General features: G+C 40.2%; 1 protein-coding gene across 1 annotated transcript; it reads right to left on the bottom strand.

Moving 5' to 3' along the window:
* Positions 1 to 31,202: 31,202 nt before the first annotated feature.
* On the bottom strand, positions 31,203 to 111,410 carry LOC121951191 (vertebrate ancient opsin-like). Its single transcript, XM_042497428.2, has 4 exons — positions 110,373 to 111,410; positions 98,881 to 99,209; positions 54,544 to 54,777; positions 31,203 to 33,541 (listed from the first exon to the last, which is right to left on the bottom strand). Exons 1-4 carry the CDS (start codon positions 110,743 to 110,745, stop codon positions 33,257 to 33,259), a joined length of 1,221 nt encoding a protein of 406 aa, XP_042353362.1. The 5' UTR covers positions 110,746 to 111,410; the 3' UTR covers positions 31,203 to 33,256.
* Between the last annotated feature and the right edge of the window lie 14,450 nt (positions 111,411 to 125,860).

Genomic DNA, 125,860 nt, shown 5'->3' with positions numbered 1-125,860 from the left:
CGGTGCAGAGGGCTGCGTCATTACCTGATTCCACTGCTCCGATACATCGATTAAGCCATTACTCTGATTAGGAGATGAATTAAGCACACTGAAGGTGCTCCTCTCAGCATCCATTTAAATGTCTTCCAGGGCACCGGCTCGTGTTCTCGACTGTCGGCTCAGCACTCTAAACTTGAAAACGGGCTTCATTATGTGTGTGAACCTGACACTCTCATTAAGGGCACTGTGGCAGTTTGTCTTCAAGTTAATTGTTGTAACGATGACTGGTCCATTTGTTCAGGTTGTAGCTTCAAAATGACTGTACGTTCGCAAACTCTGCACAAAACATCCTTTGTTTGGGCTGTAATCACAGAAGTGATCCATGTTTGACATATCTGGAGATGTATCATATGAGTGGAGTTGAGTTGTGGTTAAAGACTTATTTTCGTGCCTGCAGCTGTGGCCTGAAGCGTTGTTTGTCCTGTATAAGCTTCGCCTGTAAACGTTGTGGACGTAGCTACTGTGACGCCACTCATTGATTTGTGTACTCCCGTTTAAAAGCCTTGAGTTTTTTTGAGCTGGGAGTGACCATATTTGGGCAAGTTTAAGCCTCAGTGTCTTCTGGAGCCTCGACTGTTCAGAAAACTTCACGTTGCTTTGATTTTTCAGCCCCGAACATTGCTGCTTGACAAAAACATTTTTGGTAAATGTCTTCAGGGATTTTTCCAGAAATTGGCACAAACGTCCACACAGACTCCAGGATGAACTAAAGAGATTAGATTTCGATGGTCAAAGGTTTCCATGAACACACAAAACACAAAAAATGTGTTTAAATGTTGTGTCAAATGTTTAAAGAGGATAAAACCCATCAAGTTTTGACACTATATGTTCAAAAGGTCAAAGGTCAACTACACTGTGACATTGTATTGTGATCATTATTGTCTTTTTGTCTTTCGTGTCTTTTGATGTGAAGCACTTGGTGCATTTAATTTATTTCTCGTAAATCACGTTAGGCTGCATTTCTTGTATGAAAGGTGCGAAACAAACAAAGTTTATATTATTATATATATTTCTGTTATTATTCAGCGCCATATCTCAGAGAGGGAGACGGTTAGACGTTTGCTCAGATACTGAACCTTGAAACTGAGCTGACTGTGTAGACTCTCGTGTTGAAGATGCCGTGAAGCGGCTTCTTTTAATCAGTGTAATCTGTCGCCTGATGTCAATGATCTTTCATTGTACTTATAGGCAGAGAACGAGGCCTCAAGTACACACCGACCTGCACAACAGATAATACTTCATCAACAGTCTAGTTTCAAAGTAATTGTATGTATTGGGAAGTTTTTCCAGAACTTTCATACAAACAAGAAAACAACAGCCTCACATGAGACGCTGTCCCAGGATAATTAAAAAAAAGCCTGTAAAACTTACAAATTACACGTTGTATCTCGGTTATTTAAAAAAAAAAAACCAAATAGTGAAAACGCATCCTGTTGTTGTTTTATGAAAGGATTGTATTTCTTCAGGTGCAGCAGTTTCTGGAGTGTCTGCTGTTTGCCCTGCAGTCTTCTGCTAACAACAAGACTCCAGGGTTTTACTGTGACTCGGCAAAAAAAAAGAAAATCTGCACATAACCCTTCATAAAACCATGTTTCATTATTTTTCCACACTAATTTTTGTACGTATTAAACAAACCAGATATGACCAAAGTGTGGGCTGGTTGGCTTTAGAGGTGCTGGTTGGTGGATTTAGTTACTTTCAGAGTGAGCCAAATTCCCCTCTGTAGTTAAATAAAAAGCTAATACAGGATTAAAATATTAAAAGAATAAAAACAGATTAAGAGAAATCTGCAGCATTTCTCTTCATGTTTTTGCTTTCACCTTTTATTATGTTTTTAGTCTTGAGGGAACAATGTACAAAAAAAAAAAGAGCAGATTTAAGGACAACTGAGGCGTAGTCGTTCACGTAGGAAAATCTCATTACCTCCTTCCAAATGTTATTTTTTAGTGTCTGAGTGCCGGCACACAGTGAAGTTTGGAAAGAGGAGAAAGTTGAATGTGGGGGCATATAGTCACAGTTCATAATCGACAGGTTCAACCTCAGGTTTATTTGGTACAGGAGCGCAGCTTGTTACATTAACTCTGAGGAAGTCACTGCTTGTTGTAGCAGTCTTTGGTTTGGCACTTCACTTCCCAGAGTTCACTTCTCAATTAAAAAGCGTGGCTACATCCTTTCTTGGATCTCCTGTTGATGGATTCTCTTCAGTGTCCGTTCTGTCTTTGTTCGGCCACGGTGCTCGAAAGTGATCAAGCTACGCTTTAATTCAGGGCGGGATGACATCAGACGTATTCGGCATAAGGCAGTCAGAACCAATTGTGCCAGTCTCCCTGGCTGGGTCACCGTGTCCTCGCTCTGACAGCTCCATATTTCAGCTCCACGGGCATCCGGCCTCCTCTCTGCAGGGTTACAGAACAGAGGTGCAGCATGCACACAGCTTTTATTTACTTCCAATTTCTCAGTCCATTCATAACACCCACAGTGCCAGTCACTCAGCCTCCCGGAGGAGAGCGAGGCAGCACGCCACAGAGCTGGATAGATCGCAGGATAACAGTGAAAAAAATGAACCTGCTTTGTATCCTGCAACTCTGATTAAAAAACTGTAAAATCAAATATCAACGTGCATGACGTAATCATGCTCCTGCACATGCATGTTAATGATTCTCGGGCTGTAAACCTCTGCTCGGTCGGTTGCTCTTTATGATCGCTGGTGTTATTTTAATACGGCTGTGCGCTCACCAAAGCCTTTCTTTTCCCGGCTGATGTTGTTCCGCGCTTGTGTTTGTCCTCTGATAGCTGGTCTTTGTGGTATTTGTCTCGTCCCTTCTCCGCTGTGATTGGACGGTTGGTGACAGTGACAAGTGCAGCGTTTTAGCCCAAAATAAACATTTTGCAACTCTCTTTTTAAATCATAAAATGGATGAATAATCACAAAAGACGTTCAGCGTCAGATTTCATGGACATTTGATATCATCATGGAATTATTTTACTAAATGTCTTCAGTGTTTGATGATAAAGCTTCTGAAAGGGACACAATTATACCAGATCTCTTTCTGCAGCATTAAATAGATATCTAACATCAGTAATGTTATGTTGTATATGGCATTTTTAACCCCAGAGTTTAACTCTCGAGTGTCCAGTGCGTAGACTGCGTAAAGATTGACGATGGTCACATGATTGCAACCTTACAAAACACGAGAATAAAGCACAAATTACTGGTTCATGATCATGTGGGATACGTATGAATTTGGGTACATTACTTTTTGAAGGAAAACGTACGAAGAGTTATTGAGCACAACATGATCAGGTAGAGTGCACTCAGTGCACTGTGGTGATTTAGTCAATCTAGAGATAACGTGCAGGTTTTTCCCCCATCGACCAATCTGTAGGTTCAGGAGCAGGCAGAATTTCAGTTTACCAAAATTTTCTTTGGTTGAATGCAGCCCTACTGTACACACATCCAAAATCGTTTTTATAGGGACTGAATCAAAAAAACTAAGGAAAGGATTCGACTTAAGTTCTGCACGCTTTATTCAAAGCTCCCAGCAATTTTAATCAAGCAACATTTCAATCAATCAAACAGCATTTGAAAATATATAAAACTTATTTCAAACACATATTTACGCTCCAGATTAAGGGAGCAGAGGACTGATTCGCACAGTGATAACAAGATTACACAGCCGGCTGCGGCAGCTGAGTGACGGGCCCTTGTGAGGCCGAAATGATTTACGGCCGCGTGAAGGGATGAAATATGGCCATGTTTATTGCTACACCTTGATCTGTATGTAGATGGATTATTGATTCACGTGCACACACTGTGGCTGTATTTTAGGTGTTTCCTTCAGACCGCTACGTACTTAATTAGCACACTCGCTTTTAATGTCTAATCTGAAAGAGTTAGTGGACAAGGACTTCAATTGCATAATTATGTGAGACACAAGGAGATGTGAAAGTATTGGTCACTTTAATTAATTGGAGGTACTTGTACTTAAATCAGGAGCATAGATCCAGTGAAGACGGGGGATGAGACAGACAGAGACGAGGTTCAAGTGTGTGTTAGATGAATCCTATACGTCCTATTCATGAATGTTTAAGGTGAAAATGGGGAAAAGCAGGAAATACAAAATATGAAAAATAGAATGAACTAAACAAACAAGCTAAATTAACAACAATCATCTGAAATTTGAATGATAAATAAACCAGGATTGACTATTTTAGACTCTACTTGATAGTCAAGCATCAGGGATTACAACATTAACGGGTCACTTCATGAGGGTGGGAATCATTAAAGGTCCCAGGACACAATATTATCACATTTCCTCCCAGTGATGGGAGTTTCAGCATCTGGAAATCGACCCAGTTTACTTTGCCCAAGTCTGTTATGCCAAGTCTCAGCCGAGTCCGGCAATGAGTCGGACGCAGCCCGACTCATGTCTTTCAGCGTGCAGAGTTTGGGCCGATGCTGGGCCATGTGGACCCAAGATGGCCGAGTTTATTTGGCCAGGTTTTGGGGCGTCGTTCATGTCCAGTCTCAGCCGAGTCAGCCGAGTCAGGCAGCCAGATGTGGCCTGACATATTTCTTACAGCGTGCAGAGATTGGGCCGATGCTGGGCCAAGTCATTTTTGATAATGACCCAGTGACGGCAGTGTTGGCGGCTGGAATCCGTCCACTTTACTCGGCTCGATTCTTGGGCGTCCTCCATGCCGAGTTCAGGCCAATTCTGGGTCAGGTCATTTTGGTCACCCGGGTTTAGCCACAACACAATAATCATACGTTTTTTAATGTTTTGCGATATGCTGAGTTTTGCGATAAAATATATTGTGATTTATTAGCTTTTATTAACTGTAAATTTGTCAGCATCTGCTTTATCTAATAAGGTTTTAAAGATAAAGTTGCTCAAGTCAATCATTTTTATTGCAGCAAAACATAACCAGTGGATTAAAAAGGTAATTGGTTTTGTTATTTTAGTATGCTACCAAGTGCTTTCTAATTCATAAAATTTTAAAAAATCAATACTTTATGTCCATGTATCAATACAGTATTGTTATGCAAAATATATCCCATTTTTCCCCCACTGGGCTGTCTGCCCCATGAATGGGACAGTGCATGTGGTTTTTACTGCCCTGCAGAAGTGTGGGACAACTACAGTAGATGTGAATCATTGTACCAACCTCACCGGAGCTTTTGTTCACCTTCCTTCATTCCCTCCGTCACTACTGCCCTTCCTCTAAATCCTGCAGCCTTCAGCCTCGGGGATCCGGGAAATTAATTAAACGTCTAAAAATGACAAGCTCTCTTTCTCCCACGTGTAGCAGCCACAGCCCCCTTTTTTCCTCCGGACTTCAGGGACAGCACATTGATTTCCCCGCTGTCTAATTCTCTCAAGCCGTGTCTTCCTTGGATTTTTTTTTTTTTTTGTGAATGGGGAGGAGAGAGTGGAAAAATGAATGGGATGGAGTGGCACGAGGGGCTGCGGAAATGTCAGCGGCGATGCTGGTGTGTGTGTGTGTGTGTGTGTGTGTGTGTGTGTGTGTGTGTGTGTGTGTGTGTGTGTGTGTGTGCTTGTGTGCATTCACGTGAAGGTTTTGTGGATATGTCCACTGGCACAGTGAGCATCCATTTATTTACAATATGTGCGTGTGTTCGCCTCTGCGAACAGTCCCTGTCAGTTGTGAAGGCTGTTCATTAACTTCCTGCTCCCTCGGCGCGTCCTCGCCTTTTGTGCGTTGTTGTGTTGGATGTGTCCAGTTCAGAGAGGAAGGTCACTGGATGGAGAGAAGCATCCTACAGAGACCTCATTAACATACCATAATGATGTTTTCACTAGTTTTTCTGTCCTTCTCGGATGCTACGGTGGTTTTGGAGAATATGTGATTATGTGAATCGTAAGTCTCGTGAAATGTAACTCTCCTAAAGTAAATTTGAAAGTGTTAAACTAAATAAGATCTATGATACTTAGTAAATAGTAAATGAAACCCTAATTAAAAAAATTAGTTAAGAAATGATTTGAAGGTGAGTGAGTTTGAGGTAAACGGGTGTGGTGTTGTGAGAGGGGAGGCAGCTGGTTTTTGTCGATATTGAGTTTCCATCATTAGGTTTCCTACCGATAACCCAAAGCCATAGCATCATGTGATGAAAAGCCAAAAAAGTGTTTCCAGTTGCATGCAGTGCAGTGCAGAGAAATATGACTTTTTCAAATCGCCTGAAATATCGCTTCATACGGCAGAAAATGGGAGTTTCATTTAGGTCTATTTTAAATTCCCTATTTCAGTTTGCACAGTTTGAGGGTTTATTGAAACCTCCCCAGTGTCCATAGAATCAGGTCCTCTTTGGGGGCGCCGAAAATCCTCTATGCAGAAAAAACCCTGTATAGTAAGTTTAAACAACTGCTGGAGTTGGGTCAGTTTGTCGCTCTGGTCTGTATCGGTGTGTGAGCTTAAACAGGTTTAATTTAGGCAAGAAAAAACCCTGTAAAGTAAGTTTATACAACTGCCTTACTTGGTTAACCCTTTGAAACCTGGATTGACATCAGTTTTCTTCTGCTGCAGTCAGAGGACTCTCACAGGTATTTAAAACTCTGTGTGGGCAAATTGGTCTGATTTCTTTCAGAAACATGAGGAAAAATGCAGCCAGCAATTTGGCAAGAAATGCACCGCAAAACGCAAGAAGTTTGTAAAAGGTGAAAAAAGAGAGAGGCAGAGGGATTCTTAGAAAACTCAGAGATATAGTTGTAATCATTACAGTTATATATTTAAAATTATGTTACAGAAAGATTCTATATTTAATTTTATTATTATAATTTATTATTTTGCACTTTTTTCCAGGTCATTTCCTTTTTATTTGTAACAAGTGATTTCTGTCTAATTTTTGGGTCATTTCGTGTTCAGTTACTTTTTACCTTTCTTCATGTTTTTGAGTGAATTCAAGCTAAATTGCTCAGGTTTCAAAGGGTTAAGGTTAGGGAATAGTCCATCAGCTCCATTATAAATACTTAGTTTTGGTCTGTGATGGTTCCTGAATCTGGGTCTACAACATGAAAGTCACAGGTGCCACCCTCATCATTTTTGCGTTGCTATAGAAAACCTGAAGGAGGGCGCTCGGCGAATATTCTGTGATACAGAAACATCCGTGTGTGTAAATCATAGGTACTCTGGGCTGACAGCAGTTACATTTCACTCAGTGCTCTCACGTAATATTTAAACCTATTACCGCACCCAAGTTATAAAAAGTTGGATCCGTCCTGCTAGAATATGTCAAGAGCAGAAATATATGCGTCCAGAGTGCTTCAGTTTGAGCAGTCATAAAGATCACGAAGAGAAAAGGAAGAATAGGTCAGCCACCGAACAAGCTGTCTGTCTTTTCTGACACAAATCCAACCACTAGCATATAGGTAATTGGTTTTATTCTTTTGGCAGATAGGGCAGAATTACAACTCTACCCTTTCACAGCAGCTGACGACTATATTTTCTCTGTAAATAGCTTTGACTCGAGTGCCTGCAATCATGGCACTGAATACTTACAGATCTGTCTCAATTGAAGAAGATTTCAACCATCTGTCCCCGCAGCGTGTCGTTAAATGGACAGAATTCAGCGCGGAGCTTTAAAGAAATGTTAAAAGCTGAATGAGTTTAGGGGCCATACAGTCATTCGGGAGCAGAAATGATTCAGAAGCACGTCGTCATGCTATTTATCTATTCATTTTTTTACCTCGCAGGTTGACTGCTCCGCTGATGCACTTCCACAGTCAATTCAGAGGGCCAAATTCTGATCTAACTGTCTGACATCTGTTGACGAGCGCCTGACTCGTACACCTGAGGACTAAAGTGAACAGACAGATGAACAGAAACAGCATTACTCCTGCACAAGGCTGGGAACCGAAACCCGGCGCCACAGTGGAGAGAGAGCACGTGCACGTGATGGTGATGCGTGAAAGTCAAACGTGGTGACCAGAGCAGAGACGTTGAATGTAGCCGTTCGGTGTGTGAACAGTTGAGGCAGTTTGTCAAATGCTATAACTCCTTCAGACCCAAGACAGGTTCCTATATCTGGCTTACCACCTGCTGATTAAAGTGAACGGGGTTAGCCCCGAAATTAGGGAGCAGTGATTGGCCTCCGATAGAACCTGACCAGGCGCACTTAAGGTGGACCGGCGATTCTCAATCTCAGTCTCAGCCACTCCTAAAGGACATACGCGTGTAGAGATCCGGCTGGCTGCTGAGTCTCTCCTGATGGGCATATTTAGGATTTTAACAGTACTGCTACACTTCAGGTACAGATCAGGTACTTTAACGGTACTCTCATCTTTTCATTTTGGGGGGTTAAGAGAAAAAAAGGGGGGTAAAATCTTGAGAACAGAATAAACATTGCTTTATTTTTTATGTAGTAATGTGCAAAAGTACTTGGCCAACATAAATTTATTATTATTATTATTATTACCAAACATTTATTTTTTAGTTTCTTTACTAAGAAACAAATAATACAGAGAACATGAACAACGCAATAAAACACCCAAAAAGTCCCAACAGTGATCAGCATCGTCGCAACCGTACATGAAACTTAACACAGATGGAAATTCATATGCGCATGCACACACGCACACACACACGCACACAAACTCTCTCTCTCTCTCTCTCTCACACACACACACACACACACACACGCACACCAACTCTCATACACACACACACACGCACACACACACACAAACTCTCTCTCTCTCTCTCTCTCACACACACACGCACACACACACACACACGCACACAAACTCTCATACACACACACACGCACACACATACACGCACACACAGTGTTTCACTTTAAATCAGCTTAATTTAATTGAAATTAATTTGGCATTTAGTGACATTTTGACCTTTTCACACTGAACTCAAAATGGCACGTCCGTCAAAAACATTTTAAACGACTCGCTGAAGCCCTTCATCAACAAATCCACGTTTCAAGGGTTAACAGAGCAAATAATTAACCATTTGTTTTCTTAATTAACTCACAGTGACCCCGATAATGCCGTGGAATAATGGCACATCACTTGCTTCCGTCATCCGTTGTCAGGATGGAGAGAACATGTCAGTGAGTAATTGATACATTACGGGATCATTACAGAATCAGTGAGTCCGTGTCCTGAGCAGCACGCCTCCCCCTCCTCTGCTGAGTGGCATTCAGAGCTTCAGAGACACGGCTGCATTCATGTACAGTGTTTCATGTAATTTACCACAACATGAAAAATGACAGAAAAAAGACATGAATGTATTCATCACACATCCATCCCAAATCAAAGGAAAAGCATGTATTGAAAGTAGTTCTGGGCAAAATATTGAGGCATATATTTTGTGATACAATGTACACAATATATCGTCTCCGTTTTGGATATTGTAATATTGTCAATGTGTCTTTCCTGATTTAAAAGCTGTAATACGGTGAAGTAATACAAGTGCAGTGCACTGCTGGATGATATTGTGTTACAACTAGATTCAGCTTTTTTGGCTTTTTTTTCCCCACGTTCAGACAAACGAGACGGACAACCTGAAAATATAATGCCACTGCCTATGGATGACGCCTGCACGGAGGCATGATGTTATTGTGTTTTCTGTCTGTCCTATTCTTGCGATTTCTCATTTTTTGATTTGGCACAAACATTTGTTCAGACTCAGGAATAACCCATTAGAGTTTGGTGGTCAAAGGTCAAGGTCACTGTGACTTTTCATGCGTCTCATTCTTATGAACGTGATTCCTCAAGAACGCCTTGAGGGGATTTCTTCAAATTTAGCACAAATGTTCACTTGGACTCAAGAATTATTTGATTAGATTTATATGGTCAAAGGTCAAAGATCAAGGTCATTATGACCTCCTGTCTCATTCTTGTGAATGCAATATGTTAAGAACGTCTTGGGATTTTTTTTTTTTTTTTTTCCAATGTTGGCACAAACGTTTACTTGGACTTGAGGATGAACTGATTAAATTTTGGTAGGTGAAGATCAAAGGTCATGGTCACCTGAACCTTGTCCTTCTCATTCTTGTGAATGTGATTTCTCAAGCAAATCTCAATGGATTGTTTTTCAAATGTGGCATTGATTAGAATTTAATAGTCAAAAGCCAAGGTCACCGTGACCTCACAAAACATGTTTTTGTCCAAAGCTCAAGAATTCATACACTAGTCATAACAAAGTTTCACACAAATGTCTTATGCTTAAGCATACAACCGTGTGGCAATGGTCTCATTCTAGTTTGCTGGATGTCGATTTCAAGTCTTTGGCATTTCTGCACAGCAATCTCTGTCTTTATAATATGCCAATTTTTCTGTGGACATTTCTGTTAAACAGGATCTGTCATACTGATGTATCAGTCTGCGTCTATTTTTTCTATTATTTTCTAAATCTGCATCATCTCAGGGCCACCTCTAACTACACCTGGGTGATGCAGTTTCCTGGGTCTCTTCAGCAGTAATGATCTCTGGATGATGAAGGAGCTCAGGTTCAAGGGTCTCCCAAAAGCCCTGACTTAATCCATCAATTCTCCGGCGCTTGTGTACGCTGGTGATCTGTGCGTCTTTGAAACAGATGAGGGTCAGAAGGGGAGATAAAACCGGGAGGGAATGTTAAAGTTGAATGACAATCAGGAAAAAGCAGAAAATAGCTGATTTCCATATGCAAATTAAAAAAACAGTGACAGGCAAAAGCAGTCACAAATTTTTATTTTTTACTAGAAAAAAAATCAAGCTTATAACTTGTACTTTTCATGTAATACATTTCAGGCACTGAGTGGCTCGTAGATGTACCAGATTGAATACAAAAACTAAAAACTCACTGGAGGGTTTGATGATTTTATCAGCAGTTTAGACAGGCTGAAACGGGGTAACAGGCTTCAACATTTAATTACTCCAATCAAGAAAATCATTTTTCGTTAACATCAACATGAACAATGCTCACTTAGGGCTGGGCATCACTACTCTATACCTTTAAAGTATCTTCAGAAATTACCCAGTATCAAGTAATATGGAAACTTTTTTCAGTTGAATGAAATCGGAATATTTTTTTGTGCCATGTGTCGATTGCATGACTTTTTCAGCTCCTCACTGGATCAGCAAACTTGCTGTTGCTGCCGTCTCCAGAGCCGCTCCGCTCCTGCTGAGTGGCCATTTCAGTGTGGAGCCTGACTTTATGGGATTTTTGAGACTGATATTGATTTTATAGTGGAAAAATTCACACATTACTGAAACGGCGACCAGTATAGTGATTTTTGAGCTGGAATGAAAATAGATCATTTGTATGTGGATTGCGCGCTGGTTTTGCACCAATATGACGATGCAAAATTACTCAGAAGGTTACTTTCCTAAACAATCAACTTATTTAACAGTTTACTTATTTAACATTACACACAAACAAAAATAAAGAATAAATGAACATTTAAGTAAATATCAGTACTGCATGAGTTCAGCATCAGTCTTCGCTGACTGTTCAAATAAAGAATATGAAAATAAAATACACATCAGTACTGTATGGTCTTTGCTGACCATCTAAATAAACAATAAATACAATAAAATAAGTAGCTACATAAACATCCCAACTCTTCAGTATCAGTCAATTGCTGAACATTTCTAAACCACACAAGCATCATTTCTATATGGTCTGTAAAAAGTTTTCTAATTGGTGCATATCGGGATAAAAATGTACTCTGATGCTGATGTGCTCCAACATCTGTGCGAAAGGCTCATTTCTATTTCGGTGTCTGCACGGTTAGCCTGAGTCACTCCTGCAGCAGCAGCTGTATTGATGCTGTTAGCAGTTTAGAAGACGCCACCAAAATGTTTAAAAGTACACACCGTTTCATTCACAGTATGGATATCGCATAAAATAACAAATACTGTGTGTCTATAGTGTTTTATAAACAAAACAAAGGCATAACATCTGGAGCACAGTCATTTACTGTCTCTGTTATTCGGCAGCTGATCTCGTCCTCTGCTCGGAGGTTAAGGAGCTCCTAAATCTTAATGTTGTCTCAGTTTGCAGACATTTACGGCAGTTTTTCCTCTTTTTCTTAGCTGCTATGCCAACAGCTGCTTTTTACACCTGCGGCGATGGGTCGCACACAAAAACACGACGTCAAAATGTCAGACCTGTGCTGCCTATGGTCGCATGTTTTTGTATAAATACTATGCACACTTAATGTAATTCTACACAATTTTCCTTCACTTTTATTGCAATCAGCTGAAACCAAGTAAAAAGTGATCAGTATTCATATTTCGTTCAGATCATTGCTTATTAATTTATGCGCTACATGTTTTGTTTGACGTTATTTATTTTCGGTGTCTCACACCGGCTATGTTGCCATATCATGGCCTGCATGGCTATCGTTTTGCTAGGATTTAGCTGAGTCCAATCAGTGGTGAGCACGGACAAGGTGACTCGTATTGATTTTTCTGCCAAAGACAAATTATGGCAGTATTGGATAGGTTTGATAGGACAGTGACTTAACTGCAAATTCAACCAAGCTCATGACACCGAAGTGTAGTGAAGTGGCTGCATATTAAAGATGTTATATAAACGTTATACCAGTTGCAATTGACCCATTGCCATTGGTGGGAGAAAATGTTCTCTGTGAGATTCAGGATGGGAAAATGTTGTGCTGGAAAGTGGAGAAAAGAAAATCAGTGACATGGTGGGCGTGGGAGGGAGCAAAGAAAATAGAAAGAGGTGGGAATGAGGAGGAGAATGGTACAACTGATGAAGACAGAGGAAGGTGTGTAAAAGAAGAAGAGGAGAGAAAAGAGGAGGGAGGCTGATGGAGACCGAATCAGGGTCCCTGCCTTTCCAATTTAGTCTAGCTGTCATCCCGGCTGGTGATTAATGAAGTATGGAATGCCATCTGTTTTCTCTGGGAATTTCTCCTCTCCAGGCTTCGAGATTGCCCTTCCCGATACTCCCACTGTATCTGTGTTTCTCGCGCTTCACTGTACCTCGCAAGGCAACTACAATAATTTGGGATAGCCCAATTTACCGCTGATACTGAGGTACCATTATGGTGGTGAAGGAGAAATTGCAGTTGGTAGGAATAGCGTGAGTGTTGCGGGACAGGACGGGAGAAGGTGTTCGGGTAAAGGAGGGCGGTTGATGAAGCGTTATCACACGAGCTTGAGGACCACGAGGCACGAGGGAGAAGACGGGAAGATTACAAACATTACTGCCGTCACCATCCAGAGGGATTACTGCAGCTCTGAACTGTGATGAACAATATGGAAACACAGACTTTTTATTATTTTTTTTTTCTCAGCGCGAAGGCCATTTGGGGAATTTATCTTGTGGTTTAGAGAGGAAAATGATTTGATGCGTTTTTTGAAGATTTTTTAAAGGGAATATAAATACAAGACAAACGGTGTTTACTTGAGGGAATAAAGAGTTAGAAAGAAAATCATGATATTAACTTAAGAGACCACATTATCCCCATTTTATACGCTTTGCATTGGACTTCTAAAGAGTCCAGAGTCGATTTTCAGATTTTAATAATAACATAAAAACCAAACAGCGGCTCAGAAGTCATTAAGTTGCCAGTGTCTGCTCTGAGATTCAAATGCCGGGCAAGCTAGATTAGGTACATTACTAATACAAAAGTGAAACACTGTCTAATAAGAGAAACACATCGATGGGGGAACAGATTCAACAAAACACCTACAGAGAAACCTGAACCCACCAGCTCAGAGCAGACATGTTAGTACAGACAGCAGAGTAAACGTAGTTAAAGTTAAAGTTTTTGGCAGCAAACATGTAGGGGTGGGTGATATATTGAATATACTCGATGTATCTCTGCTTGCTCATTGTATGATTATATTATTATATGTTTTGTATCACGATATTTTAGAGACATATCGCCCAGCCCTGCTCTGTAGTATCAAAGCAATTGAGTCAGTGCCGTAAAAGTTGCGATGTTCGGTACCCAGCCTTAGGTGGCGGCCTCACATGTCTGTGCTTCCTCTCAGGCCTTACTATTCTGTAAGTGGCTCCATCAGAGCTCCTGCAGAGCGAACAGTATGTGGGCAGCCATGCAGAGTCAGTGCCACATAAATAATGTGGAATAGTATACTTTGACACTTCTGTTACCTTATGCAGAGCCACCATGTATTGATTTGCACAATGTGTCAGTGGTTTCTGACACAAACAGGTGGGGGAGCATGCATCCCGCCAGCCTTGCTGACTTTTGTGTGAATCATTTTGCACTTACAATCACTGAGTGCAGGTTTCATCCCCGCCATCGGCACACGGATGGCTTCAATGGGGAGGGATTTTTTTTTCTACCAGAAAAGGTTTCGCCTTGTCTGTCTGCTGTAAGTATCTTTCCATCCAAACAAAATACTTGCCATTAACCACCCTCCCTGTGTTTTATTTGTTTCATCAGGTCTCACTATATGATGTTGGAGGAAAGGAAAGGAGAGCTGCTTTCCATGATTTTGATAGCCCCCTGTTTACTGCGGCGATGGCTCTCAGATGTAATCAGACTCCCACAGCCCAGGGACACAGACAAAACCCGTGGACCTGTCTCCCGTAAATGGAACAGGGATTCATGCAGTTGCCATGCAATTTGGACCATGTTTGAGAACGAGAATTGTACAAACTAGTTCAGTTCGTGCCCTTAAGTGAAATGCGTTAGATGCTCGGTATTGAGTGAAAGACCTCATTTCGTTTGAGTGCAGCACACTGCAGATATTCTGACATTCCTTCAGGAATACATGACATGACCAGGGCAAGGCGTATTCAACCTCGAGGTTAAATTTTTCTGCTTTTTCAGTTTAGTACATAGGCTATCACGACATCACAGTTCGGGCTGATAATGTGGCCTACCTCTGCGGAACGATTCCATCAGGCTCAGTCGTGGGACATGTCACTGCTGGAGGCACTGTGTGATGTTAGGATCACTACAGGAGCTACAGATTAAACTGCAGCTCTACTGCTTGCTGTCCGATGGATGAGCGCATGAACTGAACTAAATGCACTTTCTGTTCATCCTACTTCTATGTACTTTGCAAAAGCTGGTACTGTTGTTTTGTTGAACCTGGAGGTTTTCGGGAATGATAGCTGCTTGGCCTTTCATGCTGCTTCCTTTGTTTACACAAAACAGCAATCAAAGTGCATGATGATGTAAGTGCCGACCACCCAGTCCAACCGAAAAGGGGACAGTATTTCAGCCTTTAAATGCTGATCTACTGCTGTGTCTATACAACCACAATTTACAGTCATCAGTCATATATAAAAGCACTTCAAAATTTATAGCAGAGCAAGAAAACAGACGGTCAAAATAAGGCTGCTATTTCATGATCTTCACATGTGGCGTTTGTGTATACTTACATACTCTATAAGTGAAGTTTATAGTATGAAGTTCATCTTGAATTATAAGCCTGCAGTTTGCGTTGTATTTAGTTACTCCAAATATACATTTTGGTAAATAGCCAACGTTAGATGTTACTTACTAGTCGAAAAGAAATGTTGCAAGTTCATCAAACTGGATGTTTTTACTCTCCAAGAGCTGTCTCCAGTGCTGGAAAGCCACACAGATATTTCCTCTAGTTTTGCTTCTTCGTACGTCGCTTCTTTTCTTTGGCGTGGAGCGTTGCTTCTTTCGGGGGCTGCTTGTGACGGGATAATTGTCGTTCTCCTGGAGCTTCTGCCATTGCTGTGTTTCTTACACACCAACTAACTAATTCACTGAGATTGTAACTTCTGCTCTGTATCTACTGACTCCGGCCGGCTCACTTCTTCATCCTCTCCTGCAGCACACTAGAAGCCACAATGACTCACTATCGCCTCCCTGGCTGCCTAGCAGTGATATCTCTGCAATGCAACACATCGGCATCTTGGACGTAATGTCAAAGGTGTTTCTTCTTCACACTCTGTTGATAGGGTTAGTTCATTTTTTGAATGTTTTAAACTAAAATTATGTCCAGATCTTACATAAAGCTCCTTTAAAGTGCCCAGTGAGAACATTGTACATTTATAAGGAGAGAAGAGACAGGAACCCTGCTGTCAAAGTGACCTGCTGTTTGTGCACAAGGACAGGGACCACCATCTGGTGTGCAGGCTCATTCCTCAGGAGGTGTGGCTGCACAACAGGCGAGGCAATTTAAAAAAAAAAAAAAAAGGCAGGGCAACCTTTTATTTGTATAGCACATTACATGCACGAGGGAAAACTCGTTTGATGGCAGTAAACTGGTGCAATCAGCAGATTAGGCTCCAGCATAATGTTTTCAGTGCCAGACTAAATATTCCATTGACAGTGTTCAGCTTTGGCTTGTAGCCTCCACAGGCCTGGTTTTCATAATTAAAATAGTAAATAAAAAGCTGATGTTGTAGTTGCCATCAAATTTTGATTTGGTGACTCCTGTAGTGACACCAAGAGATCATTTCCTGCATTGGAGATGCTTTCTCTTTTTTTCTTTTGATGAACGCCATTGCCAAATGTGGTAGCAAACACATTGTGCTTCCATCGGCTTCTTCATAATAAAAGGCAGAGTTTTTTGCCAGTCGAATGCCTTTAATGTGAAGCGCCATCAGTAGTATGGTTCATTTGCATTTAGAGAACTTAATACACATCTTTCATGGTGTAATGAGAGATAACAGTAAATGACAGATAAAATAGTGCTGATTGCATGCTTTGTTTGAATTCCCTTTGTTTAGGTAGGATATCTGATTTTTTGAAAGATCTTTTCTTGAGAATTTGCAGCTGCAATCGCCTTCACAGACAAAACAGTTGCATTATGGATTGTGTTTTTCATAAATTCCCACAAAGCTGACCAGTGGTGCATGAAAGACAATAGATAGGTTACAGTCTAACCCTGAGCTGTATCACTGTTAAAAAAAGACCGTCAGCAGTGGATATTAAAGCTTCCGAGAAGAAAGCTCCCAAGGTGCTGGCCAATCCTTTCTGCTTAATAGGCGTGAAAAGTTAATTCAAGGCATTTATGTCAGAGAATTAGCTGTGTAATGTGTAGCTTATACTGCACCACTGGGCAGCTACCACGTCCGATCCTGTAACTTATAGCGTGTCAGCTTACGAGATGCTCGACTTTGTTCACCAGGTCCTCGTTAACTTCGGCTCTTTGTGTTGGTCAGGTTGCTATGGAGTTGACTTATTTGAGCTGGTTTGCTTAAATCAGTCGAATGGTGTCGTTTATGAGTGTGGTGAGTTTATGTGATAGAAAAACTGAAATAGTAGGTACTAGTGGACAGCTGTGGAGCTGTGGAGTCGGTGTTGAGTCTCAGTGTGTTCAGCAGTACAAATGGCCCTCTCAGATTACATGGACGCATTTCAGCAAGGGTGAAGAGAGTGCAGTCCATTTTAATGCAAATATTACAATCTGTAACTGACTCTCTCCAACTCATTTAAACTCTCAAGAAATCTCTTACAGCTGACCTGTCTGGTGTACTTGGAGTAATGCGATATGTTGCTTGAATCTGACCTTTTGCTGTTTATATTAAAAAGCTTACTTTGTAAATGACTTTATTGACCTTTACATTTTAGTGCTTGATTTTAAAATTGTTAAATGTGAATCTGCCACCAAAACTTGATACTTTAACAATTACTCAATGATTTCCATGAACGAACTTTAGCATACGATACAGAAAAACTTAAATATCAAGTTGTTTGTGTTTGGCATAATATCAAACCGGTTTGATATTATGCCAAACACTGGCCAAGACCGGTGCTGTACAAGGAATTTTACCTGAATATTGTACTTTACTGTCAGACACTAATGGCTCCATTAGTTTGTTAACAAAAATATAAAATAATGTTGATCATGTTGCCATATTGCTCATTGCTAGTGCAGTAGAAGTTAAATTTAGGCATAGGTTACTTGAGTTTAAGCTCGTAAACTGCATCGGCAAAACTGGAAATTGACCAAACTTTCGCCCTTGTGTGCAATTCATAAGAAATTCAGTAAAATAGTGAGTGTGCATTGACTTTTATCTGAACTTTCATCGTGATAGTTATATGTAGTTATACACCCAACTACACAAACCATTGGTGTGTAGCCAAACATTTGTACATGTACAGTATGTACCAGATATTTAAAAATGTACCTTTCTTATAGTTTCAACACTATGGTAATGTGTGGTTATGTTTATGCACAGAAAACACTTGGTTATGGTATAAGAAATTATGTTTTGGCTTTAGTTACCTGTTCTAGGAGACACAATGGAAATTAAGCCAATGACTTGCTTTCAAAACAACCATTTTTGTTAATTGTCGGTCTTAAACAGCCGTCTGCAGTGTCATGCCTTCCACCATCACCCTCACCTCCCAATAACAACGTCACTATTCTACATGTAATATGAACTACTTCACATTAGAAAGTGTATAGTATTTCTGGAAATAAGAAATGCACAGTATATGGTTTGCAGAAACATGCAATGCCAACATTTTCCTTCAGCGACTTGGCTGCTTATTGAATAATCCATTCAGCAAGAGTTTCTGTGCAACACAAATGGATGTGATACAAAAGTGCCATAAATTTAAATATAAGCAATGAGCATTTATAAACATTAATTCATAAAATGCAGAACTGCTTTAAAATATTGTGATAAAGTATCACTTTCAGCCGGAGTTCATTTAATCTTGAGAGGAGCTGATATGGACCTTTTCTTTATGGGTGTTGATTATCTTTTGTGCTGTTTCATGTTCATTTCATTTCACAATCAGTTTTATTTCTTGAACTCAAACACTTTAATAAAATTGGTAGATGTTTCCTTTATCCAGCTGCTCCTTTGTTTGCCATTTATTGAGCTGTCGTCCATCCGTCCATCTGTCCATCTGTCCACCCACAAGGGAAAGAGCAGTTTTCTGAAGAAATCATATTTCCTCTCAGTTTAATTGGACTTTTATTTCCCTCCTTGATTTTTTATTTTCTTGTGGACTTCTATAATACCAGATGGGACAATTACCAGGGCCAGGCTTAATAACCTTCCATTTTTGTCACTTTTCCTCAGTTAATACCCATCAGCCGTTGTCTGAGTAATTAAATTCTATAACCGAGCTTGGCCCTTGCCTGTGCATGATTACAGAGACAGTGCAAGCTCAACATAAATCACTGTGACACCCACACAAAGGACGCTGACTCACTTCTTTTTCCTTTTACACTCTAAATGGATTTTGTTTCTTACTCTTTCTCCGTCTTAAAATGCCAGACATATTCTTGTGTTAAACAAGTCGACTTTGTTGTTAAAAATAACAATAATGAAGAAGACATAAATTAGAATGTTATTTTAATGTGAATTGTTTATTCTGTCATGCATAACTTAATTTGACCTGATAGAAACTGTCTGTGGCTTTTATTAGTTTTGGTAAAGGGCTTTTTTTTCTCACTATAAATACAATAATTATCATAGAAGATATGAAGGCGGGAGTGATTCAGACAGCTTCCTGTCAGAGCAGAGACCTCAGAGTGGGATCTATTTGCAGATAGTCCTTCTCGACTTCACAGAACGATGACCTGATACTGTCCACATCTTGGCCTCCTTATTGAATCCCACGGCTCCAATTAAAGCCTTATCATTGGGCTTAAGTGTGCCGCAAGCTTGTCAAACTCGCTACAGCACTCGGTGGCACTCTAATGAAGAATAGTTTGTCAAAAGTCAGGTTGTTGGCTAAAAGGTACAAAATGTACTCCTCCAGTAAATGGGTCGATATATCCACTTTGTCAGATCAAAGCAGGTATTGTCGTGGCTGAATGTTTTCCACCAATAATGACAAATGAGGATAAAGCTTTGAAACAAAAGGACACTTTGCCCATTTTCATCCAACTTTGAAATCAAAACAATGTGCATAGTATGTAAGGTTAAGCTGGTGTCAAAATAGTTAAATTGGTTTGATATTAACCCAAACACTCAGATGAACCGATATATACTGAACTTTACCGAGGTTCGGCCCGGCAGCTGTCTCTGAGTGGAACGTAATGGCATTTTGTCCTAAGAGAAAACAATTGTCCAACTACTGCATAACATTAGAGTTTATTAAATATGCTCTTCTATTGAGAAATGTAAACAAACCAAGTAAATAACACCACATACACACAGTTTCATCACTCAAAGCGCACTGCGTACTCTGGGCACAGATGAAGCAGCAGAATGATAGACGCATTGAAAGTAAAACTTGACCAGATCACAGATCAATAATCCACCCCGCGAGTCACAAGCAGCCACAAAAACCTCTGAATTAAGAGAGGAAAACAAAGAAAAATGAAAGTTTGATTTGATTTATTTCAAAAATGTAAAAAATAAAATTAGAGAAATGATTATACAAACAAGCAGAAAGACAAAAAAGTAATATTTACACACAATAAAAAACATAAACTTTCTAGTAAACAAACACATGCTGCTCTTCTCCCCTCACACCTTTACTGAAATGTTATCTCCTTCATGTTGTTTTGCTCAATTTATGGTCACAACATTGGCGTTTCCTACACAAAATAATAAATAAATGTAACGTTCGGTTATGCACTGCACCACACTCTCGGAGCAAAAGCTTGCTGTGGGCACAAATGGAGCAGCAGAACACCAGACACGGTGTTGAAAAGTTTGCATTCACTTGCCTCTGCAGCAGCTGCTCCTCTCATTGATCTGATCTCTTCAGATCAGCTCTGATCAATGAGAAACGAACTGAATCAAACTCCACAAAATGCTGCTGAAGAAAAAAAAGTAACTCATAAGAGTTCTTTCTATGCTTCATTCACAGACCCGAGAAAACCTCTGAAAATACTGTAGATTCAGATTTCCCTCCTCATTTGCCACTGAAATGCATAATCTGGTGGTTTTTCGTCACATTGTGCACTCAGAGCCGAAATGTTAGGCCACTAAGTCAGACTATAAACTTCTCTGTGGTGATTTAACCACGGGTATCTAGGGGATGAGAGGCTTAGTATCTAATGTTAGGAGTTCAGCTTTTTCTTGGTTGAGTGCCCACTTGCTCCTGTTCGGCAGACGGTTTGTATTTCACCTTCAGGTCATCACTTTCTGGGGGCAGAAGAGCACACAAAGTGCACCCAAAACTTGAATTTCATTTGTTCAAATAGTGCACTATGTGTTGTATTTGTAATTTTTGTCTGAAAGAATCGGTGTCTATCTAATAAAAACACAACTTAGTATTTATATGCGGCAAAAGAACAATAAAATAGTTGATATATTTGTGTTGCTCTGACGAGCACAATTCAACAAATGCAAATAAACGTCAGTTCCTCATTGCCTCAAGACAGGTTTCTTCTTGACACACAACGGAGTGGCAGCAAAAAATCCTAAATGTTCTCCGAATAAAGCGTTTGGCAACAAGGGAAAGTTCATGTGACAGTTTGAAAAGGCATCTCTGGAGAGGGAATAAGCCCTTATCAATGGTAGCAGTAACCAAAACTGGCTCAGGTTATGCCCACAAGCTGTGAAAGAAAGAGAGAAATGATCCCTTGAGTGCGTGAGCGATGTGGTGGTGTGTCTTAAAGATAAATGGCAAAGCAACAGACTTTGGCATGAGAGCACTTTAGAAAATAGCGGGGCAGCACAGAGGCCGGCGTGTGTGGTGTGCAGAATAAGGTATTGAATAGCATAAATAGAAGTGGGATGCCCATGCTTTTATATTGTTGATGCCTTAAGAGCTTTACATTTTTTACAGAGGTGTTTTTCAATGCACACTGTAACACGTATGTTTTGTATAGTGATGCCAGATTTCATCAGTCATGGACTTGACTGCAGCTCAAAATCCCACAAACCCGCATGAGCCCACCTGTCAAATCCAGCAGTCCCGCTCCCACCAGCATTTCCTGCAGCAATTCATCCCAAAGTGGGCTGCAGTTGTAGGCCAGCAGAGAAAATGGCAGAGAAATCCCCACTCAGTTAATATTTTATTGGACCAAACTGTCACCTGAGTTTCAAAGTTGGATACAGTAATTAACCATGACAATGCCAGGTCAGAAAGAGTCACCAAGTAGAGCGGAGCGTGCAGGGACCAGCAGAACACGTTTCATCTTCCATCATCTTTTCTGATGGAAAGTAATATCAGTATGTCTAATCACATGAGCAATAATTTTATTTTTTTAATTTGGAAAAAGGACACAAAACCACCCAAAATGTTACGACAGACTCAATTTTTTCTTTGTGCCGTCACTTTGATTATTGTTGTGTCTTTGTATTTCTACATGCTGTCTTTTATAAGCTGCAGTACGTCTGTATATCACTATAACTGATAGAGGGTAGCAGTAAAATAAGTGTAATTGAGAGTAGGTATGTCACAAGAACCAATCCCATTTGGTACCAAGTCCATGCTGGCACTGTATGTACCAGGAATACAATTCATCTGAAGCTGACGGGGATATTTATGCACCTAAAGGGATTCTAGTCTGCCGTTAAATGCCAAACAAAGAATATAATTGCAAATAATAACACGTGGCAGATGGCAACAAGTGCAGCTGCAGTGGCAACGTTGAAAAAAAAGTCCTATAATTAATTCTTTGCATGAACAATGGAGGAGCAATTTGTAAATATATTTTATATATTCATATATGTTTCCTCACCATATACGCCATCATTTGACATTAAATTGGGTATCAGAAATCGTGGAATTTCACTGGTATTGGTTATTAAATTTCTGGCATTGTGACATACCTAATGGAGAGTGAAAAATATATTTTATCATCAAAAAAAATCTAAATTGCTTTAAAATATACTGTGAAAAGACAAGATACTTGATAAAATGCTATATGGCTACACATATAGAATTAGTTGCTAAACAAACAGACTTGAGCGATTAAAGCTGTACGTCTGCAGGGCGAGAAGTTTCCAAAAGGAAGAGATCAGCACAGTGGACTTAAGCTGAACTGGTCCAGAGTTGGTGACAAACATTTGAACCTTTTAGAGAGAACTGGGCAGGTTCAGAGTAGCAATCAGCTGCAGACGAACTTTGGAGCAGGAGCTGTGAGGTGATTATTAATAGAAACTGAGTACAGATTTTTTTTTCTTTGCCACCTTTCAGGCTCTCAGTGGCTCGTTGAGCACTTGGCCCGTCCTGGGTCCAAAAGCAGCTTGGCTTGAACGCATTTATACGGAATATAAAGTTAGTATTTCAAGGACGCATAACCAAGTCAGAGGCAGATATACTGTATATTTTTCTGTTTGTGGAGGGAGAGCTTTGTGCAAACTGATGTTGTATATAATGATGAACGATTCATGAAAAAGAAAAGTTTGAAAAGTGAGGCTTGAGATGTAAAATCTAAGATCTTAAGCGGTATTTTTACTTTGTAGTTCTTAGAAGTTCTGATAAATAAAGGTAGCATGAAGGGAATAACTGAACAGCAGTGCAGAGAAACCAGATATCGTGTGTGGAGGTTGAGCTTGATGCCGCCTGCACAGCACTGACCCAAGCAGCAAGGTCAGAGGCTGAAACAATGCATATGCAAAAAACATGTTTTTGCCCTTTTTTCCACACGTGAACTTCATAAAGTAAGAGTGTGTCGTGAGGATGTACGTGTCTCATGCATACTGACCAGGCATACGCACAGCTTCAGCTGAGAGACATATGATAAAGATTAGATTGGATATAATTTGAGAAATGGGTAATAGAGCCCAACCGATGTGGGATTTGTGAGACCGATACTGATGTTTATAGTGGAAAAATGAACCACGTACCGATATGGCCACCGAAATAGATTTTTGAGCTGGAATGAAAATAGCTCACTTCTATGTGGATTTTGCGCTGATTTTGCACCAATATGACTATGCAAAAGTACTCAGAGGGCTGCTTTCTTAAACAAACAACTTTATTTAGATATCGGGATTATTTAGATAGATAGATAGATAGATAGATAGATAGATAGATAGATAGATAGATAGATAGATAGATAGATAGATAGATAGATAGATATACTTTATTGATCTCAAAACTGAGAAATTGGGGTGTAGCAGCGCCATGCAGTAAGAGAATAAAGAGCACACATTATTAATAGAATATAAAGGAATACGCTCAAAAAAACTAAAAAACTAAGAGACTGTACATATCTACATATATACATGTGTAAAGTGCGGAACAGTATCTGAATAAATAAAAATAAAGTCAGCAGTGTAGAGTGACATGGAGGTAAGACCGGAGTTTAAAGAGCAGACAGAGGTGAGTTATTGTACAGGTGGATGGCTCGTGGCAGGAAAGATTTCCTGTATCTGTCCTTTCGACAGCGAAGCTTTCAGTTTACCCTTCCGAACATCACACACAAACAAAAATAAAGAATAAATAAAAATAAAATAAACATCAGCACTGTATGGTCTTTGCTGATCATTTGAATAAAGAATAAATACAATAAAATAAATAGCTAAATAAACATCTGCACTGTTCAATATCAGTCAATGGCTGATCATTTCTAAACCACCCAAGCATTGTTTCATTGAAACTCCTTCTGATGTTTCATAATCATAATGATTGAGATTTCACTGCGTTGATAGAAACATGAAGAGTTAGTGTTACGGAGGCTGCAGATATCTTTCGCCGTATGTAGTGACAGCTGCACGGTCACCGCTGGATTCACCGATGAAGCATGACTCATCTGTGCGGATGAGCAGATGTTGATCTCCATGTTGAGTGAGAGATGTGAAGATGATAAAACTTTGATGGCAGATGATCGTGATCCCGAGAGGTGTCGCTGTGATCTTACAGGTCAGGGTATTTTGACATCAACCCCTGTGGGGCGCTCACCCGTCCGATTCTGCAGCCTCCAGCTACTGTACGTAACACACTGACTATACATGAGTGTCTCATACAGCAGCTGTCCCTTTAAGGTTTGGGACGCCTCTCACGCAGAGAGCTGTGCGGTATGAATTAGAGAGGCTGTGAGAAAATTCATGGTGGGCAGTTTCAGGTGGCAGTGGACTTTATTAATCAATTAACCGTGGAATCCCCTGAGCTGTCGGCACTCATTTACGATGTGTTTCATCATCGGAGCGCTGGCTGGCCACCGGGCAGCCGGCCAGATATTACAATCGCTTTAGTCTGGCTTGTTTGGCAGGAGTCAAAGACAAACACGTTACCACCTGTTCAGCAGGAACCACGGCCTTTAATATCAGAGAAACACATTTGTTAAGTGCTTCAATCTTTACAGATCACGCTGTAGGAAAGTGCTGATAAGTGTTTGATGCGTTTGTGGATATAACCGAAACCGTATCGTTGTCGTGGTTAGAGAAAGAGTTGGACCGTAGGTGTGTAGTTGGAAGTAGCTCATCACTATAAAGTCAGATTGTAGTCCTAATTTAAAGACAGTATGATAACAGATTTCTAAATTAATGGAGTATTTGCTGGTTAAATAAAAGAAAAGAACGAGAGAGCTGGTGCACATTATGTTGTAGTGTGAAGGATATGGCTGTAATACACATATTAAGGAGGTAATTTTAAAAAATTGCAATATCATGATAATTATACCCATTAGGTTGTCATGTGATGTGTGCTTTATTTAAAGTTTGATATTTTCCATCTCTCGCCCTATTTTCCCACATTTTTGTGACTAAGTGAATAAGGAGGAAAGCAGTTTTAAAACTGGCCCAGTATTTAGAATAAAAAATAAAAAAGTCACATCTCAGCACCCCCCCTCCTCTGATAAATAAAGTACAGTCCCACAGCACCCGCACAGAAGCACAGCAGTGTACTTCTGTGGAAAGAGCTGCAGCAAAACATATGTTAGCCACCTGAAAAACATCAGAGTCATATTAAGTGCAGAATTTGTATGATGCCAACTGGATGACATTTTTTAATAGAACTCATCCTCCAACTCCAAAGATGTAGCAGGATCAAGGACAAATTTTAATTTCATTTTTTAAACTTTTTTTAAAAAATGACAAATAAATACATAAATACATTCTACCTTGTACCTTAAGTGTACACTATATTTGAATATTTGCTCCTCCTGACCTTCCACAACAGCTGATGGAGGCAGCGGCAGATCAGCAGCTCGGCTGTTCTGTGAAGTAAAACGACGGTTTCTCCTCAACGGAGTCTGGTGTTTTTGACAAATCCCTGTTGATAAGGACTATTTTACAGCATGGTAAAGTGTTGAAAATATTCTAAATATGGCGCATACTTAAACCGATATTGATATTTTTTGGGGTGGCCCTTTTTTACGGTGACATCATAGCCAAATCAATGAAGGCAGAGTTTGCTCATCATGATTTGAGGTTTCAGACCCTGCAGTTATTGTGAATAAACAGCTGTGATTATGATTCGGACAGTAGCATAAACTGTATAAATAAAACAGGTCTATAGCAGCTAGCTGAAAGGAGGCATATCACCACCATCCGTTTTGGAGTCTGACAAACTCCTGTCAATAAACCAATTCTTCCCCAATTGTTGTATACTGGGACAAGGCCAGTAGTCCCATTAAATGCCCTAATCGAGCTACAGCTATAGCTCAGCTTATCTGTGCATGTAAATGTGCTGAATGCTGACAAACTGTGGCCGCTTGTTCTTCTCCTGCATAAATCGATTGATACCGCTGCCTCTCAGCTGCTAAATGTCTTCTCTGGACTTTCTCAGCAGCAGACTTCTCGTCTGATAAAAGATTCATGTTAAAGTTGTAACCTGTTTGCAGGCAGTGCGATTATAGGTATGTAAAACACTTAAGTACGCAGCTAACAGCATTGTGTCATATTGAACTTGATCATTACATTACATTACATTACATTACATTAAGTTGCAGCTGTGGTTGCGTGGCTGAGTTAGTGTTCCTCATGCAGCAACATGAACTCCTCGTAAACCTGCAGAATCATAACAAGCTCTGTGAATTGACATCTTCACCTTTTGGGCTGTGGATGTCAGCCGCAAAACAATGGCTTTTTGGATGCACCGATCTTCCCTGAGCAGCTGATATTACTTACATTTTAGTCTCTCAGTGGAAGTGCAGTCTGTAGCTGAAACTAATTAATTATCATTCTCATTCTAACAGACATTAACTGATACCAGTTTCTATAAACTGACAGACGCAACAGGTGATTTGAGGACATCATGTCCATCTTTCAGAAATGAGCTTGTAAGAGACTGGTGTTTTTAATTTTATCTGACTTTATAGAGCAAACAATTAAATGTCAAGCAGTCATTTATTTATAGAAAAACATTAGGCTTCTGCACAACAAGTGAATGTCCCCATAAATGATGAGGACAAGAGCTAACAACAACATGATCCGTCCGACCCTAATCAGGCAGTTTAGTGCTGTTAGTAATGCAATCACAGGCTCCACTTTAAGTGAGAGAGGTAACGCCGGGTGACAAACACAGAAAACAAGGAGTTAGTGTGTTTGTTGTTGTAACGTGTTGAAGAAAATGAAATTTTAAAGGGTGACTTTGGTGTTTTTCAGCCTGGACTCTGTTTTCCCATGATTTTGTGTCTAAATGTCTAATGTGTGGCCCAGTGTTGAGTGAGAGCCCTGCAGCCAGCAAACAGGCTGCAGTCTGGAACAATGAGCTCAGTCATTTTGGTCCACTAAAAGTGCTTATTTTGCCAATAAAAGACTAAATTCTTTTTTGTTTAAGCAGAAACCGCCCAGATGTTGCTATAGTCACATCAACCAGACTTCATTTAAATAAACAGTGATTTTATCGTTGGTTCGTCTCTCCACTTTTTCAACAATTCCTGTCTTGGGTTTGGTTGAAATGAACCCTTATTTTGCCTCATTAGATGTGAAAATATGCTGTCTCTATACATGCTTTAATGACTGTTGAACGGAGGTTGGTGGATTTGGCGATGAAGATTTGGGGCTTGTTTTTTGTTTAAAAAAAAAAGAAGGAATTCACTCTTGTAGGGATCCTTTCCATAATGTTGCCAGACACTAAGAGTAACGATCTGAACCTGTCAGTGGCAAAAATAAGCACTTTCAGGGGACTTAAACTGAGCAGATATGTTTCCACTTGTTTGCGTCTGCTGGGGGAATCTCCTGAGGTCAAATATTATCACGAAACTAAGGTCATTGTACAATTTTATTAGGATTTTAAATGTTTTGCAATATGCTGAGTATAGCAGTAATATATATTGCAATATATTGTTCATGTGTTCAACTGCAAATTAAGGGAAACATTTGTCATGATGTGTGTTAATCCTACAAGATAAAGTTTTCAGTCTGTTCATCTCACATTCATCATTTTTATTGCAGCAAAATATAGAAATTTGTAATGCTAACAATTTATACATTTTAAAAACCTATACTTGGTATCCTTGTATCGATAAAATATTGCCATGTAAAATATTGCAATACTATGCTGTATTTAACTTTTTCCCCCACACAACAAATATCTGCAGCAGTCTCATAAGATTTTAAAGTTTTAAAGAAATGTTGTTCCCATTAGTCACGTAGACACAAAAACATGGGAGAATAGAGTCAGGGTTGAAAAGTATCAACGTTACCCTTTAACGTTTTAAATCTTCTGATAATTGAATGTTGGGAGGTCTAACATGTTTCTGAAATGTCTGTTAGATGAGAACATGGAAACAAAACTGTGTCCCTCTTATCGCTCATGGTTACATCATTTTATGCACAAAAAGACAAATTTCTATGAAAATGAATCCGTGTAGTTTCCACAACATTCAGATTGGGTAAATCTTTTGTTTGGCTGCAGCTCAACTTTTTCATCCTGTTCCATCTGTTTTCATTCGGCTCAATGAATAAAGGAGCTCTCGACATTATCTGCAGCTAAAACTCAGAGAGGGGGTGTTGGAGGTGGGAGAGAGGGAAATCAATTTCGACGGAGGCCCTTAGTGAGCAACTGTTTATCAAGACAACTGATTTATTTTTGACAAAAGCTGAAAGGGTTTAGCAACAAAAGGTCATTTGGATTCAACTCATCCCAGCTTCAGTCAAAGTCTTCGGGCTATTCAACTGGTTAATCAGACATTACGCCCGCAGCCTCCGCTTAATGGAGACCATCGCCACTATGCCGCCTCGCTGCCATGTTGATTATCAGGGCGTCTCTTATCTGCGCTCACCAGGGGCTTTATAGTAAACAACCAAAATCAAGGGCCAAACATTACACAAAAACAATTAGCCAAACTTCCCTAAAGGCACCCTGAAGCCTGAAAGAGATTTAAACTCAGTGCTGTTCAAACTGAAGTCCCTCCACCAATTTAAGTTGAGTCTCCGGTGGCCGGACTTATAGGTTAGTTCGTGCAGTTCTTGTAAATCTTTTTGGTTGTTATCGACCGATAACACAAAGGTTACAGGAAGACAGCTCCTCTCATAATGTATCATCCACCGCTCATAATATAACAGTAATATAATATAGTCATTAGGTTGCAGATGTGATGAGTGAATCCACTAATACATGATGTAATTGGGTCAGTCATTGATTTGAAATGTCCACAAGTGGCTGCCAAAACTTCTGTACTCTTATCACCTTAATGTCAATTGTTATAGCAATAACTGCACTGTGGCAGTTATATAATAAAATATTTAAACAATTCACAATTTCCAGTCACGGTGACATACACGGTGATTCATTTCAAGATGTCCATTATACATGATTCAATACTTGTTGCCCTGTTGGCTCTAAATCTCCAGCCGTCCAGGAGGGATTACTCCGCAGTTAAAACACCAAACTGTATTTGTGCTCTCATCTCTGTGTTGCCCTTCTTTCACCCCGGCCGTATCCAGATGAAGAATTTATTTTTATAACAAGATTTAAAAGATTTGAGACGAGAGATTGAAGATAAAAAAACAGATATTCCTGACTTTGGAAAGTTGGCACAGTTTTATTGGAGAGTTTGGGTGATAAGATAGTCATAGGACTCCTCCTTTGATTCTGTGTGAGAATTTAAATGGCTTAGTGGTACATCTAATTTGACAGAGGATCTCCAGTGAGCAATCTTGTGACCAGGTTGTACGCAGCCTGAAATGTAATATTCTGCTTAGGAAATCAATGTTTATTACATTATAGACAGTAATTTAACTAGCCGCTCATAAGGTTCACCTCAGGTTACCTTTTTGATTAAGCTTGCTGCATGGCAGTTTGTGTATGATTTGTTCATTATTTGTTTGCTTTTTGCATTTTGCGTGAACAAACCATTTGTTGAGCCCCATCCCCCCCTAAAGGGACAGTTCTTCCCCAAATCAAAATTCCTATTTTTCCCCTCAGCTGCGTTGCTATTTGTTTTAGTCAGGAACATTTTGGTTTGAGGGCTAGCCACACGTTTCAGCTCAAGTTGGGTCAAACACACACACAACCTAAACAATGTTTCCTTGGTTTTAGAAAGGTTACATATAAATAAATCACCCCCAAACTCTAAATATATATAAAACATCTGTTATTCTGCAGGCCAGTGCACCCAACCTGACAATATAGTCACGTGTTAAAGACCCACAAATCATTTAAGGCCTTGCTGACGTTTTTTTGAAACGAAATACGACACAGCTTGAGGTATTATTTCCCTCTGCCATTCATCCTCTGTATTGTGCATATCACACTTAGAGCCTCAGTAATACGGAGCGTCCGTGGATCCTTAAAAAGGCTTAAAAGGCACTGAACTCATCAATCAAAAAATTAAGAACTTAATTGGTATTAAATAGGCTTCTATTTATTTTTCAGAGGTCTTAAAAATGCTCAGTCATGGGAAATAAGATTTAATGAAACTTTTTTTTTTTCAGATGTTGCTTTGTAAAATTCTCAAAATGATCAGCAGCATTGATTTTTGAATGAATAATTTAATAAATTCCTTTTCTTAACCTCGTCATGGTGGGATTTCAAATAATAGAATATCACATGCAGATTGAGAAACACACAGTCGACCAGAAACATGGCCAGAAATGCCAGATATTTCCCACTGATAAACTAAATAGATACTTTTATGATAATATAATATGTTCATTGTCCTCCATGTGTTCCACTCTAAAAAGGATTCTTGTTTTTTTCCCCAAGATTTCACACAAGTCAACCAACGTTTTCTTTCCAGAAGTTATGTTTACGCTTCAATAAATAATTTGGCAAAATAACATTGTCCTTTTAACATTTTGGTTATTAGAAAATTGGTCTTAAACACAATTCCAAGTGGCATAAAATAGTCTTAAAAAGTCCTAGAGCTACTCGGCCGTAAGCTGCAGGAAACCCTGGTAACAGTGACCATTACAAGAAATCTCTGCACATTTAGATGAAAAACCTTTATTGAACAGCTCCCCTCAAAAAATATTTCTGTAGCTTTGGTATCAACTTCTACATTAATGTATACAAGATCTTGACGGCACATAGAAAACAGTTTGTGTGTTAAAAGTGAAATACAAAAACATGGCACACGCTGCAATCCTCTGCAGCTGCGAGAAGTACCACACCACCTATAGCTGAGACAATCACTGACAACACAGCATCGATGCACTGACAAACTCCAGGTTCCCATCGGTTATCAAAAAATTTAACAAGATGCAGACAAGCACATGGCAAACGATAAATACAAAACAACTTATTCCATCTAAAAAATAGTTGCAATAATTGTTGCCTCGAGTGAAATCATTTTGTTTTGCTCTGTGAAATACCTGAAAGAAATTTGTGTTTCTGGTTAAACTGATACACAAAGACTGTTGGCTGAATTTTGTGGGAGCAAATAGTTTGAAAAGCGTGAGAAATCAGAGTGCCCGTCCACATGCAGCGCTGCCTATGAGCAAGGCACTGAACTGCTAATCGTTTTTCATGTTTGAAGATCGCTTATAAAGTGAGCTTTTTAACTCTTTAAAATCTGAGCAATTTAGCTTGATTTCATCCAAAAGCACGGAAAGAAGGCAACGTGCAACTAGAAATGACCCCCAGTTAGTGAGAAAATAATAGAGAAGTTATAAGAAAATTACACTTCCGGTAGCGCACTAGAGGCTACCGGTTTAGCTCTTTGCTAACTTGAATCTGGATGTAATCTTTTTATTGTGTAGCTCTTCTGGACTTTTGAAATGTTATTGGACCAAATAGATTTAAAAGCTGAAATGAATCATAAGAGGTTCAAAAATACCAAAAAATTTATTTGCTGATTCACAGTTGTCTCTTTCACATTTTAAGTTCATAGAAAAAAGTCATTTTGGGCCCCATGGCATCAAAAAACGGACCCCAAAGTTGTAATTCCACTATGTGAAGTTGGCTTAAGTGCTGCTTCTGTGGGCTCGGCTTAAGTATCTGTATCACCGCAAGTAACAGACCATTAACAGACACTAGGCGGGTTTCCATTAACCCTCGAATCATGCAAATTGAAACTGCACATATAAAATACACCTCATAGATTTAAAAAAACTCCCATTTATCGCAAAAAATTGTAATTTCCCCATGATGTGGTCAGGCCAAATTTCGCAAAACTGCAATGTTTTTTTTGGCTTTTAAAGGTCACATGATGCTATGGCTATGTGCTTGCTTAAAAAATATAGCTTAAGTTTTGTGCAAATCTGTAATGGAAACCCGCCTACTGTATTTCTCCAACCTCATTTGGTTGCAGCAACAGTGCACGATAACGTTGCTATTGAAGAAACTGTACAGTAACTCTTCAACATGCACCTATTTTGCTACTCTTAAGTCACTAATCCTGAAGGAACTTTAATGCCGCTGGCATGCTAGCAGTGCTACTTGTCCAACAAACTGTATATTTAACCACTCAATTAACAAAGTACTTACACATTTCAAAGTGATTAGTGAAACTAAACTTACTGTCAGGGAATAAAAGCTAGAAGACTGATGCTTTTAAATCATTACAAGTACATTCTCATCCCTCTTCCTTATCGCTTTTGTCTTTTTAATCTCGTCTGCTCTTGAAAAGACTTCAAAATGCTCGCGGAAATAAACAAATTGTGCTCACATATCTCACTTTGTAACCACAGTCAGTAACCAATCAATACAAAACACATCCTATCCCTCCTCCTGCACTCTGAGCACATTTCTGATGGTTGATGTAATCTGACCGTGTTTTCTCCCAAAATAGAGATAAGAACATCATTTAAATGCTCGTTCCTCGCAACACTGATTTTTCTCCGCAGAGAAACAGACGCCCCGCTGCTGCAGGTTCATGTTGTCAAGAGGCAGTCCAAGATTCGCCGTTGGTAGCGGTCTATCATGTCCATTAGTCGGGGTGAAGCTGATGCAGCAGCCGTATTAAATCCACCTGGACTGGCAGGCTGCTGCGCTGCAGCGTCAGAAACACAGACTCTCTCATTATTATTGACCTCCTGGCTGGATGCTTCGGGATTTGGTCGTTATAACCAATCATCAGTCATCAAAGTGGGCCACCAGTGACACCACGACGGGTTTATTGATGTCCGAAGAGGGGCCTTTGGTGACATCAATGGTGGGTTCCACTGAGGGGTCTAGTTGGGGTATCATGGCTACCGGTTGACCCAGGGAGGCTACCATAAATAGGAAGTCGTTGGTGCGGCGGGGACCGGTCACTGCTACACCGCGTACGGCCTTGGTGGCGACCTTAGAGGAGCTCTTCAAGCTGGAGCCTCGTCGGGGGGTCTCACACCGCAGCATGGCTTGGAAACATCTATAAAACTGACAACAAAGACATGTGATCAGAAATATATAAGAGATGGCAAAGGATGAAACTGTAGCCAGGAAGAGTATTTCTAATAAATCATACAAGTGTTACATGAAAACAGATTTCGCCCCCAAAATGATAGTGATTCAAGCTGCTTTTCTACCAATGGGAAGTTAATTCACTTCATAATTTCACTCCCTCTCTCTTGTAAACCTTTAGGCAAAATTTCAGATAATTAGACCTCTCTTCTCTCCGTGCCCTCCTCTGTGCTCCTGCTTCCCACAGTACCACTCTGTCAGTGAGCTTTTTGTGCCGCCTGCATTTTCATGTGGAACAATACGCCATGGGACGCAAATAATTCCTAAAGTTTCTAATGTAAGTTAAATATTAAACTAATGTTCTCAATAAGGAGTGCGAGCCTTCATTGCATCTTAAACTGGATAAGTGCATTTTTTTAATGTGGGCTTTTAAAAAGTAGTTAGGGTGAGAAAAAAGAGTCTCATCCCATTTTTCCACCCAATCTGGTATTTTGTCTTTGATAGAAAAACCTAAAAATGTCTGTTATGTGGTTGATAACTCTGATAGGACGGTTTTAGGTGTCAAATGGTTCTTTTATAAATCAAGAACTTAAAGTTACACTTTGACACTTTTCAACATGGACCATATTTTCCCGTGTTTTTGGGTCTAAATGGGAAGTTTTGAAAAGGGTCCAGTGTTGAACACAGCTGGCAGCGGTCAGGCTGCAATGTAACCACTCTGGGCATGTTCACACTGTCAGTTTACGACCACATAAAGTGTTTTTGTTTTTGCCATTGACTCAGATTGTTAGGGGAGTCTGGGGTTCCTTTTTTCTCTTTTTTATAGTGATCTTGCAATCACATAATTTTGTTGAGTCCATCTGAACTCAAATGTTTTTCTAGGTCCCTGAATGCAGCGCAGCAGGCGTGACTTTCTCTCCTCGTCTGCAGCACTTGTCATTCGTGGGGGACCGTGGTCAATTAATCCGTCGATCCGTTCCAACCTGACCAGATAACATCAATGCAGATCTTTGTAAGTTTTTAACCCAGCAGAATGAACGGTTAAGTTTCATTTTTAGCGCGCCTGATGTTCTGCTGCGATGTCTCTGCCTCAATATAAATATACAGTTATAAATAACCAAACAGGTTATTACAGTTACGCTTCTAAATAACAGTCCAGGTCAACAATGTTGTGGCAGCGGATGATTTAGGGCTGCCACAAAAAAATGAATGTTATTGGTGTTATTAGCTCAGTGGTAATTGCATTGTCAGACCTCTTTTTTTTTTTTTAGTTATTTTTGTGCAAATAGTTGATTTAAAAATTTTTTACAAAAATTTAAACAACTTTTTTGTCCTGTTCTGCTGTCCACACAGATAAGCCTCAGTGCAGCCTTACAGTCACAGGCTGCACATTGAGAGTTCGGCACCTCGACCAGTGAAAAAAGATCTTTCAGGCTCTCTCTCTATAATAACTTCCCACTGTTTTTTTCGGGAAGTCTCAGCGGCGGGAGCTATCAGTGTGTCCGTGGTTCTTCATGCTGCTGCCAGGCAGCTGTGGTTAGATATAACAACCCTTTGGAGCTGAGACAGTGATGAACTCTTTGGTGCCCTCCTCTGTGTCTGTTTCAGCAAAGAGAGAAAGAGAGAGAAAGCAGGTGCACTCTGCCACTCTGAATTTGCATTTTATCAGCCTAATGAAAAGAAAACAAATACAGGGGTCCTGCTGCACTTCATCAGCTAAAGTGGCTCACTTGTTGGCGACTGCACTTTAGTTTGTGCTGGAGGGGCGTAGAACTGCAGTGTGGACGAACAAGAAAAGGTTATCCCCGCTGTCTGAAACAGCAGAAAATACAGGGATTTTAGGAGAAGCCAAATGGTCTCTGTAACCAGGTCCTGCTGGTACCAGGAGTGCAAAACACTGGCTGACCACCAGACAAGTCGTGACTCCTTGAAGGTTATAAAGGACTGGACCTTCACGTCACATCCCAACCCTTCGACTGATTTTTTAAAAAGAAAATGGCGTCCTGTCTTATCCTGTTCTAGTAAGAAAATAGCATTTATTGAACTGCATAAGCACTTCCATCAACTGAAATATCTCCTAACATTACAGCTTCATTGTACTTATATTATATAAGAATTTTTTAGCCTATTATCTTTTTACATATCTCCTCGCCCTTTTATCCAGTGAGCCATGATACATTTGCGCAACCATCATGTGTTGAATTTTGCACCTTGCACATAGATTAGGCACTTTGCACCATGCACTTTATGTCATACACTTTGCATCTCTCTACTGCTGCTGCACATTTGTCCTCTGTGTGAATTGTTGTATTTAAAAAAAAAAAAAAAATTCCCACGTTTTTCTTTCTTGATATTTCTGTTGTTTGTTACCTGTAAAGGGACTGCAGGTATAATTTAGCAGTCCTGCTAACTCTGGCATATTTAAATTTGTAATTTATACATATTAATTTTCATTAATATGCTGTGTTCTTATTAAATAAGGATTAAGTAAATAAATAGGCCTTTTTGTATTTTAAATCAATAGTCATGTTCTTGGCTGTTGCAGTACATTGCCTTCAGTGTCATTCCCTCTAAATATATTTATTTGATCTTTATTGTATGCAAACACCAAGGAAAACTCCTTTTACATGAAAACCTTTTTGATTTTAACGACTATATTCTTGTGACAAATAACAGCTGCTTGGTCTGTTAGCTTGATGCTAACACATAGTGCAAATTACCAAATACACGCTAATGGAAATTAGCATCGCAATCGTGAAGATTTTCGTGCCATGCTTAGAATAAAACAACATGTTTTCATATTCACAGGCATATTTCAGATGTTTTGTGGTAACAGACTCATAGCTGCTGACTTTACATTGCTATCTCCAGTCTTTTTTCCTGTCCCAGCCCAATCACGTGATCAATGATGAAACTGACTCAGAATCAGGATTGCTCTCTAGTCTAACTTGACATGCTGGCCCATGAAAAATGGCCAAAAAACCCTGATGTCTGCTAGCTTTTGGTAGCTCTTTGATCCAGCTGCGGATGAGACTGCCCCGACTGACCTCCTGATTTTGGGCAACGCTGTCACAGAATAATGATCAATGTGGACGCTTCGCTTTAGTCGGCCTCTGATGGGACCTGGATGTCTGTCTGCCTAAACATCGCTGTGATCCATAAACCTTTCAGAGCGTGTATGCTCAGTTCACTTTGCAAAATACTTTGGCTTCCAGCTTCCTTTAGCTTTAAATTCATTGATTTGCTCATTAGAGTCACTGCTCTCTTCTCCTGTTTCGTCCTGTCACATTTCTGTAACTTGTATGTGTCAGCAGTTTCTTTCTCTCATGTGAGCTTCTGTGAGAAATGTGGTCAGCCACAACCATCCCTTGATAAAATGTTGTTTTTCTTTAAAGGTGGTCAGCACTTTGACCGTAAATATTCCTGTTATTCTCATCGCCCTCCTATAAAGTCATCCAGTTCTCCTGACTGGATTACTGGCAAGCTGTTGTCTGTCGATACGGACCTGGTGCCTCCTCTGACTGCAGCTGGAAACGGACTCACGCAGAGTCGCAGAGTGAAGCTCATCGTGCCTGTTACTGCAGCCAGAGATGCACCAGTTGCAATTTTCTTGGCTGATTCTAATTTCAAATGTTTAAGACGTCTAACCTTCAGATTCTGACTTTGGCTCATTCAGATTTTCTTTCTTTCTGAGATCTATAATTTACACACATTTCAGCTCATTTCCTGTTCATGATAAAATATCGACTTTTTAAAATTACTTTTTTTTCCCCCCAAAAATTGCACCAGATTGCAAAAACCTATCTCACTCTCACTCAAATAAATCTTGAAATAAAAAGTGCCCCCACGTTACTGGAGAGAGATTTTTTTCCTTCATTTTTTACTTAGATGGAACTGCATTTTAACCCACTTCATCGACATTTTTTACCGTCCCAAAAGAGAATAGGCGCAACTGTAGTCACAACGTGTGCTATCGTGAATCGTACACGCATGTACATTTTATGGTCATATGACTGCCAACATCTGAGGCTGAACGATAAAGGTGAAAATGGTCAGATTTGGTCACTGGTTGATCTATCGGTGCAGCATTAATATTCGTGTAATAATGTGCATACTGGACCATTCAGCACCTCAATATTTATAGCCAATGCCGACCTTCAGGGCCGCTGTAGCAGGTAGTTCTTATGTAGCGAGGTGGAAAGTAAGGGAGAGAGCTGCTAACTTTTTTACCATCTTACCCTACCCAAGTCCTAACTTTAACCATAACATAGTTTTCATATATTGCAGAGAGTGAGAATATCTCGAACATTTTCCATTTTCTTACGTTGTTCTTCTTTTTGTTTACACTGTTCACAAAAGAGTAAATAGAAAATGGGGTCCAATTCGCTCTTACACCTCACTTCACTACCTCTGATAAAGACTATGGGTGGTGATTTTCTGTGTTCTCTGTAGTGTCGAGAAATCCTATCAAAAGACCAGATCAGCAACAATGAGGCTCTTTGGCACAAAGGAATAAGATGTATCAGGCTTTGGAGGCACAGACAGTGCTTTCAATTCACTCTTGCTTTTGCCCTTTTCATGGGAACAAGAAAAATTTAGAAGATCCCCGGCCTTACCTTTCAGCTCCATGACAACCATCAGCTTTTTAAACTTTTTTCTTTTGTTGATAATTTTGGGCCATTTTTAAAAGTTGCTTATTGCCTTCCACCTATGTTTTTTTTTTTTTTTTAAAGAAGTCAAACCTATTTGCTCAGGTTTTAAAGGGTCGAAGTACAACGAGAATCACTCTGACAGAGTTCAACTTTTGAAGAGCTCCTCTAACTGCAACGGTGAACTGGGTGTTATTTTTTTTGTTTTTTTTTTTAATAATCAAATAACATTTATTTTTTGTGTGAAAATCAGCTGAGCTCTTAGTTTAGTCTGAACTTGTTGTCAATAAAACACGCCCCACCTGTTTGATCAGGCTGTAAACACACTTGGCATCAGCATGTTTCTCCAAAGCGACCGCTGAACTCCGAAATCAAGAACGTGACAAAAGATCAGTGTCACCGAAGCAGTAAATTGAATGTCAATTCTTGGATTTTAAGTCGCAATTCTAATGCACAAGATTTAATTTGTAGTGATTTGCAGCAGATAATTAGATATTATTTTAAACTCATCTCCTCAAAGTGATTTCACATTCACCTTCACACATACTGTCCTCCACCCAGCGCCAAAAATCAGAGCACAAGAACATATTTTGTGGAAAGAAAGGAAAGACTGTCTCCAAGGCGCAGAGGAAAAGGTATTGAAATGTATACACCGACCGACAGGGGCTGATAAATAGTGAATGGGCCCAGGATACTTTTTCTCCATCCAAGGAAGATCTGGAAGTCTCAGGATTGTGATTTCATGCAGATCTTCCTGTTTTACACCAACCTCTGCACATCACAGAGCCGCTGTGTTACCCAGCTCAAAGTGCGCGTACCTGCTGATGGACAGGTAGGAAGGCCCTGAATAATTGAGGACCCCAGCAGCGGGTTGAAAGCATAACAATGCATTCAGGGTGTTTGGCTGTACTTTAAATTCCAGGCATTAACGACCACATCCAGGATGCACTGACATCACAGGCGGGCAGCGGACCGCAGTTTAGACCGCAGTTTTCAAGTCCTCTTCCTCAGCCGCTGTTATCGTGACGACGCCACTCTTGAGTAAACGTAGTATACTTAGTATACTTAGAGTTTCAGGTATACTTATAGTCTACTACATTTTCTCATGAGCGCAAAACATGACGAAACTCTTTCACAGTATCTGGGTAGAGTGGAGGAACCAGTACACATTAAAACCATTTCAGCTGTGAACAACGTTAGTGAGAAAAAGACAAAATGAAGAGTTCATAGAAACAAAGATTGATCAAAACACAATAATAAAATACACATACTAAAACAGAGATTTAGTTTTTTGTTAAATCTGCAGCGCCTCGGGACGAAAGCAAGAACGAAAAAGAGGAAAAGGCTTTAAAAATAAGTGTATGTGTGTAGGCATGAACAGAAAAAATAACGCCAAAGCAAACCCATCCCACTCATACGTTAAATGTAACTAAACCCAAACAATCAATGCTGAATTTTTTAATCTTTATCTTTATATTTGTTATTGTTGTTGCTTTCTTTCCTCTATCCGACATCACATCATAACTTTCTTGATTTTGTATTTGGTTTTATGTATGCACTATATGGTGAACAAAGGGTTAAAAAAACCCAAACATCCCAGCCTAATTAAAATGTGGCTTTGGGGGAACACAGTCAATAAAACTGCAATAGATAAAATAAAATAAAAAAATAGAATAAAAGATCAAATATATATATATATATATATATATATATATATATATATATATATATATATATATATGTGTGTTTCTAAAATTCACTGTTTATAAAATTTTTGTTGACAAAATGAGTCATTTTGAAAATAATGGGCGATTGATAGATAATGAAATAATTGTTAGTTGCAGCTTTAGTACTGATAGACAGACTAAGGCGTTGTTGGTGTCAGTCTTTGGTTAACAACAAAAATATAAACTATCACCAGCCTCATCCTTTAAATGACAAGCTCTTTTCAGTGAAGACATCTCAAACTCGATTTTTTTTTTTTTTTTACTGCACCACACACTCATCTCGTGAGATTCTCGCAGTCATTTGACTCGACAATGAACTTCGCTTCGCTGTCTGTCAAACGCTTGCTGGGTATGAGGAGGTGCGGAGAAGAGGAGACAGACAGAGAAATGCCTCAGGACATAGCCAAAAAAATTCTCCTCACGATGTGTCTCTGAGCAACACATCCGTTCCCTTTTGCCGGTCTATCCATAACCTATAGGTCATGGCAGAGCGACGGCTAGTGTGGAGATGTGACGAAACGAGACGATCAACACCACTCTGCAAAGACTCCCGCTCCCCTTGGCTCGCCAAACGCCACAGCGAGGAGTGTTAGACAGATGGGGGAGAGGAGGGTGGAGACAACAGACAAATGGTTATAGGATGAAGTTAGTTAAGACACGGGGGGCTTCAAGGCTACGGTCAAGAGGAAGGTGAAGGCAATGACAGATAAATAGATAGAGCATGACAGGGAGATGGAGAGAGCGAGACGCACTGACAGTGTTTTAAAGAGAGAGGGTAGGAGGTGACTCAGGAGGGGTCGTCTCACACTGGTCACGTCAGGTTTGGCTGATGCTTTCTGTGATCTGGGCTGATGCTTTCGTGCTTGGAGATGACAACAAGAGGGTCAAATGTCAGGCCTCCTCTCAGGCCATAAGGTGCTCATATATTTTTTATATGGGATGAAATGTTGGGATGTTGGCTCTGATTTTTCTGTTTGTTATGTGATTGTAGAAAAACATGCCACTGTTAGCAGTTCACACACGTCGGCTCTGCGTGACGAGACATTTTACCAAAACTGTGCATGCAGTAGGCAGTGTTTCCATAATCAATCAGTAGTTATTGCTATGCAAAAACATAGAAGAACCAGAGGATTTAGTGGCATCTGGTGGTGAGGACTGCAGATTACAACAGCTGAAACTTCTTCTGGTTAAAATTCCTTCAGTTTTCATTGTTTAAAAGGTTTTTTTTTTTACCAGGAGACGAATAGAGTACTGCAGTAATGAGTCCTAAAACCAGCAAGTCAGTTGCAGTTCAGCACCGTTGGTTCCCTTGTCAATGTTTTTTTTTTTTTTTTATAGGTTTTTGGTTAGAAGCCTGACATAACGTTGAGGTAAAGAGACGTTCATGTTTTGTTCTATGACATAAAATATGGTTGCTAATATGTGGCTTAATGACTATATAATGTTATTAGACCTGATCACACTGAACTTAAATGTTAAAGCGTCGTAGAGGGGACGATATGATCGTAGTGCGGTGTGTTTACAGCCCATCGTTCGCTTTCTAGTTTGCGTTTAAGCTTGAAAAATCCTGAAGGTGTTGTTCATTTTTGAAGAAAATGTGTAAGTGTCATGAACACTTGTTTGCCACAGAGCTTATTTTCTGCAATGATCCAAAATCCAATGCACAAAACCCACAGGCTTTTTGACGAGGGAACTAGGACGATAGCAGCCTGCAGAAAAATGTCTTCTGAAGGGCACTCTGTAATCCGCAGAGGTCTCTTCCTCTCCAAAACTAATGGACTTGTAGATTTAAACACTGAATAAAGCAGTTTCATGTTACGAATCAGTGTTTCTCCAGTCCTGTTTGGCACGTCAGAGACTGCCTCTTACTCTTACCTGCTAATGTGTGTTTACCTTTTTCTCTAATAAATTAAAATCCAGATGTCGATGAAGTTTTTATCTGGAGCAGATTTATTGTTTTTAAAATCTGTCGATTTTTTTTCTCCAATGTTCTCATCCCAGAAAGACTCCAAACTATGGTGGCTGATGCAAAAACCCGAATGTCCCTATCTAGAGCAAGTTTTTGGTTTGTCTGTTCTAATGTAGAGGTGAAGCAGCGCGACACTGGGATCTATGTGGACGAGCTCCTGCTGCCGATGCAGATAGAAATGGCCCAAACAGTTAATATACATGTTATATTATATTCGGTTTCACCCAGTATATCCTTTTAAATCCTAAACACCGATCCTTTAAAAGAATGATTAATGACACTAATATCCAAAACTTGTTGTGTTCTCGCGAAACTCAGAGTTCAACTGCAGACAATCATCCAGTAGATTACACTTAATGCAGTCAATGGCAGGAAGCATTAAGCCTCTTTTATGGGCATCAGCACATAACCCACTACCTCATTTGGTGGTGCATGACTTAATTTAATCCAATAAACTCCCCAGTGTTGTGAAGTATCCCGCAGACCAAAAAATGTAATATACAAAGGAGCAGATCTGAGAGCCCCAGTTAAAAAAAGTAATGAGCGTCACATAGGAACATGTGAACAGAATGACAATCATCTCATTTCCTCTCTGGATTTCATGCCACATTCTCAATTCGGCAGCGGGCTGCGGTGTGTTTGTATTGTGTGTATCAATCATTTTCACGCTGCAATCAGTGGCTGCAACTTTGAAGTATCAAAGTTAAGATTTCTGGCAACATCTCATTTCTGTGATGAGGGAGAACCATTGACTTAACACTTCCTAACAGATCAGTTCCCTGTTTCAAACATTATTTTTTCTGCAAACAAATCTATCCAAGTTCCTGTTTGAAGTGGCTCGAGGAGGGAGATGATTGTGACATGATTAAATCTGCAGACCCTCAGATGCTAAACACGAACCACAACTTCAGTTCTGCCTAATGGTAATGAGTAGTTTCCATCACAGCTTTTTCAAAGTCACCCTGCTTACTAGGAAGATACCGCAAAATCTGGTTTTGGTCCAATACCAAGTAATACAGGGCAAGAATCACCGATACCAATACCGATATTGATACTTTTTCAGTATTATTTATGTACTTTCATATAGGGATGAGCAGTGGGTCATGATTAATCAGTCTGCTTAAGTGATGTCCAATTGGAGTTTGCAAAATGTACCATTAACTAATGCTGAAGATTCAGTTGGATTGCGTACGCGTGACCATATGTTGTTACAGTGCACCCAGCGGTGGAGAAGTAGTACATGCTCTAAAATTTGGTCAGGACAATTGAACATTGTTTGCACAGATAATAGGCTTGGGCGATGTCATGGTATTATGGTATACCAGGGTATTTAGAAATCCTGAGGGTATGTTTTGCTCCATTACCAAGAGAAAGTTGAATTCAAAGGTGTACAGTTGTATTTCTCTGTTTAAAAAGGAAAATTTGTAGGAGAATATTGCATTTTTTGACATTGTGGGTTTATATTGTGTATTTATTCATCTAAAAGGCTGAAAGTATATAGTGAAATCATATACATTCACCTCTGAAGGTACAGAGGTGTGAAATGTTACATACTGCCCAAGCCTAACCGACAGTTTTTCTCATGAAATACAAATGGGTACAACATGGAAGAGAGACTCGGATTTCTTATTTGGTATCGATCCTATTGACGCTAGAATCCATCTTCAACATAGGACCTGTAGTATTGATATTTTGGTATCGATCTGCCCACCACGACTGCTTAGTGCTACAATAGTTACATAAGGCGGACCACACACAAGACGTCTTTGAGGATACTTTAAAAGGACTTCCAGTCTTCACACTCCCTCCCTTCTTATGACAATGTTAGTTTTCAGTGACACACTATACGTTTTTACAAAGACTGGGGATCTTGCAGGGTCACTATTTGCAAGACTATAACTAGATTACTTTTGAGATTATTTCCATCCTGCTCCTGGAGGAAAATATTTTACAAAAGTCTCTTTAAGAAATATGAGATTTTGACAATTCCCTATGTGTATGCAAAAGCACACGACTCTATAAACACAAGATAAAAGGCTTCGTGTGCACAGTATCCTCGTCAATTTCTACATAATCCATAAAGAGAAATTGTATTTGCTTACAAACTTTCTATTTTGCATTTTGTTGCCTCTGTTTGCCTCCAGCCTCTGTTGGTTAGCTGTTCAATTTTTGGTCAAGGAGACCGTGGGGACGGTTTCAGAAGTTCAAATTTCACACTAAAGTAAGACGTCATATTTAATACTGAATCTTGTTCATTCCACAATTCCAGTTTATCCTCCCTTTTTCACAAGAGCACTTCTGTACAAGAGAGCTGGGTCTTGTTTCTGTTGTGCATTTTTCCAGAGGCCCCTCCATGTTTACTGTCCGCTGGTTTGCTGCTTCCTGTTTGTGCCGGAGAGAGCAGCTGTTCTTAACCATGTTTATGTCACTGAACTTCAGTATCTGCATGAACTAAGACTAAAAACTGAGATCATATTAAATCTTATTAAATATCAGACAGAGTTTTATGACTTCCTTACACCAAACGAACGGGATCATGGGAACGCACACCGACCGAGGTAAAAGTCATAATTTTATATCGATATGGAAATTTGTCTGCCTCAGTGAAAGAGCTTAAAAAAGTAATTTGGTGGAAGGCCGGCATAAGTGAGCTTTCATTGTCCAGGTGCTGAGTCCAATAAAACTGTAACGGTGATTTCTGTCTGCCAAGGACTCGCAGCACTGCTGCGCACTGAAGTTTCTTTTTAACGACATGATATAAATTACAAAAATCTCAGTCCACAGTGGCACTTCATCCCGCTTTAATCCTGCGTTCCTGACGAAGAGTCAAGTTTGGGCCTGAAACATTGTTCTAGTTCTCATGTCATAACAGAGATATTTCATGAGGAGTGTTAAACAGTGCTGCGAGCTGGGAGGCAGAAATTCGTCAATAAGGCGATTACATTTTTCATGTTATTGCTGCTTTGCCTTGTTAACACAGCCAATCGTGTAATTTCCACCTGCAGTGACAAAACTTTATGATGAGTTAGTATTTGTTTAATCTTTGCACAGAAGGCTCCTGGACGTGACTGGCTTAAACACTGAGGGAGAAAAGTTGTGCTCCTACAGTCGCAAACTTATAGTCCATACAACGCAGCTACAAATCCACCACATTTAACTATTTCCCCTCCTGTCACTCTATGAAACGCAGAGAAGCACGCACACATAGAGCTTTCCAGCTCTGTGCGTCTCTTAACGGCTTGTTCAACTCCAAGATGTTTAATTATTCAGTTAACTCTAAACAGCAAACTAAGTACAAGTTAATGCCCAGTTGTCGATCCTCCTCATATTGGCAAACTGCTAATGACTCTGAAAATATCACAGTAAACATACAACAAGCTTCTTTGCCTTGATGCATCTGCGACCCTTTTTTTCTGTAGACTAACACATTCAAACCAATTATCCCTGAAGAAAAAAAAACCCTGCTGGCACTAATTAAAAACAGGACACGGATCCATGTCAAATGTGTTTTACTTTTTTCAATATAACTGACTCATTTGTCAAACTGAATTAATTAAACAATCTCTCCTTTGCATATAAAAAATAAAAAATCCGTGTTCAGATGCTAAACATCGTGAAAATGATCTTCGTGTACACGGATCTGCAAAATTAACCAGAATTTCTGTAGTATGGACACCAGGCAAGTAGTTGGCGTTGTAACGTAATGAAAAACCATAGAAGAACGCCGCGCTCCTGCACATACAGGCGTTCTTCCACAGAGCGGGGAGTAGAAATATAGTGCGACGATAGTGAACGCACGCAGTAGTGGTGCAGCAAATCCACACTTTTCTAGAGGAGCGTTAATAACCTCAGTAGAGTCAGCAGCACAAATGTAACTTGGTAGTCCGCCATTGTTATTGTTGTTGTCCTCACGCATAACCGTTGCGGTTCATACGTGATGTGCAGCTGTGACGTCACCGCTCTCACAGGATCTGCACATTGACAGTTTATATGGTAACAAGAGGGGCATTTTAAAACAATTAGACTCTGGAACCCGGTTTCAAAAGTTTGCTTTTTCCAGGCTGCCAAACGCTGTTCTCGTGTGAACGAAAGGCCAAACCGCAACAAAAGTGTAACATGCCCGTAACTCAGAGAGGCGAAACGAATGTCAGAGGGCACTTAAAGGGTTACAACACTACAGGAACACCACAGTTAGAAGAGAGGGTTGCAGGAAAACTGCAGAGCATTCAGCATTAAATCATTTCTAATTAAAACAAAACAAAACAAAAATGCAGAGCTGTAGATTCCACCTGACTTGCTGAAATTTCTGTTTTAATTATCCCGGTTTGGTAGGAGTCACCGGCTGGGAAGTAAATTAAAATCCAGAAACAAAACTAAACTGGCTCTCACATAACAGCAAACAAATGACCCACTGAGAGAAATCTCACGACTGTGAAGAGCAAAACATAGCAAACTTTGACTGTGACGGTTCAACACACAGAATCCTGCTGCAGTGAGCCGCTGCAAAGGCTGACCAGCTGCTGCGGTGTGTGTAATAATCAATCAGCACATGCACATTAGTGTGTGGCAGTCTGTTGTTTCCTGCTAATGAAATATTTAAAATGTCAAAGTGATGAAGAATCTGATATTTGTCTTTATCGTCCTGACGAGCGGAGCAGAAAGACGTCAATGAGCAGGGGTCAATAGCTGGACAGTTGGCTCCTGTGGGAGGTGAATGAATGGTGCAAATTGAGGAATGAACCCGAATATGCCGGATATGAATATGAATGCACATGAAGTCGACTTCAACTGACCCAAATATTTAACCATTGACAGAGTGGATCACAGAGCCCGCCAAACTGTCAGTAGTGATGAAGTATTCACAGCAAAACGATGTTGAATTCATACCACCTGTCACTTTGTTTGACGGATCATTCGTGAGACTGATCCTCTCGACAATGAGTAATTATACTCTGAAGTGATGCATAAATTGCAGGTGCGTCAAGAGATTATTTTGGAGCTTGTGGCCTCATGCTGTGTTGAAAAGTCCCATCGCTAAAATCGACTACTCACTGGTACTTGACCTAATTCGAGGCACTTTTGCGACAGTGTGAGTAATTATGATTGCGTTGTGATAAAGGACTAGTTTGACATTTTGGAAAATCTGCTTGATTGCTTGAGACTGAAACCACTCTTGTGTCTTGTCTGCTAAATATGAAGCTACAGCCGGTTAGCTTGGCGCTTGGCAGAAAAGACTGGAAACGTGACATTTTAGTAAGATGCTGCGTCTGGCCAAGAAATAGTCTGGCACATACCCCTCTGCAAAACCTCAAATCAGTTTTACACTTAAAATGAGCTCGAACATGTGAATCATGAGCCTTTGAGGTGCCATTGGGCTGATTGTGTTACCTTTTTGGAAAAAGCCAATTCATTAAGTGTAAGATTCGTCCAAAATGTGAGTTTCAGAAGGACTCACAGACACACACAACAACGTTTTCTGTTTCCTGTGCGCTCATTAAGTTTCCACTTTTGCAACACTTTTGGCTGCAAAGCTTCCGTCTCCTTTCAGCAAACATACAGTCCAAACCACCGAATATTCACACGAGACAGAAATATTATTGAGTACAAACTTACCCATAATTCCTAGGTTTTTCTGCGCAGGTACTTGACATCCAACTCCGGCCTCTTGGCTGCGAGCGGCGTTCGTCGTTGATGGGACAAACACACACCAGCTGCTACTTGAATCTGTACAGCATTTTTAGTCTTCAACTCGCCTCAACTCACAGTTTCCATAGTAACGGGCTGGGAGGAATTGAAGACTGAAAATGACATACAGGACATTCGGTGTCCCTCTCTCCCACTTTTGCGCTCTCACACTGTCATGAGGTCAACGATGTGTGGGCTAAAAGCTCCTCGCGCGGTCAGTTAGCAGCGGCGGGAGCTTAATAAGGAAGAGAGTGTGAGATGCAGCAGCGGAGGCTCTCACTCCTCCGCACGGCGGAGCAACATCTGGACCAGAGCGTAGTTTTGTGTTGACTTCCAACTTCATGATGAAACAACTTTAGTAACTTTCTGAGGAAAGTTAAAACTTCAAAGCAGAGTAAAAGACTTGAATGGCTTCAAAGCTGCGATAAGATTCACTCTCCAGTGTGCTCTCCTGTATAATATTCTCCATATAGAACCCAAAATGAGTCTGAAGAGAATATATTTTAAAACCTTACGCAGCATCTTGTGCTCGACTTAAAAGAATGAGATGATAAAGATTACATTGAGGAGAAAAGTTTTATCAGTGCGAGCAGTGGAGGACAATCCTCCGGTTATCTACTATTATTTCTTCTCACCGTGATGAACTGTGTTTCACAAAGTAACAGAACATCTTAAATCTGAACCGTAAATGTTTGGTTCTGCACAGAGTTTTACTTTAAAGAGGAACTTAGTAAGTTTATAGTTTGCGGAGTTAAGTTCCAGACCATGCAACACCCAAAATATGAAACTTAAATCAAAGTAATGGCCGTTAAATGTCTTCAACGCAGAGGCATTCAGTCTGTGAAAGTAATATTATCATCTGTCAGCCAAGGACAAAAGTGACCTGCGGTTACCTTTCTGTGGATTTGTGTTATTAATGGTTTTATAATCGGTCTAAAGTTCTTCAAATCTCATTTAGGATGCTCATATATTTCATCTAACGACTTTGCTCTCCTTTACCGAGGACTTACACTTAGAAGTCGTATGCCTGCAGAAAAACTTAACCCTAAAAATTACCATTTGGATATCAGTCACCCCGTGTTACATCGAATTTTCGAACGTTGTTTTTCTCACAAGCCTCCAGAATGAAAGAAGTTTCTTTATAAACTGAAAAAAACTATATGAAAACATGAGTTTACAAAATCTCACACATCTCCTGCAGTATAAACCAAATCTGAAAGCTAACTCTTCACTCTTCAGAGCCAAATTTTACCTCACTGAAAACAGGAGCTGCTGACGTACACTGCAGCCCGATCACCAGGAGAGAATGTTCATACCTTGTTTATGCAAACCACAAATATGTTAAATTTTCACTTTTCATATGCATTATATCATCATGTCATAATTTGTGAGCTGGCTTTGTGGGTTGAAGGGGAATTGTGGATGCTGTGATGCCTGCTAAGCTGCAGATCAATATTTGAGACCCTGGTTGTTTCTTCACAGACACATCATGGCGTTTCTCAGCGGCGATGGTTTCTTTTAACCCAAACATTATCTTTTTTGATAATATATGAGTGTTGTATGTGCCTAAAAATAGCCACGCTTTAACCACTATGTCACTGAAAAACTTAAAATTCAATGTTTCAGCTATAAGATAATGTAGAAATGCAATGCATCTGTGGTTTCCAAAAACGTACAGTGCAAACTGATATTGGATGATTTTAGCATTTTAAATGGTGTGTTTGTTGTAGTTTTTGTTAGTAGAGTTTGGCTATAAAGACAGCATTAATAAGTTTCACTTGTAAGTTTCAGTTTTCTGCTGTTAAGGGCTGCGTGTTTTTGAAGTACTGAGTATACGACCGGATAATGAGGCTCGGATCAGACTGATCAGACTAATATAATTTCGCCGCTGTTATTGCCTTTTAATTCAATTAAATTCAGTTTTATTAATAAAGTCTGTTATCATGACATCTGACAGACGTCACTCTGTCCCTGCAGACCCCCCACCCCCAATGACAAAATGATACCTAAGAGAGGGAGAGAGAGAACAAGACTCTTTGTTCACTGGAGGCATGCAAGAAAAACGGAGAAAGTTTTCTACTAGAATTTATTGTAAGGCAAGATTAGTTATTGATATAAAAGTAAAAAGTGCCGGTTGAGGATCTTTAATGCACCAGGTGGAAACACAAAAAATGTTAATGTTTGAGTGAATGCAGTCACAAGCTCCTATAAGTTAGATGTTAGAAATCCTGCAGCAAAAATGATCAAAGGGACTCAAAAGTTTACGTGGCTGTTTTAGAACCGGGCCTTTGTGTTCCTGTTTTTCATGGATTCTGTTCAAATTTCAGTTTTTCACTGAGCTCAGTGCTGCTCTCCAAACAAACACACCCAGAGCGCCAGAACAATCTCCAGCCGTCAAACTCCTAAATCCAGTTTCTGATTAGCTGTTGCCTAAAATGTTGCAGCATAAGGTGTCTGACAGGCACTGTCGTCTGCTCCGGTATGCTGATGCTGCATTCACGTCACATGTTCGGTAAATGCAATCTGTCGACAGGGAAATATGTTGGTGTCGACCTCCCTTTGGGAATGACGGGAGGATGTGTGGAGAGTCTGCAGCTGCAGTTATCACACACCTGTGAAGTGGCTGTTCGAACGCAGGCAGAGGACAGCAGCTCCGTACTCACTGAGGCTGAAGAGTCATTATGGAAATAATTGCTGTGGTGAATTTGTTTTAATATTCATAAATGATTGTGGATATTGCTGTTGCGCTGATTAATGCATGCTTTACCACTAAAGCAAAGCAAACCTGCATACATCACAGAGGCAGCGCGGAGAGCTAATGAGGAAGTTTGTAAACAAGAGGCTCGATTAACCAACAAAGAAAGCTGTGGCGTGGAGAAGAGCTTTGGCCTTCTTTATTGTTTAATTCTGTGCATAATGTATGCGTTAGTAAATAGTTAATGATTAGTTTGTGGTAATGAGGCAATTTGCTTTATCTTTTTTTTTAAGCACCCTGCAAGCACATTTAAAACTCGGGATGCATGATAATATCTTAATCTTAAATTTCCCTCAGGATCAATAAAGTACCTATCTATCTATCTATCTATCTATCTATCCATCTATCTATCTATCTATCTATCTATCTATCTATCTATCTATCTATCTATCTATCTATCTATCTATCTATCTATCTATCTATCTATCTATCTATCTATCTATCTATCTATCTATCTATCTCTAATATCTGCACGTCGGTATCGGCAGATATTGGCTTTAAAATGAAATATCAGGATGCTGATTTCTGCTAATATCCACAAACTGATTTTTTTTTTTTAATTCATGAAGTGAACATGCACAAAACGTTGAAGTATTTTTCTTTTTTCGCACAATGAATGAATATGACATACACAGAAAAGGAGTGTATTTTAAAAGCATTGTTTAGTATTGTCAAAAACACTGATTTATTGATAATTATCAACTCTGAATTGGAAACTTTTTTTCTTACTCTTGTCAATTAAGTTAGTAGATAGTTTTTTAGACATTCCTGTCAAAACATAGGAAGAAGGCAATGAGCAAGGAAAGAAGAAATGATCCAAAAATTACCTGAAAATTATGTAAAAACAAAACAAGAAAAGAAAAAAACAAGGAAATGACCTTGAAATGTGCTTAAAAATGAAATACTTTTGTAACATAATTTGAAATATGTAAATATCAAAATTATAAATATAAAAATAGATAAAATATAAAAGTTGAAAAATGTAAAATATAAAAAAAGTTTTCCACTTTTTTTGTCTTTTTTCTCCTAGTTATTGAAAAACAACTTTCTAAATCTACATTTCTCTGTGATTTGTGGGGCATTTCTCACACATTTGCTCTTTGCCTTTTTCCCCACGTTTTTGAAAGAAACTGCACCAACTTTGATCAGCGTTCACAGGTTTAAATACTTTTCAAACGTATCTGTTAACTGCACGAGAAGTGTTTTGGCGCTGCAGGTTTCTCAGGGTTAAGTTTGAACACAAAGGCCTTTGTTATGTTACGGCATTCTTATATTTATCTTTTAATACACAGTTAAAATTGTATGCCCTTAATGTCAAATTTTCCCCATGGTATCAAAAATGCTATCAAATATCAGTATTGCTTTAGAAACATAATTAACTATAGAAATTCCAGCATCGTGACGACACTAACATTAAAGACTTCAGAGGTCGTCACGCCAGTGAATGATGAAAACTCGTCTACATATTTGTCCGCCTTTACAGCCTTTTTGTGTTTAAATCATCATGATAGAAAACAGCAGGAAATTAAGGCCGAGTTAAAATTATCTGGAATTATCCATGAAACTATACCTGTCATCTAAGCGTGTCCTTGTGGGGCGAAACTGCATCTGCGCTCCTCGTGGTTAGACAATGTGTCTCATTAAATCTGATTTGAATTCACCGAAGACTTTTCCTTGAAATAACCTAATCTAATTTTCAGGTTAATGAATCTTGGATACATTTTCAACCACAGTTCTGGACTCTGAGCTCCGTCTTGGCTTGAAATAAAAAAGGCTTCAAGCGAAGAAAAAACAGCATGTTTTTGTTGATTCATTCAGTCAGCGGATTAAATTGAATAACACAAACAAGCTGGAGTCGCACAATAAATGTGACACTGCTTTAAAGGCCTGCTGTGATTAATTATTTGCATACAAAGACTTTGCGTCCCCCATACCATAATCAATAATTCAGTGTGTGGGTTCATGTAGTTTTGAATCAGATGTGGTTCTGAGCCGAGGACTGCCTGATGAGACGTGTCTGATGCTGGAGTTCACTTCCCGACCCCTGACTGCCTTTTGGCTTTCATCCTGTTTCCTGTCTCTCTGGCCCTCCAGCCAAAAAAGCACGAGCAGGGCAGGCGCTGTCAGGTCTGGAAGTTGACAACCCAAAAAGTTTGTCTTTTCACTGCGGCTTGTCACAGATGTACAGTCTTCCACAGTTTCAGTGAGCTTTCAGGTGTGTGTGAGGGCCGATTTAAGGCCCTGAAAATGTTTTTTCTTAATACTCCTCTTAATGTAAGTTACGTGATTCTGCAAAAGTTCTTGGACGTTATTTCACTCAGCATTAGAGATTTATTATTCTCTCTTTTTGCACAAAAATCGTTGTGAAGTGGGCGGGACTCAGTGAGAATTGTGCATTTCTGTGCACCAGTTGGGAATTTTGGCAACATTTGAATCAAAATCATTTGACAGTTGTTGTGTTGTGCGGTCATGACAGTCAGATCTGACGTTTTTGGATGTTAATGAGTAATTATTTATTCTGGAATATTTTAAGGAATATTTGGACATTTTGGGGAACACGCTTGTCACTTTTTATTGTGCATCATGATGAGTCGGATATCTGTTAAGGACATGGCACGGTCAGTAGCATCTTGGTTTAGCAGAAGGGGAAATGGCTAACTTCTGTTCAAACACCGAAAAAAATCTGCCCACAGGCATCACTAGAGCTCAGACGCTGGCCATGGGCTTTAAAATATGAAGCTTTTTTAAACAAAATTTGAACCACTGAAAAATATTTTTTTGAAGAACAGAACAAATGTTCTTAAAACATTTTCTGAACATTAAAGCACCGAAACAACTTTTTGAAACATTTATACAGTGTTAAAAAAGCATTTTCATAGACATACTGGTTGTGGAGTTTAGTTTTTTGAGGTAGTAATACACATCTGTAAAATAGCACATGCGTGATCTTGTTTTTTCAGCTCTAGCAGCGTGCAGGAAAACTTTGAGCCAATAAGCATTAAATCTATATGTTTCCCTTCACTGACTCCGGTGACAGCAGGGAAGACCAGCTTTGCTTGTGTTGTTTTCAGCATTCCTGTCATTGTGGACGGCCACACTAAAGTTAAAGTTAGCCTCTTCAGCTAATGCAAAGTGCAAAGCCTCGTTAGTTGAACCTTAATTAATGGACTTCATTTTTAGCGATGTGCGCATGTATAAAGTTAACTTATAGCCTAATGTACCGATACTTTCTTTTCAGTTTTCTTTACCTTTCTCTCACCTGTTAACAGCTGTGTCATCATGTAAAACTCTACTGTGATTGGTGCTTTGCAGCATGTGGAATTGTGGGACTTGTAGTTTTATGGGTTGTAAATCTTTACTTGCAGCTGTGCTTGGAAATGGTATTCCTGATTTGCACATATCTGTTTTTAGAGGCAAATGTGACTGAAATACTTGCACTGTAGAGCCCTGGGCCATATGTGAACTAAGAGATTCATGTGACATGCGCCCATGGTGTCAGTTTTTATTTACCTCCAGGCAGGCAAAATTAAATATAGCAAATTAGTAGAGCGAGTAAACACAGTAATATTCCCAGGTCGCCTTTAACAACAAGCTCAATATAGGAGCTTCCAATTAAAGATAATAACTCTCTGAGTGATTCATCATACCGTCTAAAGTGGGCACAGGCCAAGGTTAATTGAGTCGTACTGTGAGACTAATTATTAACACTTCAGATGATGGGTGCTTTCATGACATTGCAGATCCCCCCTGTGGTTTGATAAAGAGTTAGTGTGTACCAGGAACTGGTTAGAATCACATGATTGGGTTAGGTGATTACAGGATATATTAGATTTGTCCACACAAACAGGAGGACCCAGACTCCTCTCTTCTTCTCATTGAATTGTTTATGTAATTAGACAGCTAAATATCAGACCCTGTGATGCTGCTTGATACACACATCTGTGGCAAACAGCTCGATTTAAAAAGTGGGAAAACACCTTCTTATTCATCATGCATACACAGGTACATCATAGAGATTATTCAGTGTCAAGAAGGCGCTGGAATAACAGCTGACAGGAATATAAAACAATGACTCATTTTCATTATATCAAGTAAAAACAATCCAGATGACTGTCCTCAGGAGCCGCCACGGCCTCCGCCTGCTGCTCAGGGACAGAGAAAAGCACCGACCCCAGCTCCCCCTCTGCTCTCACCTGTTTATTCATGAAGACGTAGATGACTGGGTTGATGACCGTGCTCGTCTTGGCCAGTATTGATGGTATGATGCTCGCCACAGGCGTGACCAGGCCCGGCGGCCCGAAGGTGGCGAGCAGGGCCATGATTCCGTACGGCAGCCAGCACAACAGGTAGCAGATCACCATGATCACCACCATGAATAAGACGCGCTGCTCACGTTTCCTGCTCATCGAGGTGTTGATGCCGCTCACCTGCAGACAGAAGAGAAGAGGAGGATGAGAAACAAGACTTCAATGATGTGGAGATGACACACCGTGCTCAGACATGGAGGTTTTTGACTTCTGCTGCCACGAGGCGTCTGAATTTCCCCGCTATAGGAGAGAGGAGTGAGAGGAAGAGGAGGAGGGGAGTCAAGGAAATGAAATGTAGGAGTGACAGAACGGAGAGCAGGTCAGACAGGGTGAAGTGAGGGATTGAGAGGTGAGCAGAGAGGCAAAGAGAGAGCAGGACACAGAAGAGGAGGAAGTCGGGTAATTCATCTCTGCATCTACAGAGAGACTCTAATCAGTGAGGAGACGGAGGGAGAGAGGAAGAGAAAAACAGAGCACTTGGAGATTTCAAGGAAATCCGATGAGCAGGGATAACAAATTTAAACATTAAGTGGTCCAATATATTATACGAACCTATAGTTTTCTGATAAAAACACATGGACACACACACACACACACACACACACAAACACACACACACTGTTGTTCTCAGATATTTTAGGATAATTCCACATTATTACAATTTTATTTTTATTTTTAAAAAAAACCCAAAACACTCATTTGCGTCCTAAGAAAGTTAGATGAGAGGATTTGTACCATAAGTATTAAAGAAGTATTTCATCATTGCTCAAAAGGAAGAAAACCTACAACTACCAGAATGCACTGCACAGCATCAGACCAAAAAACACTCCCACTGGTGGCTAAACTATGGCGGCCGGCCGGATCTAGTATTACAGTTAAACTGGGAGCTTAAACATTGTTTGTGGGACTCATCCACCTCCACACCCTCCCGCCTTATTTTACATTCTCACTGGCAGCGCTATTACTGGACGCCGTTCTTTTGCATTTCGTCCGCACGCAACCGGTTCTGTACAGCTGCGCTCTGAAGTGACGCCGTGTGCATCACATGTGGACGGCCCAGTGACGTTCAGCCATCTGCTGGTGTATAATGACAACTCCACAGGGAGGCAGAAGGTGGCTTTTGGCGTCACGCTTGTATGCTGAAAGCTCTGACACGGCGGCGCTATTTGGCGAGTTTGGAGTGAGAACGGGCTGTTGTGTCTGTGATGGTGGTGTCTGACAGCGGGCAATACAATAATGCAGAAGTACAGCCTGTGATTTAAGCAACAGCCCAAAGAGCCAGTGAAACTATTTTACATCGTGCAGCGGAGTTTTGCTGTGAGCAGAGGTGGGATATCTAGGCACTGGATTAGATTTAGGAAAGTTTACCACCGTTTCGCCGAACCTGTGGGACTGTGGGAGGAAGCCAGGGAACCTGGAGGAGAGCATGTTTGGACAAACTCGAAAACTGCCAAAAAGCTGAGCTCTCCAGAGGGAGAACATGCAGAGTCCACACAGAAGAGCTCTGCACCACCACGCTGCCCTTCACACTAAAATCTCCTTTCAATCTAAGTAGAGTCAGTCACCTTCACGTGGACGAGCTTGCAAACTGACAAGCAACTTGACTCTCCTCAAACTCGAGCTGTCTCCGTGTGCATCTCCGACATGTCGGCGGCTGTCACTCAACTCCATCGCCATGGAGACACATCGACAGGGAGCCGCTTCCAAAAAAAGGCTCCCGCTGTGGCAGGTTTTCTTTGTCTTTTCCATTTTTTATATAGGCGGTGAAGTGAAGCGATGGTATTCTAAGAAAGACATACAGTGTACGCTGTTGCACACATACAAGTGGATTACTCAAGCAGAAAAGCAACATGACTTACAGCGAACAAAAAAAGCCTCCTGCCGGTCCAGTGATCAGTCATCATCACTCCCCTGACAGCTAATCATGAAGAGAAAATCTGTTGCTCTCTCTCTGTTGACCCCTTTATGACACCTCACGGTGTATGCATGTTTATCCGCGCTTTAAGGTTCTGTACAATATGGCATGGTGTTTCTGGCGCTCTCCTCCTTCTTTTTTCCAGGTCACATTATACTGACCATGATGGAAACTCACGCATTCCTATAGACTCCTCCGCTGTCACTCACACCGAGACGTCTGCATGAATATACACATTAATACAGCGCTCAGCTTTCTCCAGACAGCCCGAGTGTTTGCATTACTGCCACAGTATGACACCGGGCAAATAAATGCTTTTTCATTGAGGCTGATCAAGCTGTGCCAGTGACTGACAGACTCTTTACATTTAGCTGATTCATCCCCGGGAGGCTAACACACATCTGAGAATACAAACCATTCAATTCAAACTTTGAAGTGTTTACTCTCTCAGTTTAGTTTCCGTCAGGCTAACTGTCGTGGTTTTTTAGGAGCCATCAGCTAAATGGGTCCTTCATTTCAGACAGTTTGGTAGACAAAAGCAGTCTTCTCATTTCTATCTAAAAATTCAGTTTTGAAGGCTGAAATGAGTCATCTTTATAAGGAAAAATGTAAAATCAGACTGTTATTTTGTGAGAGTTTGGCTACTTAGCTTTCATGGACAATATGGTATTTAAGAGATTTATGCTTTATTATTTGCATTTTGAAAGGCAGAGATGGTGAGTTACTTGCTTTTAACGACAGAAGATGCAATATGACCATAAAGAGTGGGGGCAGTGCAACATACATACTTTATTCAGCCATTATCACTGAGGTGGTTTCCTTCTTTATGTCAAGAGACATAAGGTGAGCTGGTGACACAATAACTTAAGACTGATATGAATGACAGGAGATGTAATCCAGTTTAAAACCTTAACTGAGAAAAGTTTAAATTACACTCAGAAACTGTGCTCCCGTGCAGCTCCCTGCTCAACTACACTGCACATAACGTCAAGATTAAAGGGAGCGTCATATTAAAATTCAACATGCATGCATTTTCATCTTTTTACACTTTAACTATGTTCTGTACAATGTCTAAAAATGATTTTTTAAGATTTATAAATTAACTTGTATTCATACAATATTGTGGTTCTTTCATTGCATTGAAAAAAAATTGCAATTTCATTGCAAAAATATATAATTTATTTTCACAATTATTCACAAATTGAGCACATATATGATGTGAATTGCTGCACAAATTTGTAGCAATATCTTATTATCTTATTCTGCCGGTGTTTGCACTGGTGCAAAATGCAGCTGACTGGCTGGAAAGCAGCATCAGACGGACTGACTTCCAGTCTTGACAACACATCTGGTGCTTGCTCTGCAAGGTTAAGAGCCCCTCTACTGTCGGAGCTTCTCTTACTAGCACACAGAACCAGAGATATCAGTGTTAACATCCATCCTCATCGTGTTCAAACACATAATGGCAACAGTCAAAAGACACGTTTGAGCAAACTTGCTCAAAACACGTGTGCTTCAGTCTTGCCTTTTACTGGCTGATTTTGCAAAACCTTTACTTAAAGTCGCCCACTCAGATAGCGTTTCTCATGCAGCAGGTGCAGAATAGAGGCTGAAGCAGACCTCTCAGTTGTGCTGTGAACGAAACCGTGTGTGCGCTGCTTGACTGCAGCTGTTAGTGGACATTCAGTGTGTAAAGTCTGTCTGATCCTTCAAGCTGTGGTTCAGAGCATGACGCCTGCCACAGTGTTGGGCTGTTGTGGCAGTGATGCACATGTGCTTTAACTACTGTTTGTAAAACAGTGTCAAATTTTATTCTGATTGTTTTTTATAACATTATCATCATTAATTATTACATTATTTAATATTTAAATTCAGTGAATTCTGTGTGTGATTTTGTCTAAGAAAAGTTTCCGTTTTACTTCCCGTTTCGCTCTGTTCTCTCCCCGCGGAGTTTCTCACTTTGTCAGCTCTGGAGAATAGGTGGCTAATAGCTTCAATCTTGGCTTTGATTAAATAAATGAAGTGGCAGAGATCACAGGCAAATTGAGGAAATGGAGAGTAAGTGCTGAATGATTGCAATCAAAGGCTGGGCGGCTGGTGAAAGGAGTTAGTTTACTAATTGACTGCCCTAACAGTGAAAGTGTTTCATATGCTAAACAGCAATCCCCAAAGCTCTGTGATTAATATTTATGTGCCGTGTCCGTGTGACGGCGCAAATCTGTCGCAGCCTTTTGTCAAAACGACGGGACTACAAGCTCGGTAATGAGCATCAAAATAACAGGAGGTTTTAGATGATGGACAACATGATGTTGCACTAAGCAGGCAGCGAATTGAGAACGGCAGCCGCTTTCTCTTCAGCTCTGCGTCATGACGGTCTGAAACAGAGCTGTAGATTGTGGGCAGAAGTCTTACTGCAGCTCTGACGCTCACACAGCGCGGATGAGTGGGAAAGAATTTGTCAAGAACTGTTTAACGGGAAATGTTTGTCATGAGAGAATATCATCGCAACACTTCACTGACTTAATTATATATCCGATGGCTGATTATCGTCAGCGACAGCAGAAGGAGCATTGTCTGCTCCTGAGTCTCTGGCGGGCTGTCAGTTTTTCAGACAGATCATCTGGCCAGTGTGATGCAATGTTAAAATTAGTTTTGAACCAATTTAAAAGAAACGGCCTGGAAGTAGCAAAAAGTTTAGGTTGCTTGAAAGCAAAATAGCTTTGCACTTTCATTGTGTGTGTGAGTGTGTGTGTGTGTGTGTGTGTGTGTTTGCACGCGCTTCTACTCTGTTTGTCTACATTTGCAGTTTGCTTGTGTTGTTTCTGTCATACTGTACGTTTTCAGATTGCAAGGGCTCAAAATACAATGTGCTCGAGCTCTACATGTTATTCATAGCTCCACATGCACCGGTGCACATTGCTTTGTACACAAATATTCTGTCACATGGCTGCCAACTTTCATGCATTGACTGTGACTCACGCAATTAACACTTTTCACACATTCGCAGCAAGTCAATTTTGTCTCATGATGAAAAACAAATTTATAACGTATCAGGTTGTGGCATGAAAGGAGGACACTGACAGTGCATGGACACACAAGACTGAGTAGCACAGGCAGCTGTTTTATAGCTGTATTTTTGTTTTTAAAATTCTGAAAAAATGACATTAAATTAGGAAAAACAAAAAAGAACAAGAAGTAAAAAAACAAAAACAAACAAGAAAATGTCAAAAAAAAAAGCGCCGAAAAGGAACATTACCATACATTTAGTTTTCTGGGCATTGTTCCTTTTTTTTGGAATATTTATCTAATAATCCTCCTGTCTTTTTTAAAACTTATTTTTTAGTCATTTCCTGGTCACATTTTTATGAATTCCTTGCAATTTGTGGGAAGTTTCTTTCAAAGTTAGTAATTGCCCTTTTCCTCCATGTTTTAGAAAGAAATCAAACTAATTTGCTCGGGTTCAAAAAGGGTCAAAAAGCCTGTAAAAAGCGTCTGAACGCTTTAAAAGAAAACTTATGTCAACCCAAGTTTTGAAGGGTTAATAACATTAACAGTGGTAATGGAAGTGTCCCTGCAGTTTCAGGGAACAATCACGGACAACACCAGGACTCTGAAACCAAAGCTGCTAAATGGAACTCAACCATCAATTATTATATTAATCAAACCGATGCTTCCCTACTGTGACGTGTCAAAATGTCCTCGATGTGAGCCAGAGTCATAGGCGCCACATATTAGATACATTTCCAAACATAAAGGCGATTTCTCTCTTATGAAAGCTGCTCATTCAGCGTGTAAAGTTTCCATCAGCTGCTCTTTGTGTTTCCTGTTGGCCGGCGTGATTGACGTGATAATAGCACCTTCTGTTGGACCTAATGGATCAAGTTTTTATGGCTTAATGGCTGGTGATTAAGGGGCTTTTGTGCCTTGCAGCACTTTTAAAGCTCTTTCTCTAAAACTGATGCCCAGTGTGTTTTGTGATCAGCAATTTAAATCTTGGCCACTACACTGAAATCAATTTTATTGTCATGCAGAAGGTGTTTTTGACCAGCCGCGATACATTGAGTATATTCGATTTATTGCTCACCTCTAACTCAGTGCCTTCTGTACTTATTTTCTACCTTTTGAGGAAAAACAAATAACCACATTTCTTTTTCCTCTGTTTTCTCTCATCATATAGCACCATTTTTAAAACTATTTTTTTAAAGGCCATTTTTCCAGCATTGAAATATTCCTTTAAACATCAGATCAGGGGGAAAAAAAACAATATCACCTGCTAGCCCCTGCTATTTGGGTTGTATTGTTGAAGAAAAGAGGTAAAAATACATTTCAACCACCTATTCACGGTCCCGTCTTCTTTTGGTAGTTTACAAGGGTAATTTGTGGTCGCAGTGAAAAAAGCTACATCTCTTCGACATAGCGACTAAAGCTCAAACTCTCTGTAACCTCCAGAATCCACTCGTTGCTCTATCTCGGCATGTTTGGGATCATGCATAAGCAAACGTTAGTCGGTGGCAGACAGGCACTTAGTGCATGATTCATTTGTTACATTGTGATGTCACCAAGTTACAGAAGTAAACATTGAAACTCAAACGGGCTGTTTGAGGCAGTGTAGGAGCAGTGTCTTCTGAGGGACAGAGAGCTTCTTGTGGCTTTGACTTTGGGCTTTATTACTTTTGAGACTTTTTACAAAAATGCAACAAAAAAACTAATAAAGGGAAAAAAACAAAAAGCATAATAGGTCCCATTTAAGCGTACACTGCTGCATTTATTCGGCTGTGTGACTGTCTGCCTGGATACAAAAGATGCTGACGACAGTGACTTTGTGTTTTGCTTCTTTGTGCATGCCTACATGTCTGAACGCTTGCCTGTGTGTGCATTTTCTGCCACACAGACTTTCCGCTCTTCCAGATGACACTGACACTGACATTAAGGACCTGCTTTCAATATGTGTCTGTCATGTTGTCTCTGTGGGAGAAGACAGTCAGTCTGTAGTCTTGTGCTGTCACGCTGACACGTAGCGCAGAAATTTCCTGTCTGTGGGCAAAGCCATCTATTCTAATCGCAGCGTGTCACATGTAAGAGGATGAATAATGGTGTGTGACGCGTCGGAGACGGGTAAACTGCGCTGTGTCACTTGAGACATTTGACACTTTACTGTAGGCATTTAGCTGTTCTTGTCAGCTTGAGAGGAGGATTTTACAATGAATATTTAATAATTTCTCAGCGACTGCCACCACGAGGATGTTATTTTATGTTTTTATTTGGATGTGAATGTCATCAGCTCTACAGTTGTTTTTGGTCATTAAATGTTGACCCGATGATGGCACTAGAGCAGGATGTCCAAAGTTTTTACAGTTCATCTTAACGGGAGCAAACCATTTCAATGCAACCCATCCAAAAATTAATGAGATATTTCCCTAAAGTCCGTAAAGCTGGGCATACAATATATGATTTTACAAATGTTGTTGTTAATTGCAACTCATACAGTAATATTAAATCGTCTGCGATGTAAAGCCAAAGTTTAAGATTAATGTGCTCACGCGGTACAGTCCGATCATCAGCCAGGACCTGAGAGCTCACACTGAACATCTGAAAACGACCCATCGGCCCCTGCAGACCATCCTGGCTATTGACAATTGTCAATAAAGATTAGTTTTAAGGCCCCAAGGCAGGTATTAGCAACAGTGCTAACAAGGCAGAAGTGTGCTGCGTTGATAATCTGTGAAATCCTCTGCCTGGTAGAAATAATACCAGGCAGGTGAAGAACAGCGGCTGTTTCCTGCCAGCGTTTCTCTTGTTTAAAAAGGTCGTGAAAGGAGGAGGATGCACGCTGCTCCCACGGCTCGACCAACGTGGCCTCCATATTTTCCATCCAGCGTCCCACACAGACTGGTACTTTGTTTGCCACTTCGCGCAGATGCAGTGAGGAAAAAAGGCACAGACGCTGGGGAACGACTCGTGGCTCTGCTTCAATTCTGTGAGAGCTCAGGTCGGCTAAACAAATTTATTGACATGTCAGAAAATCACCCGACCATCCGACGGCTGTTTGGGAGCGTAAGATTGGCCCTTGCTCCCTCAGGTGCAATGCACGGTGAACGATGCCAGATGAAGGTGAAATCCGGTCCGACTCTAAAATCAGGTCAAAAAGGTCTAATACCAAATAGTGTATGCTTGGATGAGGATGCATCCTCCAGGGAACATGAACATCAGTACAAGATTTCATGGCAATCCAATTTGCATGAGACATTTTAGTCTGACCGCCCAATATTATAATGATGTTTGAAAGGCAAAATTGCAATCAGTTATTTTATTGAAAAATAAATCCATCGATACAGTGGAGTATTTGCTAGTCGTGTAACAGATGTATCGACCTGAACGCCCATTTTATGTCTTTCTGTTAACGGAACATATTTTCTGATGTTTAATTTTTCAGCTTCGGGATTACATCAAGGAGCTGAGAAGCGCTTCAGCAGCCTGAGGGTTAAATATCTGCAGAGAAACGACAGGATGAGAAACATGAAGCCGTCAGGAAGCAGCTGCAGCAGGTGGAGCTGTACAGAGAGAAGCTGCAGGTGAGTCCAGCTCCTGATCTGAGACGAGGTTTTATGTTCAGCACCTACAGGATGGTCTAAATGTCCTCAGTTTGGTAAAGTTCTGGTTAAAGTGCCACATGTCAGCATTTTAGTATTTTAGATGATACCCCTCTCTCTCTATGTCTCCTGTGTAACAGGCTGCTATTATCCATCTTGTTAAGGCAAAAATGACAAAATGTTGAAGTTAAACACCCGATAACACAGATATGAAGTTAGACATGTGCTGTAAAGGAGAATTTGAAAAGAAGTTATTTTCTTTGCCGAATAGAGACAGAAGGTTGTCCCACCCTGGAGAGGCCGACAGAAGCCAAAAGAAGTGATGGCCAGGTCGTCTCACAGAGGAGAACGCAGCCTTTGGTGGCATAATTGAAAGCAGTTGATGGGCTGCGTGGTTAAGGCCGCAGCTCCATTATTACTCGCCTCGTTCAAGGAGGGAATAGACAAAGGACATGCAAGCATCGCAGGAATGATTGATGAGTTTCAGTTTTGAAAGAATATCTCAGCAGCCTGACTGCAGTTGGTGTTGCAGTGGTCAAAGCAGGGAATGATTAAAGTTTGAGCAGAGTCCTGGGTGAGGAAAGATCAGATTTTATGGATTTTTTGGGGGAGAGCGAGCCCCCATACTTGGGTTGTGGCTGCTTTGTGGTCTTTGTATGACAGTTCTTGTCTAAAAATCAAGCCGGTGCTCCTGCAGGCTTCAGGCAGGAGTCGTTTCAGTCTTGTCAGTGGTGATGGAAAGGTAGAGCAGGGTGGAAAAAGTGCCGGAGAGTCCTAACATCCATCCTATCAAATTTTTAGTGTTGTAAGTTTTCAAGGAGAATAGTTCAAAACCCATAATTGGTGCATTTCATAGCCTATATACATTAACCTTTTGAAATCTGGAATGACATCAGTTTTCTTATGCTGCATTCAGTCACCTTTCACAAAAACTTCAACCTTTGAACCCTTGAAAGCAAATTGGTTTGATTTCTTTCAAAAAATGTGAAAAAAGGCAATAAGCAACTTAATTGAAAAATCATGTAAATCGCAAGAAATTAGTAAATTTCGATTTTTTTTAAAGCTCAGGAAAAAATTCCTGAGAACTATGTTTCTAGTGATCATGATTATTGATTTAAAGCTATGTTACAGAACAACTATAATTTATAATAATACATTGCAAATAATTTCAGTTTTTTCTCCCAAATTCCCCTTTTTCATTAAAAAAACATTCCTGTTTGTTCGTTTTTTGCTTATTGTAGGTCATTTTCTTGTACTTTTTAAAATGTATTTATTATTTTGTATTACAAAAAGTTCTTGCTCATTTCTGTCATTTTATCTTAAGTTGGTCATCACCTCCTTCCCATGTTTTTGAAAGAAATCCTGCTAATTTGTCAAGTGAATATTTATATCAGTTCTAATTTGCAAGACGTGAAATCAGTAACAAAAAAATAGTCAGAGGTAACATGTTGATTGCTCATCTGCTGCTGCCCTTTGATATCGGCCGTAAAACTTTGGTTTATGAGGACTTGACATGAGGACAGGCCAGGTCACAAGGAAAATGTTTTTATTGGAAAAAATAGCCTCCAAAGCCGGCTATTATTGTCCTCTCTAGATATAATCTAGTGAAGACAATATGTAATCTAATAAGAAGTCTGCACAGCTTACTCTCATACACCAGTGACCCTGGAAGGGTTTGCTCTTCAGCCCTTTTAAACTCATTTATACTTTCACCTAAGAACGTCATTCAAGGGCAGTCCCTTTTCACACAGTGTCCCCGGGGTTAACCGAAGCCCGCGGCTGCACCATTCACACTGCGCTCCTGCTAGCCTCGGGCTAAATGTCCACTGGGCCATGCATTGTTTACATTCGAGAGCAGGGGTTTTCAAACTTAATATTCAAAGGTCCAAATCTGATTTTTATTCAAGGCCAAAAGGTCCGAAAGGATTGTTGATAAGGTGATAAGTTTTTGCCCATGGCACCCAGAGAGGCTTCAGTCTCACAAACAACTTGTGTGTTGATTCATTAAAAAACATCCGTGCAGATCAATCACATGGGCGTCGTGCTGGATCGGGGCAAAATTAACACATTTCTCTGTCAACTCGTCTTTGAAAAATCAGTTTTCTTGGTCAACTTCTCTTATATTTGCACTTTTGGATATCGACATCCTCACCGCATTGGCGGCGTGATGTACGCTGAAAGAAGAGGCAGAAGTCTTGCTTTCTTGTGTCCACAGGACAGAACGTAAACACCCATTAGCTGTTAACTCACTAACTTTTAGCTGACCCTTGAAATGTGACACGTGATGACTGAGACGTTATAAGCTCGCCGCCTGTCGATGTTGCCAACAGGGAATCGACTGAGTTTGAAGTTTAATCTCTGGGAAAACAGAGCTTCAGACTTTAACCTAGTCTCCACCAGTGTACATTTCATTTAACCACAAAAGTTTTACAGCTTTCATTTCTTATTTTTTAACGCGTTTGTCTGCTTTTAATGCTTATCCTTCAACTGACACTCAACTGACAAACTGCTTCGAGTCTCTGATTATCACCTTCCAGCAAAAACTTCTGCTCTTTTGAGTCACACCGCATTCACAACTGTTTCCAGCACTCACACTGTTAACATCTTTATTTAAGTTCAAACACTGGAACTGGCATTAATTATTCTCAGGACTTCCACTAACACTTCCAGCTAAATTTATCACCTGGGCTGATGTTTTAACCCTTTCAGTGCCTCCACTTCAGCTCACACTTTCAGTTTATACACTTGGAACTAGCATAAGTTTTTTTTTCATGAATTTCACCTTAACTGACTCTTTCCAGCTCAATTTAAAATTTACACCTCAGCTGGCACAAGAAAGGGACAGTTCACCCCATATTGACCATAAAATGTTATGCCTTCTCTCAAATTTAATGGAACTAGATGGCACTCAGCTTGTGGTGCCAAAATTTTGAAAAAGTCAGCGGCAATGTCCCTTTCAAGAAATCGTGACCCAGTTACTCAAGATGATCTGAAGATTTAGTCATGAGGAAAAAGACCTTTGCTTGCCATTATATGAAAACCATACAACACAATTACAAACTGTCTGTGGTGCACAATAAATAAATAAAATAATAAATGTAATAATAATAATTCAGTTGTCACCAAGACAAAAAAAATCACTATGTAAAAAAGTAGACAATAATAGAGAAAAATCACTAACCCAAAAAAATGGTCATTTAGTCAGAAAATAGTCATGTACTAAAATAAGCTTCAAGTAGGAACAATTTTCTTTCTGCTGAAATACACCAGCGAACTGTATCACTGTGCAGAAGGACGCATGCAAATACCCGGCACCACTGAGCCACGTCACAGCTCAGCCGAGGAGGACGCCATAATGTTTACATTTCTCACTGTCACGAGCATGAGCCTCTCACGCATGAGTAGACGCACTCTTCCTTCTGTGTGGTGATACGCTTTTAACACAGCAAAATGAGAAGAAAATAAAAAAATCCCGGCGAGTTTTCAGATAGATACACTGCCATAGTCTTCCAGTACACCATGATTGATGATTGAGCAGGATTACTTTTGTATGAGTTTTTACATTGTTACTTTCTTTTGGAAGATCCTGTGTAGTATACGTTTAACTCTGAAATACAACACGTCCTCTTTAAACGCCATTTCAGTGTCAAAATACTGTTGGATGCAAAAGTTTTGGAACAAAGTCCAGTGCTACACCAAATTTACTCCCAGGTGTGTTTTTCTGTCACAAAACCATGTCCTGGTTAAAGAATAACATTTTCAGGTTTGAGCAATAGATAATCCTTATTTGGAGGCAGGCGGCGAATGGGAAAACAACAGCGTTTTATTTCAAAGCATGCATGAACAACTCAAATGATGGGCTTGGATGTGAAGAGCAGTGTGGCCCTTCAGCCTCTGTGTGCAGTTGTGTTCGTGCGATGGTCCTCTCTGAAGCTGGATGAGACAGTGGAGGGATCAGCTGCTTTTTATATTAGTGTAATCAAACAGCCTCATCAGCTTAATATTGGTGAGCTGCTTGCAGCTAAATCGACTCTGAACCAGCATTGTTTTCTTCCAGTCGAAAAGATGGATGGCTATTCAGACTGCAGTTGTGTTTTACTGTGCTATTATAATTACCTCATAATAAACTGATGACCTTATCTGATAACCTTGCTTGAGAGGGCATCTTTTCATTTTTCTTAGCTCAAAGCGTTGAGATGGTTTTTGGAGGAGGATCAGGGCAAAGCGTAAATCGTTATTTGATACCTGGCCAGCAGGCATGTGTGAGGTCCCCTGTGTGGAGGATAAGTCACCTCCAGCATGTTCCAAACACATAAAATTGGTCTGCAGGTGGACGGAGCAGACAGACTGACAGCAGAGCTCAGGCAGGGCAGAAATAAATCAACACACAACTCTGACCGGGTTCCCTTTTTAGAAACTGCTCTGACAGGAACTTAAGAGTCACCAAACTTTGTGTTCACACACCCTGCAGTTCTCCGTGTTAGGGATGGGCGACATATACTTGTTATAGGAGGCTTTTTCCACGTGGAGTGTATTAAATGACTACATGGCAAACATTGAGTAAAATTTGCCATTTTTGTAGGCCAGCGGCATGCACACCCATATAAAGAGACACAAAGAGAGACTCACAAACATGATAAGCCATACACACTCCACCGCCCATCCAGACCACGTTCTCCTGAGCAATAATGTGTGAGCAGGCAGGCTGATCTCTTAAACCGCTCGTATGTTTTCCTCAAAAGTAATGCACCCATATTCAAGAAATAGCCGGCAATTCATGCCTAACTCATGCATTATCAAAGGCTGTGACCACAGGATCAGTGTGCTGGTGGCAGTAAACGAGTAAGCGGTCCTTAGTCTCTGTAAGGACGCAGGTTTGGGTGGTGTAGATTAAGATGTAGATTTCTTTACCGCTTACAGTAAATAAATCTCTTTATTAGCCATCTCGCCCAGCAGTACTTGCTTTTCATTTCTGCTTTGTTATCAGCTTTAAACTCTAAGTTTTATTTATCCATGTCCAGATGTTCCTGTAAAAATAGAAACTCTTTTCTGTCTCTTATCAAAAACTTTCTGTCTATTCCCACCTGTTTTTCTTCCTGGTCATTCAGTGAAATGTGTAATTGCTTCATAAAAAAGCAGACTGAAGCAAAAACACTGATAACATTCAACACAAAAGTGCTTCTTAGTCAGTGAGTTACACAGAGAAAAAAGCAAACCTGTTAACAGTGACTGCCAGTGACCCAAAATTACATCACAATCACATCAGACGCCCCAAACTCCTCCGCCCCACTCACACGCGCAACCATATTAGCACACTCTAAGTGTTTTTAATTAATCCACATAATCGGTTAATTCAGAGTCCGCGGGCCGGTTAACTGGATTACACGGATGTAGCGGGGGCGGCTGCCAGACCGGCTGCTGAAGATCACCTCAGCCCTCCGAGGCTGCAGGCAGTCGGTACCTCCTGCGCCTTCCCCAGCTGCCGCCTGCCCTCCTCTCCGCCCGCAGCAGCACCAGACTCCAGCTATTATACTGTGAGATTGGTGGCGGGGATGCAATGTGGCAGTCGGCAGGAGCCAGACATGGGGGTGAGAACAGACAGAGGAGGAGTGGAGAGAGTCAGATATAGCAGAGGGGAGGTTGTTTGAGAGGTAAAAACGTACAGGAGGAAGGTGTGGGATCGTGCAGCAGAGAGAGGAGAGGTGGGAGATTGAAAATACCAAAAGGGGAGAAGTGGAGGCGTATAGGGAAGAGCTGCAAGCAGGTAGTTTTATAACTGATTTCAGTCTTTTTTCTTTCTGCAAAGAGACCAAAGTTCCCCCTCTGCTGCGTTTGTGTTTCATCCTGCTTTTGGCTGGTTGTTGGAGTTTGCTCCACGCTGCAATGAGCAGATGAGGCTTCCAGCTTGGCCACCCTTCACACGGCTGGAGAGAAACATGCGGTGGCTGCAGCCATGTTTGCCTCGCCAGTTTGACAAACATGCACGCACGACCTTAGAAAAGGCTGTCATGTAAGTGCGCTCAGCTAAACAAGACCAAACACATTACGTTTCTGACTGTCTTCTTCTTCTTTAAGAGCACCTACCCTCAGAGATGCTTCAGAAAAACGGAAACCCAAGCCAAATCATTTGAAGCAATTAGTATCTACCGCGCCAGGAGAATTTTTTTGCGAGAATGCACCGTCAACACTCGTGAAACTCCTGGGAGAGTTGAGGCGGAACGGCTTTGCAACATTACACCACCTCAACCAGAGAGGAAAGATTAGAAGCAATTTTCAGAGTGCATTTACTGTAAATTCTGACTCCGCACCCCCTCATATTTTTTACAGAAACATTTTCCCATTTTAAAGTCTGTTAGTCAGCTCAACTGTACCTAACTTTGAAAAAATGAGAGCTATCATATGTTGTGACAGTTGATTATGACCAAAGATGTGCGATTAGAAGACTAGTTCATTAAATGTTGCTACCCTCGCCAGTGAGCACCAGAAATACTCCTCAGTTAGACTTATTATAAAGATAATCTTCTGTCTCTTTTACACACACACACACACACACGCGCGCACAAACACACACATGCACTCTCAGACGCGTGTGCACGTCCACTTGACCCGTACAAGTCTGCCGCTGTCTGTGAGAGAGAATAATGCGTCTGAGTCTTCACACTCTCACGTTGGCTGGTTGTCTTCTTCTAGGCTGAAAAAGAGAGGTGCTTAAACTTTTCATTATTTCTCTGCAGATCCTAAGAAGCCTGAACAAATGCATGCATTTCAGATTTGTTTTCTCACTTTTTCTTCTTACTAGTTGACTAGTTTAAATTTAAACTTCTGTTTAAAAGTTTGGGAAATTAGTCGCTCAGAACATCCCAATTGTGACTCAGTTGTGTGAAGAGGAGCGAAATGGGAGTTATATGATCTGTTGGGGGGGAACTCTTTCATATGGTTCTTTTAATGAAGAGGAAACTTGTCAATTTCTAATGCCACATCTCTTGATTCTGGCAACTCGCCCTCATAAAAACTGTGATTCCTCATAACAGAGTTCCTTTATCTGATCATTTATTAAACATGAGCATGTGTCGCTTTCAAAACACCACCAACTTCTGGCTTCTGACTGAGAGCTGCAGCTTTACAAGACCTACAGTGCAGGGATTGTAAATGTAATAAAAGTGGCTCATTTTGTTTCAGGCGTTGCCTTAATTGCAGAATATTCACAAGTTTAAAAAGTAAAACCTCGTTGGCGTTTCCTTGGAAGATTCCTCTGTAAGATTCCTCTGCCGTTGGCGGGGCTGTGACAGCTGAAACTGCGCCACGATATCAAAGCTAAGTCGAATCCTGGCACCAGAACATGAACGCCTCAGAAAGCTACATCCTCACCAATCTGATCGCACTTTTCACCCTTCCATCATCTTCCCCCCACCGCTCTGCCAGAGGGGGGAAAGTGCAGTCACCGAGACGAGATGTTCAGCTAATGCCGAGAGTCACATTAAAACATGTCAGCGGTTGTACGAGTGACATCTCTCCTCTGAAATTACTTACTTGAAGTGGTGGGGGGTCGGGGGTAGTTTTTGATGCCAATCAGCTGCACACAGTTCCAGTCTTTTGGGGTTTTCACACAGATACACATAATGTACAGAAAAATACTCATATATATATATATATATATATATATATATATATATATATATACATATACATATATATACACACACACACACATATATATATATATATATATATATATATATATATATATACACACACACACACACATATATATATATATATATATATATATATATATATAAAAAAAACACCAATGGCGGGAAACATTCAGTCATTGGGTTGTCTGTCCGTACGCACGTGTGTCTGTTCCATTCGTGTGAACTGGATATCTTAAGAACACCTTAAGAGCATTTCTTTTCAAATTTGGCAAAAACATCCACTTTGACTTAATGATGAACTGATTTAAATTTAGTCGTCAAACTTCACTGTGACCTTACATCTGTCTCAATTTTGTCAACACAATATCTAAAGCATGCTAAGAAATTTCTTCAAATATGGCACAAAGTTTTACTTGGACTAAATGACGAAGTCATAAGGATTTGGTGGTCAAAGGTCAAGGTTATTGTGATTTGTCTGTCTCATTCTTGGTGATCTGATATCTGAAGATCATCTTGAGGGAATTTCTTCAGATTTAGCACAAACGTTCACTTGGACTCAACAATAAAGTGATTAGAATTTGGTGGTCAAAGGTCACTGTGACCATGCATCCTTTCCATTTTTGAGGACACCATATCTGAAGAAGGCCTTGAGGGAGTTTTCTCTTTCTTTTAGTGGTCACAGGTCAGAGTCTTTGTCACCCTGCATCTGTCTCATTCTCGTAAACGGAAGATTTTTAGTGGCCGCAGGTCAAGGTAACCGTGATCTTGTCTGTCTGAGTCTTGTTAATGCAATATCTTAAGAACACCTTGAGGGAATTTCTTAGCATTTGGCACAAACATTGACTTGGACTCGATGTACTGTTTTTGGTGGCCAAAGGTCACGGTGAACTTGTATCCGTCTCATTCTTGTGAACGCCTATTCTCAAAATCACATTGAGGGAATTTTCTTCAAATTTCGCACAAACGCCCAGCTGAATTGGAGAAGGAAGTGATTAGAAATATATGGTCACAGGTCAAGGTCACTGTGACCTCACACAACATGTTTTTTGGCCATAATTCAAAAATGTGTATGCTAATTATGACAAAGTTCCCCACAAATGTCTAAGTGATGATATTATACATCCAAAAAGTGAAAGGTCACCTTCACTATGGTCGTGAACATTTTTCTGACCAGTATTTAACGTCATATCTCAGCAACAGGAGGGGAGATATTTGGTCCACCACTGAATTGGTGACAGTAATCTTGAAACTGTGCTGACTGTACAGATCATCTGTGCTGCAGGAGGGGAAGATGTGCGTGAAGCATCCATGTTTCCACAGACATGGATGAAAACCTTAAGAGAAATTAGACTGGATCACTGAGGCATTCAACTGTGGTGCAGTGAATGTAGTTTATATTAAAATAGACACCTACACACACACATTACAGCAGTCAACTCAAACACATGAGTTTACATTTAGACACACCTAGGCACTTAGATGGTGCACACACACATGCATACGCACACACACACACATATCACCCAGAAGGGAAAAGACACAGGCGCAGCACTTTCGACTGGCTTGTTTTGCCTCAGCATTCCAGCTCATGAGTCGGCCCTCAGGTTCTGCCAGCGCAGTTGTTGGCCGCTAAACATGATTGATCACAGGATTTCTGTCTGCCGCATTAGTCCTGTACAGCACCAGCCTCCTGTGGCCTGCCAAACACTACGCCTGCCTGTCGCCCATCAAAGGGCCTCTCTCAGCAAGAATCCTCAACGCTCCGCTGAGTCGCTTTACAAACACTCACCGTCCCCCTCCTCCTCCTCTTCCCAACCTTTCCATATCCCTGTGCTCCTTCCCTCCACCTGCCCCCCCGCCAACCGCCACATTGAGGTGTCTACAAGGTCGCGCAGAAAAGGAGCACGATTGTAACTTTTATTGAATGTGTGAGAGTCAAGTAAATCTGTGGAGCGCTCGGGGAATAAGCATCACCAGCTGCTTTCTACAGACAAACAACTTGTAAGGGAGGGAATCAGGAATCAAATTGAGGGTGAGGCTCTGCCGGGCTGCCGGGGGAATTCAGGAGCGGATGTAGTGAATGCGAGGTTGGTGTGTTTAGGTACAACAAGATGGAGTGCTGGGACATTCATTTTCATTTGGAATAACAACACTCGGAGGACCTCAGGGAGAGGGGAGCGCCGGAGATGCAACGTGGAATTGACTTGTTGAACTGTAGACCTAAAGAGTTTTTTTTCTCCGTTAGATTGCCTTCGGTAACGTCTGAAGATCCTGCCTCTTGTCCTGCCTCCTGGTGCTCTTAAGGGACTCGAGACAGGGGGAGGGAGGGGGGATCAAGAGACCAATGTTCTCATCCAACGTCAGAAGTCTTTATAGAGTTCATCAGATACAGATACCGGCTGTGAGCAAGGTGTCCAAAGAGGAGTTTATTGCAGCCCTTACACATGCGCGCTCTCGGCAAACACAAGTGACATATTTGACGTCAAGAATGTCACATCCCAATTCTGAAATACTCGGCGTGAATCTCTAAATCGAAGAGAATAACCTCGCTAAAATGTAAATTTTCCCTGCAGATGAAAATCTGCAGGGAAAATTGCACAAATCGCAATGTCACTTCAGTGAACTAAATTGAGTCCTCAAAAAGGCTTTTATTTGTACGACAGGCTTTGTTGAAAAAGTGAGTGTTTTATTTCCAATTTCATTCCTCATTTAATGGGTTTGAGTTTAATTTGATAGCTGGCTGGCTCAGTCAAACTCTCCAACAAAAGCAGACTGACACACATATATGAACTTGCACAAAAGATTTAAAGATATGCAATGAACACTCAGTCACTGAGAACTCCACCTGTTCATCAAATACAATGGAGAAATTGTTCAACAACCAGTGCCTTAAAGAATGTTTTTCTATGCAGCAGAAAGACACAGATACTTTTTAAATCGGTTCTACATGACAAGAGAAAATAAAGAAAAAGGGCTGTGGCATTCACTTTGACTCAAGAGGTAGAAAACCTACAACTACCACAATGCACTGTGTTGCACCAGACCAATAAAAACTCCCGCTGCTGGGTGATGTAATGTGAGTTCATCCTTTTTACACAGATAACAATATGGTATCCAGGTGGTTTTAAATTATTTTGTATTATTGTATAAAAAGAGACCTCCTGCAGATGGCTGCAGGAGGTTGTTGTTTGCAGGGTAAGGGTCAGGGTTAGTGTTAATGTCATTACGGTACCTCACCTTACGTGTGGAGCAGCAAAAGTATGCACAGTGATACCAGTATATCCTTAGAATGACAGCAGCAGATTTTTGTTTGCATAATCCCGTATATAGTAGCTAGAAAATCCATTTTTTTTCCAGCAGACAGCGAGGCCTCTGTCCTCCGTCTCATCAAGTTGTGCACTTGTGATGATGTCATTATTTTAAGTGTGGGGCAAAACTATGAAATAATGCAACGTGGTGCCAGAGAAATATTTGCACTCTGCTCATAAAAATGAGCATAACTCATAATCTAAATATGTACTTGATTAAGATAACTTATGGAGTCTTTGTAAATATATTATTTATGTTTCTACATTTAGAAATCTGTTGGATCGATATGTTTTGTGTGGATATTTTGTAAAATTTGATAATTTTGTTGTTTTTTGTTGACATATTTTAATGTATGTAATGTATTTACAGTTTTCAGCCTCCGTTTTTACAAAACAGCAGTTTGGGGCTCACTTTACAAACTAGCCTATTACATCCAAACAGTGCAGTAAAATGCAGAAGAAATGCAGAAGTACAATCTGTAGTTCAAGCAACAGCCCCAGAGCCAATGAAAATCCCAGATCAAATCCCTCGCATGACCGGAGACAAGCAGGGATGTTTAACACAGCTCATTTACTCATGCTACCAACACAATTATGATACAAAGCTGGTTAAAAATCGGCAAAGTATTCCTTCAAATATCACTGAGCCTCTATTTATGCAACTTGAATGTTGGCATCTGCGATACAACAGCGGTGTGAAATGTGTAAATGAGAAAACTGGCATCCGGGAGGAATAAATGAGGTAGGCTGTCTGTAAAGTTCAAGCTTTTTCTGACACTGCAGAGGCGTCCCTTGATAATTTGTTCCATCTATATTATTCACACACAAACTGCCAAAGACTCACAATACAGAGAAGTTTGGTAGCACCTTGCAAACGGAGGAGGCTTAATGACCTCAGTGAGTGTCAGTGAGCTTTCATGGAGTCCAGTTCAATGGTCCCGCCCTTCAGCACCCAATTAACACAGTGTTTCCAGTGTAATGACAGCAAGCCCACCATAGCAGAAGGGCACTCAGACGATCAGGATATTACTAGAATATGAAAAACATAATCTTTAAGTGTGCTTTTAAAACACAGCAGCATATTAAAGTAGGGCTGAGCGATGTGGAAAAAGCCGGACATGTCCGCGCTGAAGCTGTCGGACATGTTGGACAGCAGGCTGTCAGATATGTCCACGCTGGAGCGAGCTGTTGGACGGTGGACGCGCTGGAGTGGGTTGTTCTAAACAAATTGTTCTAAACAAATTGTAAAACTAAGTAGTGTTGATGAAAAATAAATTAAGATTCTGTTACTTTATTGCCTTTTTCACAAAAAATGTCTTCAGAAACATATTTTACTGCACTGTTTAGATGTAATGGGAGAGTTTGGACTGCGCGCTGGAGCGGGTTGTTGGACTGTCGGGGTCAAAGGGTTGAAGACAGTAAGTTGGCTTTTTTAACTTTTGCAAAACAGTTTGCCTTGGAATGTTTTTTGGGTTTTGACTGTAGCCTCTCCTCATTTTTGTCATTTTTGTCCTTGAATCCAAAGAACACCTGTTTTTGAAAGCTACATGTGAAGCAGCACTACTCAGCCAAACTTTTTTTACCAACACGCATTCTGTTTCTAATGTTTGAGCCCGACCCGAGCCCACCGCAGGCGATGTAACGTTACTGAAGCACTGAGTTTGTCCCCGTCACACGATTGTTGTAACTGTGGCTACAGCTCATCGAGATACTGTGGTTACACATGTGCGATCGTGTAAATGATCATTGAAAATCACACGTTATGCTCACACACATTACGCAGTGTCATTAGGAGTTACAAATAAGGAAATCTGTGTATTTTCAGATTAGTTTTCATCTTTTTGAGCTCTTCTTAAACAGTAACTGCTGTTAGGTGAATATTACGACCATCTTGGTTTATCTGAGTTATGGTGGCGTTAGAGGAGAGCTTCCACAGTGGATGGCTTCAGATCTGTCCTCCTGTGTTTCATGGTTTTTTAGTGACGTTAAAGTTATTTTCACTGCTGCTGCTAGCTGTAAAGGCCAGAAGGCCAACAGTAAGTACATCGAGATTCGGACAACCTTTGGTGATGACTATGGGATGGGTATCGTTGATCTTACTGATATTGGTACCGTTATCGAGACTCCCTAACGATCTGAGTCTTTAGAGCTCGTGACAGGATGTTAAGCTGGTTGTAATTTCATCTCTTCTCCCATTTTATATTGCTTGGAAAACAAATTATCACCCAAACAACTGTATTATTCAAATTTCTCACCAAAACCTAAATTTTCTATTTCTTGATGTTACAGTAGAACACATCATGATGATGTTTGTTTACCTTTGTCTTATAGTCATTTTACTGAGCCGGCCTTGAACACTTCACAATGAAACCTTATGCAGCCTCGTGTATTTAGCTACCGAGCTCTCATCCTGCCGATTTCAACTTTGGATTACTATTTTCAGCTGACGAGACTTGCTCCAAAGTTTGGGTGTGCTTACCACTGCCAGCTGTAACAGTCAAACTTTAATGAGTGGTGGTGCTGGTAGTGTGAGTAGGTGAGGTGTGTGTTTGTATCTGCAGACCTCTGATGGAAACTATTTAGTCACATTTTGCAACCAAAGAGCACCAGTACGACTTGCGAATATTGGCAGTGTATGAACTGGAGAGCTGTTTGTTTGAGCCTGCTCACAGAGAATGAATCCTCGCAGTTAAAGGTGCCACCGTGTCTGTTTAACTGTCTGCTAACGCTAACATACAACTGTTGCCCGGACGCTTCAAGCCTACAACAAAAGCATCAACACTTCCAGCCTGAGACGAGCCAGGTCCTTCAGAATAAGAGCATCATGGGTTCCGCTTTGATTTATTTAGTTATAACAATACTTTTTTTAAAAAATTCACTATAAGGTACTTAAGTTAACTTCCCTTTAACTGTATTTTATTAAATGTTCTAACAGTTGTGAATTCAACTTTATTATATAACAGTAGCTACATAGTATAACTTCACTGTAACCTCAGTTCATTCAATAATTTTGTTATTTAGTTGTTAACGTTAGTTTAGAGGACATTTAAAAATATCAATATTGTGTATTGCAAAATAGCCTTAAAATATTGCAGTATTATTTTAAAGCCATATCTCTCAGCCCTAGACTAAAGGCCGTGAGCAAGGCGAGTATCAGCCAGCATAATCAGGTGATGAATTGGTTCATCCCAACAGTGACACTCTTACAGACTTCCATCTATTATATGCTGTAAAATGATACTCCCTCAGCCATGCGTCTTCAAGCACTAACACACATCGATGCAGAGTTGGACTGTTTGTTATGTGTTTGTGTTTCATCAGTTAGCAGCAGGGGGCAAAATGCTCATCACTCAGTGTGTCCTGGAACTGCCTAAAACACCAGAACGCACACACACATACACACACACACACACACACACACACACCTTACCATGAGGATTCCCCTCCATGTGGTTTTAAACACATTCAGTAGGAATATTATTGATTGTCCCAGTATGGCTCCAGTTTAATGCATTAGGGGGACATTAAATTCCAGCAGCAAATTCATTATCCACATGAATATTTAATCTGATATAGTGAGAGAAGAAGCAATTAGCCAAGGTGCATTCCTATGGATGTGACGATATACATTTCCTCCAGCGTCAAGGATACAAAACACTTTGAATGTTAGTTTCCAGTGGTGTTTTTTAATTTGATGCCCTCTTTAATGCAAACACGACCCTGTGTGTGCAATTATTGTATTATGTCAACAACTCCTGCTCCTGTACCACTACGATTATTTAAAGTTGAATCGTTTATTTCTGTGCTGTTCAGTGAACGCTCACATCAAAATAAAGTAACTTATCTTGCACGAGGAGTCCTCGGTGGTGCTAAAAGACATATTGATTAAACTCAAGTGCAATTTTCACTACTTGAACTAAAATCCAAAGCTAAGAGACGGGGCCGGGTATACTGTGCTGATATGGATGACTACGTTTTTTGAATAAATAAAGTCAAAGTAATTGGTGGAAAGGTGACCTGTATGTGTCTTTGAATGTGAAATTATATTTTCACACTGGAGAACTTTATCTTTGCATTTTTCCAAAATGCTGATCCAAAGCATGTGCTATGCACCAACATCTTCGAGTCCTCCAAACACCCTTTAACCCTTTGAAACCTGGATCAACTTTACTTTTCTGTTGCTGCGTCAGAGACCTTTCATAAGTTTCTAACTCTTTGAAACCTGATTTTTTTTTCCAAAAACATGGGGAAAAGGCATTGAGCAGTTTGGCAAGAAATTATCAGATTTTGAGAATTACATTTGAAAAGCTGTGAAAAAATGTCAGCAAGAAATCACTGCTTTTAAGCAGTGATTGTGCCACAAAAGCCAGTTTTGTCAGTGAGAAATCACTGCTTTTCCATCAGTGATTGTGCCGAAAAGGCAATGTTTTTCAGACATCACTGCTTCTCACGTGGTGATTTTGCCTGTGAAACCCAGTTATGTCAGCGAGACATCACTGCTTTTCTGTTGACAACTGTGTCACAAAAGGTAGTGCTTTTTAGCAAGAAATCATTGTTTTTCCAGCAGGGATTGTGCTACCAAAAGCAAGTGGTTTTTTTGTTGCAAGAAATCAGTGCTTTTGCAGTGCTGATTGTGCCACCAAAAGCCAATTTTGTCAGCAGTGATTGTGCCATGAAAGGTGGTGTTTTTCAGCGACACACCACTGCATTTTCAGGAAACATCATTGCGTTTCCAGCAGTGATTATGGCAGCAAAAGCAGGTTTTGTCAAGCAAGACATTGCTGCATTTCCAGCAGTGATTGTGCCACATTGTGCCAAAAGCTGTATTTTAGAAATTCATTTCCTCAGTGTAATCAAATGGTTTTTGTGCCTAAACCTAACTGCACATTTACCACAGCATTCAACATATTTGCTACATAATAACGCACAAATGTTACATATCCATGGCTGGTGGAGGCGTATAGTGCCAACATTTATTCTGGTGATTGGGTTGATTAGGGAGGGCTGGGGAACAAGTGAACACATAAAAATAGGTCAGGAGGAACCCACTCAAAGTGATAATATATCTGTGGCTGCTGCCCCATTTCCAATACAGAATCCTCAAGAGGTGTGTTAGATTTATATCCTGAGGAGAAACACAGACGGGGCAGAGCCGGGGCGAGCACACACTGGCATAAGCAGCCATCCACAATAAACCTTTGTCCCGTAATATATGACAAGGAATGAATGCTATAATTTCAAGGAACGCATCGCTGTTCATCACTGCTTTGCTGGATGAATCAGTGTGACTGTATGTGTCTCGGCCAACACTGAAATGCTGCTACATCCTACAGACAGATGGCTGCAGAGGCTAGCAGTGCCAGATGAGAGGCTGTCTCACATTCAAATACCCCAATTAGGCCACTGCTTACTGGGTCAGGACAGGCGGAGCGCCCAGGATGTGAGCAAAGACAGAAACAATGGCGACCATACATACAGAGCAGTTCACAAACACATTCTTCACATTTTCAGCCAGCTATTGGCAGCTATTAGTTTTGTCAGATGATAACCATCGGCTGAGGGTTTTATCATCTATTTTGAATTAATTTTTGAGTGGGCCAAATTAAATTTTTGGTAGTTGTCCGTAAACATGCTCTGCATGTTAGATGCTTTCTTAAGAAGAGTTGACTGTGTGTTTTTAGAAAGACTAACAGCGTGGTGCGCCCTTTGCCTGGCTCAGAAACTGCACAGAAAAATGAGAAATCATATTTTCATCTAATTAGATCACAGCACTTCATTTTATTATCATAGCTTTAACCCTTTGAAACCTTAGCAAGGTGGCTTGATTTCTTTCAAAAATGGGAAGAAGGCTATGAGCAACCAAAGAAATTACCCCCAAATTAGCAAGAAATAAGTCAAAAGTAAGAGAATTACCTAAAAATTAGCAAAATAAAGGAAAGTAAACAAAGAAATAAGAAAATTACCTGAAATAATAACAATAATTCTATAATGTCATTTTCACTGTATAATTATGATTAATATAAATATAGTTTTCTTAACATTTCATTAAAAAAAAAAAAATTAAATTAACTAATGTCTTGGAATTTGTTTGGCGATTCTTGCCAAATTTGTCATTGCTTTTTTACCTCTTTTTTCTTATTTTTTTTAAAATCACATGAATTGACTAAGCACTCAAAATACTAAAACGTCTTCATGCAGCACAAGAAAATTAATGCAGATCCAGGGACTCAACATGCTGATACACAGGCGAAGACATCAGCGCTAAGCTGAGGCAAACAGTCTGTTCCTTTGCAAATCTTTTTGTCTGAATTTGGCTTAAAATCTCTCCGAGCGCTATCTAGACGTATGATCCATCCGTCCACACTTCGCATTGATTCTGTGACAGCCAGCCATGTTGCCAGTATCTTTATCCTGCAGTTTACAGTTTGTCAGTAACTTTGATGCCTGCACTTTGATTTCCTCTTGGATGCGGACATGAAAGCTCATAAGTGAAAAACTGGGGTTGATATTTTCAGATCTTTCTGTCCCAGTTTGCTCTGGAAAGTATGCAGTGGGATTTGGGAGATGCACATTTACTGTACAGTATTTGACATTTTGATGACAGCCATCAAAACTCCTAACAGAGGGCCATGGCTCAAACATCAATAATTAACAGGGTGATAATGAATAATTTAATAATTTTTGCCCATGTGGTAGAAGTGGTTTGAGCTTCTAGGTCAACAATACACACAGGGAAGCCTTTGTTTCGGTTAGAGCAATATGGATATTTGAAATGAGTGTTAATTAATTAATTAAGTTACTCTTTTTCTCTCTGTCAACTTTCACCATGTGGACAAGTTATAAATCGAGCTTCTGTGAGTAAACGTTAACAAAACTAAAACTATGCCTTATGCTTGTCTTGTACAGTCCTTATTAAACACAACTAAAAACCCTGTTGAATTACACATAAAATAATAATAATACTCTGCAATAACATTTCTATTGCAAGATCTAGAGAGGTGCAGAAATGAGTCCTAAAACTCGGAAATTAGATCGCTTTTTAACACTAGCTGAGTTTTTGGTTACAAAATAATATAATATAGGCATACATGAAGGAGGGGACTGAGGCTGAAATACAGAAACCTTGAAATAATTGTTCTCAGTAACCGAGAAGTTTTGAATGAATTTTAGATTTTGCTGGTTATGTAATTTGTTTTTAACTCAAGTGTTGTACTATGTGTGGCAGATGTTTTGTTTTTGTTTGTCTGTAATTCCAAATAAAAGTGGAAAATAGTTAAATTAGATTAAGTATTGTTATTTTAAACTAGGGCTGGGTGATATGATTTTAAAAAATAATTGCGATATTTGAAGGCTATGTCGTGATACATGATATATATCTTGATATTTTTAAATGTCATTTGAATTAATGTTAACTTCTAAAATTAAAAATCACTGAATGAACTGCAGTTACATAAAGTTAGCTACTGTCAAATAATAAAGTTGAATACACTACTGTATTTAAACAGGGTTTAAAAGAAGTTAAAATACTTTTAGAATAAAATTTTATATTATTTTTTCAATCAACTCACCCTTCAACTCCAAAGATGTACAAATGTATGATCAAGGACAAAATGTAATTTGATATTTCTATTATTCTTCTATTCTTTCTATTCTTCTTCTTCTACCTTCTTTAAAATTTTGCTCTTATTTTGAAGAACCTGGCTTGTCTCAGGCCAGAAGTGTCGATGTTTTTGCTGCTGTGGTTGTTAGCATTAGCAGACAGTTAAACAGATACCACGGCAGCTTTAACTGTGAGGATTCATTCACTGTGAGCTCTGCAAATACGAACACATGCCTCCCTGCTCACACCATCACAACTACCACTTATTAAGTTATCTGTAGGCTGGAAACAAACTAACGGCCCTCCAGTTCATTTATTAATAATATTTTAAATTGCTGTAGTGCTCCATGGTTGCAAAATGTGACTAAATAGTCACGATCTAGAGCTCTGCAAAAACCCTGCTTTCTGTTTGTGTTTGTGGGAGGCAGAGAGCCACAGAGAGCGAGGGAACCAAAATGCCTGTGGCTTATAAAAACAACTATGTTCGCAACATACTCATTTAATATATCTCACTTGGAACAAGCCGTGATACCTCAAGTATATAAGTATCCCTCTCCCCTATGTTAAATCATGTCTTCTTAATTGAATTTACAGATCAACCTGATATATTTTGTAGCCATAATATAGTATATCATTATTGTGATAAATTGTTATGAAATATATATTGTGATATAAAATGTTAAAAAATGAAATATACTTTGATTGAAGGCTTTGGTCATATAACTCACCCCTGTTGGAGACAGTTTCATAATGCAGTATTCTCAAATATTACCACTTAATCATCCTTCTGCTGTTTCAGTAGAAGGTCAATGAGAGACATTCACGTGCTGGAGATAAAGAAGGCTCATGGTATATTACCTGTACGCTTTAATACCACCTATCTCAGATAACCCACTATTTCACTATTGAGCTCTGCTAATATATATAATTACTCTGGCAGCCATGAGAAACATTAGCTCTTTCAGATCTATTCTGATCACTTTGAATATGGAGTGAAATAAATGGCTCCAAAGCAGACGTCAAATGAGCACATCTCGATTATGAATTAAACTAATGATATGTCCTTTTGGTGGTTTTTAAAAAAATAGTCTTGCAGCTCTGTTTCATTGTGTACCCGTGCTTTGAAGAGGCTGTCTCGCAGAAGGCAGCACATGCTTTCAGTGCAAATGACATCAAATTTTGCACATTTTGTTGTTTGTGGTTTGTCTGCGTGAATACAGGACAAACTTGGCGTGTTGGTTTCACACAAACACACCATTGTTGAATGGAATTTGGTCAAACATGCAGAGGGATAAAAATCCTTTCTATATTTACTCTTAATTATTAATGTTGCTGAGAAAACAAACGTAACATAGCTGATGACAGAAAACAAACTAATGAGATCTTTTCTGAGCTCAGTTCTCAGCTGGCTCTGATTAGTGGTTAAAATTTTTTGGGTGCTTGTTAGCACTTTTTGAGGCTTCCTAAACTAAATATGGTCACACACTCTGCTGGCTTTGCTCAGAGTGGCCTGAACTCAGCGACCTCTGTGTAAGAGCTACAGTAACTGTGTGACTGTGGCAGTTATTGTCTCCGAGGACACTCTAACTGCTCCCTGCGAGGGCTACTGTGACACTGAACGTCAATAAACATCTGCTGATGCACACAGGCTCCTTGTGGTTTTACTGCCACATAAACGACCACCACACTGGACCGCTTTAAACATATAAAGCCGGGCCGCAGCTACTGATGAGCACATTATCAATTTTACAGCACCATCCCACCAGATTAAAATCTTGCGCTCAGCTTTCCTTAATGGTTTTTGGAGGTTGGCTGCACTTTTGACCATAACTTGGAGGAAGTGCCCCTCAGTGAGGCTATCAATTAAAGTCTCAGCAGGGTCTGGTTGATGGCGTTTCACAGCTTGGATGTAAATGCAGGCTGCGTGCGCTCTCAATATGTCTGCAGATTGGTAGAGAGGCGTTGGCAGATGTCAAGGATCCCAAAGGTGAAGTGCTTGAAAGGTGCTGCTCTGTAACTGCAGCAACTGGCAGTCGCAGCATCTGATTTACCTGAACCTTTCATCAGGGCTGAATAGTGGCACTGAAGAATAATAATGTGTATTATCTTGTATGTTCTGCTTGCCTCAAGACTGCACACAGCGAGCTGCAGACTCAAGTGAGCTCTCAAAGCAAATCATTTTTTAAATCATTATTTTTTTAAATGTAACCTTTATTTAACAGATTAAAAACCCTTTTTTCAAAGTGTCCTGACAGACAGCAACAAAAGTTACAGACAGCTAGCAGGGAACGTTCCCACAACGTTGGATAAAGTTCAAGAATGTTTTAAAGAAATAATTTTAATTGAACGTTTCAAGAAAGTTGTAGGGATGTTTAACATTCAAATAATGTGACTAAGACGTAACTTTTTGAGGATGTTTTGGCGATGTTGAGAGGCGACAGATCATAGAATGTTCTTTTATAAAATGTTCCCACAATGTTACGTGAGAACAAAGAAAGCATTTTCAAAGAACATTCAGAACATGTTATTGAGGCCTGAGATTACAGATTTTTTAAAAGAAAAAATGAAAATGTAATGTGATATGTTAAAACAAAAATACATTTTTTGATGATTACAGAGAATGTTACCCTAACTTTAAGAATATTCTGAGAACTAGAAAACAATATGACTAAAACATTGCATTGGTTGTGTTGTACCATCTCAAAAATTTTTTTAAAGCCAATTATTGCTGCTAAATGTATTTTGTATATTTAATATGTATGTAGATCTTTAAGTCACCTAACAGAGAGATGGACTGTATATAAAGAAAGCAGATGTAACAAAAAGCAAAATAACAGAAAACTTTTGATAGTACAGGGTGGTGTTAGGGCTGCTTGATTATGACAAAAATCATAATCAGGAGTATTTTTGGTCATTATTGAGATCATAATTAATTATTAACTCACTGACTTTAGAAGCATTCTAAATGTATTAAACCTTCAAAGATGTTTTTAGCATTGTTTTTTGGTAATAATTTATTTCAACTGTTGTTGGCTCATAGGCCATTGTTCTTATTATTGTAACATTTAAGTTAAGTTAGCTCAAATATTGTCAATTAGGAAAAATAAACAAACAAAAAAAAGTTATGTAACTTAATTATCATTAAACAACAACAACAACATGGTGGCCTAATACTTCTGCACAATACTACACATAGAAGATAAAGCGATGTTTTATTTTTTTTCTCTCTTAAAACCCTCCAAAAGTAATCGATAAGAGTACCCTTAAAGTACTGAATTCATAAGCAGTATTGGTAAGAGTACCATCTAAATCTTAACGATACCCAAAACTAACCCACCTCATTTTCGTTTTGCTTGTTTTGTATGCGCAGGAAACTACTTGCCATCACATGTCAACATCCTTCTCATTGTTATACAAAAAACTGCACATTTTGGGCTGCGTTCTGGAGAGGTGATGAGGGGTGGCGATGGGATAGAAAGCGATAATGGCAACCGAGACAACCAAGGTGAAAAAGATGGATGATGATGGCACAATGAAAGGGGAGAGAATATGCGAAGAGGGCACTCAGAGAGCTGGGAGATGGAGGAAGAGAATGAGAGAAAGAGAGCTTAGAAAAGGCGAATGAGAGAGCCGGGATCGAAGCAGTCAGTGCAGACAATGAAATGAGCCATTGTGCTGTGTGTGTATGTGTGTGTGTGTGCATGTGTGTGCACAGACTCAGAATAGCAAGCCACTGATATGGACAATCAGAGTGTGAATGCGTGTATGAGGTGAGTGAGAATGAAGAACAGGCACAAGCAAGATAAGTATAATAGTCCAAAGACTTGTCAGAAAAGGGAAACGGAGCTGGAGATGGATGCTCAGAGGGCAGCGGGAGCGCAGAGAAGACCAAAAACCGAGCGAAAAAATCAGAGCCCCAGCAAGACAATGAGCAAAGACAAGGCGCTTATAATACAAAGAGAACAAGAGCTTCATCCTGGAGCCAATCTGATGGAGAACTAATTTGTGTTTTGAGCGTGCAGCCTCCTCGGCGGCGCAGCAGCCGTGCCCTCCAGCAGCTCGCCACTCCCCCACCGAGCTCCCATCAAGCACAAGTGCCGGCAATTATCATTCTGAGGGATGCTAAGAAGAGTTTTCACAGCTGTGTCTTCTTCTCTCTACCTCTCTGTTCCTGTCATGTTTATGCGTGTGTGTGTGTGTGTGTGTGTGTGTGTGTGTGTGTGTGTGTGTGTGTGTGTGTGTGTGGTAAGTTTAAGTCTCTGCAGTTTTTGTGCTGAGGAACATCAGGAGCCTTAATGTGAACACTTAAACACAGACTCAGAGTTTTAGCAGCAGCAAACTTAGACATGAGCAGCAGATTTTTCTAATACGTTACCAAAGACACGGAGCTGGTTTCATACTGGACTTATGATACTGGTCTTGGAGTTCTGACCTGCTTCTAGGACTGTGCTCAACTCAAAATAATGTCAGTGAAATTGGATTTGACTGTTTGATACAAATATTTGACTCTTTGGTCTTTTTTGTCTGTAGAGTTTGAAAGAGGTCTGGCAGGATGTTCAGGGGTCAAATAGTAAACGTGTGCTAGTACGTGCTAACTGCGCTAATGATGAGCAAAACTAAATGTCAAACAAAAGCCGGAGACTGTATCATATTAAGTTGCTGTGAGCTGTAATTTTACCACTTTTAAGCAGAAAGCAGAAAATAACGTTATCTTGGAGCCTGACCAGGTAAAAACTCTCTCTCTTCTGGTCAGCTGAGTCCATCTCATTAAGAGGCCGTTAACGCGGCAACGGTTCTTTAATGAAACGTTGAACTTTTGTTGCGGTTTGGCTTTATATTCACACGACGATGTTTTGGGGCCTGAAAATGCAAACTTTTGAAACCGGGTTCAGGAGTGTCATTTTTTTGAAAACACCCCTTCTGTCGCCGTGTAAAAAGGACCAGGAGGTTCTACGAAGAACCCATTTAAATTCCAAGGGGTTTTTATCTGGAGCCCAACCAGGAGATAGTATTAAGAACCTTTTTATATTCAGAGGGTTTCATCGAGAACCCACCCATGGGGGCTCTACATATAGTTACCCATAGATCTCTCTGGCACTAACCATGGCTTTAGTTCTTAATAGATCTCTTAGTCTTATAAAGAACCTTTCTTTTTATTTTATTTTGCCTTATTTTGTCATTATTTGACAGGAGTGAAAGGGGAGAGGGAGGGGACGACATGAAGCAAAGGGCAATGAGCTGGAAGCGAACCCACGGCCGCTGTGGCAAAGACATTGCCTTTTATACCTGGAGCACCCACACTGCGCACTAACCTACCTGGCGCCATTAAATAACGTTGTTTTTTTTGAGAGTGTGGGGGAAAAAAGGGGAAACTTTTTTTTTTTAGTACTTTAGTGGATGCCAGCGAAGTAGGCAGAGGCACATGTGTAATTTCTTAATCCAACCTTCATCACCTAATTTGCATTGAACTCCCCCTCTAGTGCTCTCTCTGCCTATTTTAGCAAAATACGATAGCAGGTCACAAAGTTACCAAATGGGCAAAAGTGGAAAGAAATCTGCCTGTGGCCAATGAAATTACCTCATGACCAGCGCAAGGTCGATGCATCTGATGTGGGCCAGCTCAAAATGAGGACCCCAGCAGTCACAGTCTGTCACTCTGCCCCCTCCTCCCCTCCGCTCCTTCCTTTCATCTCTCTGCCTCCTTCACTTCCTCTTGATATCTCCATCTCCCTCTCTCCCGCTCTGCCTCTGTGCCACATAGCCTACAGCATGTCGGAGAAATAGTGTGGCACTTGAGAGTATCGCAGGATATCCACAGGGACGTGTGAGTCACATAATGAATTCAGACCAAGGGTAAAGATGTTGAGACAAGAGAGGGAGCCGCTGGTTATCTAACCAAACACTCCCTCAAGTGTGTTTGTTGGTGTGCATATTCCTCTTATTTAATCATGCAAATAATTTTGAGTGTCATGGATATAGTTTCTCCATGTCACTTTGTTGAAGCAGTAATTTACTGGATGCCACTCTCTACTTTTTATTTTATGACCTCTTTGTTGCCAAAGCTAATTGAAGGGAAGATAGTGGACAGAGGCTCTTTGGGTCAGAAAATCGAAAAGCTCTGATGATTCATGATTCAAGCCAACCCAGTTTATCAAAGCCGCAGCTTTGTCCGCTGGCAACAAAGCAATGAATTAGGAGTTAACCAAATCCAGATAATGTAATTTGATCATTATTATCCTGATCTGATCAGAAAAATGAGTGAGACACCAAATTATATGAAAGTGCAAGGTCAAAAGTAATTTCTCTTCAAACCAAGATATTTGTATGATGAGCCTTTTTTGTTAAAAACAACAACAACAACAAAAAACTGCCATTTTCCCAATGTCCCACGATCTTTTTGGACATTTTTCAGGGTTCCAAAGGTCATGAAATTGCTTGATAAATTATGAAATTTGCAGAACTTTTTTCCCAGGCCTGGAAATGGTTTGGAATCAACAGAGTGTTTCAAAAAAGTTTTGTAAAGACACTGTTTTATTTGTTCACACTGGATGGAGGCTCTGTGCAAGAAACATTTTTAAGTTTGGGGTAAATGAAGAGATGTCAAAGCATGCTATTTTACTCTACTTAAACAAAGCCATGGAAATTGGCTAAACCATTATTGGAAACTTTTGAAAATTCATTGTTTAAAGTGTGGTAACCCTGATTTTTGGTGTAATAATAACATTGTTAATTATAACTGTTCAGCGACCCTTGGTGTGAGTTTCACCCATTTTTTGTGTAATTCACGTAACGTAAAATAGTGATGCTGAATTTGAGTAGGCTTCTCTAAAACCACTAAACCCTCTTACACAGTGTGTTGTGCTTACCTCTCAGGGACGGTCACTTAATATGGAGAGATGTGCTCGCACAGCGATCATTAAGCCTCTGGGGAATGAGTGATAGTACAGTATGTGGAGATGTCTCTTTACACTTAATTATGCAGAACAGCAGCTTTGGTGAAGGCATTTATAATCACTGTTAAATGCATAAAACATCCGCATTTACAAATTTATATTCCAGCATTATATCACAGTGAAACAAGCAAGCATAATGCATTCAACTGATTGTAATGTTTATGGTGTTCAATTGGGCTTGCTGCCAGCAACTGAAGTCTCGAAACTTGCACCGAACAAAACGGTACATTCTGCTGTGACCCCGGTGAACCAGCTGTGACCTCACCCCGGTGCTCAGCGCTCTCTTTTTAAAGAGAAGGAAACAGAGGAGGTGTAATTTATTCCTCCTAATCCCAGCCCAGGCCATCACCACCTACACCACAACGCGCTCTCCCTTATAGCAAAATACCAACACTCACCACGCCCGGCAGTGTGGAACTGCTTTTTTGTAAATAGCTGAGCAGAGTGCTGGATGCACAGTATTTTATGTTTAGCCAGTTTTACATATCCTGAACTGGCAGCCAGAGATAACACAGCTGTTGTTTAATTAATGCATTGTTAATTAAGCAGATAGCATGTAGCAAATTTTGATTGTGTTTGTGGCTGTTGGGGATGAAAATGCCATCTCAACAGTCACTGTCAGTAAGTCCAGTTTAGTGCATGTTGCTGTTTAGTGCAGAAGAAAAGAATATTTATCTATGAATGAAATCGAAGCTGAGCCTTACATGTTTAAATACCCGCATGTTCTTCTTATATTAAACCAAAAATGGGATTACACACCTTCAGTTAGCAGTTTTGGTACTAAATGAAATGTTGGTTTAACCCTTTGAAACCTAGCGGGACATCATTTTTTTTTTAAAGATGCCTTTCACAAGTATTTAAACCTTTGAACGCTATAAGCAAACTGGTGCGATGTTTTTCACAAAATGCAAGAAATTAGTTGATTAAAAAAAATATTTTTAAAAGAAGCTACAGAAAAATGTATAAGAAAAAAGGAAAAAACAGAGGAAAAAACATATTTTGTTATTTTGTCACAGAATAACGACATTTTTAATGACATGTCGGGTTTGCTTTGTATGTTTTTTTCATTTTTCATTTCATTGCTCATTGGCATCTTGAAAGAAATCGAGCCAACTTGCCATGGTTTCAAAGGGTTAATCCTGTTACTCAATCTGTGCAGGACTTCAGTTCTTCAGTAAATAAGTTTCTGTTTCAGGAGAGTTTCTGAGGTCAGGAGAGTAACACATTATGCTGAAGGGTCAGGGTGCCCTTGGGTGCCTGCAAGAGCAAAAGACAGTACACAGTAATGTATTATGTGATGGTGCTGTAAGTGAATCATACTGAAAGGGTTGTGAGAGTGCTTAAACTAATGTTTTGAAAAAGTTTTTCTGTTACTGGGTTTTTTTGTATTCTTTGTTCAAACGTTTTCTTCATGAGTTCAACACTGGATCAGTAAATGATCATTTTGCAGTAGAAGTATTCCTTTTAAGATGTATTCAGCTTTAATATTTTCATTGTGTTTAGAATGAGCTGCATGAAGCTTTAGATATGGTAAAACTGATGCTTTTAATTATTATATTTTACTAAACTCATCAGCAGATTTTATTGCAGTGAAAACTCAAATTGTTTTAATAGTTACAGTCTTATTATGGCATTTTGTATATCAGCACAGACTGTTTTTGTTTGGCAATTTTATGTGCATGCGAGGCAAATAGCATTATATAATCTTGCATGTAGATGAATTTGTGTCACAGAGTCCATACTTCTGTGATCATTTAATATCACAGTAAACTATCACGGCTGCTGAGCATCTGACTGGTAAAATGGCGCAGAGTTCATTTGTTTCTATACACAAGGCCAAAGGCGAAAGCAATAATCCACAGAAGAGCTCTGAAGCGTGCATCTGCTCTCAGATGTTCCCTGACTGAAGTGCCTGTGAAAGGATAAACTCCCCTCTTTCACAGCTCCTGTCTTCTGCACTGATAAAGACCTCAGTTTCAATCACAGAGAAAGAAAAAGACATGACAACACTGACAGACACTTACAAGCATGCGCAAGCAAGCAGAGATGTACTCTGTCTGCCTGTCTTCTCTTTTCTTTCCTATCTGTCCATTCTTTCACTGAAAACACACCAATAAGCTTTTGATGGATGCATAGTCAAAGTGAGCAGGGAGCACAGTTTTATATAATTGCGAGGTAAAGCACTGAAATAAACAGATGAGAGGAATAATTTCCATCCATTCCAAACTAAATATCCCACAAGGGTGGATGATACATGAATTGTAGTTTAGGTAGTGTGGATTTTTCCTTGTGGGATGTATAAAATAATAATAATAACTTAGATTTATATAGCGCCTTTCAAGAAACCCATGGACGCTCAACACAAATGAATAAAAATGCAACACAAATATGCAAACAAACAAAGTAAAACAGGTACAAAGATGAGGCAGGGAGGCAGAGTTGAGTGAGGTTATAGGCTGATGTGAACAGATGGTGTTTGAGGAGTTGTTTGAACATGTCCAGAGATGAGGTGTGTCAGATATCCAGAGGGAGCGTGCTCCAGAGGGTGGGGGCTGTGACATTGAAGGGTCTGTCTGGGGTGGGGAATGGAGAGCAGGTCTGTGTCTGAGGACCACGGCTTCTGGGATGGGGTGTATGGGAGGAGTCAAGTCAATTTATTTATAAAGCCCATTATCACAAAACACGGTTTGCCTCAGAGGGCTTTACAGCATAAGACATCCGTCTGCCCTTAGACCCTCACATCACCTAAGCAAAAACTCCTGAAAAGGAAGCCCTGTAACAGGAGAGAAAAAAGGAAGAAACCTCAGGAAGAGCGGCAGAGGATGATGGGATCCCTCTTCCAGGACGGACAGACATGCAATAGATGTTGTAAATGACAATCGAATATCAATTATGACAAAAAGGAAAGAGAAAGAGAGAGGGGAAGAGAGGGGGAGAGATGCACAGCAATAATGGAAGCAGACGCATGTCATATTACTAAATGCACTCTATGAAAAGTTTGTGGGTGCTGATAAGAGTGTGTATATTGATAGTGGAGCCGTAATAGTCATAATAATGGCAGTAGAGGGTTGCATCAAGGACGATCACGGAATCGGTGCAACAAAGACCCACAACACAGGTGAAGCTTCAGACGGGACCACAGCAATGGCAAAACCAAAACCACGATCAGGGCGAGCCAGGGGTACAGTATCAGTGCAGCTACAGCACGAGCACAACCAAAGGCAGGGTCACAGCACCAGCACAGCTATCACCACAATCAGGCGCAGCCAAGATTGCAGCCAGGATCTGGGAAAACTACGAAACAAGGGAGCAGGAATGCTCCTTAGAGGCAACGGGGGTTGAGGTCTGAGAGGTACTGAGGCCGTGGAGGGATTTATAGGTGAGGAGGAGTATTTTGTGATGAATGTAGAACTTGAACAGAAGCCAGTGAAGGTGGATGAGGATTGAGTTGATGTGCTGCCAGGGCTGAGTACTGGATGTACTGGAGCCTGTCCAGGGCTTTATTGGGTACCTCAGACAGGACTCCAATACAATAGTCAAAACAGGAGGTTATATACAGGGGACTCTTATCAGCACCTACAATATTTGCATGTAACATCAAACGCTCTTTATCTTTCCTTTATGTCATTACTGTAATTTAATTGTTATTTACATCTGTTGCACGTCTCTCCGTCCTGAAGGAGGGATCCTGATGTCGATGTGAGGGTCTTAGGGCAGGAGGGTGTTGTCTGCTGTAAACTCTCCACTCTGCTGGGTCACAGTGTGTGAGCAGGCGAGCCGTGTTTAGAGTGACTTTTTGTATCTGCAGGGCTCCAGTCTGCAATCATTTAGTCACATTTTGCAACCATGGAGAATCGGAGTAACTTGCAAATATTACTAATGTATGAACTGGAGAGCCGTGTTTTTTGCTTTCTGTTCACAATGAATAAATTCTCACATTTAATGGTGCCGCTGTAACTGTTTAACTTAAAGTCTAACTGTTGACCAGAAGTGTCAAATTAACAGCAAAAACATCAACACTTCAGGCCCAAAATGAGCACTGTGCTTAGAAAAAAGCTCCAGTGTTTCTGCTTTGATTTTTTTCGTTATAATAATACTTTTAACTTATTACAACAGTACTTTATTTAGCTTTATTATAACAGTGCTTTGAATAACTTCATTGTAACAGTACATTACTTTATTGTAACAGTGCTTTATTTAGCTTTATTGTAACAGTACTGCATTTAACTTTAATATAATAGTTTGTTATTTAGCATTATTATTACAGTAAGCCTTTATTATTTAAATTTGTTAAGACTGTCCTTTACTTAACTTCATTATAACAGTACTTTAATTAACTCTATTGTAACTACTTTATTTAACTTTATTGTAATGGTACCTTATTTTACTTTATTATAAATGTACTCTACTCTGCTATCTACTCTATCGAACTTTATTATAACTGCAATGTATTTAGCTTTATTACAACAGTACTTAATGTACCTTTATAAAAAAACAGCACTTTGTAGAACTTTATTATAAGAGTATCTTATTGAACTTTATTATTACAGTACTTTATTTGACTGTATTATAACAGTACTTTATTTAACTTTATACAATAGTTCTTTTAGTAAAGTATCTTAGTTGTCCGCGGTAGTTTAGAGGAGATTTTAAAATTGAGATATTTATATTGTATCGTGCTATAGCCTAAACATACAGCAGTACTATTTATAGGACATGTCTCTATGTCCTATGCGTTCTTTTTGTCGTCCCTCACTTCTGATGATTGGTTGTTTAGTGAATTCACAGCAATTTGGATCAAAATCAAACCTGATTCAGTCCTCTCTGTGTGGACGGCTCCACTGAGCAGCACGTTGTTTAAGAGGAGAGTTCAACTCTGTCAGCTTTAAGCAGATGAGTTCCCTCCTATTTTTACATGTCCAAATCAATGTGACAGGAGAACTACAGCATTTACTTCACAAAGCATTGTCAGAGGGAGAACAACAGAGATAAAGAATTCACATGTAATCTGGCACAAAGAGCGGATAAAGAATTAGAGAAGGCGACGATGAAGCTGAAGCAGCCGTATAGTAGATTTAGAAGAGAAAAAGTTTGGGGGGAAGAGAAAGAGAGGTCGGTAAAGGCTGACAAAGAAGAGAACTAACCGCATTGTCCCTCGCCTCCCTCGTAATCTATTCAAAGAACAGCGTGTGTTTGGTGATGAGGAAAGACGGCAGACAAATGAAGTGTACGAGCGGACAAAGGAAGAACGAAGTAAAAGACTGACGCAAAATTATAAACAAAGGTAGAAAAGACTTCAAGGACCCGAGGATCACAAAATTGTTCTTAGATTGATTGCTATTTTTATTTGCTCACAGCTGTGTGACAGAGGAGACTGAGTACACACACACACACACACACACACACACACACACACACACACACACAAACAAGCGTAAGTCAATGTTCACCTGAGATGACATGAAGCTCGCAGAGCCAGAGTGAGTTGTAATGCTGAAAAAATTGTTCTGGGACCTCTTCTTGCAAACTCTGTGTGTGTGTGTGTGTGTGTGCGTGTGTATGTGTGTGTGTGTGTGCGTGCGTGTGTGTGTGTGTGTGTTTGGCTTCCCTGGAGAGAGACAGTGCACTGCCTTCCACACTGTCTCCCCTCATATTCCTCCACTCAGTAAGTGTGGGACAGTGTGTGAAAAAGCAAACATCGGTTACCTCGTGCAACAGTTCACAGCTACAAAAAAATGCTGTGTATGATCTGTTGTGCTCCTCACCCCACAGCAGACATCTACTGCTGAATATTTAATGAATCTGGGCCTGTATTTATTATGCCTGTCAGAGTCGGAGGAATCACGGTGAAAGTGATCCGTACTTTATGAGGCTTGCTACTCTTAATTACAGCAAAGACAAGAAGAGTGTGACATCATTACGGTGATGTTTTGTAAATTTCAGACAGTTGCAGTTTGATGTATTAACCTGCTGAAACCTGGAACCATTTTTATTGTCTTGTGCTGCAGTACGTTGGTATGATTTCTATCAAAAACATAGGAAAAAAGCAATGAGCAACTTGGTAGGAAATGTTCTAGAAATTGCAAGAAATTAGTAGATTTGGGATTTAAAAAAAAAAAAAAAAAGCTAGGAGAAAATGTCTAGGGGGAAGAAGAAAACAGCTGGGAAAAAAATCATAATTATGTATTTAAATTATTTTACAGAATTATTATACATTTTGAAGCACTTTTTCCAGGTTATTTTTTTTTTTTTTTTTTTTTTTTTTACAAGGTTTCAGCTAATTTTCTTGTACTTTCTTACTTAGTTCTGTGCTCTTTCACTTTTCCTTCTTCCCGTGTTTTTGACAGAAATCCAGGTGATTTGCTTGGGTCTCAAATAGTTAAAGATTGGGAAAATCATTAATGCAGAAAATACAGCACTTTTTATGTGTGTCCTTTAAATTAAACTATGCAGGATTTTCCTAGAAAGAAAAACTTTTTCAATCCACATATAACAACTTTTTTCAAAAATATGTAATCACACACAATTGTTCTAAAGCAGCAGCCCATAGATGTAGAATAATATTAACACTGGATCCCAACACGGCACCTTTTTATTCCAGTGGAGTTGCTTGCCTGGCACCAAATAACTTTCTAGTTTAGCGGTTTATTTTCGTAATATGGGGCCCACTGAATATACACAGTAGTGTTTCCAGGTGTAAATGTGATAAGATCAAATCTAGATACAATCTGGATTCAAGATATGTTATAATGCCAGTTGTAAAGGGGGTCAGTGAACGTCTTTCCTCGTGTATGAGCGTGTCTCTGCCTGAATGTCCAGGTGACAGTTTCGGGCACCTCTGGAGCTTTTGTAAATATTAATCAGTTAGAAGTGAGTTATAGAATTGATACAGCTTTGAGCCTAAAAACAGAGCCAAGAATGTTTTATTCTGACAACTTTTAACCAGTTTAGACTGATGTCCTACTTTGAGAAGCTTGATACACACTCCGGCTCAACCCAGTATTTAACACATCAATCCAGTCATGTAGATAAACGTGTGAACCAAATGGTGTGTATGGTGTGACCCATCAAATGTCGCTCCGCTGACAAAGACCCAGAGAACGACTTTATGGACTTACAGTGACAGCACCGATGGTAATTTCAGTGCAATAAAACCACAGTTTATGATTCATAACCGTAATTAGCTTTGCAGTAAAACAGCCATTTGAATGCAGCTGCAGGTTTTGGTTCACTGGCTCGCGGCTTTGGGAGAAAAGTAGTTTGAACTAAAAAATGTTTCACTGCTAGAATTCAGCTGAATAACAGTGTGAGCAAAACAGGGTATGTGTTTTTAGATTTCGTGACTAAACAACAAAAGAAAGTGTCGTCTGCTAAATGAAATTGTAGAATTGTAGAATGTGCAACTATATTGAATCTGTGAGCTGTAATTCACTGACTATGGCAGATCTCTATGAAAAAATATAGTACATGAGACTTGAGTTAGAATCTAATCATAATACATACTTGCACATAACTGTGATTGCTGGTTGTTGTAAAATGTTTTATGACTAAGAAAGCATATCCTTCACTGTACAAACACTGAAACACCTGTCTTCATAAAAACAATACCGTCTATTGTGATGTTCACATCACAGGAATCAATATTGGTTAATTTTGGTTTGTTGAATTTGGAGCTGTATCTAGTGTCTAGAAGCTTTAATAGAATTTCGTTTTATTTCCACTCTTGCTGTCTGTGTTCTTAAGTTGAGATGCATTGAGCTGGCACAGTCAAATACTCAGCATCTGCTGCAACAGCTGGCATGAAAGTAATGGTGCCATCCCATCAGCTTTATTTATTTTAGCATTATTGTTGTGTTGTGTTTGAAAATGTGACCAGTTACAACATTTTATATGTCATGTTTATATTTATGTGGTGAAGCTGTTCGCAAACAGTTACACAGTTTACACATTTAGCAGACAGAACAACTTTAGTATTCATTTTGGCCACCTGATCAGTGTTGGCCCAAATTTCACTCTCTTTAGGCTCTGTTTTGTTCTCTTCCATCCACTGAGGAAAATGTATGCCTCTTTAGCTGCTAAATGTTCCACCTTGTTCACCGTTTAACGGCCTACTTTTTCTTTCTATATCTCGGTGCTGGATGGGTAATAAACAGGTTGTTTAGTTTATTTGTGCACTTCAGCTGGTAATGAGGTTCATGAGCAGTAAGAGTGAATGAAAAACGAGCTGAAGAGGATTAAATGTTTCAGAGCAGAGTAATGAATCTCTTTGAGTAAAAGTGTACTAGTTTGTAAATTAAAGGTGCAGTGTTTCACATTTTAACCTCAATAAGTCACTGATAATGAAACATTTAAAGCTGGGGTAGACCATAATATACCATAATGAACTTTCAGTGTACTTTTATTCAAGTGGACTTTCACAACTCCTCATGGCTCAGTTTTTTGGCCTTAGGAGACTTTGGCCAATCATAGGTCACGTCAGAGAGAGGACGCTCCTATTGGCTGTTCTACAAATATATGCTCAAAACAAGTACCTTTGATAAAAGCCTGATTCAAAGGGAATCTGGTAGTGAAAGTTGCTGTTCGAGCATTGGCAACACCTGGCTACACTGCAAAGCAATCCAAAAAAAAGGAAGACAAAGTTATCAAAAAGAGTCCGCCAATAAACCAAATAAGTCAATATCTGCTAAATTTTGACATTTTTGCTGGTCCATGACCACAGCACCAGTGGAACTCTTCATGAGCACTTTTTTTCCTCAGCAGCAGTTTGTGGAGTTTGAGTTATGGGGTGAATGATTGAGCCATCAATGTGGTCAGAGCTGATCAGATTAGATTGATGGATAAGAGGAGCAGCTGCTACAGAGGTGGTGAATGCAAATTTTTATTGTGCAATTAACAATTACGTTTCACTTTGAATGCACTTCACTGTGCCCAGATTACTCACTGTGTTCCGACAGTGTCGTGCAGTACATAACATTGTAGTATATGTATTCCAACAGCACTTCTGATAAATAGTCAAGCTCTACAAATAGAAAATCTATTTGTGGTAGCAGATGTTTTGATGGTGGTGGCCTGGCAAAAATAAAAGAATTTGTGGGAAACCCTGTGACATTAGCTAGTGCTTCGAATCACAGTGTGTCCTCAGCCACACTCCCTGTTACTACAGACCACCTCATCAGGAGGAGAGCAGGCAGTAGCTCTGCCAGCAACCTGACTCCAGCTCAAACCTCATCTCGAGGGAACCAGACAGCCCTTGTGAGCCTTGAGAGTTCAGAAAACTTTCTGTTGCTGCCATTACACAAGTTAGACCCAGTGCTGGCAAAGGCTACCAGTTTGCTGTGACACACTGGGCGGAGAGGTTTGTGTTTGATGAATTCAAGACTCCACAGATGCGGACCAAAGATCTGTCTTATAAGCCGCTGTCCACTTTTTTCTCAGCAAAGCAGTCCGCAGTGGTGGGAGGGAGGCAGTGGTACCTCAGGTGCACTAGCTAAGTAATATTTGTCTCATTTGTAGTCTGATACAGAGAGCAAGGCAAGGAAGGCCCACACAAACATGCTGTGTACAACTCTTCAGTAAAATAAGATTAAATAAATCAGTGTATGGAAAACACTTTAGTTACTGTGTGAACTGTGTGCATATTTCTGTGGTCATGTGGTGGGAGTGGCTTAGGGCAGAGAGGATAGAGAGGGTGTCTTAAAATTGTTTTGTTTTTCATGTTTTTGTCGCCTTTCTAAATTTCTACAAACCAAAGCTTTATATGCAGTCATTACTATAAACAATTACACCGTTTTTACTGCTTTATGTTGCACTGAGTCACCCCGGGTGGATGTGCATATGTGAATGAGAAGCAAATTGTAATGTGCTTTGGATGCAGCTATTATTTACCATTAACCTCTGATGTGACGTGCTGAGTTTCTGGCAACAAAGGGAAATTATGGGTAAAAGAGGCTGTAAATGAAAAAAGGGAATGTGTTTGAATTTTAAATGCTCTGGATTCAGCTGCTTGTCTTGTCAGAGTGCATGTGAGCTGTTATCAGTCTTTCTCCTTAAGTATCCTGGTTTATGGGATGTGAAAGATGTAGTTTTAGTGTTGTAAATCCCGCCTCGGCTGACCTTTAGCACAGCAGTCAATGTTGCAGAAACACCCAACCCTCATTTGTGCAGGTTTAGTGGAAGCCTCCCCCGTCCCCTTATTGCCTCACCTGTCTGATGGCGCACAGCAGCTTCCCATAGCAGAACACGATCACCAGGAAGGGCACCATGAGGCAGAAGACAAACAGGCAGATGATGTAAGAAACGCTATTCGCCGTCTTGGCCGTCCAGTTGACAGAGCAGGTGGTCCCGGGACCCTCGGGGCCGTACTGGCTCCAGCCAAAGAGTGGCGGCACGGTCCAGATGAGCGAGTAGACCCAGGACACGATGATGCCCAGGGAGATCTTCCGGTAGTTGGAGGAGTCGGCCTCAGTGGGAGCCACCATGGTGCTGTAGCGCTCATAGGAGAGGACAGCCAGGGAGATCAGAGAGACGATGCCTGCAGGGTGGACACACAAAAACATGCTGGATAGGTTCAGTCTTAGAGCATCCAGAAACCTTTTTTAAGAGTTAAAGGAACAGTTCACCCCCAAATTAAGAACTCCTACTTTCCCTCTTGCCTGTAGTGCTGTTAACCAGTCTAGACTGATTTGTGTGCCTGTGGTAATTGTGTCTCTTTTATGCAATTTTGTAGGTAATTTTGAGTCTTTGACATAATTTTGTGTCTGTAGTAATTTTCTGACTCTTTGAGGTAATATTGAGTTACTTTGAGGTAATTTTGTGTCTCTTTGTGGTAATTGTGTGTCTCTTTGTCAAAATTGTGTGTCTCTTTGTTGTAATTTTGTGCCTTTCTTAAGTAATAGTGTTTCTTTTGTGGTAATATTGTGTCTTGTTGAGGTACTCATCTATCTCTTTGTGGTATTTTTGTGTGTCTTTGTGATGATTTTGTTTCTTCTTAACAAACTATCCCTGTCGACAGTATTACCACGCAGAAAGAAACATACATATATAATATATATCTAGCTCACCCACTAATGTAGCTTTTGTTACAGCTCAGCTGAGGCGGATGCCATTAATCTTTACATCTCACATTGTCTGGAGCATGAGCCTCTTGTCCATGAGTAGATGCACACTTCCCTCTGCAGGGTAATATGATAGACGGGTGAAAGTAAATAGTTCCTATATGAAACTGCTAACAACAAGGTCCGTGGATTATCTTGACTAACGAAGTCATGATTTCTGGAAAAAGATATTGTCTGTAAATTTTTCAGATGTTTTTTTTTTTTTTTTGTGCTTTGAGCACCACGAGCCGAGTGCCATCAAGTTGTATTGTATTGGAGTGAAAGCAGACATCTCTATGGACAATATCTCAAACACTCAGCAGTATACACCAGAACAGTTTAGACTAATAAATAGCACCTCAAGTAAGAGTGAAAATATGTATTTTTGAATTTGGGTTGAGCTGTCCCTTTAACAGATGGAGTTTAAAACAATACACAAGCTAACTGTTTGCAGGTGTGCTCTTTCTCTCTTTACCCAGACTACTGTACTTCACATTTAATGCGGCCATCAAATAGGAACAAAATGCATTTCCTGTCCCAGTGTTTATCTCCTCGAGTGAGGAAAACATGCACGGTCACTGTGATCTGAAACTTCACAGCTCTTTACGAAGTCAGGAGTGCAGCTTAAGGAGCTTTATGGTTTGCAGCTTCAAAGAGAGGATGGGTTATGATGTTAAAAAATAATTGCCTGAGTGAAACACGCAGTGTTATAAAACTACAGCAAATGTAGTTTTAGAATCATCAAACATTTGGGTTCACACGGCAGGACGTGCAGCAGATGCAGCTGCTGTAAATCAGAAACTGCAGTACTACCTGTAGTGTCCCTGCTCGACAGAAGCAATGCGGTAGAAAAACAAAACAGAAGATTTGGAGAAGCTTTCGTATCAAAAGCTCTCTGCCTTTCTTTCTCAGTATTTTGGCATCACAGCAGCGCCGGAGCTCAGTGTTAAAAGCTGACCTCTCAGCCTCTTTTATCCAGTTTGCTGTTTGTTTTGAAGCCTTTGTGAATCCGCGAGGCCGTCCTTCATGCCTATTGATTTTCAGTGGCAATGAAGCGAACTGGACGCTGCTGTACGAAGGCGGGCCAGGCCTTTCACTGAGGTGCCAACACCACTGCTCCTCAGCACGATGAATGAGTGAAGGGAAAAAGCAATGAGGGCGAAAAGAGCTATAGCTGGTAAAACAAGACAGAAACAAATTTAGCTCTGTGATTGAGGATGATGGTTCTGCAGAACGTATTTTTTGTGTCTGTATGCAAATCCACTGACCGCTCTGCATATACCCCTGACTGCAGAGGCACAGCGTGTCGTGTTTGTCTGTTGCCCCCAGATATTGCGCTCGTGTTGCTTTCCCTGCACAGACTGCTCAGCTCTACGCTTTTATTAGCTCTGCAATATTGCAAAGTCAACACAGTTTTACAACAACCCACTTGTGTTTCTGTTTGATCTCGACTGACTGACTCATAGCAACCAATCTCAAAACACATTACCCAGATATTTTGACAAAAGATGCTTTCAGCCTCGCTCATGCTGCCCCATCTCATCCGGCCTGTCATTTTCCCTGTTATTCTCCGTCTGCACTCTGTTCACTTTCAAATGAAACAGGAGGAGAACTGTCTCCTTACAACAGGTGAGCTGGCTGATATCAAGCTAAAATGTTTCTGATAGTGTTTATAGACACGTAATCACTGGTGCAATAGCAACACTTGTTCCCTTAGACCACAGCCTGACAGAGGCGGCCTCTCAGCATGTTTTACAGGAGGAAATAAAGACGGATGGAAGTTATTTTGATTACCAGATTAGTTATGAATTTCTATAGTTTATACAATGGCCACAGAAAACACTCTGATTTGCTGGGAATGTATCCTTTAAAATCATATAACCGGACACTAAAGGCACGTTTTCACAACATGGTACTGGCTCTACTCTACTCTACTCTACTCTACTCACCTTTTTTGGTTTTCCATCAGGAAAAAGTACCTGGTACCACCTTTTTTGGTACCTGCTCGCCTGGGGTTCGAAAAAAGCCGACCGGGTACTGTGAGCTACTTAAAGGTGACGTGGAAACACTGCAGACCACTTTGGTCCGAGAGAGTCGTCACTGCGTCATTGTGTCATCACTGCACGGCACGCACGGAATACCGTGAACAGCACAAACCCATGCCCGCCATTTCTAAACAGCCAAGCTATTGTAGCGGCCGCAGTTTTGTATCTTTTTCTTTTTCTTTCCCAAAATAACAACCAGAAAGATCACGCCTCGGTTGCTCGAGAAGGTTCAAACATTACTCACCTCGCTGGCTGACGAGTGTATCCAGCGAGTGCGAGTCTGTGCGTATGTATGTGTCGCGTTGAAGATGACATTACGGCAGTTTCGTGCGGCGTTGCTATGACTACCAGCTACATCAAGGCGGTACTATCTTTTAATGGAAAACGACCTCCAGAAAAGTACCTGATACCAAAGGCGAGTAGAGCAGAGTAGAGCAGAGTAGAGCAGAGCAGAGCAGAGCAGAGCAGAGCAGAGCAGAGCCTGTGCCACGAAGTGGAAACGCGCCTTTAGCATCGGTCAATACTTCAGACGATGTTCCAGGGTTTCCCACAGATTCATATATTTGTGGCGGGCTGCCACAATAAAAATTTTCAATGCTGCAACACTTTCTATCTCTATTTAATTTTCTTATATGATTTATTTATGTATGTATTTATGTATATTTATCAATATATATTTCTGTATATTGTTAGGTTTTAAATTTTAGCACTCTCACATGTGAAGCATTCTGAGCTGCATTTTACGTATAAAAGGTGCTATACAAATGAATTATTATATCTGATATAGAAAATAACTGACAGAAAAAACAAAAGTGCCACAACAGTAATACCTTGATTTCTGAGTAAATTCTCCATCCCAAAACCCAGGTTGGGGATTTGCGTGTAGCACATCGTTGAAATGACAGACTGATTACATCTTGTGTAAATGAAGTGAAATCAGATCACACTTTCTCAAAACTGCAAAAGCTAATTAGCAGCTCTCCTTCGTGACACACATGCAGAATCATCAAAATTTAAAACTGGCAATCATCATGTTGCTGCACCAATTGACAGCAACCTTCTACCCCACAAAAGACTTTTCGCTGATTATGATGTTTGATACGAAAACTTGATTATGTCAGCTGATCCCATCACATGTCGTCCGTCTTGATGAGAAAAGCCCTGTTTCTGGTTACACGGTGTACGACAAGGAAGTCTTTATTATTATTTATTTAGTCATTGTGACAGACACCAGCTCAACTTTGGAGGCAACGTCAAATGTCTTCTGGCAGGATCAAACGCAACAGCTGAATCTAATATTCCAAAATGAAACATCTTATGACCTGATAATATCTGGGGGGGAAAGAGGAACTTCCTTGTTTTGCTGCCTCTGTGGTGTTGCCTCACTGTTTCTGTCTTCTCTGTTAGAAAGCATCTGCTTTCACTTGTCTGATACAGTAGATCCACCAAAAGACAGTTTGAATGAAAAACACAGGATCAAATAAAGCTGTGTTTTCTCCATAAATCCCACAGTCTTTTCCCTCAGTCATCACAGGTGTGCAGGGAAAGCACCGGCGAGCTAAAATGAGAGATCGGATTGCAAACGTCTGGCCGACATTAAAGAGATAGTTTGGATTTTTTGATGTGGGGTTGTATGGGCTACCTATACATAGTCAGTACTGTGTTACCTACAGAAGACGTCACATGGTAATTTTGTGTCTCTTTATGTTAAATTTGTTTCTCTTTGAGGTAATTTTATCTCTGTATGGCAATAATGTGACTCTTTGGGGTGATTGTGTGTCTATTTGTGGTAATGGTGTATCTGTTTATGGCAATTTCATTTCCCTTTTAGATTATTTTGTGCCTATTTATGGTAATTGTGTTTCTCTTTGAGGTAATTTTGAGTCTATTTGTGGTAATTTTGTGTCTCTTAAAGGTAATTATCTGTCTCTGTGGTAATTATATATCTGTATGTGGTATTTTCGTGCTTCCTAAAGGTAAATTTGTGTCTTTGTGGTAATGGTGTGTCTGTTTATGGCAATTTTATTTCCCTTTTTGATTATTTTGATTTGACATTTTATATTTTTAAAATGTGTTTTAGCCACGTAAAAAAATCCCACCTTCTAATCACTTTAATATCAGTTTAAGTGTACGTTACATAAAGAGATTTTTCACCACTTTACCTCTCCCTCCGACAGCCCATTTTAACAGGAAAGCTGTTAGTGGCTTCCCCATCTATGCTCACGTCAAAACCACCACATTTCACTGACTAAAACTGTACTTTTAGTTTGTGCCTTTTATTGTGTGACTTTGGTGAATCTGAGCTAACCCTTAGATGCCAAATTTACACAATAACGCAGGCAAAACAACTGTTCGAGGTAGTGGTAGACCAGCAGTTTGTATGTTCAGCAATGTTAGGTGGCTAAAATATGTTTGTTGCTGACAGTGCATTGTTTAGGATTCATGTCGGTATTCCAGTTTGTTTCTCCAAACAGACTCAGCACCTTGAAATGATGATAGATGAAATTTAATTATTATTTTTTTAGTCCAACTTAAACTGGACCTTTTCCCTGTCATGGAAATACTGTATATTGTGTTTGCCAATATTTAGTAATGTGGTTAATTTCGTCCACCATATAGTGTGCTATAAAATATCCACAATGCACAACAAATGTAAGTCTATGAATGCGGTTGTGTATTTCTGGAGGAGGAAAATTCCAAAGTAGTGTCTGAAATCTCGTTAGGTTATTCCCTATATAGTTCACTATTTAATACACACTACAGAGAGAATAGTCAGTAAGTGAATGAGTGAAAGGTTTTGAACACAGCTCGGGATAATGCACATGGTGGTTTATTAATTCTTTAATGTATACGCCTTAACAGAACTTGATCTGGCCTAGGCCTACTGATTATTCTCCATAGTGTCTGCGTCGGGCTTTGACCCAAAAGTAAAAAAAAATCTGTATTTGTAGATGAAAGCTTGGTAAAACAAAAGAAGAAGAAGTGGGGAAGAAAACAAAACAAGACGAAGTAGAGTATGTATGTACGGTGCCAAAAACGTATCCATGTTTTCACCATTCGACATGCAACCTGTTTCAGATCGGATCGGAAATGCTTCCATCGATAAATGGATTCTCCCCCGGTGCTCCTGTACTGCGGCAAGGACAGTAGTCCAATTAAATTGCCTAATCGAGCTTTAACCACAGCTCCACTTAAGTGTGCATGTCAAACTTCTGAGTGACTCTGGATAAGTAGTCCATACAACCCCACTTTAAAATCAAGTGAACTATCCCTTTAAGAATATTACTTTGGCAACTCTTTTCCTGCTTACAAAGATGATTTTTCACACGACTCAACCAGACATCATCACCCACAATACATGTTTTTGCCTCCGCTTTCGTACACTATTTATTACGCGAGCTCATTAGCTGACTCGCTCACTCTGACCTTTATAGCCAACGCTATTGTTCTGCTTTCTTTCTCCCCGTTGAGACCTCTCCTTACTGTCACTACAAATTAACATCACTCAGGCCAGGTGTTGCCTGAGCCTGCGTGACGCACATGCTTATGCATTTCCTCTCCTCTGTACGTCCATGTCTGTGCCCCAATTTGCATATGTGAGTGTGTGCATGCAGGGAGGGGGGCAATCTAACTTCAGTATGCAGCCAGTGAGCCCAGCAGTGCAAGGTTAATCCACTGACAGTGTGCAGAGTCCACTTGAGGCAAGAGGAGGCAGCCAACAGTATGCAAGAACACGCAGACCGGGTGTCGAATAAAGTCGGAGTTAAGACCCTCTCCTGTTCATCCGGAGTATAATGGAAGACAAAAGTTCAGTGAGATAGAGAGGGAAATGCAAAGAGGCGGGTAGACGAGGTGAAGCGGCTAAATGGATGCCAGCAGGCTGATGGCAAAGGAAAAAGTACAGGAGTGTAGAGTTGTATTTGTACACACACACACACACACACACACACACACACACACACACGTGTGTCTCCACAGATTGTCTTCAGTTTGTGCTCTTGGCATAAAGTCAAAGCAGTGGATCTTCAGTTGTTCACTCATTCAAAAATCTCAGACGTTAAAAGCAGGAGAGCACAAAGTAGAAATCAATGTCAAAAGGGAGCAGAAATACAATGTCCCAACGCCAACCTAACAAAGTCTTTTGTCATTGACAGTGATGCCCTCTAATTTGAAGCAACATCGATCATTCGGGAAAGCTTTATAGAGATTTGGTGAAGACAGACACAGTCACTCTGTCATAGCTGCACCCAGCGTTATTCATCTAAACAATCAATTTCACTTTTCCTTTCTCTGACCCTCCCTCACTTTTTCTTTCGCTCTGTTTTTATGAGGCCATTGAGGAATTACTCATCCATAACAAATGGAGGTTCTAATGATGTCTTCGAGCCATCGCTCTCTTTCACACACTCTCCGTCTCTCCTCCTTCTCTGTTTTAGCCTGTAGAATCCAAAGTCCTGTCAGACAGATTTTAATAAATTGGGTCCTTGTGGATGTCAGTGTTACACATCCTCACATGATGCTCTCGATGTAACGTAAGGGTTAGCGAGGCAGCGGATACAATCAGAGCACATCCAGATACTGGGGAACGTCGGAGACTTGCTTTATTCTCTGCAATATGAATAAAATGAAGTAATCTTGTTTTTGGAAATTGCCAGCTTATCCCAGAGGAAGTGGAAGTTGTGCTTGTGAGTCTGTTTTCAATTTAAAAGTTTGACAGATTCAAGAGGCTCTTAAGCAAAGGAAAATTCAATTTAGTTAAGTTGAACATACTGTGTGAAAATTGTAGCAGTAGATCAAGGAGAGCAACAGGGCCGCCTGGAGAGAAACACCAGGGAGCGACTTGTACGCTGCATAAATCTGACTCACTGAGTGTAATATCTGAGTCTTTACTTTTTGTCTCCGCTGCACGGCTTTCTTAACTGGACTAACAAGCACAAGCACAAGCACAGCGGCCCAAGGGCTCAGGAGGTCCCCCGGACTTCACCTGCAAAATATCGTCGAAAGACGCACAAAACAATTACAGAGTTCAAAAGTGACCAAAACCAAGAGATGCAATGGAAAAATTACACAAAACTTCCACAAACAGACAAAAAACTACCACCAACAAACACAAAACTACCACAAAGAGATGCAAAGAAATGTCAAACTACTACAAAGGGAAACAAAGAGATGCTAAACTACCAACAGAAAAAACTACACTAAGACATGAAAAGATGCCATCCAGGTAACAGAAAAGAATTCTCAAGAAAAAGAGTTGCAAAAATAACACAAAGAGATGCCAAAATCTACCACAAAGAGAATAACACAAAGAGACGCAAACCATCAGAGTTACATAACTGCCATAAAGATGTAAAACCACAACCAACAAATGCACAACTACAACATACTGTACATGCAAGTGGCAAAACTACCACCAACAGACACAAAACTACCACAAAGAGATACAAAAGGAGACTAACACAAAGAAATGCAAAACCACCGCGAAGAGTTGCAAAACTACCACAGACATGCAAGAATTAAAAACTACCATTGAGAAATGCGAAACTGTGATGCAAACAATTAGAAGCAAAACTTCCAATGACATGGCAAGTGCAATGAGAAGACAATTGCACAGCAGTGCAAATAATGAGACACAAAACTTCTACAAAGGACAGAAAACTACCATAAAGAGATGCAAAACGACCTCAAAGAAATGCAAAACTAACACAAAGAGATACAATTTGGCACAAAGAGTGTGTCTTTTTCAGACTGGGTGTGTTGCCCCTTTATTGGAGGATGAGGACAGGTCACATGTCTTTGCACAGGGGCCCATTGTCTCGCAATCCATTCATGCTTTGCTGTCAATGCACAAATGCTCAGTCCACCTGGTCAGAGTCACAGGGGTGCGGGCAAGCAACAAATACAAACTTGGCTTCTATCTTTTGTCTCAGATGCTTGTTTTTTATGTCATATTTTTCCCAGTTTGTAAAGTTTAAGGTGACTCAGCAGTTGATGGATGGATGTTTGAAACCTTTATAGGTATGACTTTTGACTTGCTTGTTGGTTAGATTGTGGGTACGTGGCTACCAATAGATGCCCCGCTTTAAGCTTTAAACATAAGACGATTAGATGCACTGAAGTGAGTGAGAGGGGACCTTTTGTGTAAGATTTATAAGCCTTTTACAGAAATGCCATCAGGCTAAAGCTACGGCTGCTGACTGCTGACGTCCGGCGTGCCTTGTGCAGGCAGTGTGCCACTGAAAAGGGTGGTGGAGGTCTCTGTTTCTGAAAAGTTCTAAATATTTCATCAAATGGTATTTTATTTAATCCAGTTAAAAGCACTCACAAATTTGGCATGTTTTATTCCATTGATCAATGAACTGTAGGAATTCATTTTTAAAAGACGGTGACCATGAATACCAGCAGCTACATTCATTTATGTGAGCTGTATTTCTTAAACAAAGTGGGATGATGGATTATAAAAACATGCCAGTTATAATTTGATAATTTCTAGAAATTATGCCACTTCTGATGCACGGATGTTGATAGATACGAGATGATACAGGTAGGAGTTTTTGACATCTAATCAGTTTAGTATGCTTTTCAGTAAGAGCAAGGAAAACTCTGAGGGCTCATTAATCTAACTGAAACCAAAAATAATGACAGTAGTAAGTTTCAGCTCTGCCAGATATTGTTTTAAAAATTCACTTTGATTGGATCTCGTATAAAATCCGACATTGCAAATGTTAAAACACTGTGTTAATGTCAAAGAACTGAGAAATTAGTGTTTTCAGAACCCAAATTCTCAGGCTGCCTGGCCTTCAAAGGTTGTTAGGATGCCTTGGGAAGCTTTTAAAGCAATTAGTGGAACCTATAGCAAGAAAGCCTGTTCATTAAAGAACTTTAAATCAGGCACCAGACCAACAACTCCTGATGATAGAGGAACATTTTTTGTTGTTTAAGCAGGGACACTCAAGTGTCTTTGCATGGGGGCCACTTTAGCAAGATGCCAAAAGTCCAGGGGACAGAAACATATGTTATGTTTCTGGGATTTTAGGATATTTTTTTTAGAATTGTAGGACATTTCCAGTTTTTTTTAGGACATTTCTTGGATTTTAGGACATTTCTATGACATACGACGTTTGTCAGACTTTAGGTCATTTCTGAAATTTTAGGACATTTCAGGGATTTTAGGATATTTCATTAACATAGGACATTTGTAGGATTTCTGGGGGGGGGGGGTTGAGTAGGCTATCTCTGGTTTAAAGATTTCGTATCAGTTTTATCCCAGTTACATAAATGTTAAACATCAATAGATACGGAGGTGACTACTGTCTTAAAGAAAAACGTCTTATTTGCAACTTTTTTTTTTTTGTCTCAGGGTCCCAGCCACGCTCTGCTCCAGCTGAGTGAGTGAGTGTCTCATTTCTCAGTTGCATCATTGTGCCCCATTTGCATCGATATCAGCACTCCTGAGCAAAGGTAGACTTTCCTCATTACACATTTCCCCCGGGTGATTTTATTCAGCTACAAATGCTGCTGATGCATCTGCCAGAGCCTGCTCATGCACTGTCCCTACACACCCACCACACTCAGACCTGCACGGGCAGCTTAATGAACAGTGATGAGGCCCCCTTTGCCTCAGGCACAGCCACTCAACTACACGGTAACAAGCATTTAGCGGCCATTTAATAGCAGGCTGCACATTCATGTACAACAGCCACATCCGCCGCCGACAGTCCTGTGTGGCAGGTTTTCAGAGTTCCTAATGACATTTGAACAAATGACTAAGCGTCTGTAAGGGAGCACTAAACATATGCTTTCATAAATACCCCCAGCGATCATATGCCATGAAAATGCGTGCACGTGCAGCTTGTGGAAGTGGCTGGAAGTGATTCAACAGTCTGTCATGCAGCACCAGCCGGAGATAATGACCGGTGCCGGCGCTGTGAAGGGCCACGCAAGAATGAATTTTACAAGTCATTACTTGCACATCTGCATTTTTTTTTGGGGGGGGGGTTGATCTGCAACTTCACTGAAGGTGCACGTGCATATATTTTTTTGTGTGCAAATATTCGATAATAAGGTGATCCACACCTTTACAGAGAGCTTAACGATCTCTGTTAGGTCAGAATGCAGGATGATCACACCCAAATTTAAGAAAGATGAGATAAAGAATAGAATGATAAAGCATAAAACACCTGATCTATTTACCGAATAATACATGCGATATTTTCATACTTGGTGCATAATCGATGATCATTTGTTTCATTGTTAAATTCATATGAGCGACGCCGATTTTCATGCATTTCTCTAAAAGTTTGATATGACCACAAATACGCACCGTGCACATCGTAGCGTGTATGATAAAGTACATCTTTTTAAAATCCGAAATTTCGTCCCCAGAAATGAAGCTTTACATCATGTACTCCAACAAGCGCAGTGCTGAGTATCCATACATACAGCGTAACATCGCTCACAACCGCATCTGAATAAAATAATACGGCCATCTAACAAAAACACTCAAACAAAACGTCCATCTTTCTCTCAGATCTCAGATTCCGCATTTCTACTCACCAAAGAGCGAGTTGGCGAAGCCGTACCAAACGCATCCGCCTTCTCCTATGAGCCACCTTCCCTGCGTGCTGGCGGCGAAGCTGAACGGAGTCCCCAGTACGCACACCAGCAGGTCGCTGATAGAAATGTTAATCAGAAGCAGGTTGATGGGCGACCGCAGCATCTTGTAGCGGCAGAAGAGCACGAGCACCATCAGGTTGTTCATAAGTCCGAAAGTGCCGATGAAGCCCAGGCACACGGCAACGATGAGGTTCCCTGTCGGCGTGAGGGTGGTCCGGTATGAGCCTCCCCCCAGCTGCCCTTCCCCGGCTGCGGCACACAGAGCGCTGTTGACCCCTGCGCAGCCGCTCAGGCTCACGTTGGACACGATCATTGCAGTCCGATGTCACGGCGGTGGCACACTGGGTGGCCGCGGCGCACTGCGCGGCAGCTAATATGTCGTTGGCATTTTTTTTTTTGTTCCCGTGTGTGTGAGTGTGTGTAAAAAAAAATAATGTAAAGACAAGCTGCTGATATCCAGCGACACTTGTTGCTGTAAGAAATGTCAAGTGGAAAAAGTAGAAATGTGGGACAGAAAAAAGTTTGTTTGTTGGTATCAAAACTTTGTGCAGTTCAGGGGGAGGGGTGTGTGCGAAATTTAAGAAAAAACAAAAACTTTTGGTTAGTCTTTGCTCCACCGTGTGGCACACTCTCACTCTTTCCAGAGACGCTCCTGTCTCTCACACAGACACCTTCCCTCTCTGTCCGTATTTAAATCAGTGTAGCCCGCTCTCCACAGCAGCTGACGTCTGGGCTGAGAGGGGAGGCGGGGGCGGAGCACGCTGCTGGATCAGTGGGGAAAAAGAGAGCAGTCTGGAAATGTAGCGGCAGACCAATCAGACGATGATCATGTGGCTCAAAGACAGTGCTGCGCTCGAGTCAACCCGCTGAGCTCGGAGATAGATTCAAAACAGAAAAGTCCACCTTAAAGTTTGAGGAGCTGTCCTCTTTATTCTGGTGCTGATTTGACGGGGGCTGCTGTATTGATGCGCGGCGCTGTCCGTGGTGCTGAAAGCGGTCTCTGGGGAGCAGCGGCAGCTCCACTGATCAACTGCTTATTCTAAAGTGCAAAACAAAGTACAAACAAAGTGTCAGCATGGGAGGAACTTTTACTTTGTAAAACCGCAGGGAGCTGGTTTTATTTATTGATTTTTTATTTTAATTTTCACTTGACTTTATAAAAAAAGTTGCTGGGAACTGTATAACATGTTGAAAGTTTCAGTTTTGATTAAACATTTGCTAAAGGCATTTGAACAAAGTTTTGTGATGGAATTTGTTGTATTACAAATTTTAATTTTTGACAGAAAGATTTTCTTTTTTTTATTGTTAATGCATATTGGCTCCAAATATCAGTTATCAGTCTCATTAACTACTAATAATCAGTATAGTGATCGGCATTGAAAAACCAATATAGGACAACACCTACAGCCAATGCCTGCAATACACTAGAGGACCTTTAGAAGAGTTTGAAAAAACCTTCAAAAGACTAAAGTCTGTCACCCAATCACATCTAAAGACAATATTTCATTTTGTCTGTATAGTTTATTCGATAGGGACAATGCAAATAAACATCATGCAACTTTAGCCTGTTACAAACAAGCTGATATTTTACATATAGAGATTATTGGATCAGATTGGAAATGTTAGTGTCTTTGATGTGGACTTGAAGCTTCTGGTCAACAGTTGGATGTTAGCGTTAGCAGAAAGTTTAAGAGATACTGCAATGGCTTTAACTGTGAGGATTCGTTCACTGTGAGCGGGTAACAAATAAATAGCCCTGCAGTTCATATATTACTAATATTTGCACGTCGGGCTGGTGCTCCGTGGTCACAAAATGTGTTAATAGTCACAGTCTGGAGCTCTGCAAAATCCCTGCTTTGTGTGTGTGTCTGTGGAAGGCAGAAATAGAAGAGAATTGAAATGCTGGTGGCTTTTAAAAAAAAATGTAAGAATTTAAACTCAATGTCTGCAAAAGTTATTTTATATATCTCACGTAGAACAAGTAGTTATACATCAGTATTTTCGTTATAAATCACCCACCCATAGTACCAACTGAAGTAAAACTCATGATTTTATTTTAAACAAAAAATTAATGATGCTCACATGTCAAATTAAAAATGAAGGGTTTGCCTCCACAGTTAAGTTTTTTTTAAATGAACATTATTCATTATTCAACACAGGAGGAAGTCTAAGAAATTTGCCGCTGTACTTCTTACTTAGGCACAAGGTAATGAGACCCTGCTGACTCATTGTCTAACTTTGGCCCAACACAAAAGGTTGAATCACTCTCGTGTCCAAAATGAGATTTCCAGGTGACTCAGCTTGGCATTGTTTCAGACCATAGGATGGAGATGAGGTCACTTTGGAGTACAGAGTAACACTTGGAGAAGCAGAAGTAAAGTCAGCGAGACTCTGAGCTGTCACAGATATCCAGAGGTTTAGATATTTGGCATGTAAGCTGCTTTTTTCCCCCACAGAAGAAATCAATTTAAGTAGATTTTCTGCTGTCCGGCTACTTTTTTCTTTTCTGTTTTGGCTGATTTTATCTGTGAAATTGAATCATCTTCTTTTTTTTTTCCCCTCCATCTGCCAGCACTGGAAACACACACTCCAGGTATGGCAGTTTCAGACTAGAATAATGAGGAGCAGAGAAATGCTAACACATGATGAGTGTCAGGCATCTACCCTCATGGAGTCCATATATTCCAGTGCAGGCTGAAGGAAGCAGCAAGCCTTGTTTTGCAGATAGTACAAACTGTGCTGCTGAACCTTTGCTCCTTTCTGAGTCAAACAAGCATGATCTGGACCAACTACCTGTGCCGCTGCAAACAAAACTCTCATCTGCTGCCTGCTTTACATGGGTGACAGATAAAGTGTGACCAGACGTAGACAGAAAGAACAGCTTGTCCTAATTCTAATTAGGCAGTCTCAAATTAAGAATATTAAGTTTCTAAAGTAAGCAGATGCAAAGATGCTCTAATGACTTGCAAGAACATTTTGCATCTGGCAGCAGGTAGCACAGAAGTTTGTTTTTGATGCTCTCTGTGTCTGGTGATGCCATACTTGAACAATAAAACACAGATGCCCACAATATGAACCACCGAAAAAGTCTAGTTCAAAATGTCAGCAATTAGGTGGTAATTAAATGCAGTTCTGCGTGGTCAAACCTTGGCATTTTGGTGTTAAAGCAGTTTTCTTAATTACGCGTGACTGGGTAAAAAATGTGCCCTCTGGAAAGTTCCACAATCAGATGGAAAACTTATTCTCCCCCTTCTGCGTCTGTTCTAATCCCTTCCCACCAAATAGCCCCCTTGTCACAGTGAAGCAAGGTAATTACCCGTGAAAACTGTACAGTGACATTTACTCTGACATCTTCCCCATATACAATCCTACCTGTAATTGGGCTGAATTAAGACACTTGGGTTGTAACGTGAATACCAACCCCATCTCATCATCTCAGCGGGACCGAGTGGTTGGTATTTAGTTGGATTTCTAGGTCAACTCGGAGGGTGCTCTCCGGGGAAATGTTCAAGAAAATAAGGTACAAATGGGGTTAGAAGGGCAGCGCGGAGGATCTGTGTTGCGTGTAAATCAGAGACAAGGTGCGACCAGAAAGCTGTTTTATGGTTATTATCTCATGTATTGGATTTTTTATGAGCTGTTATTATCATACTATGTTGTTAAAGGGATACTTCGCTTATTGTCAACCAGCTTTGTATTAACAATGTGGATAATATATGTAAATTAACTTCCCTCAATTTAACCAGTGCCTAGATCTCCCTCCCCAGTCAAATGTGACTATAACTATTTCTCATTCACAATAAAAATAAAGTGATTAATACAGGGAATTGTTTTTGTACTTTTGATATACATAAGGTGTCAAAGTCCATTAAAGACCATCAAAATAAAGCTTGTTTATCAAAAATAGTGCCAGTGGATGATCCTTGCTAAGCCCCTGATGTCCTAAAATCCTAGAAATATCCTAAAACCCTAGAAACATCATGGAATCCTAGAAATATCTTCCAATTCGACAAACACCCTAAAATCCGAGAAATGTCCTACAATCTTAGAAATGCCCTAAATTCCTATAAATATGCTAAAATGTTAGGAATGTCCCTAATATCCTAGCAATGTCCTAAAATCCTTAAACATTTTAAAATCTAAGAAACTTTCTTAATTCCTAGGAATGTCCTAAAATCCTAGAAATATCCTAAAATGTTAGAAATTTCCCCTAATCATAGAAATGTCCAAAAATCATTAAATGTCCTAAAATCCTAGAAATTTCCTAAATCCCTAGAAATGTCCGGTGTATGTACATGTAGGGGGCTGCTGTGATCGACCCCTGGCCTCCTGTCATTTTGCAAAAGTGGCCCCTGAGCAAAGCAAGTTGAGTATCCCTGTGGTAGAGGGATGATGACGTTATTCCATCTGAGGTGTAACAGGTGGTGTGCTTCACGTTGTATTTCTCAATCGCTCTTATGAAAGAGGATTAGTGTATCACTATCTATTGGAAAACAGCAATTCTGGTTCTGCGCTGGAGGTTGCACCCATAATTCATGCAGGGTATCAAGGGGACTAGCAAAAAAGTGGGTGAAACTCTTGAGTTCTTGGATAATACCATCGACAGAGCTCTGTTAAATCATCTTTGTCTTTGCTGACGAGTTGGTAGGAAATGTTATATAATCATTTTAACGAAATGTTGTTGGGGTTCTCGGCATCTTTTTGCCCTTCACTTTTTCTCCTGTTTTGCGGCCATTCAGGGAGCTTAGTTATGTCTTTTTGTTTGGTTCTGTAGATTATGTTTGTTATTATAGTTGTTATTTTGTAGTTAGCGTGGAGTTTTTGTTGGAGTTTGTTTGGATCTATTTCTGTTTTAAATTGGTTTATTTCTGTTTTGCATTTTTCTGTAAATAAATGACATTTATTGTTAAGCTTAATAGTGTTTCAGTAGGCTTTACTTTGTTTTTTGACATTTTAGTACCACTTTTGCTAACATTTGGATAAACCATGTGCTTCCCACCAATTTCAAAAGTGTTGCCATCTCTTGCATTGACATCTTATTTCAATGTGAGGACCCTGTTGATACTGGTGAATTACTTCTTTAATTCTGTCACATCTCTCTGCCAGAGTCTGAAATTAATAAAATTTTAACTTTTGTTAATAAAAGTGCCACATGTTCTGTCTCCATGTGCACAGAGCGAGTGGTCCCAGCTGGACCAACATTTGTTAGAGTTAACATTTAAACAATAATGACACAATTGACGGACCAGCAGTCAGTGTGCTAATTTATTTCATTAAAGTGCATTACGTTTCTGCATCTCTTACCCTGTTTATTGTGATTATGTAGCCTCCCGTTCTTTTCCCGCAGCCTAATCTGCAATTACAGATCAAGACTTGGACCTAAAATTAAGTTAGAGGACAGCCACAGATTCAGCCTCTAATTAAATTTCATTAAGCCTCCTAAAAGACCAAAGAGCAGTGCAACTCATCGTTTCTCTGTAGGGGATATCGTCAGGTATCCTGTTACCCCAAACTTTGCATTGTCTCTCAGATTAGTTGTGTCTGGACAGAAGAGACAGTTTCATCCTTTCTGTGTCTCTTATCAGACTTAGTGTTTACAAAAAGTTGTAACCCAGCACTGACTCTGTCATGTAAAGGAGGTAGCAACTGTGATGCCACCCACTCCTATGCTGAGGCCTTGAGTTCAGTATTTTGGCTGTTGCCATCTTATATTTTAAGCCTTAAGTGACCATATTTGGGCTTAAGAATTGAGCTAAACAAAATGAACTGCAGTTCTGCTTTGGCGCATTTTTGGTGCTTTGGGTTGCAGCCTTCCCAACACAAAGTATTTACTGTCAGTAGCTGCACATGTGCAAGCGGTTGTACACCGTACATCTTCCTACAGATCTATCTTACAGATTTATCTTAATTTATAGTTGTTGGGATACTGGGGGCATCCAAAGCAAAAAAAAAAAAAAAAAAATCATTGTACTGTATTGTCTCTCAAACTCGACTGCAGACTATTTGGATCAATGTTTTAGTGCTGCTTAGGAGGAGATGGAAAGTAATTAGTGACAGCGCATCATTGCATGTTGCCAATTTAGGAGCTGAAATTACCATGTTTACCCAGGTGTTGTATTACCAGAGACCAGGTGTGAATGTCGATCATACGCTGTTTTGTTTTCATAGCCAGTCTTCTTTCAGATGAGTAGGAAGAAAACATCCAAAATACACATTTTAATGTGTATTTAACTTCACATTTCTGCATATTTGATTAGAAAATGCCTCATTTGCATATTTCAAAATAAAATTTCTGAAAACGTAACACAAAAAGTAATTGTCTTAAAGTAAGTAATCAGTGGGGGAAGTTTTGTGGTGATATCTCTTTAAATATTTACCCTATTCACCTGTAGTGTCACTGGTAGTTTCAAAAGACTTGAACGTCACTTTACAACAACTGTGAACTTGGGCCAGACCACCTGGACAGACCAGCTGGATGTTTTATGGGTAACAAACACCTTTTTAGTCATCCTCATACAGCATTCCTTGATACCGGTGGTTACGTAAGTGAGGAGGACCAGAGTGAGGATGGAAGTCTGAGTCAGAGGCAAAGCTGCAAGTTACAGCTGCTGCCATATCCATTTATTTCTTCCAAACAGATATATGCAATTTTTAAGGTTCAGTGTGTAGGATTTAGGAGGATAAATTGGAAGAAACTGACTATTACATAATAAGTATGTTTTTCTTTTTAAACTGTACATCACCTGAAAATTGGAATTGGAATAACAGTCGAGCAGGTCCTTGTCAGAGGAGATTGCCATGCTGCACCGTGATTCTTCTGCAGTAGCCCAGAATGGAAGAACCAAACACTGGTTCAAGATAGGGCCAGCTGCATTTTTGCATCGGCCACTATATATACACAAAAACTCACCCCAATCATCTTGGTTACGCTTGTTAGTAAGTTAGTAAGATCCCAGTTCCAACAATCACCAGCTCTGGTTTGGTCAAAATAAATCCTTAATTCACCAGTTTAGATGTAGAAAAATATTCTGACGTTCTCTCTCTGCTTTTGCTGTCCGCCTGCTCTTTACAATCCTGTATCTTCTCCCTCCACCACTAGGTGTTGTGGTGTATTTCAGCTCAGCTGCCTATTCCAGACCGGAGACTGAGCTCTTTTGGTGCCTGCTGTGCACTACATACAATGAGTTGAAGAGAAAGAGTAGCACCTGTATTGAAACCTTACACACTGTTTCTTCAGTGATTGCAGGTAGATCTAGTTCATGATGAATGCAGCACTCTCATGAGCAGGACTGATTTTAGGTGATGTTTGTTTTCTTATTTTTGAAGATTATATGCTTTTGTGGAAACGGGCTGCTCAATTTGTTTTTTTTGTCCTTGTATAGTTCTATAAATCTTCGAATTTCTTTCTGCAGACTGTCACTGTTTCTGTATCAGGCCTGGAATCAGTAGATTTGATTTGTTTATCCTGCCTCCCAGAAAGATTATGGAGGCCTTGGTGCTTTGTTTGTGTTGACATTATGCTGCCCCCCAAAGGGTGCCCAGCTCAAGGTTAAAGTGTCACCGGGTACCGCTGCCGTGCATTCAAATAATCCGCAAGGAGAGTGTGTACAGTAGATGTTTGTATGCAAGAGGTCCAACTGCTGCCATATTGTCAGAGACAGAAAACACGGTGACATCTTGCGGAGTCGAGGAGAGGAAAGAACAAAAAGGAGGAGTACCAGAGAGAGACGAACCAAAGGTCAACCAACACGAGGGGCTTTGCTGCTGTGTCAAAGGGGTTTGCTACAGCAAGTTTTTGTTACTCAACATTTTTTCTCCTGTGAAAGTGTACTTTAAACCCCCGTCACATTGGCATTTTTGTTCTACCTTTCACCGACCCCCCTCCCCCCACCCCCACCCCGCTCCTCTTCCATCACCGCTGCCCTCCCCTCTGACATTGACCTTGGGAGAGCGGCCACTGCTGCTCTGCAACTTAATATGCCCGAGGCTTTGAGGAAAGCTCAGATGAAGTGCGTTGCCATGCATCATATAGATTTATTGCTTGCAGATCTAATACGCAAGTCCGGCGCAGCACCTAGTTTATCTGGACACGTGTGTCACTCGAGCCCCATGCTTTAAATGCTCCTCACAGCCCGTCATGATGTGTTACAGGAGGGGAGGATATATCTCAGCAGAGGGGCGGGGAGGACAAGCTGTCTGAGAATAAATTTTGAGAGGCTGTTGGGGGGTGATCCATGATGCAGTGCAGCATCCTGTGGCAGACTGACAGGTGTCAAATCCAGTGCATGTCCCCGCACATCTGTCCCCAACTTCAGGTTTAGAGAATTTAACTGTCCTGAGCCATGAGACAATGAAGACGAGTGTGTCTTTAAATGAGCACTGTGAGAGCGTTTTGACCACTAGTTCCACTGTGGAGCAGTCATTTAATAATTGAGTGTAAAAGTTCACTCTTGACTTTGGAAACTGTAGTTTGACAAAAACTTCGACAACTGAGCAAACTTCATCCACTGAGGAAGACTCTGAGAACTCCACAAAATGTGAGTGAGTGGACAGAGTTTATTTAAGTGGCCCCAATTTGATACATCAAATTCAAACTGACACAACATGTTCATCAAGTAACGGATCAGTAATTAAAAAACAAACCAACAAAAAAACAAACTATTATTTTGTATTGTTTGTTGTATTCTTTGTTCATATTGTTGATGCTGTGGTGAGCCAATCAAACATCACAGTAAACTGACAAATGCTTGCTGTGATTGGCTGCAAGCAAAGTCATACAAACATATCTTTTTGTTCTGGGTACAAAAGGGATCGACTGCAGGAAGCGATCGACTTAGTTCTGGTACTTAATGTACCAAGTACCAATACCCAGTCCTGTTTGACGTATTCATGTGATCTATTGGTAACTGCAGCTTTAAGGATAAACATAAAGAGCTTGTTTTCATATCCGTCTCTGCAGGTCATTGATATGTGTTCAAGTCAATGGCAATTAATGCCCTCTCTTTGATTACAAACTCACGTGGCTCAAGACTGTATCGGTTATGAAAGACAAGGACATTCAGCATATGAGCTTCCACTTCATTGGATTTCTTTGTGGTTTCATAGATTTTCCAACAGGGCAGGTCGACCCCACAGAGAGCGAGGAGACATGAGGGAGCATGTGACATATAAATATGGGAAAAATACAAGTTAAACAGAGTGTCGGCGCTTTCCTTTTGCTGTTTAAAGTGCATCTGGCTCCCTGGAGTGAAAAGTGTCCAGGCATAGTCACACCTGCCAGAAGTGTAAACCCCCGAGGTGCAACCTGCAGGCTGATATTCAGACAGAGCAAACAAGTGGCACCAACTCTGTACACTGTGAGTGAAAACATCCCAAATTTTAAATCAACACTTGCTGCAAAAGCTGGTAGCATTTGTTAAAAAATGTGGCGAGGGCACACTGGGGGGTAGACTGTGCCTTATGTACTTATGTATGTATGTATATGAGCTCTGCTCCTGCGTCCATTTTCCCCTCTTTTTGAGGGTGTTAAAGGGACAGTTCACCCAAAATTAAAGAAAAACACATAATTTATCATTTTTCAGTAGTTCTATTTAACCCTTTGAAACCTGGGTAAATTAGTTTGATTTCTTTTTTTTTAAAAAAAAGAAAAGATGGGAAGACTGCAATAACCTACTTGCCCAGAATTTAACAAGAAATTCATTTTTAAAAAGTGCAAAAAAATTGCCTGAAAATTAGCTAAACAAAACAAACGGAACAAAAAAAACAACAAAAAAAACATGGAAATGATCTGAAAAAAGCTTAAAATTATAATAATTCTACAAATTATTTTAAAGATATGATTATGATAATTACATTTTTTTATTTTTAAAAAATCTACTAATTTCTTACAATAATACAATAAAATACAGCATATCTCCTCCCACCATTATTGGTCCTCTCTGCATTTTTGTAAACAACTGGCTGCAGCAGTCAGCATGAAAACAAAATATGTAAATGTTTCTTAATGTGGAGTAGGTCATTCTGACAGGCAAAAATATCCATCAGAATGGACTAATATATCTGTATTAATATGGGGTCTGTCATTCTGTAAGGTAAGAATATCTATCAGAATGGACTACTACCTGTTTAGCTGTGGCGTAGGTCAGTCTGACAGGCACAAATATCCATTAAAATGGTGTATTACCCGTATAAATGTGATGAAATGTGGGAGTAGGTCAGTCTGACAGGTACAAATATCTATCAGATTGAACTACTCTTTATTCCCATGATGTGTTACGATGGAGGAGGAGGTAGGAGGTAGATTTTTAGTCATTTTTTTTAAAGTTAAAAAAAAATGAAATTACATTTCTCCTTGATCCTGCTACTGCTCTTTGGAGTTGAAGGATGAGTTGATTAAAATCACCTGCTACTATGAAGACTCCACCTGGTTGCTCAGGCATGTTGCTGTTGATGGCATCATTCAGTGAATTGAATTAGATCCTTGTGTCCTTCCAACAAGGTCTGCCCATCCAGTGCAACAGCTTGATCCTGGATGTTAGGAGTTTACCATGTCTCTGTGAAGATGTTCGTAGAACAGTCTCTGATCTCCCTTTGCTGAGTGAGTCTCAGTCACATCTCATCCGCTTTATTCCCCTTCGACTGGAGATTAGCCAGAAGAAGACTTGGTAGAGGAACAGCACTCGGTCCAAGTCGGGTCAGCCTCACCCTGATGCCGGCTCTCCTTCCTCTCTTCGTCTGGCACTTTCGGTTTTGTTTCTCTCCGCTGGCCTGACCGGTTGTGGGGGCATCCTCTTATGATCTGCTGCATCCAGTCCACAACTGTTGATAAGTGCTTCTCTATCATAGAAAGGTCATGCTTCAGCAAAAAGGGCCCAAAAGAGTGTTGAAAAAATAGAAAAATATAGCGAAAAAGTAACAAGGCTTTGAGAAACTACTGGATGCTGGATCTACATGCGCTGCTCATGTGAAGATCAGTAAAAAATGAATCAGATTCTCCTTAGCTATAAATACCTCCGTGTGTTCACTGACAGCGTGAGCGAGCTGAGGTAAAGCAGGTCGTGCACTAATCACAGGTGTGGTGGTCTGATGCCCGGCCCCTCCTGCCCTGCCCTCACATTAAACTGTCCTTGAGCAAGACCCTGACCATAATTGTTCCAAATGGTCAGGCCAGTGCCATGCATGGTTTCTACATGCCACCGGAGTGAGCGTGTGTGTGTGTGTGTGTGTGTGTGTGTGTGTGTGTGTGTGTGTGTGTGTGTGTGTGTGGGTGTGTGTGTGTGTGTGTGTGGAGGGGGGGTGATGTGTGGTGTAAGCGACAAAGGTGCTATAAATGCACCTTATAAACTATTTCACTCAGACACTTTTGTTAAAGAGTTGACAATTTATTGCAAATGGTTCCACAGCTAATGCTCTGTTGTCAAAGAATTATAATTTTGTCTGATATCGATCTTTTAATAAAAGTATTTTAACATTTTTACAGTTCTGTTGGTTAGGCACAGGGGATTGTCACTTTACTTCTCCTGGTTTATTCTTATTACTGTTTGCTGCGGCTCTGTCGTTTTTTTTTTAAAAGCCTGCCAAAAACAAACCGAGCATCTATCAGATTAATTTGAAATGGCTTTTCCTCCGATGTGAATTGGTTCACTTTGGTTCATTGTTGTTGTTCACTGATCAATATCAGACTGTTTGCTCTGTGCACTGACTCTTGTTGACAGGAGAGTGAGTAAGTTGTGGGAGAGACTGAAACGTTTTGATTTCTGAAATCCATTTCTGAAATTACCCATTGATGTCAATCACTGATCATTTTATTAATTCGCAGTTGCAGATACACTAATTGCAATTTTCTTTGCTGATTTCAACTTGTGATTTTTTAAAATTCTGACCTGCTGATTCAGATTTGATCTCTTTTTGAGAACTAGTGTTGACAGCATATACAAACATATTTGGAAATTCTTTAAAGTCATTATAAACTTAAATGTTTAATTAAACATCCACAAAAATCTGAGTGAAAAGGAAAAATGTTTATGACCATTATAAAACTTTAAAATACAACAGCTCAAACCATTCCTAATGATAACAGGGGTGTGACAAGATCACACTTGAATGACAGTTCCCTTTTAGCGCAATTAACTTTACTTTTCTCTTAATCACTTGCATTTAAAAATGCTTCTGAGGAATAAACTATCAAATTAATCACATTCTAACCATACTTGGTTAGAAAGCTAATTAGACTCTCTCAATTAAATGGCTAATTAGCAGACTAAAGTAGAGATTTTTTATTGAGTAATATCAAGGCCCTCAGGAGGTGCCACAGGCTGTGAAGCCAATTTTGGTAGTGGTCAAACTGTAACTCTTTAAACCATGCAGATACACATTAGGTCACAGACCCACATTTGACAAAATTTCGCTGTAGGGGCCTCCATCCTGAAAGATTTTGCTTGTTAGATATGATAAAGGCCAAAATTTTATAGTCATCAACTGCAGCTGAGGAGATAATCTATATTAAAAATAGTCACGATTACAAGTCTTACACACATGGGTCTCTCTTCTGAAGTGAATTAAGTTGTGAAACCTCCCCATGGGACCCCTGGGATCCCTGGGATCTCTGGACCCATGTTATAGAACCACTAGTCTATAAAGTACCCTGGACACCCACATTTCTATTCATAATCCCATTGTTGCAAGGTGACAACTGAGCCACTCTGCTGACCTCTCCCATTACAGTAATGAGATCAGATGCACCAAAATGTTAATTGTCCCCATTTAAAATAGATTGTATAACATTTACACAAGTTAGTTGCAGCAAAATTATTTGTTCCAGTGCAGCTGGGCATTATTCCAAATACTAGTCCAGTGGATTAAAGCCAAGAGTAAATAGCTCTTGGCAAAACAAACCATACTAAAGGCAGTATCATACTAAAGAGTTATGAGCTCTTTCAATGGTAAATAAGCTTGACAGAAGGACAAGAGAGAGCAGCATGTGGAAGTCGTCATGCCTAATGAAACTGAGGGACATACAGATATCAAAGCCTTTACAGAAACCCTCTCATTATATAAAAACAAGCACTTTGATATTTTTAAGGAAATGTAAGAACACAAACACAGAGACGCAGGGTCAGAGTGGCTGTAGAGATAAAAGTCCGCCAGTAATTTAGCCAGAGAACTGACTCGGCAGGTTAATTAGCCAGATCATTAAAGGTATACGGATGCGGGGCCGCATTATGGGCCATAAAGAGCAATGCCCGGTGCTGGAATAAAAGTGTGAAGGGACACACAATTGACTGGTCTTTTGTGTTTGCTGTTTTTACAAAGAGGTCAGCGAGCCTGGCAAACAGAAGCATTGACGTCAGCTCGGAGTGGTTTGTTCTCATTCACTGTTCCTTCTTATACCTATGAAAGTAATGCACTTACATTTGGATACAGTGCACATCATTATGGGCCAGGAGGCTGTGATCATGTGACTAATGCGCTGCAGGCTTTTCTCCCTCCAGCTAAGTCGCCAGAAGAAAATGTCGACATCATTCATTTCTGCAAACTAAAATAGGTTACATTCACAGGTTCTGTGAGTATAATATCAGTGTGTCTAACGTGACGTAGTCTATGAGCAGACTTGGTCTTCTGGAGGTGAAGAGATGGTGGATGGCCTGTCATCTACCAACCTACAGACAAATGTTCAAGACCAACAAAGAACAAAACCAGTTGTAATTTAGCGAGTCAATGCAGCTTTTTAGGCACTAAATGTGGGTGCTTTACTGTTGATTTTTGGTTCCAAATGTAGGTGTTTTGTAGCAAACCCCTCACTCTTTTTCAGCTGTTTTTTAGGGACCAAACATGATGTTACCCTTTACAGTTTTCACAGTCTCACAGTCACAGTAACTTTGGGGGTTTGTGGTGACCTGTTGTTTTTCCAACTGCTTTTTAGCCACCAGACGTGGGTGTTTGTAGCAACCTGTCACTGTTTTTCCAGTGGGGGTAGTGCCACGAAAAGCAGGTTTTTTTGTACCAGGTCAAATTTGATCTTTTCCTGACCATAACTGAGTGGTTTTCTGTCTAAACCTAACGGCACATGAACCACAGTTTTGTTGACCACATTTTTTTTCTAGCTTAGGATGGCAATGGGGTCAAACAAAGACAGGACTTTGACCCAGGAGACGGGTTTGTGTCCTGTTTGAAACATGAAGTCAACAATCTTGCTTACATCTGTAACTTTTTGTCACATTATTATGTCAGTCTTTCCTTCTTTTTAAATATGTAATGTGATGATGCCCAACCATGATTCTTTTTCTTGACATAACAGGTAATAGCTCTGATTTACAAGATATCACATGAACTGTTGTCTGAGGATACTTTGTTAGAAGTATTTGTCTTGCTACTGCACATTTCAGCATATTTATCACAGCTGTATCACGTGTGCTATCACAGAGACATTAACCTTGACCATTGTGTGGATAGGCTCTTGAGACTATGCCAGTAAAAAACACAAAAAACAAAATAAAAACTATTTTGCCGTAATTTTTACCGAGGTCCAAGTAAAGCTTTTAAGGAAATAAAAAGATTCTTATTCCTATTCTTCATATTATTGCCAAACTACTCCAGACTCAATTCACTGTCATACATTCGGTGAAAGTCGGTTTTGAGCCATAAAACTTCACACATTATGTTTCTCAACAAATAGAGCAAGTTTGACGATTCAATCTTTAACTTCCACATCTCTGTGCTTTTAGGTGTTGTAATTATAGTCCTCACATCTTTTACCCCAGGAGGCAGCATATTATGTTTCTGTCATTAAAAACGTTTAGAGATCACCCTCATGAAGTGTCTCATAAATCTTTGTCAGCCGAACCATTTTTCAGGTCAGCTACAACCGTGCGCAGAAAGGCTGCTCACTTTACAGTCTGAGTGCGACCGGGTGCTAAAAGCCATAGAAGTGCCTCTCTGGGTGGTAATTTTAGGAAAACCTCTTTTCATGCTACATCAAAACATTTTTTTTCTCCAGTGCGTTTATATGAGCTTCCATCACATTACGATATGGCACCGTGTCAAAAGCAAACAGTTCTTTATGTATGTGTGAGTGCTAGTCAACCAACATGTGGGGCGTCAATGGGGCCACATTTTGTTCTAATAACATATTTGGACTTCTGCACCACCTTTTCATGACAGCACTTTCAATTTGTTGGCATCAAGAGTTTTCACATAAACACCGCCAAACCACATCTATAGAATTTATCCTTTCATCTTCCCGAAACACGAAGAGCCCTTAATGGTGTATTGTGGGGTATTTTTAGCTATTTATATCCAACATTGGAAAAACAAAAGTTTCATATGGCACTACTAGACTGAAGAAAGAAATAAAAGACAGGAACACGCTCTTCCCTTCTCATGCTATAATTATAAGCTGCTGTTTCTTGACAACAGTTGAGCCAAAGTTT

This window comes from Plectropomus leopardus, chromosome 12, assembly GCF_026936395.1.
Source record: "Plectropomus leopardus strain MGB_pleo_1.0 chromosome 12, ASM2693639v1, whole genome shotgun sequence".
Lineage (NCBI taxonomy): Eukaryota > Metazoa > Chordata > Actinopteri > Perciformes > Serranidae > Plectropomus > Plectropomus leopardus.
The sequence above is the reverse complement of the archived record's forward strand: the minus strand, read 5'-3'. Positions and strand labels throughout refer to the sequence as shown.

Excerpts from the sequence above, each read along its gene's own strand:
- LOC121951191 (XM_042497428.2), bottom strand. The coding sequence starts at position 110,745 with ATGATCGTGTCCAACGTGAGCCTGAGCGGCTGCGCAGGGGTCAACAGC. Across the intron at positions 99,210-110,372 it reads CTTCGCCAACTCGCTCTTTG|GCATCGTCTCTCTGATCTCC; the intron begins GTGAGTAGAAAT and ends TCCACCCTGCAG. Across the intron at positions 33,542-54,543 it reads ACGTCTTCATGAATAAACAG|TTTTATAGATGTTTCCAAGC; the intron begins GTGAGAGCAGAG and ends CTTTGTTGTCAG.